This window comes from Notothenia rossii (genome assembly GCF_949606895.1).
Source record: "Notothenia rossii genome assembly, chromosome: 8".
NCBI classification, from domain to species: domain Eukaryota; kingdom Metazoa; phylum Chordata; class Actinopteri; order Perciformes; family Nototheniidae; genus Notothenia; species Notothenia rossii.
Window position 1 is genome coordinate 35,839,013 of NC_136906.1, and position 144,179 is coordinate 35,983,191.

General features: G+C 41.4%; 3 protein-coding genes across 5 annotated transcripts; 1 reads left to right on the top strand and 2 right to left on the bottom strand.

Moving 5' to 3' along the window:
- Window positions 1–1,404: 1,404 nt before the first annotated feature.
- On the bottom strand, window positions 1,405–93,838 carry LOC307016181 (sodium- and chloride-dependent betaine transporter-like; the record flags this gene model as incomplete). The annotated part of the gene is made up of 14 exons (XM_079645218.1): window positions 1,405–5,902; window positions 6,003–6,173; window positions 10,593–10,693; window positions 14,661–14,763; window positions 14,871–15,008; window positions 25,796–25,908; window positions 25,995–26,119; window positions 26,462–26,565; window positions 26,695–26,829; window positions 52,318–52,450; window positions 52,572–52,683; window positions 81,952–82,089; window positions 86,252–86,386; window positions 93,709–93,838. 14 exons carry the CDS (start codon window positions 93,836–93,838, stop codon window positions 5,783–5,785), a joined length of 1,758 nt encoding a protein of 585 aa, XP_079501344.1. The 3' UTR covers window positions 1,405–5,782.
- Window positions 62,357–69,367, bottom strand: LOC307017358 (uncharacterized protein). Of its 3 annotated transcripts, XM_079646929.1 has the most exons (6): window positions 68,998–69,367; window positions 66,411–66,575; window positions 65,133–66,119; window positions 64,292–64,450; window positions 64,083–64,178; window positions 62,357–63,243 (listed from the first exon to the last, which is right to left on the bottom strand). In XM_079646929.1, exons 3-6 carry the CDS (start codon window positions 66,114–66,116, stop codon window positions 62,941–62,943), a joined length of 1,542 nt encoding a protein of 513 aa, XP_079503055.1. In that variant the 5' UTR covers window positions 66,117–66,119; window positions 66,411–66,575; window positions 68,998–69,367; the 3' UTR covers window positions 62,357–62,940. The 3 variants fall into 3 exon arrangements, with proteins under 3 accessions (XP_079503055.1, XP_079503056.1, XP_079503054.1); XM_079646930.1 differs by lacking the exon at window positions 66,411–66,575; XM_079646928.1 differs by having other exon boundaries at window positions 66,411–69,367.
- A 21,891-nt stretch (window positions 93,839–115,729) lies between the features above and the next one.
- Window positions 115,730–120,050, top strand: LOC307016951 (zinc finger MYM-type protein 1-like). Its single transcript, XM_079646341.1, has 3 exons — window positions 115,730–117,432; window positions 117,663–117,762; window positions 118,317–120,050. Exons 1-2 carry the CDS (start codon window positions 116,126–116,128, stop codon window positions 117,703–117,705), a joined length of 1,350 nt encoding a protein of 449 aa, XP_079502467.1. The 5' UTR covers window positions 115,730–116,125; the 3' UTR covers window positions 117,706–117,762; window positions 118,317–120,050.
- Window positions 120,051–144,179: the final 24,129 nt, after the last annotated feature.

Genomic DNA, 144,179 nt, shown 5'->3' on the forward strand with positions numbered 1-144,179 from the left:
TAGGCGGTGCACACAAGGTACACACAGCCATAATAACTTTGTGTTATTAGTGTAGGACACTTATGTATGTACAACATCTGAAGATGTGTAGTTTTATTCATGTTTTCACATAATTTTACAGCATATTGCTATATTATTTCAGACTCAGTTTTTACATTCTTATATTCAAAGAAAATCAGTAATATCTTTAAAAACTAAAAGTCATTTTATATCAGCTTTGCACCGTTATGGTGTAAATATAACCTATCAACGAATTAGATCAAATGTAAAAGTCAGCCGAATTAGTGTTGATACTGCAAGCAGACGTATTGTGTGAAGAGAAATTGAAGATGTTGTTTAATTGCTTATATATTTATGATCCACGTGACGTTTTCAGTTTTGGCGGCAGTTCTTCCTGTTTGTCTAGAAGTCTTCTCATCAGGGCTCTATAAATAGAGAACTACGGAAGATCTGTAATATGTAATGCAGCCGAACCATGTATTACAATGCCGTTATGTGATGACTTTCAAAGAGAAAAGCAAGAACACTCGGAATAAAGTATTATTTTATTTTTAAAAAACGTTTTCAGATTTCACATCACATAATCACCAAATCCCAGGATGCATTGCGGCTAAATCTACCATCAGCTAGCTTAAACCATAGCTGAGGATCTTGGGTAATCGCTCGAAATGCCTACGTCTGTTTCCGGTTATTTTTATTTTGAAATTCAGTTCCTGACGGACGCAAAAAAAGCCTGAGATTATGGAATTAAACAAATAAATAAAAACAAGGATAATTTTGTGTTATTGGTGAGTAAATAACAGTGTGCTATTTAGAAAATAATAACAAATTAGAAGGAAAAAAATATTTAAAAAAATACAGATTTCAGTATTTTGAGGCTCTGAGCCCCATTTCTTTTCCTCACAGACGACAAAAAAAGTCTGACATTATAAGATTTAAAATAAAAACAATAATCGTGGCTTGATTTTGAGTAAAAACATGTTTTTATGAACCACACAGCTTCCGGTGTTCCAAGACCCGAACGGACAAAAAGACGTGCTGCAAGCATGAAACATACTACAAATACAAATACATTGCTTTTAAAATCGTTCTGTGTGACATGAAAAAAAGCAGAAAATCTTGTTGGTGAACACGAATCAATAGACTAAATGTCGTGACTATAACACAAAATGCCGTGAGACCGGGTTGACACTTCTCTTTGTTTAACATTTTTAGACATGGGTCGGCACTTCTGAGTGCCATCGTAGTTCATGTAAAACAAGTTTTTTATTGATTTTATTCTCCTTATGCTTCGCCGGCTCTCGGGTATAACTTCAACTTAAATTATGAGAGCCACCAATTTGGCATTTGCCAGCTAGCTAACATTCGCTAGCTAGCTTGATGGGTAGCCAATAGGGATGTGCATCTCCATCACTGAGGCCGATGCGATGCGCATCTCGATACGTTGCCACGATACGATACATTAACGATACCTTTAAACACCAGGCGATGCGATACGATACGATTCACCCCTGTTGCGATACAGTTCGATACGATTTGATTCAACGTTATGCGATTCGGGACGATACGATTCAACACGATGCGAAAAATAATGATACTTCAATATGGTACGACAGAGGATTTTTGTTTTATTCCTTATATGCAGCAAATCATACATTAACAAAAAAGTGCTTTACATATTTGGTACTGCACATCCCATCATGCCGTTTATTTTTTTACCTTTAAAAGCTCTCCAGAGTACAATTGTATAACACCTCACAGTTAAACAATGTAAGGATGCATTGCTCATGATTAACAATGTGCAAATAACAGCTACCATAGAGCAATGCCCATACAGCTGCCAGCCTGATGTGCTTAACACTCAGAGGCTAACTCACCAGTGAGCAGAAAGCAGTCGTTTCTATCTGAACAATAAAGAAAACAAATAACCTTTCACAAACAGGTATTTCATAACTGCTTACAGTAAGGAAGACATTTAAATTATTATTGGCCGTCACAGGCTGCTGTAAGCTAAACACCTCTCTCTGACAGAACACCTCACTGAGTGATTTAACTCATATGTCTCACTTTCAGGTTTCTATTTTCAGCCGCAGACCCCACGTCGCCTCTTTATGTATGTCGCTAAGTTCCTCGTACTACTTGTGTACTTTAAAGCGGCTCGGCATCGTTAACAATTTGCGAGTGATTTTTCATGTTGACCGTCTGTAGTAATAGTGCCGCGCACATATACCATCAGGACGTTACTGATGGGGTGCGGCTGCGGAGTGATACTGTGTGTATGCAAGTCCGCATCTAGGACGGATCTATGTATCATGGCTGTAGACCTGTTAAGTAATAAAGATACCTCATATAAAGGTCTACGGATACCTTATTACTCTCCATGACCTGCGGTCAACTATATAGCATAAATGACTATTACACCGTCTTTCTTGAACAATCCGAAGTGTTGCCAAACGTTTGATTTGTAGGTATTTTTCGGTGCGCTGTGTTTCTCTTTCTCCTCAACTTCCGTGTGTGTTGATAACTGAGACTCTCGTTCTCCGTAGTGGCGAAGCAAATATCAAAGATCGTCTCTGCTGAGCGTTGACAAGATGAGGGGATTTTATATGAATGAATCGGTTTTTTACCGATGCAAAGACGCTACGCAATCGATGCATCGCGAGTTCAACCCGGTTCAACCCAAACTGTAGCCGATGTGCACTCTTTCAACCGGTGCACTCGCATCTTGAACGTTTATGCCGGTGCACCGATGCGAATCGGTGAATCTTAACATCTCTAGTAGCCAAGGTAAGCTAGGTAACTAGATAGATATAGTGTACGGCGTTGGCTAGCTTTATTTACAGATGTATAGATAGATAGATATAGATCAAATCAAATCAAATCAAGTTTTATTTATATAGCACATTTATAAACGATTTTTGGTCGAGCCAAAATGCTGTAGGCTACATATAATAAAAATAGCCTACAGTAGAGACACTTTACAGCTAATTCATGTTGGAACAGAAGTCACACTCTGGCGGGGGCTCTGAAGGCCCCCCTTCTGCTCCAGCGCGTCCTTTTGTGAGCGGGTCAAATTAAGAGAGGAAGAATTCAAAGCAACCAGGATAAGGTTATAACAAATATGCTGTTTTAATGGTAAAATATACAATACAACAATATCAACATCAATCACGAAGCACTCCCAGGGTTCCCGCGGGATCTTACAAAGTCTTAAAAAGTATTACATTTGATAATCTGAATTTAAGGCATTAAAAAGGTCTTAAATATGACCAAAAAAATAAGTAAGGTCTTAAATATGATTTAGAAGGTCTTAAAAATGATCAGATATGAAAGGTACTTCTGTGTTGCGATCGCGTCTAAAATGTGTTTTGGGGAAAATGTCCGGGCTGCAAAGTAACCAGTACGGTAAGAGCCTTTTAGTTCCCCCCAACAATTTGTATTGAAATAAATCAACATGGAACCAGTAATCACTAACTTTGTTTCCCCCGGCCCCTTATCGGAGAACACCCAGCTAGTAACCTAGCAACCAAGCTTCAGCTAGCGGCAGTCAGAAACTCATGTCTCTTCGAATCTATTTACAAATAAATATGGGGAAGTGTAAGTTCAACCGTATTTGGTTGGAAAACATCGAATTTAGTGCTTGGTTGAAACAAGTGGAGGGGAACGTGTTTGAAGCCCGCTGCACCTTTTGCAAAATAAATCAGCGTTTGTTTTTACTAACTTGCGTTAGCTTGTTTAGCGTTAGCTAGTGCAGCAGCTCCCGCAACAACACCGTGGGACCTCCAGGCGACGTTTGGGTCTACGTCAACCCTAAAAGCGGAGGTGCTGTAGACGCTAAATACCGTAGCTAAACACCAATCATACAACAGCAATGATGAAAGATTGTAGCCAAGGCAGCAGAGCTCTGAGCTCTTGTCACACACACACACACACACACACACACACACACACACACACACACACACACACACACACACACACACACACACACACACACACACACACACACACACACACACACACACACACACACACACACACACACACACACACACACACACACACACACACACACACACACACACACACACACACACACACACACACACACACTAGGGCTGCTCAATTATGGTAAAAATCATAATCACGATTATTTTTGGTCAATAATTGATATCACGATTATTAAATACGATTATTCATTGACTTTGAAAACATCCATTTATTGCACTTTAAAACAAATAATAATTTGAACAGTATCTTTTTAACTGTTGATTACCCTGAACGTATAATTCAACTGAAAAAGCAATACAAAAATTAATGAAATAAATGATATATTTAAATAAATAATATCAAAATAATAAATACCAATAAACAAGATCAACAAATATTTTGGAGCACACTTCCACAAGCTACTAAACATATATACATTTGATAAATAAATATGAATTAGATTAAATATGTTGTCACTGTCACAACCTAGCAAAGCTAAATAATAGTTTTTTTCGATTATGTTGTTTTTGTAATTGTGGCAGGCCAAAATCGTAGTTGCGATTAAAATACGATTAATTGCACAGCCCGAACACACACACAAGCACACAGAGACACACACACATACACACTTTTTGGCTAACACAGTTCTGTACTGTTATGCTGTTATGTTCAGTCATTGTTCTTATGTTGAACATGAATACATTTACTTTGTAAGTAATATGGGACGTATTTCTTCTTTCATAGCAATTTTCCTTCATACTTTCTTGCCGTGAAATAGGTCTTAAATTCTATTCAAAGTGGTCTTAAAAAGGTCTTAAAAAGTCTTAAATTTGAGTTGGCGAAACCTGCAGGAACCCTGACTCCGCAACAGCAGCTTCAAAATGCAGAGTACTCCGGCTCTGGTTCCTCCAGCTGGAAAGAATTACAATCTTGGCCGCATTAAGAAAAGAGACAGAACCAAAGGAAAACACAGCCTTTCAAACAAAAAGCCACAAGAGGCATTGTGTGAATGCTCCCCTGAGGGTTCATCCATTGGTAGAGGCAAACATGAGGGCGTGTGTAGCCAATCAGCGCGAGCCAGCCAGGAGACCCGGGAAACAAAAAGTCTCTTCAGTTTGATGAAAAACAGATACCTTCGGTGTCCGGCACGAAGCTGCTCCAAATAACAAGTTTTTTTATCTTATCTTACATCTTGCAGCCAGCACACACACATTCCATAGGTTTCCTTCTCTGCTCCCCCTCCCCCATCAGTTCAACCCACACACAGTCTCACATACTCTTGGCATTTTTTAAGATATAGTTGTTTATAGTTGGATTATACAAATATCACATGTGAGTTACCTTACTATCAATTATAACAAAGGAAAACATTACCTTTGCTCTCAAGCAGTCCTACTAGTGCTTTTCAAATAGTAACACTTTACACAGGCCCATTATAGAGAACACACACTCATTTTGTCTTGCCGCATTCCAGAGATTTAGGCTGTGTTCAAGAATATTCCCTCGCTCACATCTTTACTTCAAATAAAAGGTTTCACTTTGCATATTTCCAGCTTCTTTTTACACAGACTGATTATTATTGATACAAAGTAATTAAACACACACATATATTTTTAAGATCTGTAGATTTCCCTGATATTTTCACATGCTGTATCTAATGGAGAAATGTCTCCTCCTCCACAACTTCTCCTTTTTCATACAGAGCAGTATTTACTTGGCGGTACCGAAGTGGGCCGGTCGAGAGTCCCGGGCTGATTTGTAGCCCCAGTCCGCCCCGGCATACTATACTGACTCATAACATGTCAGCGAAAGGGGCGGACAACGACTTCATTTCTGTCTCATTCAGGGAACGTTCTTCTTTTGTTTTGGGACCAACAGGATCACTAACAGGTCGCCACAGTACCAACAGACGCTGTTGAGGACAGAAAAAATGGACAAAAGACAAACAGAATAATATTGAAAACCAATAATAAAGCAGAAAAACTGTAAGCGGGTTGTGTTGGTGCTCTTACTTGTCTGAAAGAGCCCTCTGTGAAGTAGAACTTGCTGACAGCACAGATAGGTATTGTGACCACAGACGAGATGGCTATGGCCCAGCCCAGGTTGTAGGCCCAGTTTGGGTACACAGATCCGTCACTTGTTTTCAGAGGCTGGAAATCCAGAAAGAAGCAGATGAAGCAAACCTTGAAGGAAAAGCAGGGGAAAAAAATCATTGTTCTGTGGAATATTTTGACACACACAGTCTACCGACATTTAGGTAGGTATTCCTCCCTTTTAAACATACATCCCTGTTTTAACAAATTAGAGGTAGCCCAAATTGGCAGTACGATCCAAGGGGGCTAAGCTAGTCTGTCATAAAACAGCGGTGATATATTGTCAAGATTTAGTTGTCATAGAAACATTTCTAAAAGCACTGAGACATGGGCAGCGCCAGGATTTTTTTGCTGCAGTAGCTTAGCAGTTGCTATATGACAGCACGGCGTTGCTAGTTACTTTTCAAAATAAATAAACAAACAATACCATTGGGCCAAGCACAAGCCTGTTCATATTGTAGCGTTCACCGCTATTCAAGGTCACAGATCACTCTAGCCTTCAATGTCGAAAACGTTCTCTTTATTTACAGAACCAATCAATAGTATAACACTTTATCCCCACACTAGAACACATCTCCTAGCGTCTCGTACTCCCTGCCTTCACACACCGGAAAACACACACACACACACACACACACCTGGAAGGTGTAACTCCCACAAACAACATTGCCGATATAACTTAACTTTACAATTTAATAAATGTACTAAACTGTGCACATCTGATGACACGCACACACACACACACACACGCCCCCCCCCCCCCCCCCCCACACACACACACACACACACACACACACACACACACACACACACACACACACACACACAAACACTCACGTGTAGGTGAGAAGGGGGGCAGAGCCACTCGCCAATGGGTCACATCTGTTACAGCAGGACAATGTGTCTGTTGTTATGGTTCAACGCCAACGCGTCTATGACCTCCTGCACATCCAGGGCTCTTGCTCGTTCGGCATTGATGGACAGCAAAGCCAAATTGCTATTCCTCAAGTCCCCGCTGTTGCTCCTCATGTAGTTTTTCACACACCGCAAACAAGAAAAGCTGCGTTCGCAGGTTGCAGACGTGACAGGCAGTGTGACCGATATACACAAAAGTCTGTGCAAATCAATAAATGCGTCCTTGTATGGCCGGAGAAGGGAGAGAAATTTGTGCGTGGTTTTCACAGTTTGTCCCTGCTGCTGCTGCTTCTTTCGGTCAAGGACCCTTCGAACTTGGTGCAGTTCTGCAGACAGGTTGTCCGTTTGTACCCCATAATACTGGGCCATGGGGTATAGGTGCTCCAGCTCAAGGAATGACTTGTTAGTTGGATTTAAGGCAGACGTGCCCAGCAGCACGCCACAAGATTCAGACGAAAACCGCGTTTTCATTTCAATGACAAGTCTATCAATGACAGGGTAGTAACAGTGCTTGCGGATGTCATCAGAAGAGGTGAGAGGTGGAAGTTTTCCTCTTGGAGCATCAACTACAAACTCCTGTCGGTGGCATGCAGGCGGAGTCTGACGTCGCTCTTGTCTCAACTTGAGGAGGATGCCAGTCTTGGTGGAGAGGGCTTGTGCTTTGTCCAAAATTTCCTCCCATGATTTTTCATTTCTCTTTTCGGAGAGGGATGTAATTACCGACTCAACAAGATCCGTAGCAGAGGCCAGTTGCAGATCTGGGGACTGTAAATGGTCGAACAAGAATTTAGTGGCTCGAAACATATCCTCAAATAGAGCGAGTTGCACAGCAAACTGACCGTCTATCAGTGCCTTCACTGCTCTGGCTTCTGTCTTCCTGCGAGCGTTTGACTGCGTGATGACCTCATCGAGTGTGGCACAGATAGCTGGCAGGGTTTTCTGAATGGCCCACAGTGCTGAATACTGACAAGCCCATCTAGTGTCTGACAGCTTTTTTAGTTCAACTGGCTTGTCTTTTGGTTCAAGTTTCTTTTGTTTTTTATGGGAAATGTTGTGCACAACAGAGCCAGAAAACAAATTATACAGCATCTGCACAACTTCAAAAAAATCCCCTCCTGGTCTTACATTCTTGACACAGTCAACTAAAACTAAATTTGGCCGGTGGGCAGGGCAATGTACATAAAGGGCCTGTGGCACCTCCTTCCGAAATCTCTCCTGCACACCGTTATTACACCCCGACATGACAGCGGCACCGTCGTAGCATTGGCCAATGCACATGTTGTGATCAATGTTGCATTTACTGAGCGTCTGTTTGATCGTTGTCAAAAGTGAATCTGCGTCTAGTCCATCAGCTGGGGTGAAGTGAAGGAACTCCTCCTTTATGCCATCGTCATGTATATACCGCACTGCCACATACACCTGCTCCTTTTTACTCACGTCTTTGCTCTCATCCACCATCAGTGCAAACTATCCAGCTTCCTGTACTTTAGGGCTGTAACGATACACTAATCTCACGATACGATACGATACGATACACGATATTGAGCTCACGATACCATATATATCACAATATTCTGCCAACGATACGATTCGATATAATTCGATACACTTACATCATTTTCTGAAAGATTTTAAAGGGACAGTGTGATTTTGGTGACATCTTGTGAGTGTTCCATTGACTTGGATTGAATTAATTCAACTGAAAACTGAAAGCATCAATTATACAATATATGGCTCTGACTAGACAGAGAGTCTACAGCTTGCAAATGCTGGACAAAATGACTCAAAAGATGTGGTGAGAAAATTTGTTTCATTTGAGTTATTAATTTAAACTTTTTGTCTAAGAGATGTTGATTTGAAACCGTTGTTACATACAGTTACGGCATTTCCTGTTTCGCCGGAGAGAGGGGAGGCCGTCCCAAAGCTTGCTGCTGTATTTACTCCCTCCATCTGACAGGAGGGAGCCTCGTTGAGTTGCGAGTGTGGCTACAGACGGAGTTCACTCCGTCGAGAGAGTGGTTTGGGATTGGGCCGATATCTCCGGCGTTAGAGAAGACCCTCTCCAGTGTGGTTAATGTTTGCCGCCATTCTCCTGAACCGCTTCGCATTCACTGCGAGAAGAAGACACCGGCGTCTGTGTATCTAGAAATGCTCTACAGCGACACTAGCGGCTCGGCTGGCTGACGTAACCGCTCTTCATGCAAAGCGAACGGGGGGGAATGGGCAGCGAGCAGAGTGCCAGGCGGAACACGGGGGATTTGAATGGGAGTTAATGTATCGATACCAGCGGCTGAAATATCGATACTTTCTCGGGAAACAGAATATCGATATATATCGCAGGATCGATTAAATTGCACAGCCCTACTGTACTTCCCCACTGATTTGATCCCTGACCATATTTGACATCAGCTCAATTAGCTCATCTTGTATGTTGTGGTGTGTGTACTTTGCATTTCTTGGATTGTCAGATTTTTTTTTTCCACAGTTTTTTCAAACTTGCCAATCAGGTCTAAAAGTTCGATGAAGTTCCCCCTGTTGGCTGCTTCACTCTCCCTATGCCCCCGTAGTGCAATGGTTTGACACGCAGTGTAACGCAATGCTTCCACAACTGGCCGCATATAGTCCCTGTTTTCACATACAGTTTTTGAATGTCCCTTGCTGAGTGCGTTGCTGATTTTTTAGCCACTCTCTTTCCTTTCTTTAAATTCAGACCATGCATCCATGGCACATTTATTTCCACTGCTCACATCATGTGTAAGGAATGACTGCGTAGCTTTAACCCAGTTGCTAAATCCGTCATGGGTAAAGGCGGTTTCTTTATGGAACCGGCGTCCTTCGTGAGCAAAATGCCTGCAGGCAAAACAAAATACACCGTCCATAGTCACTGAGTACTCGGGCCAAGTGTATTGCTCGTACCATCGGCGATTGAATGACTGCATTTGCAGTCCGTACTTCTTGGTCGGGTATTTTCTAAGCATGGGACGTCTTGGTCCATCAGAGGCTGACTGGCTGATGTCAATTACGGTGTGGAGGGGTCGGGGAGCAGCGCTAGCTCCGCTGGTTCCACTGCAGCTCGCCGTAGCAGCTAGCTGGTCCTGGTGCTGCGGGGGCAGTGGGTCAGTTGGCGGGGCCGGGGGCACCTGTTCTTCGTGGTACCAATCCTCCCGGTTTTCATTAGTAATAGTAACATCGGGATCCTTGTGGATAGTAGGGTTGTCCGGCTGGACCGGCTCCGTTTGAGATCGCGGTCGTTTTCGCTGGCTTGTTAGAAATGTTTCCATTTCCGATCTGTGTGTTCACTTCACATACTGAGAATTCGCGCTTTAACTTACAAAGACCCCAGAAAGATCTCGCGAGAATGTGTAAATATATATAGATACATTTTTTTCATAACAAAACAATGGGGTTGCTAAGCCGTTGCTAGGCCAATTGCTGGAGTTGCTATAGCAACTGCCAGCAACCCCCTGGCGCCGCCCCTGCACTGAGATTGTTTATTTGGGCCTACAATTGTGTGTGCACTATAGTTCACTTCACTATAGTTGTATTCATCAAAAGTATGCATTCTACTTTCTTTCAGACTTGTGTGTAACTCACAGTGCAGATCAGAGGGGTGACGTAACGCCAGCACACAGTGTAGAAAACCCCCGGCCTCTGTCCCGTCATGTCTTCAAGTGCGTCACATATCCTCTCAGCCCCTGCATTATTAAAACTGTTTGTTAGTAACATTTTAAAAGGACAGGACCTCCTGCTGTAAAGTAACGATGTACGTCACACCAATGCATTGGCATTTAACAACTTATTGGAACACAACAACGTGTCATCACGTGGTATATGTCTCGTCTGACAGGGGTGCAGTTCTGACGGAGAGCACCAGAACGCTGCTCCGGCACTTCTAAAAATAGCATTTCACATAAGGAGCCGTACACATGCCGCAGTTTTTGCGTGGCTGTGTCTTTAGTTGAAAGCCCAGTGGCATCTGTTCATCTGTCATACTGATCATACAGTCAATAACTTTGTTGTTATTAGCATCTGGTTAGCTAGCTATGCTAACGAATATAAGAAGCTTTTTCTAAATCCATATAATAAGTACCCTGTATCAAGATTGATGCAAAACAAGTGACATTTGATATTTTTTAGAGAGGTTTAGCAAAAGAAACTCCACCTCTGAGGTGATTTGGGTGGAAATGGGGGTTTTACTATTTCTCTGGAACCCATTGGTCGATTTTGGTGATTGACATCTCTTTCTGACCATTAGAGCCAATATAATGGAAGGGGAATCTCCCCACTCTCACACAGTCTAACAAAAAAAGGTGTGGGCTTTGCGCACGCAGTTTTGCACCAGAGTGAAGCTGTCTCAAGGTCTGACTTCTAGAAACGGAAATGCAGGTTTATTGCTTATGGATGATCAGAAATAATTTCAAAGGGACACAGACACATTGGATTAACCTACGGATTAACTTCAGCAGCGTTTTTATCGTGTTAATGCCATTGAAGACCACTTTTGAACAGACTACGACACAGGTGAGCCATGTTAGTGTTTTTAGCTACGTAGCGCCATATGTTTTGATGTATGTTCTTCTTATTATCTCCGCGAGTTCGTATAATTGAGTGATAATGAGGGTACCCTTCGATTCTGTGTCACCTCACAATGTGAAACGATGGGTTGGATGTGTCAGGATTCTCATGTTATGTCACGTTAGTAGTTTTGTATGTCTGGTTATGGGTGTTTTCCTTCTTGTATATTGTCTGGTCCTTCTTCCTGTGTTTTTCCCCTGTCGTTAGTTTCCCTGGTGTGTCTAATTGTCTGATTGTGTTCACCTGTAACCCTTGTGTTTCTCCTCCCCTGCCCAGCTGTTTCTCGTCTTGTGATTACCCCTCCCTGTATTTAGTCTTGTCTCTTCCTATGTTCAGTGTTCGTCTTTTGTTTGTGACTGAGTTCACCGGTGAGTTTTCTGTTTTGTCCAATTTGTCTATATTATCCTTGAAATAAAGGCATTTTCAGCGTTATCTGCATTTGGGTCCTGCTTGCTTCACTCACCGTAACAGTACGAACCAACCAAGAATGGACCCAGCGGACATTTTGTACGAGGTGGAGTACATTTTGACATGTTTGAGGAATGAATTTAAATATGCCTCCAGTAGGGAAGAGAGGCAGTCAGTTTTTTCTTCGGCACGCCAGGAGGTAACCTCAAGGCCCTGGTTGAGGGAGTTGCTACCCGTGTGGGTGGAGGACTATCTTGGCAGCTTTGAGGTCAAACCTGTTTTCCGGCCTGCTAGCCCCAGGTATGCTAGCTCCCTGCCTCCCAATTCCCAACCTGACGCCATACGCCTCGGTGTGTTCCATCTGGAGTCAACCCCTGCTTCTTCCCCAGTTCCTGCTCCTGTCCAGGAGCCGTTTTCTGGTACTCGTCTGGCTTTTGGAGGTCCACGGAGCCTCCAAAAGGCTCCTAAGAGAAGGAGCTGCAGGTCCAGGCTAGCAGCCCGAGCCCCAGAAGCCACGCTTTGTGCTCCAGTACCATCCCACACAGCCATGGTTCCGTATTCCGGTTCCGTGCCCAGCGGCCATGGTTCCGGCTCCAGAACCGGCCCACACAGCCATGGTCCCGGCTCCAGAACCGGCCCACACAGCCATGGTTCCAGACCCAGTTCTGGCCCCAGCAGCCATGGTTCCGGCCCCAGTGGCCATGGTTCCGGCCATGGTTCCGGCTCCAGTTCCGGCCTCAGCAGCCATGGTTCCAGACACAGTTCTGGCCCAAGCAGCCATGGTTCCGGCCCCAGTTCTGGCCCCAGCGGCCATGGTTCCGGCCCCAGCAGCCATGGATCCAGACCCAGTTCTGGCCCCAGCAGCCATGGTTCCGGACCCAGTTCCGGCCCCAGCGGCCCTGGTTCCGGCCCCAGTAGCCATAGTTCCAGACCCAGTTCTGGCCCCAGCTGCCATAGTCCCTCCTCTAGTCCATCCTCTAGTCCCTTCTCTAGTCCCTCCTCTAGACCCTCATCTAGTCCCTTCTCCATTCTCTCCTCTAGTCCCTCCTCAAGTCCCCTCTCAAGTCCCCTCTCAATTCCCCTCTCAAGTCCCCTCTCTAGTCCCCTCTCAAGCCCTCTCTCGAGGTCCCTCTCAAGTCCCCCCTTGGTTCCCCTCTCGAGTCTCCTCTCGAGTCTCTTCTCAAGTCCCTTCCCTAGTCCCCTCTCGAGTCCCCTCTCTAGTTCCCCATTGGTTCCCCTCTCGAGTCTCCTCTCAAGTCTCCTCTCGAGTCCCCTCTCGAGTCACGTCTCAAGTCCCTACCCAATGTCCTGGTCCGTTGGAGGTTCCGCTGGGGGTCCTGCCAACTCCATGTCCTGTCCCGTTGGGGGCCCCGCCGACTACTCTTCTGCCGGGGGTCCTGCCAACCCTATGTCCTGTGCCGTTGGAGGTTCTGCTGGGGTTCCTGCCAGCTCCATGTCCAGTCCCGTTGGAGGTCCCACCGACTGCTCTCCTGCCGGGGGTCCTGCCAACCCTGTGTCCTGTCCCGTTGGGGGTCCAGCCGACTACTCTTCTGCCGGGGGTCCTGCCAACCCTATGTCCTGTGCCGTTGGAGGTTCCGCTGGGAGTCCTGCCAGCTCCATGTTCAGTCCCGTTGGAGGTCCCGCTGACTACTCTCCTGCCGGGGGTCCTGCCAATCCTATGTCCTGTTCCTCTGGGGGTCCCGCCGACAACTCTTCTGCCGGGGGTCCTGCCAACCCCTTGTCCTGTTCCGTTGGAGGCCCCGCCATTAACATCCTCGCCGGGGGTCCTGCCAACTCCTGGTCCTCTTCCGTGGGGGATGCTGCCAAAGCCTGTCCCACCGGCTCCGGTTCCTGTTCGGCCGACACCGGGTCCTGCCCGGCCTCCGGAGCTGTCTGGTCTTCGCCCTCATGCTCGGCCCCCTAAGTTCGCACGCTGTGGCCTTCGCCCAACCTTGGACTCTGCCTTGCCCCCGGGCCATCCGCCCGAGTCCCCCACCTTGGACTCTGCCTTGCCCCCGGGCCGTTTGCCCGAGTCCCCCTTCTCGGCTTCTGCTTTGCCCCCGGGCCGTCCGCCCGAGATCCCCACCTTGGACTCTGCCTTGCCCCCGGGCCGTCCGGCAAGGCAGAGTCGAAGGTGGGGGACTCGGGCGGACGGCCCGGGAGCAGGGCAGAGTCCATGGTGTGCTCCTTGGCTGTCAGCCCAAAACCCGTCCTCCAGACCCCCTCCACCCATTGTATATCTGGTTATGGATGTTTTCCTCCTTGTATATTGTCTGGTCCTTCTTCCTGTGTTTTTCCCCTGTCGTTAGTTTCCCTGGTGTGTCTAATTGTCTGATTGTGTTCACCTGTCGCCCTTGTGTTTCTCCTCCCCTGCCCGGCTGTTTATCGTCTTGTGATTACCCCTCCCTGTATTTAGTCTCTTCCTGTGTTCAATGTTGGTTCGTCTTTTGTTTGTGACTGAGTTCACCGGTGAGTTTTCTGTTTTGTCCAAGTTATCTATATTATCCTTGAAATAAAGGCAATTAAAATGATCAGTTAGATGAGTTTCTTCCCGTTACATGAATATTAAACAATCATAGTTTATTAAATGAACATGCCCTCAGACACTGTTTCCTGCAAGATGTTGCGGCAGTGCCCCGGTACCGGGGTCTCTCTGGCTTAACAGGATATAGCACTTACCGAAGGCCCAGCCAACAGCCACACACTGGACCAAAGACACAAATAGCACACATATCCCATTGGCACCATAGTAATCAATCAGCTCGAACTGGTATACTCCTCCCTGGGTAACACAGAAGAGGTAATGTCAATTAAATACTCATCCCATATGAGAACATGCTAAATGTTAGCCAATGTGTTTGGGAGGGGGAATGCCAGCCTGTTTAGTACCTGTGTGGTGAGAGTGATCTGTAACAGGAAGGTGAAAGAGCTGAAGACTACGAGGATAATTTCTCTGCGCCAAGGTCTGCGCATCTGTCCAGGGAACATGTCAATCATTGATGATGTTAACGTTTCCAAACCTGCAAACTGACACAAACAAGCAGACAGAAAAAAAATGAGCCTAGCTGGGTGTTCACTATCATTCCATACATGGCAAGTTTCATTTCAACTAAAATATTTAGGAAGTATGGGGCCTTATTTGAATGCTGGAGGTACAATCAGCATTGAAGCTTAGGTGTTATGCATGGTTTACTCTCAATGTTCTTACCAATGACACAAAGACAAGAAGTATTTTTGGGATAATGGGTCTTGCAAATGTGGTCATTCCAAATCTAACCCTCCCACAGAAACCAGAAGAAAATGATGTCGCACAATTTCTGGTTCAAAGAATGTGTTACACATGGAGCCTGTCATGTGAAATGGTCATCTATTGCTCTAAGAAAACTACAGGACACATGGACCATTTGCTCCAGTGAAGTTGCTGAAAAATGGCTAAGAATTGATTCGCAATCAGGCACTAGCTCCAAACTGGCCCTGGAACCAGTTCGGCGGGAAAGGGGTATCAGGGAGACTAATCTCAACGGAGAGCTGCAGGAGTGGCCCACATGAGAATAAGCTTCCCTCTGAAGCAACCTTCCTTGAGAAAACTTAATTAGTTAGACTATTGTCATTGGATTATTTTGGATGAACACTAAGACTACTTTTAAACGACAAGCCTGATGGTGCATTCACATCGCACGCATCGCTTTACTTGCAGAAGTTTGACCAAGTCTGTCAGTTGTGTATAGTCACGTCACTCCAACAAGACGCCCGGGTGAGGAGGCGGGGCCTACAGAAATGAATAAAGCAGCGACTGTATTCACCATGCCATAGACATTCTGTGATTTGTACATTAATAACTTCTCTCCAGTTTCTGAACAGATATGAGGAGATGTGAGCCCTGTGTGCTGTCACCCAGAGCCAAAGGCTGCTGTTTTGGTTTTATGATTCAACGTCAGTGACGAGAGTCAGAGATTCTGAACGCTGATTGGCTTTTTGCGAGAGAGCATCGCGCACATTTTTCGCTCGCGTTGAAATATTTTAACTTTCGCCAATGACGCGCCATTCGCGCCACTGCAGTCTACCCGCGTCTTTGCATAGACTTTACATGCAATCGTGACACACGAAAAAATCGCATCGCATTTTTTGTGAATGTACCTTTAGAGCGGAAAAACACTTCCTTGTATGTTTACAACAAGAGTGCTTCCTGCTTTCTTACAGTGCAGACGCTTTTATGTTTGCTCTTGCCTCTGCTTACTTTTGTATGCTGATTTTCCTATTTTTCTTTTCTGAAAACTTCGAGCAGCAGCTCCCGGACATTAACTTATCACTGGGACAGTTATTCTTCGTAAATAGATGGAGGGTTTCAGCCATATTTCAATATTTGTACGACTACCTCAGTCTTACAGCAGCGTGGCCAAGCAACAGCTAAAGCCTGGTACTGCATGCTATTTAGCAGAGGTGGGACCAAGTCATTGTTTTGCAAGTCCGAGTCAAGTCTCAAGTCTTTACGCTCAAGTCCGAGTCAAGTCTCAAGTCCAAGTCAAGTCTCAAGTCAGGATGGGCAAGTTCAAGTCAAGTCCAAGTCCTAAACTTTGACAAAACGAGTCTTTAACAAGTCATCATGTGCTTTTCACCAAATGTAATGACATTGATCAACAGAATAATACTTAATAATCAAACTGCTATTTATTAGTCAAATTAATAATCAATTTTCTCTCTGCTGGTAAAGCAACGTGTTTTTCTTCTATTTTAAGAGGGATCAGTAAGGTAAGGCTACCGTGACGGTTTGATTCAGAAGGAGTTTAATGTATAAGATCCCTGATGTTGAGGTGACCAGAATGATTATTTCCACTGTGTACAACATATTATAAGGGACCCACAATCTATCTTTATGCAAGGGATAATGTGCAGCGAGGCGGTCTCTATGGAGAAAAGAACACCTGAATCTAGATCCCTCTGCAGGTGGTACTTTAACTATATTTTGATGATAATACTTTTCTACTGTTACTTGAGTAACATTTTGAATTCAGGACTTTTTATTGTACACTCAGGTAATTTTACTCAAGTACAAGACCTGAACTTCTCCCACCTCTGACAATAAATCCTGAGTGGTTACCAAAAAAAAAAAAACCTGCTCTGAAGGTTATTTTCATTTTACAAATCTTGCACTCGGCTTTGCTTTCTCCAATATCATTGAAATGCAGCCAGATGCTGCTTCTTCTTTCAGTTTTCGCTAATTTCTTGACTTTTTCCAACGAGCTTGCATTTAAATCCGGCTCCCCGTCTCTCTGACGCTCTGTGTAGCTGGCCTGTACCACTACACCTGCTGTCTTTGGGGCATCTGCCCCCCACCCTTCTTTCACATAATGGTATGATCCTAGTGTGTCCCCGCATATGATTGGCCGCATGGTGGCTCGGCAAAATAAAGTCCCGCCCCTGCCTGCATGCATTCACAGCAAGAGTAGGAGCGGTAGAAGATTCTGCTCCCCCCGACTGGAGTCTGCTCTTCTAGCGGCATCTCGCGATCGGCGTGTTGGAGACCCCTGAATTAAAGTATCAAGTCACCTCAAGTCAGAAGGCTTAAGTCCAAGTCAAGTCCCGAGTCATTGGTGTTCAAGTCCAAGTCGAGTCGCAAGGGTTTTGTGATTTTGTCAAGTCAAGTCAAAAGTCATCAAATTGGTGACTCAAGTCTGACTCGAGACCAGGTCATGTGACTTGAGTCCACACCTCTGCTATTTAGCTTAAGCTAGTTAGCAGCAAAATGTTCTCTACAGGTGACTTCCACAAACTTCTACAGAAGATGGCCGTGTTGGAAATGAAAATGCAACGGTTGGAAGTTAACGTGTTAATTGAATGGACTAGGTTGGAATGACGCCACTTTACCAGTGTTGCAAAATAATGGACAAAGGCATGCTAATCCATGGGATTTGGGAAGACGAATAATAGGCAGAGCCCAGCGCTCTGAAATCTGTGATGCGACCGGCTGGCCTGCATTGTTATCACCCAGGAAGAGCGCCTCTTCAACCCCTATTCATACAAGGAAACAGCCGTGGACAGCTGCTAAAGGGAGAACTACAAACAATCCTCCTAAACCACCAAGTGTGCCAATCCAGAACAGATATGCTCCGCTGACCCAGAAACGGAGATCTCTTTCTGAAGACCTGGATAACCTGTCCTCTTCACACAGCAGGGTAAGGACCAATAGCTACTCCAAAAGTAAAAGGCTAGAGGGAAAGCTAATGACTGGGCCTGAAACTCTGATTGTGGGCGATGTAAAAAGTCTGTGTAGTAAGAACAACACCAAAGTACTCTGTTTTCCCAAGGATATGGTCTCTGACTTGGCTGAGAAGATCATGCATATTTGGGCTGAACATCCGACTGTGAAGAATGTGGTAATGCACATTGGAACAAATGCTGTTGTGAAACAACAGTCAGAAGTGCTGACAACATAATTTAAATGTCTGTTGGAAACTGTCAGCTCTCTAAATGCGGAGGTGTTCATCAGTGGCCCTCTAGCGCCAGTCAGAAGAGGAATGGAGAGATACAGCAGATTGTTTGCACTGAACACCTGGCTTTCAACTGCCTGTACTGACAATTTTAACTTTTTCTGGGACCGCAGACATCTTTTGAAGGCAGATGGAGTTTGCCTGAACAAGTCAGGAGTGAAATTGTTTATATCGAACATATTCAACTGCCTGCGTCATCAATCTGTTCCCTCTGCCAAGGACAAGCAACAAGAGGAATCAAAACAAGAGAAAGACACAACACATCACTCAGAAAACCTTGAAGAAGTGTCACTGCAGCCACCTGAGGAATGACTTGATTATGGGAGACCTATGACACAAATGGAGGAGTCTCCACCACCCTTCAACCCCCCTATTACCTTTGAGGATACTCTTCCTTCACCCCCCAGCTCTCTTTACTCTCCGTTCACCCTTTCACCCTCGCCCACCCTCCTGGAGTTCGACCACATGAAGGAGATACAGAGGGTTGGCACCAAATCCTTCCTGGAGACCAATGACCGCATGAAGGCGATACGCAGGGTTGCCAGCATGTCCTTTACCCCCGCCCCTCAACGACAACCACCACAATCACCGAAGCACCATCTCCCCCTTCTTCATCACTGTGTCTACGTCAACCACCTCCCCCCCCCTTCAAGACAGCATCTACGGTCTCCGAAGCCTAATAAGAATGTGTGTGTACAAAACGCAGCAAACTCTAACTGATATGTGCTGGGTCCAGCCTCAAGGGCGTATGGCACTCTCAACTCTTTCCAGGACATGCCAGGGCCCTGCCTGCCAGTAGCTTTGCCGATATCTGTGTTGATAGGTAATAGATTGAGAGCGGTGAATCAGCTTAGAAACAGGAAGCGCTCAAACGTTTGTGTGAGTTTATCAAATTTAGCAATGATTCCATGTCAGCCACAGCTCGTCACAAAAAATCTGACAGATAGTGTATTTAACAAACTTAAACCAGCTTTATTAAATGTCAGGTCTTTGGCAGGAAAAACATTTTTAATCAATGATTTTATCACTGTGCACAATCTCGATTTTATGTTTTTAACGGAAACTTGGATTGAACAAAATAACAGTGCAGCTGTTCTTATTTAATCAACCCTTCCCAACTTTAGTTTTATGAGTCAGGAAAGAATGCATAAGAAAGGAGGTGGAGTTGCTATTTTGTTCAATGATTCCATTCAATGCAGGAAGACATCAATGTGAACTTTGCTTCTTTCTTATATGTGGCCCTTCAGCTGAAATGCTCCTCTCGAGCTCTGTTCCTAAATATCTATAGACCACCCAAATACTGTGCAAGCTTTTTTGATGACTTTACTGAACTGCTGTCTATAGTGTGTATTGACTTTGACCGTCTAGTCATTGTTGGTGATTTTAACATCCATTGTTGACAACCCCCAGGACAGAGGGGTAAAGAATTGTTTCGTGTTCTTGATAACTATGGACTGACTCAGTATGTGACGGAGCCCACGCACAATAAGGGGCACACTCTGGATTTAATTATCTCAAAGGGTCTGAATATCTCTAAGGTTGTGGTGACTGATGTTGTACTCTGATCATTCCTGTGTTCTCTTTGAGATATCTATTTCTGTTCACAAAAATGTTCAAAAAGAGGTAACCACAAAGCGATATTTGACTGAAAATACTTGGGAAATGTTTACTCAGAATTTTTTTTCCACAGTGATTTAGATGCTTCAGTAATTAACAATTACAGGCCCTTATCAAACCTCCCATTTCTAAGTAAAATCATTGAAAAGTGGTTTTACAACAGTTGAGTAACTTCTTGCATTTAAATAACTGTTTTGATGTGTTCCAGTCAGGCTTTTGTCCAAACCACAGCACTGAGACTGCTCTTGTAAAGGTCTTCAATGACATCCACTTAACCTGTTAGGCCCCAAGCCTGTTTTTCAGGTTTCAGGCTCGAAAATGACATTCCCAGAACAAATGACCATATCTTCCCTTCTAAAAGGGTTAAATTAATAATCTTTTTTCTCAAAGTAATGATAAACCTGTGAGTTGGATGTAGAAAAGTCAGAATCAATATAGATGTTTTTTTATTTTAAAAGAAAATTCAGATTGAACATGGTAAAAAACTGTAAATTATAGTGTCTGTCCAAAAGATATTTTGTACTTATAGTGAAGACTAACCTTGGATGATGGGTTAGTTGACTAAAAGCTTTAGTAATCCAAAGTACAACATATAATAAGTACATTGTATCAAGATTGATGCAAAACAAGTGATATTTGGCCTTTTTAGACAGATTTAGCAAAAAAAACCTCTTCTGGGGCCATTTGGGTGGATTTTCCATATCTCTGGCCCCCCTTGTTCGATTTTGACATGTGACATCTCTTTCTGACCTTTAGAGCCAATGGAATCCAAGGGAAATCGTCCCGCACACACTCATGTTAAAAAAAAGGTGGCGTCTCTGCGCATGCTAGCTTGCAGCAGAGGGGAGAAACATCCTGCTCTAATATCAAGCAACGGAAAAGCTGTTTTATTGCTTAAGGATTATCAGAACTTTTCAAAGAGGACACAGACACATTGGATTAACTACAGCATCGTTTTTATCGTTTTAATGCCAATGGAGACCAGTTTGGACTAGACAAAGACGAAGGTAAGCCATGTTAGCGTTGTGGGCTACCTAGCGCTACTTGTTTTTATGTACGTTTTTGTTGATAACGTCGCAAGTTTGTATCTTTCAGTGTTGAGGTGGGCATTGTTAGATTCTCTGTCTCCTTGCGATCATAAACGATGTGTTGGATGTGCACCTAGAACAGGGGTCGGCAACCCGCGGCCCACGGGCCGCATGCGGCCCTTTAAGCCCTCTGCTCTGGCTCCCTTGAGCTTAGACAAAAATAAGAAGGAAATTAAATAAAAGTATTTGTAGGACTATTTATATTTTGTTGCATGGTTGAAAATGTTTCGTATCTTGTATTTTGAGGTGATACTGTGACACATAAATAAAAAACAAAACGGTTTTAATTAGGTCAACTAAAATATGCGTCACATCCTGCTACGGTCCCGCGCGAGCGCCTTTTCTTGGAGGCGAATAACCTGACCCCCGGCTTGATGAGCGAACTATGGATAAATCAAAGAAAAGTACCGGAGGAACACAGGATTTCCGTTTACCGGTATGTTTGATATGTAGAGAGAAGTTGTCAACGGTGCTGCAGCCTTTACGTATCGAGGAACAACACGGGAGAGGAAGACAGCTGACGATCTTCAGTCATAATTCAATGGGGTATGTAATTTATTTCAGAAAATACTTTTTGTTATATTCCATGGAATGCTCTTAACGTCCCGATAGCAATGAATACATTAAATGCTTTGACAATAAATACATACACAAATTAATCTCTGGAAGCCGTAGCGCTGTAAAAAGCACAACCAATCATTTTAGCCGGCCCGGCTAAAGTAACTGGATGACCTACCTGCCTGTCAGCCTTCCATCTGTGCACAAACTTATCTCGTGCCCTCATTGGTCATGTGCGCGTTCGTGTGTGTTGGAGGAGGGGCTCTGTAAGGAAGTCTGAAGGAAGAGGTTGTGTATTTTAAAATTCTAGCGCACTCGAGCTGGTTTCTCCATTCTTATCTACTCTACCTTTAACTCTTTTTAGGGTGCAGCTGTATGTTTTATTTATTTCAAAGTGGGCCCATTTTAATAATATTTTTTTCCCTTCAAATGTGTAGAGGACTCCCCAAGTGCTGTGTTTAATTTATTTTAAAGTAGGCCTGTGTATTATTTTTAATTCTCCTTATAGGAGTTCTTTGTTTCTTAGTAGAGGTTAACAGTTTTATATAATTTAATAAATAGCCTAATAAATAAAAAACTGTAGTTTTTGTCTGATATAACAATAAATACAACTTTATTAGCTATCAAGCTATGAAATATGTTTTGCGGCTCCAGACAAAAACATTTTTGGGAAAAAGGAGCAAAATTAGCTCTTTTGGTCAAAAAGGTTGCAGACCCCTGACCTAGGATAAGTAATAAGGGAGCAAGGAGTGATTATCGGTGCAGTAATAGGTTAGCATTTTTCGCTCAGGGGTCATTTAGATGCTTCTTATGAGACTTGTGTTTTGTTTTGGTAAAAATGGTTTCTATCGTCAGTTAGCTGAGATTATTCCCGTTAATCTGGTATAACACATTAATAGGTTCTTAAATATTAAGATCCCCTGAGTGTCAGTGACAGTGTCGTGAAAAAAAAAAAAAAAAGTACCCGCCGGCGGGGATCTTGGGGTTTAACAGGTTAAACACAGACAGAGGCAGAAGATCAGTGTTAGTATTATTTAATCTCAGTGCTGCGTTTGACACTGTTGACAACAACATATTACCTAGACCGACTGGGTGGGACTTTGGGCAACAGTTCTAAATTGGTTTTCGAATCCTACTTAAAGGGCAGAAACAACTTTTTTTCTATAGGTAAATACACATCTGAGTTGACAAATATGACATGTGGGGTTCCTCAAGGCTCCATCTTGGGGCCTCTTCTCTTTAACATCTACATGCTACCACTGGCTCAGATAATGAAAAACTACAAAATAAGTTACCATAGCTATGCGGATGACACCCAAATTTACACAACCATTTCACAAGGAGACTATGCTCCAATTCAGACACTGAGTAAGTGCATTGAACAAATCAATGACTGGATGAACTTTCTCCAATTAAACAAAGCTAGTGAATTAATTTCAGTTTTCCGCACTCTTGCGGGAATATCTCCGCAATGGAGCGAGCTTAAGTTTCACTTTCATGATATAGCCCAGCGCAACACCTCCGTCAAGCATGTTGCCACTTGCTTGTACCATTTTCAGGCGATTTGTAATCTGTTCTAGAAAAACGATATGTTTTTTAGGATTTCAAGAAGCATATAGAACAAACAATGGATGTATTTTATGAACATTTATCCATGCTGAAACAGATTTAGATGTGTTAGGAGTGAGATAGAGATTATTATCTAATATATGCATCTAATGAAGCATTGCATGAAGTCTGTTGATGATCAGAGGCTGTTGTTGGGGCTGCATAAACGTTTTTTTATTTTTGTTTTGTAGACAGACCATGCAGGCCTCAGAGAGTTAAATTTGGGCCTGCGACCATAGTTTTATTGTATTTTGTTTTGAAATCCACAGCGGAGGTTTGTGTCGTACTACATGCGGTGTATTTTGCATATCTCTCAGTAGCCAACAATCTGTGAGTCTGTTGGCTCGGACATAAACTCGTGTTTAAAATAATACTACATAATAAATGTAGTCTAAATTTCATAATAAGAGGTGTAAAACCTATGAGGATTTTAAATCGCATTTGAACTAAATGCTTATACAATCTGTAGTATTGTAGTATAATCTACTGTATTTGTATTGTTGATTTAATGTGTGAACGAGGCGATATAGAGAAGGTTAAGCTGTCATTATTAGGCTGTAATTTGTTATATACTGTTGGAATGGGTAAGCAGGCCTATTGTTTTTGGATATTTGTGGAGTTAGGTGGTCCATGAGTGTTTTTTATTGGGTACGTGGTCCTTGGTTTGAAAAAGTTTGAGAAACACTGCGCTAGTGGATTGTCAAAGGGGCCTCGTTTTGGGGAAATTATACAGATGTCTAGTCCGCCCCTGAAAATGTCTATGAAACGTTATTATTAATAATAATTTTTTTTTTTTAAATGAATCTATTTTTTTTTATTTTTTTTATTTTCCATTTTTATTTTGTAATCATTTCGCGACCCCCACTCGGGGTCTCGCGACCCCCACTTTGGGAACCCCTGACCTAAAGAACATATCTAGGATTAAAAGACTAATGTCACAGCAGGATTTGGAAAAACTTGTCCATGCTTTTATCTTCAGTAGATACTAGTAATGGTGTCTCACTAAAAAATCTATTGGAAAGCAGCTGCTGATTCAGAAACGCTGCTGCTCGAGTCCTTACTAACACTAAGAAAGTAGATCACATCACTCCAATTCTGAAGTCTTTACACTGGCTTCCTGTGTGTCAAAGAATTTATTTCAAAAATACTGCTGCTGGTTTATAAAGCATTGAATGGTGTAGGCCCAAAATAAACGTCTGACCTCCTGCTAAATTATGAACCATCCAGAACTCTCAGGTCTTCAGAGACTGGTCAGCTTTCTGTCCCCAGAGTCAGAACTAAACATGGAGAAGCAGCGTTCAGTTATTATGCTCCAAATATCTGGAACAAAGTCCCAGAAACCTGCCAGTCCGCTGCAACTCTTACTACTTTTAAATCCAGGCTGAAGACTTTTATTTTTGCCGCTGCTTTTAATTGATATATTCATATCTTAAACTGCACTGTAACTTTTATTATCTTTGCTTTTTATCTTTGCTTTTAAATGAGTGTTTTTAAAAGTCATTTTATATCATTGTTTTTAAATTGCCAAAAAAGCCAGAGATTATGGAATCAAACCAGTAAATAAAAGCAAGAATAATTGTGTGTTATTGGTGAGTAAATAACAGTGTGTTATTTTGAAAAGAATAACAAATTAGAAGGAAAAAAAGATTTAAAAAATACAGATTTCAGTATTCTGAGGCTCTGAGCCCCATTTATTTTCCTCACAGACGGCAACAAAAGTCAGAAATTATACGATTTTAAATAAAAGCAATAATTGTGGCTTGATATTGGGTAAGAACATGTTTTTATGAACCACACAGCTTCCTGTCTTCTACGACCCGACCGGAGAAAAAGACGTGCTGCAGGCACTAAACACATTACCAGTAGAAATACATTGATTTTAAAATTGTGCTGTGCAACACGAAAAAAAAGGGAAAAATCGTGTTGGTGAACACGAATCGATAGATAAAAAATCGTGTTGGTGAACACGAAATGAGATGAGACTGGGTTGTGAAAGGTGCTATATAAATACACTTGCCTTGCCTAACAAATCCCTGGCCCAGAAAGCTTATTCTGAGTCTATCGACAAGTATAGCTGAGTTGTTTAGGAATGTCAGCTATTGAGTCCATCTTGAACCAAAGAGTAATTACAATTCGGATAGTGGATGAAAAGTCAGAGGTAGTGCGTTTTTACTAAAAGAAAAATATGTCAGAAGAAAGTTAGGGAATTCATCATTTTTGGAAAGTGGAGTTTGATGTCAATCCATCCATCGTTTTTAAAAGTATTTTAGTGTATATTAAAGTGGTCGACTGACTGACCGACTACATTTCCATCATATTATATTAATATTAAATTCTCCAATATTAAATTCTCCAATGTTTTTACATGTGTGTTCACTGGTACAGCATAAACAGTTGCAGCATATCTTAAGTTAATCCTATGTGAAGGACACCAACCGTTTTTGGTGTATCTTACCACAGTGTCCAGTCCCAACAGAATGAGCATAATGAAGAAGCAGGCGGCCCACAGCTGAGGCACGGGCATCATGGCAACAGCCTGAGGAAAAGCGATGAATGCTAGCCCCGGGCCTGCGAGGACAGAAGAGACATTTGAATTGTTGTGAGGGTACTTTTGATTCTGAGAGAGATGGTAGCTTTGCACTTGAAAATCGTACCTGATGTGACGACCTTTTCGATGGGAATGGCCTGTTTTTCGGCCATGAATCCGAGACATGAGAAGACTGCAAACCCGGAAACTAAGCTGGTGCAACTATTGAGCACACATAACCACACACTGTCCCTGCATACACAAACACAAAGCACAGCATGTAGAGCAGAACTCAGTGAGAAAATGTACTGACAGCAATAGACTTTATGTTGTTGGGCGGACAATCCGTCCTTAGGTAGTTTTGATGTTCTTATTGCCCCTAGATGTATCTATATCTTAAGGTAGTTCTAGTTTTCATATTTGAGATTTACAAAAGAAAGCAAAGCTACACTTCATCCCCTATTTCTTAGTATTGTTTGAAAGAAGTCATACATTATTATATAACCCAGTACGTGGCAGATACTCAAAGAAAAGAAAAACCCAATCAACAAAAGCTCCCAATATATTAATGGAGCTACTGATCACATGACTAACCTGTAATAGTTGTTTGTGACTTTGTTATAGCTGCTCATTGTGATATGGGTTCCTGATGCGACGCCATAGGAGAAGAGGACCTGGGCACAAGCCTCCATCCACACCTCATGAAGAAAGATTTAAAAAACACGTATTTAGGTCATCAGCGTTATATCAGTCACAGGAGGATCTTGTTTCATCTACCTACTTTTGTGAATTCAATTCAGGTAGGTGTGAAACTGTGCAGGGTCTACCTGAAGGTCTACCAGGCGAGAAGGATCTGGATACAGGTAGTAGACCACACCCTGCCAGGCCCCCGGCAACGTCAACCCCCTGACCAGCAAGATGGCCAGCATCACATAGGGGAACACAGCCGTGAAATACACCACCTGAGGTGAATAAAAAAAATCCTCTATGTTTATTATGTTACCTGTTTTGTAGAGGTCTACTTAATATGTTATACTGCACATGAACAACATGAACAATGGTAGCTAGCTCATTTGAATTAAGAGGAATCAATTGTACAGCTGCCAGGAGATGCACATCCTGCACCTGGTGGGATACCTGCAGAAAGGTTGTAACGGGTAAAAAATACATTTATATAAATCCAAGGGCACAAATACAGATAGAACAAATTCATGTCATTGGACTTCATGTCTAATATGTTAGAGGAGAGTGGACAATGTCTTTAATCCCAATCAAACTTGGAATGTGTACGTTTTCTTTGCAAAACTACAGGTGGCGTTGTTAGGAAAATATCACTTGTCACCGGCTTGAGCCTCAATAATCAGGATACATGTATTTATTATCCTTGCAAGAACGGAAGTAGTCATCACATCAATCAATCAATGTTTATTTATATAGCCCAATATCACAAATGTTACATTTGTCTCAGTGGACTTCACAGTTTGTACAGAATATCAGTATGACAACACGACACCCTCTGTCCTTAGACCCTCACATCGTACAAGGAAAAAGTGCCAGAGAAAAACCCACAGTTTAAAGGGAAAAATGGGAAAAACCTCAGGGAGAGCAACAGACGAGGGATCCCTCTCCCAGGACGGACAGACGTGCAATAGTTGCCGTGTGTAAATCAAAGAGATAATACATTTTACAGCATAGGTTGACCAAATGTTTGGAAATGCATGTGTCTATAATAAGAAGATGAATCCACGAGGATGTCAACAGTCCTGTGGGAGCCATCAGGGAAGTAGTATGATGAGAGTCAGGCAGGACCACATTGATAGGTTCAGCCTCAACTCGAAGTCCAGGACTCAAATCCAGGACTCAGGACCGCAGCAACAGGATCAGCCACGACTCAGGATCCCGGCGTAGATATACAGGACTGTCTCAGAAAATTAGAATATTGTGATAAAGTTCTTTATTTTCTGTAATGCAATTAAAAAAACAAAAATGTCATACATTCTGGATTCATTACAAATCAACTGAAATATTGCAAGCCTTTTATTATTTTAATATGGCTGATTATGGAATACAGCTTAAGAAAACTCAAATATCCTATCTCTAAATATTAGAATATCATGAAAAAGTATACTAGTAGGGTGTTCAACGAATCACTTGAATCGTCTAATTAACTCGAAACACCTGCAAGGGTTTCCTGAGCCTTGAAAAACACTCAGCTTGGTTCAGTAAACTAAATCACAAGTATGGGGAAGACTGCTGATCTGACTGCTGTCCAGAGGACCGTCATTGACACCCTCCATCAGGAGGGTAAGACACAAAAAGAAATTTCTCAAAGAGCAAGCTGTTCACAGAGTGCAGTTTCAAAGCACATCCACAAAAAGTCTGTTGGAAGGGGGAAATGTGGCAGGAAACGCTGCACAACCAAGAGAGATGACCGCAGCCTTAACAGCATTGTGAAGAAGAGTCGCTTCCAGAATTTGGGGGAGCTTCAAAGACAGTGGACTGAAGCTGGAGTCCAGGTATCAAAAGTCACTGTTCACAGACGTGTCCGGGAAATGGGCTACAATAGCCGTATTCCCATGGTCAAGCCACTTCTGAACTCAAGACAACGGAAGAGGCGTCTGACTTGGGCTAAGGAAAAGAAGCACTGGACAGTTGCACAGTGGTCCAAAGTCCTCTTTTCAGATGAAAGCAAGTTTTGTATTTCATTTGGAAGTCAAGGCGCCAGAGTCTGGAGAAAGGCTGGAGAGGAGCAAAATCCAAGTTGCTTGAAATCCAGTATGAAGTTCCCACAGTCAGCGATGGTTTGGGGAGCCATGTCAGCTGCTGGTGTTGGTCCACTGTGTTTCATCAAGCCCAGAGTAAATGCAGCTGTGTACCAAGAGATTTTAGAGCACTACATGTTTCCGTCTGCTGAAAAGCTCTATGGAGATGAGGAATTCATTTTCCAGCATGATCTGGCACCTGCCCACAGTGCCAAAACCACCAGTAACTGGTGTACTGACCATGGCATTACTGTCCTCGATTGGCCTGCAAATTCCCCTGACCTGAACCCCATAGAGAATATGTGGGGTATTGTGAAGAAGAAGCTGAAAGACACCAGACCCAACAATGCTAATGAGCTAAAGGCCGCTATTGAAGCATCCTGGGCATCCATAACACCTCAGCAATGCCACAGGCTGATTGCCTCCATGCCACGCCGCATTGATGCAGTAATCCGTGCAAAAGGATTCCCAACCAAGTACTGAGTGCATTAATGGACATTTTCAAATGTTTGATTGTGTTTTGCTGTTATAAATCTTTTTTTTTTACTTGGTCTGAGGAACTATTCTAATTTTTTGAGATAGGATTTTTGAGTTTTCTTAAGCTGTATGCCATAATCAGCAATATTAAAATAATAAAAGGCTTGCAATATTTCAGTTGATTTGTAATGAATCCAGAATGTATGACATTTTTGTTTTTTTAATTGCATTACAGAAAATAAAGAACTTTATCACAATATTCTAATTTTCTGAGACAGTCCTGTAGACACCAAAAAGAAATTTGGGGGAAGCTGGGTTATTCGGAACATGAGAGTACACAGGTATTGACAGACTTGCCTTTCCGACTACCAGACGGCAGTCAAAACAGCCAAAATAGAGCACATTTCTCTGTTAATCTCCCAAAACAGCCATAAACCTCAGGTTCTTTGTGTCCTCAACTCGATCATTAATCCCTGTGATATTTCTTCAATTGTGCCATCGACTACTCTCTGTGATAAGTTTCTTACATTTTGTATCTGCTCTTAGGCTAGCCCACACTAGTGCTACCCCAGATCCTGCTCCTTTTCTGTGCCCTGCTGTCCTCGACCACTTTGAGCCTGTATCCCTCTCTTCTCTCTCGGATGTAGTCAAGCACCTGCGGCCGACAAACTGCACCTTAAACAGCATTCCCTCTCGCCTTCTCAGAGATGTTTTCAAATCAGTCGGAGAAAGTATTTTATTACTACTAAACATTACTAAACAACTCTCTTAGCTCAGGATGTGTCCCAGCTACCCTCAAACAAGCCGTGGTGCAGCCACTACTTAAAAATAAAAATCTTGACACCTCCATTTTTCGCAAATTTTAGGCCCATCTCCCAGCTACCATTTTTATCTAAAGTCCTGGAGCGAGTAGTCTATATCCAGCTGCAGTCTTTTTTAATCACGCATGGCATCCATGAAAAGTTTCAGTCTGGCTTCAAAGCCATGCACATCACTGAAACAGCCCTTTTAAGATTTGTTAATGATCTGCTCCTAGCCGCCGACTCAGGTAGCCCAGCTGTCCTGGTGCTGTTAGACCTGACAGCTGCCTTCTCCTCTGCTAAAGCCCCTCTTACCTGTGGGGTTCCCCAAGGCTCTATTCTGGGCCCCATCCTTTTTCTACTGTACATACTGCTCCTAGGTTAAATTCTCACAAAACACAACATCCCCTTCCATTGTTACGCTGATGATGTACAGATCTATCTGACTCTCAATTCTAATGTCAACTCATTACAGCAGTTGATGGACTGCTTGACAGAGATAAAATCCTGGCTGAGAAAACATTTCCTCAACCTTTAATTTATTAAAATACAACTCGCTCCAACAGGCGAGACACTTCATGGATATGTTTTCTTCACTCGGGCTTCTCCCTCTAATAACCAAACCAACCAGGTTAACTAGCACTACTGAAACGTTAATTGATAAAATGTTCACTAACGTCCTTGTAACGGAACATCATAGTGGGGACCTCATCACTGATGTCAGTGATCACCTGCCAATATTCACAATTTGCGGAAAAGAACCTGTAAATAACAAAGAACAAAAGACATACATAACTAAGCGGACATTAAATGACAGTTCACTAAATAAATAAAATATTAATTTAAAAAATGAAAAATGGCAAGAAGTATTTGAGATTCAAGATGTAAACAAACCCTATAATGAGTTTGTAAGGATTTTCATGCAAAACATGAACGAATGTTGTCCATATATTAAAATTAAGATTGGCAACAGGAATAATAATGACTCAAAACCCTGGTTCACTTGTGGACTGAAAAATGCTTGCTGTAAAAAAAATGCACTCTATAGGACATTTTTGAAAAGTAAAAGTACTGAAGATGAAAGTCGTTATAAATTGTATAAAAACAAATTGACTACACTCCTTAGAAACTGTGAAAAACGATACTTCTCTGAACAATTTGAAAATGCCATAGGAGATATGAAAACCACTTGGAAGGTAATAAATAGCATAATTAAGAAGAAAAGAACTGACAACAGAAATGAATTCAAGAAATTCCAAACCGAAGGAAAAACCCCAACGGATGTTGCAAATAGCTTTAATGAGTTCTTTACTGAAATTGGCCACAATCTGGCGAGTAAAATCAGCCCAACTTCATCTAAAGTGGATGATTTTCTGAAAAACAGCAACCAACAGAGTATGTTCCTGAACCCAATTACAGAAAATGAACTGCTTGATATTGATAATTCTTAACACAGTAAAAAGTCCAAAGATTATTTAGGACTTAGTATGAATATTGTTGAACAAGTTGCACCAAACATTGTAGCCCCCCTAGTAAATATATGCAATAAATCGTTCCAACAAGGTATTTTTCCCAATGAAATGAAAATCGCGAAGGTGATTCCGGTTTCCAAATCTGGTGATAAATCTAGTTTTAATAATTATAGACCCATTTCTTTGCTACCACAATTCTCAAAAATCCTGGAAAAACTCTTTAACAACCATCTGGAGTCATTCCTCAGCAAATGTAATATACTATGCCCCAGCCAATATGGATTACAGAAAAATCACTCTACTTCTTCAGCAGTAATTTAACTGGTTGAAGACATTAACAACAACATTGAGAAAAAAATGACTACAGCTGGTATATTCATTGACCTTAAAAAGGCTTTTGATACTGTCAACCATACCATACTGCTACACAAATTGGAACATTCAATGGCATAAGGGGTCAAGCCAAAGAATGGGTCAAGAGTTATCTGATAAATAGGCTACAATATGTGGATATAGACGAGGCGAAATCAAACAATCTTCCTATAACATGTGGAGTCCCTCAAGGATAAATTTTAGGTACAAAACTGTTGCTGATTTATATTAATGACATTATCAACACCTCCGACATGTTAAAATTCATTTTGTTTGCCGATGATACCATCATTCTCTGCTCCCATCATAATCTTGGTGATCTTGTTAAAATTGTTAATGCAGAATTAGAAATACTATGTAACTGGTTTGCAGTTAATAAATTATCTCTTAATGTGGCCAAAACAAATTACATGTTATTCAATACAAAGTCTGAGAGTAGAAATGACTGTATTATACGGATTTGCAATACTGAGATTGAGAAAGTTGGTGAATGTCAATTCTTAGGACTCATTGTTGATGAAAAACTCAACTGGAAGCACCATATAAATTATGTACAAACTAAACTGTCAAAAACAATAGGTATTTTGTATCGTACTAAGAACATTCTCGAGGAAAAAATACTCAGAACTCTTTATAACAGTCTATTTCTCCCTTACCTTTATTACTGCTCCGAAATATGGGGAAACACATACTCAACAAATCTACAAAAAATAATAACATCTAAAAAAAAAGTATTACGAATCGTCTGTGGTGTTGGTAAATATGAACACACAACTCCCATATTTAAAAAACGCAATCTATTCAAATGTGTTGATATAGTTAAGCTTAAAACAGTACTGATTATGCACAACATTTTCCATAATAAAATGCCTACTAACATTCAAAAGCAGTTCCAAGCCACAGTCATGAAATACCCAACCAGGCATCCTAACTGGTTGTATAGCAAGCCCTGTAGAACAACCATCAAATCACACAGCTTATCCATAATCAGAGTTAAAACGTGGAATGGACTTCACCCAGACCTTTTAAGTACTACAAGTCATCAACAATTCAAAACTAAAGTAAAAACAATTATATTTGCAGATTACTCCAGCTAACAGGTATTGGATATTCCCAGTATTGCTTATATATGTATTCGCTTTTTTCTTGCCCTAATTTTTGTTTTATTTATTTGTTTTTTTTCCAGTTTTCATTGGTTTTCTTCGTTTCTTTGTACTCCTTAATTTCTATAAGTTTTTGATGAAATACATGCCATTATTATTATATTGATGCTAATGATGATGCACGGGAGAGCTACTCCCCATAAGCTATGCTTCAGCCCTCCCGCTTCTACTAATTTTGTTCATTTATGTGTATGAATTATACGTTTTTGTATGATTTTAGTAGAATAAATTAAAATATTAAAAAAATTAAAAACCTCAACGAGAGCAAGACCGAGGTCATCTTTTTTGGACCCCAACCTCCAGCCTCTCCGGTTGATATTCTGGGCTCCCTCAATAAAAACATCCTCTCCTCTGTCACGAACCTTGGAGTGACCTTCAATAGCGCTTTTAAATTTGATAAGCAGGTCAGCACCGTAGTCAAAACCTGCTTTTTTTAAATATGACTATTGGCTAAGACCAAGTCGTTTTTATCTTTTAAAGATCTGGAAAGGGTTATTAACGCCTTTGCAACCACAAGGTTGGATTATTGCAACGCCCTATACGTGGGTATGGACCAGGCCTCAATTAGACGCCTGCAGCTAGTGCAGAACGCTCACTGGCCACAAAAAGCATAACCACATCACCCCAATTCTGGCCTCACTGCACTGGCTTCCAATTCGGTTCAGAATTGATTTTAAACTCCTTTCATTTGTTTTTAAAGCACTAAATGGACTGGCTCCGGCCTATATAGCAGAACTCCTCCATCGCCACACCCCAGCCAGAGCTTTAAGGTCGGCTGACCAGCTGCTGCTGGTAGTGCCCAAGACCAGGCTCAAAACCCGAGGGCACCGAACCTTCGCAGCAGCTGGCCCTAGGCTCTGGAACACTCTGCCCCTCCATGTGAGGTCGGCCCAGATCCTAGGGGTTTTTAAATCAACACTAAAAACTCACTTCTTCTCCCTGGCCTTCTAGTCAGAGCGGAGCACGACTCATGACATTTCCCTGTGTTTGATTTTTATATTTGCTGTTGTAATTTATTGTCTTCTGTTACGACTGTAGTAATGTGTTATTTATTATTTGCATGTACAGCACTTTGGCTCGACCAAAAATCGTTTTTAAAATGTGCTATATAAATAAAACCTGATTTGATTTGATATTCATAATATTTAATAAAGAAGTGTTAATTAATGGAAAAAGTTCCTTTTACAGCTTAGTTGGAATTGGGTCTAAGCTACACGTTGATGGTTTGGAAGAGAGAATCATTGAATTTAATTGTTCAAGGTTTTTGGTTGAAAATGCACGCCTAGACTACTGCAACTCCCTCCTGGCTGGTCTACCTGCATGTGCCATCCGACCTCTGCAGCTCATCCACAATGCAGCTGCTCGTCTGGTCTTCAACCTTCCTAAATTCTCCCACACCACGCCGCTCCTTCGCTCCCTTCACTGGCTTCCGGTAACTGCTAGAATCCACTTCAAGACACTGGTACTTGCGTACCATGCTGCGAATGGATCTGGCCCTTCCTACATCCAGGACATGGTTAAACCATACACCCCAGCGCGTGCACTCCGCTCTGCATCAGCCAAACGGCTCGCTGCACCCGCACTGCGAGGGGGACCCAAGTTCCCATCAACAAAAACACGTGGGTTTGCTATCCTGGCTCCAAAATGGTGGAATGAGCTCCCCATTGAAATCAGGACAGCAGAAAGCTTACACATCTTCCGGCGCAGACTGAAAACTCACCTCTTTCGACTCCACTTCGAGCGATAGAATTATTAACAAAGCACTTATATACTAATAAAGGACTGGCTTATCTAAAGCCAGTTGAGTAGCACTTGAAATGTTTTAGCTCTATGAAACCTGATGTACTTACAAGGGTGTAACTTTGGTTTGAAAAGTGGGGGACACACAAAACAGGGGGTCCTCCACAATGAAACATTTTCTCAATTTAATTCCATTTCCTGCCTTTCTACAAATATATTAGGGACTATATTGTTAACAAATCCAAGAAAAATGTGTAGTGTATATAATGAGTGTGCACACTTATCTAGTATCCTATCCATGTGAGCCTGTGTTATTTGTGATGACCTCACATCCTCTAGGGAGGTCCATTCACCCCCGGGAAGATTTTTTTCTTTAAATTGAAGTTGAATGCATCAATCTGGTGCACAAATTAAGAGATTTATGGATACAGCTCTCAACTCATATGAAACAGAACTGTATAGTTATTTCAATAATCAAAAAACCATTAGAATATGCTCACAACCAATAACAAATCATTGATAAACTCCTCTCTCCTATCTTTATCTTACCTAGTCTGCATTCTTTCTTTTTATTTATGCATATTTGACTAATCACTCCCCTTTCAAACTGTGTTTTAAATTTTTGTACTGACCTATAGTTCACATTGGAAGGATTTCTTAACTTATTTTATATACAACTAATATTAGATGGAAATATTTGTTTACATAGATGACCAAACCGTTTGAGACCCACTGAGATAACTTAGACTAAAGTTTCCAACCTAATCACTCAGAGTCCTTTACCTCCCTGAGCTGACGTTATCTCTCTCAGTCCGACAGGAGAGGACTCTCCCCCTCCTTATTGTTGAAACAGCTTCTAATCTCCGTTAGCTCCAAGCTAGCACCAAATGCTAACAACAACCCACGTAACTCTCAGTCTCTCTCTCTGTCTCTATTTCTCTCTCTCTCTTTCAGTCTCTCAAAGTCCGACAGGAAAGAGCTCTCCCTCTCCTTATTGTTGAAACAGCTACTAATCTCCGTTAGCTCCGAGCTAGCACCAAATGCTAACAACAAACCCCGTAACTCTCTATGTCTCTCTCTCTCTGTCTCTCTCTCTTTCTATCTCTCTCTCACAAGATGCACTCGTGCCACACACACAAAGACGCTCCTCCGTGACGATGACCGCTTGCGTAACAAATAATAATAAACACATTTAAAAAGTGGGGGGGACACAAATGGGATTTTGAAAAGTGGGGGGGACATGTCCCCAGTGGAAATTACGCCTATGTGTACTTATATGATTCTGTTTTCTTCAAGTTATATTTTGTTGGTCGAACGCACTTATTGTAAATTGCTTTGGATTCAAACGTCAGCTAAATGCAATGTAATGTAATGTAATGAAAAGCATTCTAATTTACTATCTAGTGTAATATTAGAACTTACGTTTCTGGGAGCTGTTGATAACACTATACTGGTCAAAGGAAGGAGGTTTGTTTCTAAGAGTAACAATTCTATCATTAAAAAAGCACATAAAATCATTACTACTGAGTGCTATGGGAATAGAAAGCTCAATCGAGCTGTGGCTCTCTGTCAGCCTAGCTACAGTGCTGAAAATAAATCTTGCATTATTCTTATTCTCATCTATTAATGAAGAGTAGTAGGCTGCTCTCGCTTTACGCAGTGCTTTCTTATATTCATTGAGAGTAATGTGCCACATTAAACGAGATTCTTCAAGTTTAGTGGAACGCCATATCCTTTCAAGTTGTCTCGACTTTTGCTTTATTTTGCGGGTTTCGGCATTATGCCATGGAGCTATCTGTCTATGTTGTTTTATTTTCTTCTTTTTCAAAGGAGCAACAGAGTCTAATATTCGCAGGGCATCTGTAGCACTATCATCAACATGATCAATTTGTATTAGTTTCCTCCCTTACATGCAGACATGCTATCGAGTTAAGTATTGGCGGAATCTCTTCCTTCAATTTGGCTATAGCACTAACAGATAGGTTTCTGCTGTAGGAGCTTTTGACTAATGCTTTGTAGTCTAGTAACAGTACTTCAAAAGTTACTGCCTCGGGCAATATGAGTATTGATATGGCTGGGTGGAGTGGCCTCATTTATGCTGACATGTCTCAACCAAGTTTCAGTGAGACAGCATATATCAATATTATAATCTGATATTAAATAATTTACCAATATTGCTTTAGATGCTAGAGATCTTATGTTTAAGAGTCCACTTTTAATCTTCCTGTTTTGTTGCACTGTAGTAGTTGTTACACTTACTTTTATTAGGTTATTATGTATGACACCTCTATTAGGTTTACCTTTAATTGTCCTTGGGCAGACACACACACAATTAATATTGGGTATTTTATTGGAGAGAGCGCAGAGAAGCGTGTAAGACTGCGACTCCGCCTCAACTCTAGTTTGTCATGGATTAAGGCAAGGCAAGGCAATTGTATTTTTACAGCACCTTTCAGCACGCGACAATTCAAAGTGCTTTACAAACAGCTCAATTAAAAGCAGCGGCAAATAGATATGTTTTTAGTCTGTATTTGAAAATAGGAAGTGTTTCAGCGGACGTGCACGATTCGGGTAGTTTGTTCCAGATTGTCGGGGCATAATAGCTAAACGCTGCTTTTCCATGATTAGTTCTTATTCTTGGAACAGAGAGCAGACCTGACCAAGAGGACCTGAGACTCCTGGATGGTTCATAGTTATGCAGGACATCGTTTATATACCTCGGTCCTAAGCCATTTAGTGATTCAAAAACTAGCAATAGTATTTTCAAATCAATTCTTTGGCAGACTGGAAGCCAGTGTAAAGACTTCAGAACCGGACTGATGTGATCGACTCTTTTAGTGTGTGTGAGGACTCGAGCAGCAGCGTTCTGAATCAGCTGCAGCTTTGTGGTGGATCTTTTTGTGAGCCCTGGGAAGACACTATTGCAGTAGTCCAGTCTACTGAAAATAAAAACATGGACACGTTTTTCTAAATCCTGTTGCGACATTCGTTTTTTAATCCTAGATATGTTCTTCAGGTGATAGTATGCAGACCTAATAACTGTTGTAATGTAACTGTTAAAATGCAGGTCTGAGTCCATCACTACACCCAGATTTCTAGCTTTGAGTTACTTTGTAGTCTGCCGACTGCAGCGCTGCGATTACTTTTAATCGGTCCTTCTTTGCTCCAAAAACAATGATCTCAGTTTTTTGTTTGTTCAATTGGTGAAAGTTCTGAGTCCTCCAGTCATTGATGTGCTCAATGCACTTGCTCAGTCTTCTAATCGGAAAGTAGTCTCCCGGTGTCATTTAAAAATAAATCTGGGTGTCTTCTGCATAGATGTGATAACTTAGATCGCTGTTTTTAATAATTTGAGCCAGTGGTAGCATATATACAGTATATTAAAAAGCAAAGGTCCTAAGACGGAGCCTTGAGGAACTCCGCATGACATATTTGTCAGGGTTGATTTGTAATTGCCTAATGAAGCTCAGCGCAAGTTCAGGCAGGAAGACCTATCACTTTGTATTGCGCGTCATGGCAATACTCGCTCCCTTCACTAAATGATAGGGAGCGCCACTCCTCAGCTAACCTATCACTTCCCTCCATTCACAAGCCTAATCATCGCACCTGTTAATCCCTCTATATATGCTCTCCCCTTTTCCATCAGCTGTCTTCCAGGTGTCAACGCGCAAGCAGCAGCAGGGCTTCGTCCCAGCTCCGGGTATATATTCATCAGCTCCGCAGTCTTGCGGATTAAGCTACAGGCGGCATTCCCCAGTTGGCTAGCGGTTCTAGCCGGCCACCCCGCAAACCCGGACGCGGAAGAAAAAGACAAGGATACTGGGCTCCACGTAAGTTCCTCCGGCTTAATGGAAATGGGCTACTTCAGGCAAACAATTGACACACGCCTTCAGTCTCTCTTCAGGGCATCACTGGCATCAGGGCAGCTCAAATGCGGCGCTTCCGGCCTTCACGCGGAACGGGCCCTCATCGCTTGCGAAGCTTCACCCACTTCCGGCTTCAACCACAACCCCTCTCGCAGGCAGGCAGGGCTCAAGTTACATCTCAGCGAAGCTACTTCTCCTCCGGCTCAGTAGCAGTACTGGTCTCTAAGTGCGTCTTAGGTGGCAAGCAGGTAGTGATGGCGAGATGAAGCCTTATGAAGCTTTGAAGCTTTCCAGCCAATTGGTTCGCAAAGGGTTCATCTCATCAGGCTTCATCATGGGCTTCATTTGAACATAAACCCCCTGTTGGTCAAAGCGTGTAAAACAGGCAAATTGGAAATCTCAACAGTTGTGCTCTATCTCATACCGAGTTCCCAATGAGTAAAGCCTTAGAATAACTCTAAACAACGAACATAAAATCCTATTTTCATGTTAACAATATTGTTTTCATTCAGTTGAACGATTGTGATTGAAAAGCCTATAGGGGGCTGGTAAACATTGCAAAGAGGGATTCGTATTCCTTAATATTATTCATAAACTTAACCACGTTGTAGCCTGAGAAGGCTAAACCATAATACATTTATTAACTGCATTATCTCATTTAGCTGTAGCTTCTATAAGCAAACCCTGCGGTCGTGGGTCGGCTGCTTTCCAGCTGAGCCACAGCCCACACGCTGAATTTACCCAAAAACACTGGATATATCTAATCTGCATTTATTCATTTATTTATTCATGTTTTATTCCTACATTTATTTATGCTTGTATCTATTTATACTTATGACATTTTCCGACCTCTATATAAGTGAGGGTCTGAGCTCTTTTAATTCCATCGTGTCACCAGCGGACCCGGGTACAGGAGGGGTAATATGGTTCTTGTTATACATCCATGGGTATTATGAGCGTTGTGGCTCAACGGTTCAAATGATCCGAATCGCTTCCCGAAGCAGTCACGTGGTATCGACAGGCAGCGTGGTTCGTTTGTCATCGATGACGTCACTGGCCCAAAACGATACAAGCCTCGATACATGCTTCACAAAAAGATGCGGGGATTACTCGACACACGCTCCGAAGCCTCGGCGCAATACGTAACGGGTGTAACGCGTTACAGCATGGAGTTATGCAGTTCGGGTAACTACTACCCGTCACAATGCTCAGTAAGTACCGCTGTTTCAAGCTTCAACACAGCCACGGATGCTGCCCATCCGTGGTTTTGGGGGGTTTCTTTCAGGGAGAAAGAGAAGCTCATGTAAGATGATAGAAGACAGTCTAATCACCCAACCAGCACATCAGCATCTACATCTCACCGTGGCGTAATTAAACTGCTAATTAAGCTAGTCCTATACCAGGGCTCGACAATAACGGTTGCCAGGTTGCCATTGGCAACCATTTGGAAAATGTCAACCACTTCTTGGACTTTGGTTGCCATCAGTGGCAACCAGTTTTTAACATAAGAAATAAGGACAGCAAAACGTGCACCCCAAAATAGATAAATGTTCATATTCGTTTTTAAGAGTGATATTTAATTGTTGTGACCAGTCGGAACCTGATACTTAAATTGCACGTGCATTGGCGTGATTACGGAGCCAGAAAGCGATGCACGTTTACTCGCGTGCGCGGTGCGCCGTGTGTTTGTTTTACAACAAAATGGCGAAGCAAAAATAAGTTGCTTGACTGTGTGATAAAAAGTTCAGCCAACACCTCAACTTCTCCAATGAATGTTCAAAGTGATTCAACTGATGGAGCGTAAGGTAAAACCCGAACGAAAAACAAAGAGGAATGTTTTCCATTCACTTCCGGTAAAAGTTCCTTCAAAATAAGAGTCCCGATCTTATTACTACCAAAATAAAAGTGCAAAACGAAACTTTACCATAGAAAATGGTTGCATTAAATTATAATCACTTCTATAAAAAGGTAACACATTTTAAATATAGTTAGACATATTAAAGGTAATTTACAGCATCAATAATTAATATCAAATGTTTAACTATGAATGGTTTTCATTTATTTAACATTAGAAATGTATTAGTCTGGCCAATCCAAGACTTCAATGCTGAAGGGGCAATGGGTCTATGGTGGGGGTCAGCACAAAGGTCAAGAAAACCCACATTTGAAAGGGAGACAATGGATGATCAAGAAACTGGTGACTTGCTCAATTCATTTGTGAGGGATCTATGAAGACAGGACAACAGCAGCACTACTGGTATTTTGTATACCAGCAATTGAGGGCTGACAAGTTTACTACCACTTAGGTTCAAATAAGTGCGTTAATTACTTATTGTAAAGCATTTGAACATTCTTGTGTCACATGTTCATTATTAAGTTGATGTATAACGTATAGCATCTTAATTATTTAAAATATAAGGTATAAAAAAAAAAAAGGGCAACCGTATTTTCAGTTGGCAACCAAAAGCGGATGCCTGGTTGCCACCCTGGCAACCACTTTTAAAAGTTAGCGTTGAGCCCTGCCTATATCATGGGTCATGTCTCAGCATTTACCTAAGCAAATATTATTTCATGCTGCTCATATTGCACTCATATATTTGGTTTCATGCTCACATGGCTTATGTTAAGCAGGGTATGATATTCATGCATCATTGTACTCAATCAATCAATCAATCAATGTTTATTTATATAGCCCAATATCACAAATGTTACATTTGTCTCAGTGGACTTCACAGTTTGTACAGAATATCAGTATGACAATACGACACCCTCTGTCCTTAGACCCTCACATCGTACAAGGAAAAACCTCCAGAGAAAACCCCACAGTTTAAAGGGAAAAATGGGAGAAACCTCAGGGAGAGCAACAGAGGAGGGATCCCTCTCCCAGGACGGACAGACGTGCAATAGATGCCGTGTGTAAATTGAAAAGATAATACATTTGCAACATAGGTAGTCCATAGGTAGTACTCAAGCTAACAGCCGCATTACATTGTCTACATCTCCCTCTTCGCCGGGCATCGGCTCGTGCCGGCTATCCAAGATCTCTCCAGCTTACCTCTGGTAAACATGCATATAACTGGTGGTGGTGTCTTAAGAGCATTCAGGGCTCGTTCAGGATAGGTGCAGCAAACCTGCCGCAATCAAAGTAATTGTTCCTCTTCCCTACAACAACCGCTTCTCATCCTACATTCGTCGGAACCCCAGTGCCGTGCTGGCTATCCAAAGGTCTCTCCAACCTTCAAATTGGTACGTATGCATATAACTGGTGGTGGTTCTTAGCATGTCAGCACGTATATTCGCCCCGCGGCTCATGTTTATCCTTGCATGTCTAACCCTGTACGTCCAGGTTGTAACCTTCGGGTCTGTATAAAATGTGTCCCTGCGAAGTCAGGTTGCCCCGTACGTCCGGGATGCCCTGTACGTCCAGGATCCCCCGTTCGTCCGGGATGCCCCGTACGTCCGGGAAGCCCTGTATGTCCAGGACGCCCTGTACGTCCAGGATGCCCCGTACGTCCGGGATGCCCCGTACGTCCGGGATGCCCCGTTCGTCCGGGATGCCCCGTACGTCCGGGAAGCCCTGTATGTCCAGGACGCCCTGTACGTCCAGGATGCCCCGTACGTCCGGGATGCCCCGTACGTCCGGGAAGCCCCGTATGTCCGGGACGCCCCTTATGTCTGGGATGCCCTGTATGTCCAGGAAGCCCTGTACGTCCAGGGAGGATGCCTAGGAGGCATCAGTATGTCTAAATCCCCACATGTATTAACCTCTCATTTCATCCATAGATTTCCACTGCATCCCACAAGGTAAGATTTCATCACGTTCAGTACTTCATACTTTCACTTCTTTTGGGGGTTCATCGGAAACGGTTCTTCCCTTTCCGAATGACATCCTACAAAACCTGGGCTTAATCACCATTTCATTCACTTGTTATAAACTGTCACCTATATAATGTGACCCGATAATAAACATGTATTCCATACATCACGTCTCTCCTGATTGAAATGAAGCTCAGCGCAAGTTCAGGCAGGAAGACCTATCACTTTGTATTGCGCGTCATGGCAATACTCGCTCCCTTCACTAAATGATAGGTTAGCTGAGGAGTGGCGCTCCCTATCACTTCCCTCCGTTCACAAGCCTAATCATCGCACCTGTTAATCCCTCTATATATGCTCTCCCCTTTTCCATCAGCTGTCTTCCAGGTGTCAACGCGCAACCCTCCTCCACCCCTTCGCCTCCTGCTTCCAACTCAGGGCCAAGCCCAACCTTCTCCCTTCCAACCGGACCTAACCACTTATCACCACCACCAGTGTCTAGATCCGGGGGGGTTCATCGGAAACGGTTCTTCCCTTCCCGAATGACATCCTACAAAACCTGAGCCTAATCGCCAAACACCATTTCATTCACTTGTTATAAACTGTCATCATTATGTTTCATTTATATAATATGACCCGACATCTATATATTTAAAATCCTGACATGCTGAGTCAGTCCATAATTATCGATAACACAAAACAGTTCTTTAGCCCCTCTGTCTTCAGGGTTGTCAACATGGATATATAAATGGCCAACAATGATTAAACGGTCAAAGTCAATACACACTATAGACAGCAACTCGGTCAAATCATCAAAAAAGCTTGCACAGTATTTGGGTGGTCTGTAGATGTTTAGGAAAAGAGCTCGAGAGGAGCATTTCAGCTGAAGGGCCACATATTCAAAAGAAGCAAAGTTTCCATACATAGTCTGCTTGCATTGAAATAAGTCATTAAACAAAATAGCTAGTCCACCCCCTTTCTTATGCAGTCTTGCCTGACTCATACAACTACAGTTGTGAGGGGTTGATTCTATAAGAACAGCTGTGCTGTTGTTTTGGTCTAACCAAGTTTCAGTTAAAAAAATTAAATCCAGATTGTGCTTGGTGATTACAAATGATTTACCTGCTAAAGACCTGACATTTAATAGAGCCAGTTTAAGTGTGTTTGATGTACTATCACTCTGATTGTTTGTGATAGACCGTGGAGTACGTGGAATCACTGTTAAATTCGATACATTCAAACAGATGCTGCAAAAATGTGCTGGTGAGGAGCGACAACAGCACCACAGTGGCGTACATCAACAGGCAGGGCGGAGTCTCCTCTGCCACCTTGTTGACCACAGCAGAGAACCTATGGTTGTGGGCTTCAGAGGTGGTGTTGTCTCTGAGAGCCCTCCTCATCCCGGGACTGGAGAACAAGGGGGCCGACCTCATGTCAAGAGGTGGGCCCCTGCCAGGCGAGTGGGTGCTTCACCCGGAGGTGGTGAAGCAGATCTGGGCCCAGTTCGGGAGAACGGAGGTGGACCTGTTTGCCAGCCGGCACAACAGCCACTGCGCCCTGTGGTGTTCTATGGCTCTGCGAGACAATCCGCCCTTTGGGGGTGGACGCGTTTGCACACGAGCCATGGCCAAGAAAGCTGCCCTACGCTTTTCCATCGGTACGCCTCATTCTCCAACTGCTGGAGAGGGTGAAACGAGAGCGTCTGTCAGTCATCCTAGTGGCCCCATAGTAGGGCCAGGGAAGCTAAATTGCACCTCCTCTTCCCGGTGCGTTTGCTGGCATGTTATGTGGAGCGCACGGGTGCCACTAGGCGCACTGAACAGCTGTTTGTGTGCTTTAGGGGCAGCATTCATAAGGTTTTATCTCTTGGACATGTCTGGCTCCTTCTTGTCATCTGTGCTTGCTGGGGCAACACAGGACTGGTGTGGGGGGGGGAGCGGCTGTGGGCCCCCCGGACATAATACACCTATGTTGTCTCGTGTTCCTTGGGGACCCGGGAAACGTGGTGCGCAGTAAGCCCCATACTCCCTGCCTGCCTATGGGCGGGAGGGGACACTATTCACGAGGTAAACGTGTCTGAGTGTGCCCTACCGGCCAGGTAAACTGCGGCCCCGACTTCTCCCCGGGCACAACCGGAGGAGAGGAGGTTGCGGTGCAGTGGCTGTTAACCAAAAGAGCCTGTTTGATTGAGCCTGTTTGACTTATAACGGTGGGTTACGTATTGTAATCCTAGTTATATAAGCACAGGCGGAGCCCTCTACTCGGGGCCCTGTCTGTCCTATGCTGCTCGCTGAAGAGAAGTGTAGGATGACAGTCAGGAGGCGAGGCCGCCTTATACGTATATGGTGGGCTTGCGCGTGCATTCAGGTAGGCAGGGGGCCGGCTACGGTTATAGATATCTCAGTTGATGAATGCTTGCATAGTATGGTTGAGAGGTAGTACCCATAGAGTCCAGTAGAGGGCTCAGCCTGTGCTTATATAACTCGGGCTACAATACGTAACACACTGTTACATCCACAATGCAAAAGTGCCTACCAACCAGTGGCGGCGCCAGAGATTTTCTCTAGGGGGTGCTGTGGGGTAGCTTGACGTTTCATAGAGGGTGCTCAAACTTTAAGGGTTTCCAATTAATGCACCAGCGCTACAGTTGAATTTTCTACTGCAACCATACTTGTCAACCCTCCCGATTTTCGAGGGAGACTCCCGATTTCATTTCCTCCCGGGGGTCTCCCGATTTCTGACAAAATCAGATTTACTCAGGACTGTTTCCACTCTGACTTTAATACAGCTACACCATTGTTTGGTTTCCATGGCAACACGTCTCTTTAGTAGCGCGCGCAACTGAAAGTCTGAGAGGGTGAGGCAGATAGTCACAGAAGACAGAACAAAAATCTCTGCTCACTCCTTTCCTGCCCACACATATGCTCCATCAAGGATTGTGCTACAGGCTGCAAGGCATTGCACTTAGAACTACAATATAAGCATGTTAATGTTAACCTAACAGCTCCGGCGATCCACTAGCACCCCCCCCCCCCCCCCCATTTTGCACTCCCGATTTCTGAGGTCTCAAGGTTGGCAAGTATGACTGCAACACTCCCCACACGCACACACAGTGTACCCGCGACTGTTACAATGAAGGCTCGGTAATCAGCTCACGGCATATAGGTGTAAGCAGGGGTAAAGTGCTATTTTTACAAGTGGGGAGTGGACCTTACCTACTCTAGTGGGGTCCGGGGGCATGTTCCCCTGGGAAGATTTTTTTTTAAATATTGAAGTTAAAAGCATCAATCTGGTGCATTTTGAGAGCAAAATGAAGAGATCTATGGATACATTTCTCAACATACATATGAAACTGTAAACAGATGTTCTATTTCTTTATAGATATTTTACAAATCACTCCCCTTTTTAAAAAAAACGTTTGAAACCCACTGAGATAACTAGACTAAAGTTAACTATCTAAACACTGAGAGTCCTTTACTTCACCTGAGCTGAGGTTATCCAAGACTCTCAGTCTGACAGGAGAGAGTTCTCCCTCCAACTTGTTGTTGAAAAAGCTCCTTATATCCGTTAGCTTGGCTAGCTAGCACCAGATGCTAACCACAACGATCTCCGGTAGAGACCCACCTGTGCTTGCGCACGCACACAAAATGGCTCGTGCCACACACACACAGACACACACACACACACACACACACACACACACACACACACACAGAGCAGAGCTTGAATGAAACACAGAGAGCCAGAAGTAAGCTACTTGTACTCACGAGGCCTATTATGTGCAGAATCCCTCTCGCTTTCAAGTGGTTTTGATTGAGTGTCCACACGTGGTCGTTTAAGGAATAAAAAAACATCCATTTGTCACTTTGCTGTTGCAAATAATTTGGGGCTCCAGCTAACAGGAAGTCACTCAAGTGTCACAAAGTAATTTAGCCAAAGATCTAATGGGTGCTGGCCATTGGCCTAATCATATCACCTGTGTTGGCCTTATGTTTTTGGTCAAACATTTGTTTGTTTCAAATTTGCATTGATGTAATCAATAATTTTTCTAATTTAATTTAATTTAAAGAAAAATAAAAAAAATAGAAAAAATTAGTAAAACATATTTCTTGGGGGTGCTTATAGTCCAGCAGATATGTGAAAGAATTGTGCTTTTGATGATAAAAGCATGACATTTGGCACACTGTTAGAGCAGGCCCTAAGGAAGATTTTTGGCTATAGGGCCATCGCAAATTTGTCCAATGGCGCCAATGGCGGCCATTTTGAAAATGGTTGTTATTTTACCAGTAGTTTAGGATCTAGACCACCTAGGATCTTGATTCTGGTGGCTAATCCTACATTTTCAAGGATGGAGAATGCATTGGTACTATTTACAACATGCTAGAATGTAGCTAACTATATGTATCTGGTATTCAGGGAACAAAATACAGAGTAAACCATTAAAATATTTATTATGGTGAAGTCATACATGTTACATAATATATATGAAATATTACAGGTTTTCAACTAAATGCAGACTTAGTTCTGAAAACACAGTCCACCACAGTGGCAAAGGGCAGTGTACTGAATTGCTACCTTGACACATTCAGAAGGAGTTCACGACAGGCCTGGGTCGATTGGGCTGCTGTGATACCACATCCGTGTCAACTGTGCGTATTGACACCTTGCTATACCCTTCCTTCACAGCATCTCCTAGGTGCAGTAGGATGCGGGTATCAGCCTCCTCATGTGTGCATGTTGCAAGTACTGATTATTTGTCTGCCAGTGTTGAGGGCTGTCACACTGGTTGCCAGGAAGAAGAACAGTTCAGCCTTCTTGTCTTCAATGCGCAGAAACTCTGGCCAGTTTCAAGGAATGACACTGGATGGCTCAACGCGTCTATGAACTCCCTTCCCTCTCTTGCTGCGTGTTTCAGCCTTCAGACTTTCGGGGAAATATTTATCCCACACGACATCAATTCTGCTGACATGCTCCAGCTGAGACAGGATGTATGGTGAGAACGCTTTCTGCGCATAATAAAAAAACATCTTAGCAGCACCAGGTCGTAGCATGTTCACAAGAGTAGCCCCATCAAGGATGAGGCATTAACTGTGTGGTGGGATGCATTCTCTTGGAAAGACATCAGGTCCTCCAAACAGCTCACCAAGTCTGACTTGGTACCAGTTCTGAGCTTGCCCATTTGTGACAAGGATGATGGACATGCCTGGTTTTCAAGTTTATTATATTTCACATAATTAATCCCCAAAAACTCATCCAGACTTCCATCACGTATCTCAGATACAATGTACAGCCTAGAGAACAGAGAACAGTCATTCTTCAGAGATGAGAGCTGTTGTTGGGACATGGACTTATCTTGGACTGGAGGCTGGCTGAATAGAGGGAGGTTTTTACTTTTAATGGGACCTTTGATGGGCTTATTCTGTTCGTCCAGGCGCTCACTGACATACAGTGGATGAAATAAGTATTTGATCCCTTGCAGATGTTGTAAGTTTGCCCAATTACAAATAAATGAAAAATCTATAATTGTAATGGTAGGTTTAATTTATCGGTGAGAGTAAGAATATCAAAAAGAAAATCCAGAAATGTACATTATATAAAAGATACAATTTGATATGTATTAAAATGTGGGAAATAAGTATTTGATCCCCTTGCAACACATGTGTTAGCAGTGGTGTAGTCTACGTGATACGCTGGTATACGCCGTATACCCACTAGAAAATGCCAGTGATTTCCGTATGCCCTCTTAAAAATGAGCGATGATACGTAACAACATCATTTTGTGACTTCGCTTTCACGCTTTCGCCCCCTTCTGTGTTAATACTTTTGGACGTCTGGGGCTTCCGTCGCCTTTGGCCTGTTGCTAAGCAACAGCAACACACTTTGTTCGGCTCTGACAAACCCCACGTTTCTCTAACGTTATCAGAATTTGATCCTTCCGTCCTTCAAGTTCGCGGAGCGCTAAACAGGAAGCAAACATGAAACGAAAACAGACGAAAATATTTTAATGTTTTCCGAAGTTTTCCCCTATTACCACTACAGAAGAAGAGCCAGGTCAGGCGGCTGTCCTAAAGGTGACAGAGAACGAGCCCGGCGCTACCGCAAATTTACCCGGTAAGTGGAATTAGCATGGTTATCATTAACGTAACAGTAGCTGGAATGTAAGAACAGGCATCCTTGGTTAGAGTGGAGGGACAGAAAGTTAGGTAAATGTCAGCACACATGCAAAGGAAAGCTGATCGAAACAACATAAATTCATAAAGTCAATGACTATGCAAATGAGAGTTAATTCATGGTCATGTTAAAAGTGCATTTAAAACATTTGCACCATTATATTACTATATGTTAGTTATCAGTAGTTGTCAAATAATTAGCTATTGAAAAAGTGGAACATTTTTCTCCTTTTATCTGCTTTTCATGCATTTGTTAGCCATGATGTAAATATTGTAAGCAGTTTATTAAATACTTTTGAGTAAATCTTGGCTCTTTTCTGCAGATATTATTGGTAAAAACTTGTATTATGCTAATTAGTCATGGTTTTGTTTATTTCCAGGTTGTGCTCTTTGCAGCACTACAAAATCAACAGGTGTCCTCACAGAACAACGAGTGTCTATGTCTGAGGAGTGGGTGCACTTTAAGATCCAGTCCTCAGATTCAAGCAGATCAACATCTCTGGCCTCTTTGAGAAACAAGATTAGACGACATGAGACGTCCAGAGCACACAAAATAGCCCAGGAGCTCACGGAGAAGGGTGGACAGGATTTAGTTGGAAATTTGGTGAGAGCTGTGTCAGAGACAGTGTTTGCAGTAGGCCATATTGAGATTTTTATAAAAATGTCGATTAATTGTTCAACCCTAGAAGATAAGTGGGCTTTTTCCATCATTGTTCATTCTTTTATTTTTTTATTGTTAATGTCTCTGGCAGTTAAAAGTCACATAAAAATGCTTATAATACATTGACATGTTGATAACACATAACCAGTCTCAAGACTAGTCTATGCATTAGTAAGTGTGATGGTGTTCATGAGGTGTTGCTTCGAGACAGGATGAATACAATTATTACAGTATACCCACTACAAAAAAGTAGACTACACCACTGTGTGTTAGTACTTGGTGGAGAAACCCTTGTTGGACACACAGAGGTCAGACACTTCTTGTAGTTGGTCTCCAGGTTTGTGCACATCTCAGGAAGGATTTTGGTCCACTCCTCTCTGAAGATCCTCTCCAAATCCTTCAGGTGTTGAGGCTGATTCTTGGCTCAAAAACTTCAGCTCCCTCCACAGATTTTCTATGGGATTAAGGTCTGGAGACTGGCTAGGCCCATCCATCACCTAAATGTGCTTCTTCTTTAGCAGCTCCTGTATTGTGTTTCGTATGTTCAGGTTTATTGTCCTGCTGTTCATCCATGATCCTTTTCAGTGTCCTGGCTGAGGGAAGGAGGCTATCGGCCAATATGTTACAGTACATGGCCCTGTCCATCCTTTCCTCGATGCAGGGAAATCGTCCTGTCCCCTTAGCAGAGAAACACCCCAAGATTATAATGTTTCCACCTCCATTTTGGTCTCATCTGACCACATCACCTTCTACCAAGCCTTCTCTGAATCATTCAGATGTTCATTGTCAAATTTCAAAAGGGCCTTTCATGTTCTTCTTGAGCAGGGGACCTTGCGGGCGCTGCAGGGTTTGATCCATTATGGTGTAGTGTGTTACCAATAGTTGTCTTGGGTCTGTGCTCCCAGCTGCCTTGAGATCATTAACAAGTTCCTCCCTTGTAGTTCTTGGCTGATACATAACCTTTCTCATGATCATCAATACCCCAAGGGGCGAGATCTTGTGTGGATTCCCAGACCGAGGGTAATTGATTGTTGATTGATGTCCATTTTTTTCCCTTCCATTTCCGAATAATCGCACCAACAGTTGTCACCTTCTCCCCAAGCCATTGCTGATGGTTTTGTAGCCAATCCCAGCCAAGTGCAGGTCTACAGTCTTGTCCCTGAGGTCCTTAGACAGCTCTTTAGTCTTGCCCATGGTGGAGAGGTTGGAATCTGATTGATTTATTCTGTGGACTGGTGTCTTTTATACAGGTAACAAGTTGATATGAGGGGTACTTTCCTAAAGGAAATGGACTTATGTAACGGGTCTGTGGGAGCCAGAATCCTTGTTTTTTGCAAGGGGATCAAATACTTATATCCCACAGTTAAAGGCAAATAATTGTTTATCTTTTATATAATGTCATTTTCTGGTTTTTCTTTTTGATATTCTTACTCTCACTGTTAAAATAAACCTACCATTACAATTATAGACTGTTCATTTCTTTGTAAGTGGGTGAATTTACAAAATCGGCAAGGGATCAAATACTTATTTCCTCCACTGTATACGTGTCATACCCGTCCTGTTTCTCAATCTGGTTCAGAGTGTCAATGACTGCTGCATCTGCAAGGTCTCTAGTATCCAGTATTCGGCCTCTCTTATTGATCGCACATAGATCATCAACTCCATTTTCAGCTGCAGGATGATAGACCAGAAGTGGAACTGGGAACATGACACTGCTCTTGTCCACCCGCTACCCCTCCAGGAGGTCGCCAAGTACCTTGAGTGCTGCCATCTCAATGTGAAACCCAACAAACATCACAATAAAATGATCTTCACTGTGAGTTGCTGGCCAGCTCCACTGGGTTTGTTTTGCCACAGCGTATAGAGGTTGATCCAGAGTGATCTGACCAGGATTCAGAATCTCCAATGCCTGCCTTACCGATCCATGGAATGATGAATCATGGCCACAGATTTGGCCTGGTAGTAGAAGAGGGGAAGTAGAGAAGTGAGAGTGAAACTGCTCTCTGGTATTGTATGACCGGCACACTAGCAGCCAGGAGTCAGTCAATCAGGCACGCAAGCAGCTCTTCACCCAGAAAGGTAGAACAATTGAAGGACTCCCCCCAACACAAGCAGCATCGATTCAGCACACAAAGAGAGCTGCCTTCCAAGCTGGTCACTGCTGGGGACAGATGATGTTTGCAGCCCCTGAACTCCCATCCCCAGACGACTGGGGGTGGAAGAGGAAGGCCACAGGTGGATGGGAAGTTTACTGGACCACATTACCAGGCCTATTGTGAACTCCTCCGCTGTGGATGCAAAAAGGGGTGCAGTGGACAATGCAAATGTGTCAATGCAGCAATTCAGTGCAGTGCCCTTTGCCACTGTGATGGACTGTGTTTTCAGAACTAAGTCTGCATTTAGTTGAAAACCTTTAATATTTCATATATATTATGTAACATGTATGACTTCACCATAATAAATATGTTAATGGTTTACTGTGTATTTTATTCCCTGAATACCAGATACATATAGTTAACTACATTCTAGCATGTTGTAAATAGTACCAATGCATTCCCCATCCTTGAAAATGTAGGATTAGCCACCAGAATCAAGATCCTAGGTGGTCTAGATCCTAAACTACTGGTAAAATAACAACCAATGGCGGCCATTTTCAAAATGGCCGCCATTGGCGCCATTGGACAAATTTGCGATGGCCCTATAGCCAAAGATCTTCCTTAGGGCATGCTCTAACAGTGTGCCAAATGTCATGCTTTTATCATCAAAAGCACAATTCTTTCAGATATTTCACATATCTGCTGGACTATTAGGGGGTGCTTTGGCAATCCTGGGGGGGGCTTCAGCACCCCCCCAGGATTGGTAGCTCCCCGCTGGCGCCGCCCCTGCTACCAACCATGAAAAAAAAGGTTACGCTACATCGTTAGCCGCACTGTTTAAGTAAATAGGTTGTGATCGCTATCTTGTAAAGATGGCCGACTTGCTGTTGATGACATCACAATCCCATGCCCTGTTGCTCATCTATTGATAATATTGACACATTAATTTTGTCTTTAAGGTTTTTTCCAAGAAGAAAAGTTCTCAATGGCATTTAACTGCAAACCAGGTTGTAGAAGATAGTTTCGGCCCATGAATCCTCACAAATATATTCACAAACCTTCCCTGTGGAACGGACCCCTTTCCAAACGCAGAAGTAGCAAACGACCCAGACAGCCAGGAGACACAGCAGCACCTCCCACTGCACTCCTCCCAACTCCTCTATCCCCCCGGACATAGACAACACACCTCTCCTGCAAGGGGACACAAGAGAGTCAATGATAAGTGCAATAAATCACAATATACTTTAAACATGATCCATTGCTGCTGCTCTACGTCATTTATTATGAGCTTCACGGGACAACATTGACTCACTCCCAGAACTCAGAGACTGAAGACTTGGTGAGATTTCCAGATGTCCAGTTTACTGACTGGTTGCCTCTGTGTATTTGAGTAGAGTTTAAGGAGGTGAGGTCCACACATCTGTCTGTTAGTTGGAAAGCAAATCAAAATGTGGTTAAAGTGAAAATCTTTACAGATGTAGCGATTCATTTCAGACAGTTTGAAACACGAGGGCCGTGATTGGTACGTGATCTGCCCTCGCTCAAGGGAAAACCTCCAGCTTGACTTGAGACCGCCCCCGTGATAGATATATGTAATTATAATGAAGCCAGCTGCAATGGATCATTGATACACCAGGGGGTGCAGTGGGGTTCCACACTGGAGCTCATGTGAAATATAGTCAGATACAGTGCTAAATGGTATTGCACATTTAGCTTTGAGTGTTACTGACCTGAGATGTTTTTATTACATGAATTAAGGTGACTGAGGCTTTTTAACATACAGGGATGCAAACTCATCAGATGTGAAAAAGGTGACAAGGATCCGACCCCCTGGCTCCCCCACCCCACAGAATATCGGCTTTAAAATGAGGAATAACAGAGGATATTAGCAGAACAACTAAAGCAGCAGTGTTAATAATAACAGAAACGCCAAAGAGTCACATCTAATAGAAATATATAAAAAGCATTTATTTTAAATTGTGTAGCAGTCAGTTTATAATTTTGGCAGCACTTTTGAGCATTTTGAAAATGTATTTTCATGCCTCTGTGCAAGGCTTAGTCTTTCTATCTGTATACACACATGGTGTAAAGTAACTAAGTTCATAAACTCAACAAGTACTATACTTGGGCACAATTTTGAGATACTTGTACTTTATTTAAGTATTTCAATGTTTTGCTACTTTGTTCTTCTACCCCACTACAGTTCAGAGGTTCTTCTACCCCACTACAGTTCAGAGGTACATGGTTTACTTCTACTCCACTACATGTATACCTTTAGTTACTTTACAGATGTGGATGAATGATGTGAAATATAATCAAGTGTTAAATCAGACTTTAGTTCCACCTGGAGCAAATCCACAAGCTACCCTGCAGTATACAAAGTCATTCAAACTAGCTGCACCTTTACCAGCTTTGAGAACACTTTCATGATAAATCATTATAAAACATATCATATATATTATTCTGAAATGGACCAATCTGCACAATGAATACTTTTACTGTCGCTACTTTCACTATATTTTGATGAGAATACTTTTCTACTTTTACTTGAGGAACATTTTGAATGCAGGACTTTTACTGTAACAGAGTATTCCTACAATCTGGTACTTCAACTTTTACTCAAGTACAAGATCTGACTAATTTTACTTTTACTCTAGTACAAGATCTGAGTACTTCTACTTTTACTCAAGTACAAGATCTGAGTACTTCTCCTTTTACTCAAGTACAAGATCTGTGTGCTTCTACTTTTACTCAAGTGCAAGACCTGAGTGCTTCTACTTTTACTCAAGTACAAGATCTATGTGCTTCTACTTTTACTCAAGTACAAGATCTGAGTACTTCTACTTTTACTCAAGTACAATATATATATATACTTATACCACCTCTGTTTATAGCCTATGAAAAAAACTATTAGAAATAGAAGGCTAAAGCTAACGTTAGCAGATAGTGACAATGTATGCTAGCTAGCTAGCTCAACGATTCCTTAAATAATATTGCCACAAAAAAACTTTTCAGTTCACGCTCTGCCGCTCCAACAGGGAGCTCTGCTCTGAACACCTGAACGGCCCGTTCTAACAGCTGTTCACCAGCGGTCCAGTCTGTGCCACAGTGACTCCGGACGCACAGTTAATATTAACGAACGCACCCATAGGTAATGTAGCTGCGGAAGCTAGAACATCATGTCGGAGCAGCAGAGCCTTATTATACATCCACCATGAGCAGAGCCGACAGGCAGGAAGACTCGAGCACACAGCTCGCACTTCATTATAATATATATAAAAAAGAACACCATGCATGTCATGATGACACATAACAGCTCACGGCCGCAGATTACTCCGGGTCCCAGACCCCCCCATACCCCAAAAATATTTTTATTGCAGATCTACATGAATCACACAAACGACCTATTTTGGATTCAAAACGGCGAATTTCGCCGAAAGGTGACAAGTTTGCATCACTGAACATAGAGAGAGCACAACTGAAACATAACATCTGAAACTATGTAACAACATAATACACTTGTGGGGATGCAGCTTGGATGTGAGGAATGAGGGACACGGCTTAGAACGGGTGTGTCGCCTGGCAGGACAGGAGAGTGTGTGCACCAGTCTGCCTTGATCTATGAATTCATGTCCGTGACACTCACTGCTGCCCACAATTGTTTTATAGAAGGAAAACCTCCTTCACTTCATGAAAGTGTTTTAACCACACACACCTCAACACACACATGACAGGTGTTATTTTTCCCATAAGGAACAAGTCGCTGCAAATTATCCCGCTTATTACATGGCCACATTCTCAACAAAGTAACGACATGACTCCGAATATTAATTTAAATGCTTTTATGGATTTAGAAAATGTTTTTATTGATTTAAAAAATAGTTGTATTGATTTAAAAAATAGTTATATGTATTGATTCAAATTGACATGCATCCGCTAAGAAAAATAGTCCGCTGTTACCGTTTTTTAAACAGTCTGAATGAAACGGCAGCTCTCAGCTGTATATTTACACAACTGATGGCCCATCAACCACAGCTCTCTCCCCCCCTCCCCCCCTGATCTTTCTTCTCCAGCAGCTAGATTAACTGTAGGTTACTCTGAGTGACAAGCTTACAGTTAGACACAACACTTTCATTGCAAGTGACCCTCAGTTAGTTGACTTTTATGTTCAACTGCTAAATTCGTTACTGATAAAAAAGGGCTTCTACTGTACCTAATTACCTTAACACTAGAACCGCCAGAGGTTTTTGTATAGGCCTAGCTAAACCTGTCAAATCCTGCTATTAGAATGCAATTTTTAACAATATAGGGTGCTACATAACACACTTTCAAGAAAAGTCACGGACTGGGAGACTTTAATATTTTATTGAAAAAAAGTTACATTGCACACACACAACACACATCACACAAATTGATCCGATTGGCGGTTCTAGTGTTAAATAAACTCACTAATTAATGAAACCAGTTCAATACGCATTATTCTTATTCTTATCATTCTTTATTAGCGCTGAAGTAGTCTTAAAATCAGATCTGTTTTTTAAATGAAATCTGACGGCAGGCAGTTAGCTCTGATCACCTATGATAAATGCGCCACACCTAATCTGGCCATTCAGCCACAGAGGTCCCTCTATACAAATCAAACTGTAGACGGTGTGAAAGCACCTATTGTTTTAAATAATGGTCGGAATGTGACCTGTGAGCCTTCTGAATTACCGTGGGACAGCACATTCTAAACTAAAATGTTCAATCAATAAAGTAACATCTTATCTTATCTTAATAATATCTTCATATTAATAATAACAATAAATCATACAGTATGTGTCCGAAAGGGAGCAGGGGGAAGCAAACATAAAAATATACAAAAGATATACTGCATATTAAAGCAAACGATTGTAAAGGTAAAAGTATGAGCATAACAAATAAAGAAGTGTAATGTAAACATTTACATTATAATTACGATTATTTAATATAAAAAGACTATATATTATTGAATTACAAGATTAGATATACTTTAGTTGATCTAAAATATTGATGTGTTCAAATGCTCTTCAAAACACAACTAAAAGTCCATGAAACTTGTCTTTCTGTATTTGTGAATGAAGCGCCATCTCCTGGTTAAAACCTGAAATTGAAAATCTGGCAACGCCCTCTTGGAAAATAGTGGGAGGGCTTAACATTCCTCTATACTGGTCGTAGGCAGGTCGTAGGCAGGAAGCTGTAAACTGGAGTCTGAAATGCAGTGCTACATCTGTATATCACAAGTTAGTAAAATGGTCAGTCATTTGGTTATTGTTTTTAGTCGTGAAACACAGCACATTATACAGTATAACAATTTCAAATATTTAAAAAAATATATGCTTTGAAAATCTTGTACAGTCAACACACTCTCACTCCATAATCGTCCAGGAGTGACGTTTGGTCAGGATCCCGTGGCGTGCAGTTTTGACGCTCCTAGGCTCCTTCAGCTTCATAAAGGGACGCAAAGAGCTTTCAACTGACTGCAATGTATTCCCATCTGCGGCGGGATTTGACGCTCATGAAAGCACGGCATTCGTTTGTGTCGGCTGCCCTTAAAGGCAATGTGAGCGTCCATTCCCATTGGATAACGGACAATTGTACACCCGGAAGTAAGTATTCCCCTTACTGTCGATTGATTTTCCAGTGATATCTGCACTACTCATCGACTAAAAAACACCAGATTATCCTTGTTAATTACACAACATTGATTGGTTTAAATTGTGTGCAATGCTTTTGCATTTTTCTCCTTCGATTCGGAGAAACAAGTATTTTTTCGGAGTAAAGGATGGCAGAAGACACTACCCAGAATCCCCAGCTATCGTTTAGGACTACACCATGTGCGCTGTTTGACAAACCCCGTGATTAGTTCTCAAGCTCTGTGATTGGTTGACCTCCAACTGCATTCCATATGAAAAAAACGTTTCGTAAAAGATAAAATCCTACTTTATTCAGCAGTGCTTGCTTTACTCTTTGAAAGTCATCACATGAATGAATTGTAATAAATGGTTCGGCTGCATTAAATATATTACATATCTGTCGTAGTTCTTTATTTTTATTTATCTACAGAGATCGGGCTCAGAATAGACCAGAAACTATTCTTTTACCATTCAGTTTGAATTTCACAATAAAGTTAGTAGTAATATTTTGTTTTGACATTATTGTTTTTTATTAAATACTAGACCGCTGGGTCATGTTAAAACCATCTTTTCTGTGTTGCTGTGGGTTTTTTCCATCGCTTTTGTGTTACAAATATCAAAACAATAACTAAATATATCCGTCGTAAACTAAACCAGAAACAGCAGTATATTTTTATTTTGTTAACACTGTAAACTTGACAGCTTTTTAACCCAAACCAGTTACTGGTTAAAGCACGTTATTACACGTTTAGAGTAATGCAATGCAAGTAGTATTATTCATCCCGCTTTCGTCGCATTAGTATGCATAAAAAAGTGAAAGGTCACACCTCCCCCCATTATGCAAATGAGCTAAGTCCCTCCTCCCCTTTGATCGAGGTGTGAGATCTCAAGTAGGTGTGATATCCCAAGTAGGTTTGAGATCCGTCGATAGGAGGGGGTTGATGTGTATTCACAGGTGTGAAAAGCCCCCACTGTTGCGTCTTATGGTGTATAATAAAACATGTTTCAATCACATTAGTATGCATAAAAAGTGACAGGTGGGCCCGCCCCCAAGTCTATTAAAACAAAATGCCGCTTCCATCACATTAATATGCATAAAAGTGACAGAAGGGCCCGCCCCAATTATGTGATGTCAGAAGACCGAGGGGGTGGAGTGAGGTAAAAAAAAAAGAACCCCGTGCAGATAAAAAGCCAGTCATTTCCAATCATCAAGTCATCTTTCCAAAAAGAAAAAATGGCCAAGAGACGCCTCGATATGGGTTTAATCAGAGAGACGCCTGTGACAACTTACCGCCATGCAGCTCATGGTTTCAAAACAGAGATTGGAATATTAATGTAAAAAAGATGCCATCTTCTGCTATGCATGTAGACATTTCGGTTCAAGTACGTCAGATGCCTTCACCACAACTGTACCAGAGTACCAACCGCTGTCTCCTGGTACTCATCGGAGTAACTCACTCACTAAAAATGAAATACTAGCCTATATGACAGTAAAACAAGAATAACGTTTAAAAGGGGAGTGATTTGAAAAATATCCATAGAAAAATCTGCTTACAGTTCTGTTTCATATGGGTGTTGAGAGATGTATCCATAGATCTCTTCATTTTGCTCTCAAAGTGCACCAGATTGATGTGTGTGTGTGTGTGTGTGTGTGTGTGTGTGTGTGTGTGTGAATCAGTCACGGATGTCTTCACATGGAGATGAAGACTCCTGTCTCTTAACACCCAAGGTCCTGCATTCGGCTGAGGCTGTAAAAGTATAGAAAAAGCAGGTAGGAGGGGGTTGAGAGGAGACTCAGGGGTGTCAATATATCTAGACCAAAATATGCGGATTCAGAGCTGATCAGAACACAGAAAGGCTGGGAAATTATTTTTAGTTTTTTTCTACTGTCTACATGTTTGTAATGTGTATGTACATATTTTCAATGCCATCTCTCTCTGTTTCTGCTGATGTGTAAAATATACAAAATAACGTTTTATATACTTACTCTCTTGTTAAAAGGCGATGAAGTTTGCAGCGTAAGCCAGCCATCAGTGTTCTAGATTTTAAGGCTTTGCATACCTCAAAGTGTGTCTAAAAGTATCTTGGCAAGAGAAAAAAAAGCCAAAATTCGCCTAGGCCATTAAAAAGAAACCGAATTGCTGCTAAGAAATAAGTTCAGAAAGCTATGACTCCAGTGGAACACTGTTAGAGTCAAAAGTAACTCTCAATGTATTCAGACAGAGTATGCAGATTGGGGCTGATCAGAACAAAGAAAGCACCTTCCTCGTCAAAAGTTAGTCACACACTCCCTTACTGTCACCCTTACCTCGTCCTATGGCTGTCAGGCCTTTTGGTGTCTGTGTGTGTGTGTGTGTGTGTGTGTGTGTGTGTGTGTGTGTGTGTGTGTGTGTGTGTGTGTGTGTGTGTGTGTGTGTGTGTGTGTGAGTGAGCCTGGTCCTGCCCCCTCCTCCCCCCTTCCTGCCATCTTATCACTAGACAGAGGGGGGAGGGGTTCTCTCTAAAACAAAGTGTCTGTAAAGGTGGGGGAGACTGTCCCCCCCCGACCTTCCTGCCATCTCTCTCTCTGTTTCTGCTGATGTGTAAAATATACAAAATAACGTTTTATATACTTACTCTCTTGTTAAAAGGTGATGAAGTTTGCAGCGTAAGCCAGCCATCAGTGTTCTAGTTTTAAGGTTTTGCATACCTCAAAGTGTGTCTAAAAGTATCTTGGCAAGAGAAAAAAAGCCAAAATCCGCCTAGGTCATTAAAAAGAAACCGAATTCCACGTTTTACAAATGAACAGACACAAATGCAGACTTGACTACTTGGCAGTTGATTAAAGCAGATGTGTCCTTTTTCATCTCTCAAAGTTTTGGGTCCTGTTCAACACTGGGTACAGAAATATATTCAATATACAGTCATTTGTACGTAAAGATTTTTTAAGTTGTAAGCACTTAGAAATATACATTTGATTGCATTTAAAGTGGCTGTAGACAACTTATCATAATGAAGTAGTTGATTGCACAAATTTGTAATGGATGTAAAATAAAGACGACATTAGGATTTAAATTGGCTCCCTATAAGACTCGCTTTCTCTATGAAATTATGTCTGGTTCTGAGTAGTGGTCTCCCTTTCACAATAAAAAGCCCAAACACAATACTTTCTGAATCACTGCAGGAAGTAATGTGCTAAAATGCAAATACAAATAGCTTACAGTAGCTCCCAATTAGTTGAACAATTGGAAAACCGCAAGGACTATGGAAACACCTACTGGCAAAGGATTGTGGATGCAAAATATGCAAAGAGGAAGAAAAAACATTCTATCTAAAGCTATATAACACAATCTGCATATTGACAGTATGAGTACAACAAAAACAGTATGCATGTTGATTCAAACGACGATGTTCAGTAAACGATCAATCAAAATCGAAGGATCCAATGTATTTTTAAATGGAGCAGAAATACAACTAGTCTCCCAGTGCAAGTATCTTGAACAGGGAGTGTCATATTGGACTCGTACTTGACTTTTTAAGAAACATATCCAGAAAGTATCCAATACCATGAAATTCAACTTGCAACATTTTAAACAAATTAGACCTTTTCTTAACTGTCAATGCTGCAAAGTCATACCTCCACTGTATGATTCTATCCCACATTGAATACTGTTTTACAAACTGGTCGTTTGCTTGTGCCACACACCTGAAACCCATGGAACAGCTGTTCAAGAGAGCTATCCAGGTGTTTGACAGAAAGCCACAGTCATACCCAGTAGCGTGGCGTGGGGAAAAAATTAGGGGAAGCCAATAATACGTCCTTTCTTTTGGGGTGGGGGGGGGTGTGGTGGTCAATGTAATAACGTAACCAGATGAGTGATTACAGCGCCCGGTATCATTTTACACACATGTGTATCATACAGATGCAGGACTTACACACGCCTGTTATCTGACCGACAGGTCCGCACGCACTCTCCAGCCGAAACTCTAATAAGCATTCATTCACAAACTAAATCAGGAGACCTTTAACGTTTTACGTCCCCGGTTCGCTCCTTTGTTCCTCGCTGTAAACGGCTCCAGTTTGGGCATTGTCCTGTCATCAGATTGTATTTGTTGTTGCTGCTGCAGCGGAAGTTTAGTCCAATTATTTTTGATTAAATACTCCAAATCTCCACCCTCCATAATTGCACTTGCTTCAGTTGCTTGCTACTTTCTAACGGCGGTGTAAGTGGTGCAGTGACGCTATCTATCTTCTATCGATTAGATTTATCATTCAAAAATTATAAAAGTAGGGTAGACATGTGGATATTATCCGACTGAACAAAACGTGCATTTACCTAACAGGTTCGTTTAACACTGACCTTTTTTCGAGCTATTTTCCAAAATCCTATGGAGAAATCCCATTGCTTTTTTGTCGAGGGAAACCGAGCGCAGCTTACTTCCGCTTTTTGGGACGCGTCACTGCACCACTAAATTGATGCGATTTGATTGGATTGTGAGGCAAGGGAAGCCAGCCACCTCTGGCTTACCTTGGCATGGCCCTGACCAATCACAGGTTGGCAGGGACATGACGTGAGCCTCATCTGATTGGTCAATCCCTCCATTTCTTTTCACCAAGGGAAGCAAATTTCGGCTGGCCTCCTCTCGCAACAGAGAGTGCAATCTACTGTTTCACCATAACATCTAGAGGGGCGCTGTTTCAATATTTGTAAAATACTCAATGAGAATGGGGGAGAGACGGGCCGGCAGCAACACACAAAAAAGTGTTTTTATTTATTTATTAAAATTATAACTACAATCCGAAAAAACAGGGGAAGCCTGGCTTCCCTTGGCCTCCACACTGTAAAAAAGAAAAAGTTGAGAAAACTTAAAATATCAAGGCAACATGATGCAAGAGATTTTTGAGTTTTCTCAACTTTTGCCAGCTGTTGTTGACTTAACTAAGGTTTTTAAGTTTTGCCAAGAGTTCTGCCAACTTGGATCTTTTTGTTCACTTTATGAGGATAATACTGTGAGACTAATTAAGAATTTCTTGCTTGAATGCGATGTATTTCTACCTTCACCAAACACAGATTTTTGTGTTGAATTAATAAACAATTTTTCCCATCAATATCATGTATTTCTACTTTCTTTAAATATAAATATTCTTGTTGTATAAATACACAATTATTCCTCCAATGGCATTTATTCCTTGATTCACCTAACACAAATATTCTTGTTGAATAAATAATACAATTTATTTTGGCTATAATTTTACATTCAAAACTGCTCAATATATGGATAATTAATAATACACACTACAGCTGAATGTTGTCAAGATTTTTTTTATTCAGTTTACCAGTGAACAGTAAAACCATCATTAATGCATGTGTAAAAAAACAACATACATACTGTTCTATTAGTCTAATATTAACATTTGGAGTGAATCTTCCTCCATGCTGAGAATTTGAAATTGACACTGAACTGAAATGTAAATGTTTACATGTGAACAGCCATTCTAGCCATTTGGTTACTTTTTTTTTTGCATATACACATCCAAGCTTAAAGATTACTTAAACTGTAATGTATTTAACAGTTGAAACACTATATGCACCCCTTGGCAACTGCCAAATGATTATATATTCCAGAGGTCAAAGAGATTAACTTGTTTGTTGCAGATTATGAAACGTGCATACTGTTCTATAGTCTAGTAACATTTGGGGTGAATCTTCCTCAATGCTGAGTATTTTAAATCAATGCTAGTCTTACTGAACACGTACTGTATATAATGATTACCCTCCACCCCCCCTCATGGTTGGCGGCTTCTGAATTTACACATTAACACTGAATTACTTTGTGCCATTTGTTGACTTTACATGTGAACAGCCATTTTTCTTGTTTTTTGCATATACACATTCAAGCTTTACTTAACAATAATGAATTTAACAGTTGAAACACTAGACACCCTTTGGCAACTGCTGAATTATTATATAATCCAGAGGTGAAGCATATGAACTTTGTTTTGTTTTACATGAGTGTAACAACAATGCACTTAAACTTCAATAACAGTCACAGTACAAGCTTCGCTTTCAGTGACCTTGTGCGCTGTGAGCATCGAGAGCCACCGAGCGAAAAAAAGATGGTCTGAATTGCCTCAAAGGAGTACCTCATCTGTTTTGGAAAATCAATGTTGAGGGCATACAGGAGGCCGAAGAGGTATGCCATGGCAGTAGAGAGGTTTGGAATATTATGAAGCACAATGTCCCCTTCCAACACAACCGCCTGGTCTCGCACAGTGTTGTCGGCTTCATCATGTAGCACAGAGAGGATGGCAACAGATGCACCTTGCACTGGTGCCAAAATGTCGGTGTCCTGAGGAAGGAGAACAGGTACATTATTAAGAGCTTAGAAAAAGTAAGACAGTAGAAAGAGTCATTTTATGAAAAAAAAAATATGTGTGAATTCTGAAAAGGTTAATGCTAAAGCTGAAAAGTATAACTTGTAAGCAGAGATGATTGGCTTCATAACGGCTAAAAGAAGTTGAAATGTTAAAAAAAAGGCAGAAGAACATGGGCAGCTATAAACTGAAATCTGACAGCCAATGAAAACTGCTAAAGCCAAGAATAGATTTAGTAGTTTAAGGAGGGTGATTTACATGAAGTAAACAAGTTGGTGTAAAGGAAGTAGTGAAGCTGTGCAAAGAGCCCATTGTAACAATGGTTCTGCTTTTAAAACAAACAAAAATGACAGCCAAAAAAAGCCTTACTCTTAGAGGATCATCTTTCAAATTTTGTCTCTCAGCTTTCAAATTAATGATTTGTTTAAGAAAGATTAAAAAAAATAAAAAAACATTCAGACTAAATACATTTATACTGATGAAATTAATTATTTAGTACCACGCTATACTAATTTGCCATTTAACTTGTGGAGGTATTAACCAGAAAAAATAAATCTCTTTCTTTAATCAATGTAACCCACCAACCTTGTGCTGAAACACCACCCAAAATGACCAACTGTTCCCCTCAGCAGAAAAAAAGGGATCTGAAGTGGAAAAGTCCAACCCTCACCCCAAAATCATCTGGACTGATAAACTGCCCTGGGGAGGTGTACTTACATTTTGGATTAACTAATCCTTAAAAACATCTTGTGAGAATAAGTAATTAGCTGCATGACCTGAATTATTTGTCTTTCCTGCAGTTACTTTTACTTACCAAGCACTTCAGGAAAAACGTGGTTGCATCTTCGCGGAGGTAGATAGGCAGGCCTCTCAGTGCTGCTGTTTTCCGGTGGGACACAATGTCGGATGTCTAAAAGTGGAAAACATAAGTAGTTCAATTAGTATAGTACTGTAATGTTGTCATTCCTAATAAGTATATTCATGCTCTTCTAAAACTGCCAGGCAAAAGAGCAGTTCACTGACCTGATCATCAAGTTGATCAAGGAGGTCCTCCATCTCCTGACCAAAAGCTCCTTTCTTAGACCTGTAGATTTTCAGCAGGCCAGGCCCAAACTTGTCAAGGGATGCATTGAAAGTCCCCAGGAGGTCTTTGCTCGTGATACGATGAAATTCCTTAGATATCTTAACAAGAAAACCAAAAAAATATTATCAATTTTCAAACCATAATGTCAGAATTTCTTACAGGAAGTTCCTGGGTAACTTGTTATGAGTCTGCACCATGTTAAATATCTGACCATTTTTCTGTGACCTGTGAAAAAGTGGATTACATACTAAAATGCACCACAGGAAATAAAGAACCTCATTTTTAACCATGGATTTTGAGGATTAAAAATTAAATAAAAAGGGTGACTATGCCACATCCATAAATTGCAGAAAGTGAATTACTCCTTGGAAGACATAAAAAAAAAACACACATTCTTACCTGATTAAACATTTTACTTTTGTCTTCTTGTTATTATTGCAATTTATTTCTACTGTTTAGACAAGCAAGTAAAAAAGGATGTTACCATGACAGTTTCAACTGAGACGTCGTCGTCTTCATCAGAGGTGTCATCCAACGTTCTGCTGATGTGTCATTCATCAGCTGGCCTCTGGTCTCTGAAGGAGGGAATCCCTTCCTCCAGAGACCACCCAGGATGGAAGGTGCGTGGCCAACTCGGCAGACCAGCTGGTAAATGATACGTCAGCAGCACGTTGGATGACGCTTCTGAGGAAGAATGAAGTCTCAGTAGAAAATGTCAACATAACATCTTCTTTTACTCGCTTGTCTGAACAGTAGAAATAAAAAAGAATAGATCCTTACCTCTTCACAAGAAAACAGAGCAGGCCACCTTTCCTGGATCTCAGATACCATCGGCTGACACTCTACCACCTCCCTTCGCCTGAGGGAAAACGTCAGCTCCATCTTCTGTTCTATCAATGTTGTGTTCCTGTTCTTCTTCTTCATTTCATCGACCAGAGATACTCTTTCCTCTTCAAGGGTAGAATCATCATGGTGTTGTGGGTAATCTGGCACATGATTGACCTCTCCACGTTTGGGCTTTTTCAGGGTAAATGGACTGTCATCTTCCCCTCCACCTTTTCTTTTCTTGTTTACATTTACCTCATTGCATCCTGCCTGGCGAAGCTTTGACCTGTAGTTTCCAAGTTTGTACTTGATACTTGTTCTCCATCCCTCGTAGCCTGTGACGCCAAATGGCTCTTTCAGACATGGATAATTCTGAATGAGCGCAGCGGCAACTGACTCAAGCTCATCTTTCTCAGGGTAGCTTTTGATTTCAAAAATTGCTTGTGCAATTTTATCCAATATCTCCATCTTCATGTCTCTTGTCACTTCAACGCCCTTCTTTGTCTTTTCATGTGTGTCATTGGCCTTAGACAATTTCAGCTCCACATCATATGCAAACTTGGGGATTGGGAATGGAGATGGCCACTCTGCGACTTGCCTTAATGTGGTCTGGATAGAATCGGTCCAACTAGGCCTGAAATCCTCAGAGTGAACACTGATTGTGTCCTGAGAGGAGACTGAACTAGTGGATTGGTTAAGTGGAGACAAATCACAGTTCCACATGACATGCAAGACTGCACGCACAGCTGGTAATTCTGACATCTCTGTTAAGTTGCAGAGTGCATTTCCAAACTCCGGATCCTCAAACTGTAGTGAGAAATCTTCTTGAAGATTGAGTCTCTCTTTAAGCATATTAATCAGGCCCTCCACAGATGTTGGGACTTCTGGAAGCTGGATTCGCCGGGCATCTCTGGAGGAAAGAACGACCCGAAGTAACATAGTCTGAAAAGAGGGGAGAGAGAAAAATGGGAGAAAATGATTAGTCAAACCTAATTAGAAGACAGATTACACCAATGTTGTAGAAAGCTGAAAATTTGAATTTACACAAATTGGGCCCTTCTGGTCCCAAACAGCAAATACAGTTTTTTTTAATGTTGAGATAATCCCAGTGTCCTCATATGAGGACATCATTTTTTGCAAAAACTACTTCCTGTACAAAGACAAACTTTAGGTATTGTACTTATTAGGTCCTACTTATCCCAGATAGCAAGGAGAAATAAAAAAAATGCACACCAGAAAAAACGCTCGGTCTCAGGAGGTTAATGGAGAAGGAATGTCCTCGGAGTCACCATAAGCTTCCCACCAAATGTGTACGCTGCTAGAGGATGGTAATCCGTCAGCACATCTGGATCCAGGACAAGAAGGTCTGCACAGGTGTTTTCAACAAGTTCATAGGACCTGTAATGTTCCATGTACCAAGAAGAAAGTTTTTTACAAATGAATGCCACCTCCTCTGCATTGACAAGAATGTTTGCAATCTTATGGAACTCAGGGAGGCCACTGCACTGCCCAGAAGACAAAATCATGCCTGCCGCATACTGTGTCCCATCCAGGTGAACCGTTTTAGACAGGGACACACTGTCTAGATGTGGGTACTTCTTCTGTATTTCATACTTGAGAGATGGATCCAATTCTGAAACCCTGACCACCTTCACATTTTCAACATACAGTTTTGGCTTGAAAAGGATCCCACTGTCCAGGTGGTAGGCTATCATTTGCTGATGTTTCGTGGACAGAGTGAGCAGCACATTTTTCCAGTTGCGAGTGTCATGGACAACCTTTTTAAAGTAGCTATGCTTAGCCTCATATCGCATTGTCCATAATTCAATCAAAGGCCCATAGCAGCGAATAAGTTGCGGGTAGTGGTCGATAAAATTATGTTTCGGCCTCAGTCTGAACTCTGGAAAGGTACTGGTGAGCAACTTGCGATGATCGAGTAGTTTATAAGATAAATAACACAGTGCTTCTTCAGAAAGCCTACTTGACACAACAATGTCAAGAATTTCCTTGAGGTCCATTAAAATCACCCAAGCTGGCTCCTGTTCTGGTATCTTGCGTCCAATCACAAAAGGAAGTAAACGAAGCAGTGTCCAGTTTTCATGCCCGTTTCCCCCCACTGTCCCCTTTTCAAAGCTTGCTTTTGGAATTTTGTGGGGCTTGTTTACTTTGTCTTCATACTTGTAGGGAAATGATGTTATGCAGTCATTTAACTCATCAAATGTAATAAAGCGTTTTGAAATCAGATTTTTCAAACATAAGGATAATTCCACAGGGATGACCCCTTCCAAAAGATCATGCAACAGATCTGGAGGAAATCCAGTTATTGGGTGAAAAAACAAGAGATGTTTGCCCAGTACACATTCACTTTTGACCCCCTTAACACTTTTGAGGTTGCCCCCCTGCTTAAGCTCTTCCAGAAACAAGTTATGCTGATCAACACTTCTCAATTGAAAATCATTAACCTCAGTGGTTGCAATTTGGCCCCGACTAATCAAACAAAACCGACAGAAATTTTCAACATTAAAACTTTCAGAAAAGCCAGCAAGACCATGCGCACCGAGGTTGTCAGCACATACACAATACACAGTGCTTTTAACAAACTGGCCCACAACTTCAACAAAAATTCCCTCTTGTTCTAGGCACTTTATATCTTTAAGCAATGGCTCAAGAAACTTTTCATAACCATATTTTTTTATGTCTACACTTTTACCCAAGACAGCCAACTGAATTGAAGTGAGACTCGATCTGAACCTGGCTGGTAAATTTAGAACCACCCAATATACTGCCGTAATCTTATGAACTTTTCTAGAGGTCCCCAATGGATTACACACTTCAAATTCATCAATGTATAATCCCAAACTGATACAAGTGTTTTGTTCTCCCAGTAGCTTATTCTCCTTGTAATACTTGCCGTCTTGAAAAGACTTAAAGTGCCCAGATAAAGCTTCTTGATTAAATACAATTTTGTCAAAAAAATCTGTACACCCAAGTAAAGTCTCAAGTACCTTAGTGACAGATATATATACAAAAGAGTTTTTATGGGCTGCGTTGTACAGATATTCTGTGGGTTCGATAACAGGAAAGTGCCCTTTGAAGTATATATTCCTTCTGTGATCTGTAGATAGGGAACCTTTCTCTGATATTGTTAAAAGGAGTGGATTAGTTTGAGCTATAGCACTTGAAATTTCTTGCAAAACACAATCATTTACTTCAATTTTATGTTTAGAAAGGATCTCTTTGACACTGTTGAAAGTTTGAGTGTTAGAGAAAGACAGCAGGTTATGCAAATGTTCTACAATCTTTTGTGTTGCACTTCGAGAAACGTGCAACACAGTTTGCATAGACAAAAAGAGAGAGGCTAATTTGTGCTCAAGTGTCTCACTATCTACATCCTCCACAGTATCTACAACCTCATTTAGTCCCACAACATCATGAGCTGATGTCCCTGCTTCACTATCAGCTTGTTCACCATCAATTATCTCATCTTCAGTAACAGTTCTTTGTATTGTTCGGAAATCCTTAAGTGTCCAGTTTTTATGGTTTCGACTTTTGTGAGAACTGAAGGTTGGGCGAGTGTTTGTTTTAAAGGTACACCTTAGAAAGGGACATTGTACAGTTTCTCTGTTCTTTAAATGATGTCCGAGATGGTTCCAAAACGTTTTTTCACTGCAAATCTCTTTAAAATCACACAACTCGCAGTGAAATGTTACACACTCCTGGATTTTCACTGACGCGTGTGATCTCGAGAGGTGTGATCTCAATGATCCAAGTGTTTTAAATACACAAACACAGTTGGTGTGTGTGCAAGGCCAGTGTGCACCTTGACCGTGGCGAAGGCGAAGATGTTTCAAGAGGGTCACTTGACTGGAGCTGGAGAATTTACAAAGCCGGCACTGCATGGAATCCACCACTGAAACACAAGAGACACAAATAGCATGAATAGCATTTTCACAACAGCCTCTACACGTAATTTAAGATAGAATACTGATATGAAAAACTTAAAAGTTAGTCTGATAATAATTATTGTAATAACACCAAGCTGTACTGGTCTGAAAGCCAACTGCAACAGCCGTTATATAAAAAAATAAATAAAACAACCATACATAACACAGAAGGAATCCCTTGTTGCAGGAGCTAAATAGCCTACATCAACAAGCCAAAAATAGAGACAAGAAAAAAGTCTATTGGGAATTGTCTTTCATTCATGAATATAATCTGTAAATTAATTTTAAAATGTCAATTTGATTTTAAATTATAACTAGGCCTATGACAAGCAACAAAAATGCAAACATGAATTCAAACATTTGTTTTTAAAAACACCAACCATAACCATGTTATAACTTCATAAAATAAAACAACATTTAAAATAATGCATTCTGATCGGTACATTGTAAAACATTATTGATGTAAATGTGGTGATTTCTGTACAGCGCTGCTCCTCTCCTCCTTCACACAGCTTTAACTTACTCTTGATTCAAACTAATGCAGCTGCCCAATTGTTAGATTACACCAGTGAGACCAACAGCCTATCTCCTAAAAAAGAATCGAGCAACCCGGCGACAAACCTCTAAAAACCTGCGGATGAGTTAATTAACGACCGTTACCACCCCGGCAGAACTACGTAGTTCGGCCGGCCAACGGAGCTCTCCAGGCGGCTTGCTGCCTCTGCGAGGTCCCCCACCTCGGGGGGGCCTTGCCACAACGTGGAGGTTCTCAACTTCGGAGCAAACTTCTAAACAGCCGTCATTTAGACAAACTAACCGCACAATGGGGATCTAAACCCTTACTTTCTCGCATGAAAAATTATTAAAACTTTAAAAAGTGACGAAATAACAGCGCTACAGCAGAAAATAAAACAACAAGTAATGGCGGCGCCGCGGAGAGGTCGCGATAAACGAACACCATCGTTTGCCGCCTTGTTTAACTTACCCAGTGTTGCACCGGATAAAAAATGCACAACGTTGGCTTTTCATAATGAATATAGTTCCCGAATTACTTACACCACTGAAATGACAGCCCACATGCCTGCATAGCTACATAGCTGCATAGCTGCATAGCTACCCCATGTGAAAGCGTCTGCATGACGACGAGGCGCATGCGAAAAAGTTACCAACAACAACAGACAATGACCCTACAGTAAAAACAAAGTCAACCATGCACTAATTCAGCGTGATGGAAGTAAAAACACGCTTATCTTATCTGCTGGAGCGAAAGTTTGGCCAGCTCCCACCACGCGGTTTCTGCTCCACAAAATGTCGGACGGGCACACCTTCAGCAAAGCGCGGTTCAAACTGGTCCAGGCTTGTGTGCGCATGCGCAAAAGAGCAAATGACGGAGTTGGCCCAACTCAACTCAAAAATCTGCTAATAGATTTACAATTTCTTGTTGAGCTGACTTAAAAATAGTAGTTAAGTCAACAATGGGAAAAATTTGCTGGGCAGACAAGAGTTTATAGATTACTTATTGCAAAGCCATATTTCTGAGTCAGTTTAATTTCAAAATTCTAATGAGATCAACAATTGCTAGTTATCGTTTTTACAGTGCAGGAGAAAACGCCACTGGTCATACCACCACTGTACCATCCTCGAAAATCACAATTCTTGAGTTTTTGACAATTTTATGTCTTTTAAAAGTATGTGTTTTTTAAATAATATTTACATGGGCTGGCCCCCCTCCCCTTGGGGGAATTCATCCACAGAAAACACACTGGACGCAGCACTAGGTCAGATACCAGAGGAGACTGTGAAGTCCACCACAGACGGACCACCTTTGGACAAAATGTCCTCTCCATTAAAGGCAGCTCATTGTGGAATAGCCCCCACCAACTGAGATACGGGATTGTCCCACTCTCAATAGTTTTAAAGGTCAACTTAAAGAATGGTTGAGCAACAAACAGACGTGTAATCACCGCTAAATAAATGCACTTTAACACAGGGGTATCTCCTCTTGCACTTTATGTAGCGCTTTTATCTTATCTTGCACTTTATATATCATAGCTGCTACATTGTACTGCCATGTGGTAAATGCTTGTATGCTGCTCATGCTCTTTCTGCATATCATGTATTTATTTTTGCTGTATATATATAAATGTCATGTTCTTATATGCTGTATGTGACGGGACTATAGATGGAAATTAGCTCAAAGCTAAAACCCGGCTCATTTACACTTGTAGGCATTATTTTTGTTTTAAAGTGTTAATCAATGTGCACTACGGTAGCCCTGAAGAAAATTAAACATTAAAATATGTTATCGATGTCCCCATTCCCAGTTTGTTTAGGGGATAATTGCGATGTTTACTATGTTTATGGTAGCTCTTAACAAAACAGAATGTTTGTAAAAGACTGCGACTCTAAAAGGCCAGTTTGTGATTTTAACACTGTTTCGATGAAACAATACATTATACAATATTACGACTTTTTGCCATATTTTTAACACAATCTTTTTTTTTTTGGTTGTAGGGCTTCAAGATATTTTGCATTTCATGCATAAACACGGTGTCATCTTTTCCTTGAAACTGACGTGCTCCCCGTTTTACAAAACAAGTTATTTTTCTGCTTCTTCATCCTCTGAATTTTCCTCCCCCGTCCCTCTTCCTTCAGCCAGCACAACAAGAATCAAGGTGGATCTGTGAAATGAAACACCTCTTCCCAAAGCGTGACTTCCCTATTGAGAGCATGTGTCTTCGGCAGTAGGGTCTAAACCAATTGGTCAGATATACTAACATGCAGAACGTATGGTATGTTTGAAGACTAACCATTTATCCAATTCAAGCTGTCTTTAAGATGTGACATTGCGCTCTGACTATTCCCCGTAAAATGGTGACAAACTATTACTTATTCTTAAATTTGACCTCTTGCTTCTTGGTTGAAAATTATAGATGAAAAATAACTTTAAAAAAAAGACTCAAACAGCGAGGGACATTATACTGGTGAAAAAACTCTCAATTCTACAGATGACTCCCCCCACTCAAAGCAATAAGTCCCTCCCTCCACTCAGCAAAGCATCTAAAACTAAGGACCCCACTAAGACGACAGTTTGAAAACTAGCTATGGATCTGAGAAAAAACAAGTCTCCCCCCACGAGTTGCAGCCAGGAACAAACTCCTGGACTACCATCATCACCACCATTCTGGACACCCGAATCTTGCAGTACTACTGCTGCTTATTTTGCTCCTTGGGCCAAGACGTCTCTGTTTATGGACCAATGAAATCAGTGTTGGTTGATATTGTGGAGAGGGTGATACATCGGTACAGAGAAGAAATATGCAATGGATGCCGAGTCAGTCACCCCGGCCAGAGGCAACATGATTGTCTGAATGACATGCCCGATTTTTTCTTCAGAAACAATTACAAAGCGTTAATGAAAAGACTCTGGCTCACCGACTTCATTACTGAGATCGACCAGACTCTTATTGATAAAGAAATTTTCACGGATGACTGGAGGATCCAAGGCGCTTCGGAGGCTTTTCTGCACAATCTCAAAAATTGTAGACGCCTCAAGGAGAGACTTGAAAAGATCCATGCCGAGTTGGATGGAGAAGAAGAAGACTAATAACCTGCGGTTGGTTGAAGCCAGGGATTTTTTCTTTTTCGATACATTGACTTTTTCTTTAAAGTAAAATAAAAATGGGGAACTACTATGCAAAACGCTCTGTATATATTGATCAGAATGTAGTCAATACCCTTTTAATAAGTGTGGTGATGAGGACGATTGAAAACAGAGTGAATAGTGATCCCCGTGTAAACAGAATGGCTGAAGTTTGTAAACTAGAAGACATTTTGGATATCGTTCGTTCTGGCAGTACTATTCCTGGTCATTGGGAAACGATTGTAAACTAAAAATTTACAGTGGTCCTGGAATCTTCATTTTCCGAAACATTCTTTAACATTACCGAAGAAATGAAACAAACATCAAAAGTGTATCATGTGCTCTCATTTTATGCTCTGTTTGTAGATATAATGCATCTTTGTGTCAAAAACAGCATACACATGAATATTTTGACTGAAGTGAAAAAACTCCATCATGATATTTCCAGTAATCTGGGGATTTCTAAGCTGGAGACGGTCCTGGGGATGTTACAATCAGTATAACTATTGATTTTGTGTGTGAACTTTTTTTAATGTAAATAGGACATTTAAAAAAATTAATTAAAAAAAGTGTTTTTTACATTTTAAAAACTGTTGTCTTCATTATAGCAAGGGGAGCGTGTCTGATACATGTGTATTACAGTCCTTCACATGCACTGTTGTCTTCATTATAACAAGGGGAGGGTAACAGTGAAGATGTATGATACATGTGTATTGAAACGTGCGTATTATACCCCCACAGAAACACAGAAACATGGAAACACAGAAATACAGAAACACAGAAAACACTGAAACCACTGAAACACTGAAAAAACACAGAAACACTGAAACACCGACACACAGAAACACCGACAAACAGAAACACAGAAACACAGAAAACACAGAACCACAGAAACACATAAACACAAAAACACAGAGAAACACAGAAACACAAAAACACTGAAACACCGACACACCGAGACACAGAACCACAGAAACACAAAAACACAGAAACACAGAAACACAAAAACACAGAAACACAAAAACACAGAAACAAAGAAAACACAGAAACACAAAAACACAGAAACAAAGAAAACACAGAAACTAGGAAACACAGAAAACACAGAAACACATAACCACAGAAACACAGAAAACACAGAAACACAGAAACACAAAAACACAGAAAACACAGAAACACATAACCACAGAAACACAGAAAACACAGAACCACAGAAACACATAAACACAAAAACACAGAGAAACACAGAAACACAAAAACACTGAAACACCGACACACCGAGACACAGAACCACAGAAACACAAAAACACAGAAACACAGAAACACAAAAACACAGAAACACAAAAACACAGAAACAAAGAAAACACAGAAACACAAAAACACAGAAACAAAGAAAACACAGAAACTAGGAAACACAGAAAACACAGAAACACATAACCACAGAAACACAGAAAACACAGAAACACAGAAACACAAAAACACAGAAAACACAGAAACACATAACCACAGAAACACAGAAAACACAGAAACACAGAAACACAAAAACACAAAAACACTGAAACACTGAAACACCGACACACAGAAACACCGAAAACACTGAAAACACAAAAAACAGGCTTGTGTGCTAGTTTGGTTTTTGAATAAACACATCAGTATTTTAAAAAGTCGATGGGAGGCTGATACTATTTGACTTTTTTTAAATAATGATGTGTTTATTCAAAAACCATACTAGCACACAAGCCTGTTTTTTGTGTTTTTTCAGTGTTTTCTGTGTGTCGGTGTTTCAGTGTTTTTGTGTTTTTGTGTTTTTGTGTTTTTGTGTTTTTGTGTTTTTGTGTTTCTGTGTTTTCTGTGTTTCTGTGGTTCTGTGTTTCTGTGTTTCTGTGTTTCTGTGTGTCGGTGTTTCTGTGTTTCTCTGTGTTTTTGTGTTTCTGTGTTTCTGTGTTTCTGTGTTTCTGTGTTTCTGTGTTTCTCTGTGTTTTTGTGTTTCTGTGTTTCTGTGTTTCTGTGTTTTTGTGTCTCTGTGGTTCTGTGTCTCGGTGTTTCTGTGTTTCTGTGGTTCTGTGTTTCTGTGTTTTCTGTGTTTCTGTGTGTCGGTGTTTCTGTGCTTCTGTGTTTCTCTGTGTTTTTGTGTTTCTGTGTTTCTGTGTTTCTGTGTTTTTGTGTCTCTGTGGTTCTGTGTCTCGGTGTTTCTGTGTTTCTGTGGTTCTGTGTCTCTGTGTTTCGGTGTTTCTGTGTGTCGGTGTTTCAGTGTTTCTGCGGTTTTTCAGTGTTTCAGTGGTTTCAGTGTTTTCTGTGTTTCTGTGTTTCTGTGTTTCCATGTTTCTGTGTTTCTGTGGGGGTATAATACGCACGTTTCAATACACATGTATCATACATCTTCACTGTTACCCTCCCCTTGTTATAATGAAGACAACAGTGCATGTGAAGGACTGTAATACACATGTATCAGACACGCTCCCCTTGCTATAATGAAGACAACAGTTTTTAAAATGTAAAAAACACTTTTTTTTATTTGGTTTTTAAATGTCCTATTTACATTTTAAAAAATTCACACACAAAATCAATAGTTATACTGATTGTAACATCCCCAGGACCGTCTCCAGCTTAGAAATCCCCAGTTTACTGGAAATATCATGATGGAGTTTTTTCACTTCAGTCAAAATATTCATGTGTATGCTGTTTTTGACTCAAAGATGCATTACATCTACAAACAGAGCATAAAATGAGAGCACATGATAAACTTTTGATGTTTGTTTCATTTCTTCGGTAATGTTAAAGAATGTTTCGGAAAATGAAGATTCCAGGACCACTTTAAATTTTTAGTTTACAATCGTTTCCCAATGACCAGGAATAGTACTGCCAGAACGAACGATATCCAAAATGTCTTCTAGTTTACAAACTTCAGCCATTCTGTTTACACGGGGATCACTATTCACTCTGTTTTCAATCGTCCTCATCACCACACTTATTAAAAGGGTATTGACTACATTCTGATCAATATATACAGAGCATTTTGCATAGTAGTTCCCCATTTTTATTTTACTTTAAAGAAAAAGTCAATGTATCGAAAAAGAAAAAATCCCTGGCTTCAACCAACCGCAGGTTATTAGTCTTCTTCTTCTCCATCCAACTCGGCATGGAACTTTTCAAGTCTCTCCTTGAGGCGTCTACAATTTTTGAGATTGTGCAGAAAAGCCTCCGAAGCGCCTTGGATCCTCCGGTCATCCGTGAAAATTTCTTTATCAATAAGAGTCTGGTCGATCTCAGTAATGAAGTCGGTGAGCCAGAGTCTTTTCATTAACGCGTTGTAATTGTTTCTGAAGAAAAAATCGGGCATGTCATTCAGACAATCGTGTTGCCTCTGGCCGGGGTGACTGACTCGGCATCTATTGCATATTTCTTCTCTGTACCGATGTATCACCCTCTCCACAATATCAACCAACACTGATTTCACTGTGTCCATAAACAGAGACGTCTTGGCCCAAGGAGCAAAATAAGCAGCAGTAGTACTGCAAGATTCGGGTGTCCAGAATGGTGGTGATGATGGTAGTCCAGGAGTTTGTTCCTGGCTGCAACTCGCGGGGGGAGACTTGGTTTTGCTCAGATCCATAGCTAGTTTTCAAACTGTCGTCTCAGTGGGGTCCTTAGTTTTAGATGCTTTGCTGAGTGGAGGGAGGGACTTATTGCGTTGAGTGGGGGGAGTCATCTGTAGAATTGAGAGTTTTTTCACCAGTATAATGTCCCTCACTGTTTGAGTCTTTTTTTTTAAAGTTATTTTTCATCTATCATTTTCAACCAAGCAGCAAGAGGTCAAATTTAAGAATAAGTAATAGTTTGTCACCATTTTACAAGGAATAGTCAGAGCGCAATGTAACATCTTAAAGACAGCTTGAATTGGATAAATGGTTAGTCTTCAAACATACCGTACGTTCTGCATGTTAGTATATCTGGCTAATTGGTTTAGACCCTACTGCCGAAGACGCATGCTCTCAATAGGGAAATCACGCTTTGGGAAGAGGTGTTTCATTTCACAGATCCACCTTGATTCTTGTTGTGCTGGCTGAAGGAAGAGGGACGGGGGAGGAAAATTCAGAGGATGAAGAAGCAGAAAAATAACTTGTTTTGTAAAACGGGCAGCACGTCAGTTTCAAGGAAAAGATGACACCGTGTTTATGCATGACATGCAAAATATCTTGAAGCCCTACAACCACAAAAAAAAAGATTGTGTTAAAAATATGGCAAAAAGTCGTAATATTGTATAATTTATTGTTTCATCAAAACAGTGTTAAAATCACAAACTTGCCTTTTAGAATCGCAGTCTTTTACTAAAATTCTGTTTTGTTAAGAGCTACCAAAACATAGAAAACATCGCAATTATTCCCAAAACAAACTGGGAATGGGGACATTGATAACATATTTGAATGTTTAATTTTCTTCAGGGCTACCGTAGTGCACATTGATTAACACTTTAAAACAAAAATAATGCCTACAAGTGTAAATGAGCCGGATTTTAGCTTTGAGCTAATTTCCATCTATAGTCCCGTCACATACAGCATATAAGAACATGACATTTATATATATACAGCAAAAATAAATACATGATATGCAGAAAGAGCATGAGCAGCATACAAGCATTTACCACATGGCAGTACAATGTAGCAGGGGGAGGGGGACCAGCCCATGTAAATATTATTTAAAAAACACATACTTTTAAAAGACATAAAATTGTCAAAAACTCAATAATTGTGATTTTCGAGGACGGTACAGTGGTGGTATGACTGTGGCTTTCTGTCAAACACCTGGATAGCTCTCTTGAACAGCTGTTCTATGGGTTTCAGGTGTGTGGCACAAGCAAACGACCAGTTTGTAAAACAGTATTCAATGTGGGATAGAATCATACAGTGGAGGTATGACTTTGCAGCATTGACAGTTAAGAAAAAGGTCTAATTTGTTTAAAATGTTGCAAGTTGAATTTAATGGTATTGGATACTTTCTGGATATGTTTCTTAAAAAGTCAAGTGCGAGTCCAATATGACACTCCCTGTTCAAGATACTTGGGAGACTAGTTGTATTTCTGCTCCATTTAAAAATACATTGGATCCTTCGGTTTTGATTGATCGTTTACTGAACATCGTCGTTTGCATCAACATGCATACTGTTTTTGTTGTACTCATACTGTCAATATGCAGATTGTGTTATATAGCTTTAGATAGAATGTTTTTTCTTCCTCTTTGCATAATTTGCATCCACAATCCTTTGCCAGGAGGTGTTTCCACAGTCCTTGCGGTTTTCCAATTGTTCAACTAATTGGGAGCTACTGTAAGCTATCCACCCCCTCGGTCTTCTGACATCACATAATTGGGGCGGTACCTTCTGTCACTTTTATGCATATTAATGTGATGGAAGCGGCATTTTGTTTTAATAGACTTGGGGGCGGGCCCACCTGTCACTTTTTATGCATACTAATGTGATTGAATTTTTTTTTATTATACACCATAAGGCGCAACAGTGGGGGCTTTTCACACCTGTGAATACACATCAACCCCCTCCTATCGACGGATCTCACACCTACTTGGGATATCACACCTACTTGAGATCTCACACCTCGATCAAAGGGGAGGCGGGACTTAGCTCATTTGCATAATGGGGGGAGGTGTGACCTGTCACTTTTGTATGCATACTAATGAGACGAAAGCGGGATGAATAATACTACTAATGCAGGTAGATTGTGTTGCTTTTTAATGACTGTTTAAAATGCCTTTTTCTTAATGTCTTTTATTATTATCAACTACTTGTTACTTGTTGCTAGGGACGCTGCTATTGATATTGTGTTTTGCAACATGTTCTCTATCTATGGCACGTCTCTACTGGGAGTTGTAGTTTTAAAAGACGTTTTCGAATTTCCCATAATAAGAAGTTGCCAGTATACTGTGTACATCCCTGGAGGTTTAGGGGATAGGAAAAACTCAAATTTAAAACATATAATTAATAAAAGGGTGAAAATTGCTTGTGCCCATAATGGGCAGCATTAATATATATACCCACATGCCAGCTAAGGTAAGAAGAGCTTTATTTAACAGCTGGTCTTATGTTTGTGACCCCTCCTGTTGTTAATTGATAACATTACATTACATTACATTAATTGATAAGCCTAAAACATGCACTTGTCAAGGTTCATAGGCACATGTTGCAAATATGGCAGTAGCCATCGATCATCTTAAGATAAGATATACCTTATTGATCCCAAGTTGGAAAAATGTGCGTTACATCAGCATGTGTAACAGTTGTAAATATGCAGTGGTGTTTATTTGTAAATCATTTCGTATAATCACACAAATTCTGTGTTTTATATTTAATAATTATTTTTGACGGACAGGATCGTAAAATATCTGTTAAAATCCATTATTACTCATCGGTCTGTACACAACTGACGGGGGGGGCGCGGAAGAGCTCGTGAACTGACAATGCCCACTGCACCTCGCGGGAGCGCGCCACAGCGTAAGGCATAAACTCCCAGACATTTCAATGATTTGTACGGCATAGTTAGGTCTGGAAACGACATAAGGGCATAACACCGGAGCCCTGCTGCGGGGAAACTTTGGCGCTGTTCTGAGTTTGTTCTCATCCGTCAAAATGACGGACTGCTTTCAGATTTTTCCGTTATTGTCAAAATAATTCCGTCATAGACGGAATATATTCGGTTAACGCGACCTCTGGATCCACGTCCCGTTTTCAGTGTTGGCGGCAGTTCCTCATGTTTGTCTAGAAGTCTTCTCATCAGGGCTCTATAAATAGAGAACTACGGCAGATATGTAATATTTAATGCAGCCGAACCATGTATTACAATGCCGTTATGTGATGACTTTCAAAGAAAAAAGCAAGCAAACCCGGAATAAAGTATTATTATTATTTTTTATTATGTTTTCGGTCTATTTGATAATGACGATGTGATGTGAGATGTGAGACTGGAATTGCACAGGGGAAAATAACGTATCTTTAGATGCGGATTTTGTTAAACTAATACGTTTGCGCTATGGAACATGCCCATATATTGACGGGGAAGGGGGTAGCAATAAAGATAACAACATTAAAAACAACATACACAACATAACATAAATAATATCGATAGCAGCGTCCCTAGCAACCACCTTGGTAACAATGAAAACGTTCTATGGACGCAATTTCCTGAAGTAATCTCGTAATAACTAACAAACTAAAGATCATGTACATCCACTGCACACATAATCTGAAATAACAACTCATATTTCTCGCATCAAATGACATCAAAACACATTTTAATGGCCAAATTAACTTTAAAATAGGCATTTTCCACCGAGAATAAAACGAAGTTTGGCCATGTTTTTTTTTCTGCAGGGAGAAATTTGAAGATCACGTGACATAGACCCCAGCCATTGGAATGAATGGTGAAAAAAAACGGGGTTTGTCAAACAGAGCATATGGTGTAGTCCTAAACGATAGCTGGGGATTCTGGGTAGTGTAGTGTCTTCTGCCATCCTTTACTCCGGAAAAATATTTGTTTTTCCGAATCGAAGGGGAAAAATACAAAAGCATTGCACACAATTTAAACCAATCAATGTTGTGTAATTAACAAGGATAATCTGGTGTTTTTTAGTCGATGAGTAGTGCAGATATCACTGTAAAATCAATCGACAGTAAGGGGAATACTTACTTCCGGGTGTACAATTCTCCGTTATCCAATGGGAATGGACGCTCACATTGCCTTTAAGGGCAGCCGACACAAACGAATGCCTTGCTTCCATGAGCGTCAAATCCCGCCGCAGATGGGAATACATTGCAATCAGTTGAAAGCTATTTGCGTCCCTTTATGAAGCTGAAGGAGCCTAGGAGCGTCACAACTGCACGCCACGGGACCCTGATCAAACGTCGCTCCTGGACGATTATGGAGTGAGAGTGTGTTGGTACAGTATGTGTGAGGAAATGCATTCTACACATCACCCACAGATGACCATGCAGACCCGGTCTTAACTCTGTCAACTTTAATTTCTCAACTATCCCCGCAAATATAAGCTATATATAATAATTAATTCAAATGTTAAACATGTATGCAGCGTTATATCAGAATCATTTGCAGTCTTTGTCTACAGGACAGTTGATGTGAAGAAGATATCAGTCAGTTAGCAAACAGATCAATACGTTTGCAAACCTTATTCAAAATAATTATTTGCATTTAGTGATTATATTGTCTAGCTCCCTGCTAACCATGTGTTTCTCTTGGAAGATATTAATATTTTGACATTAAATTTTATTTCACAGTACATCATAACTTATAAGCTAAATTAGCTTTTGTCTCTCTGTTTCTCAAAGGTTAGCAAATAGGTAGCTCTGGGTGAAAAGTTAACGTTTGCCAAAGTAGAACACGTTTTGATCAAGTTGCTTTTTCCACATTGTTTCATAGTTTGTTAAATGTATGTTATTGTGTGCAGCTCATGTTTTGTGCATAATGGTTGGATATGATGAGTTATTTTAGAATTTGTCAGTTGATTTCCTCTACCTTTCTGTTCTCTGGTAAGTTTTTCGTGTGTTGAAAGTGATACAAAAATTGTTCATGTCATTGATTTCCATCAGGTGACCAGGGTGATCATTTATAAAACATGAAATCAATCTGATTAATTACCATAACATTTATGTAAAGGAGATCGTGTCTAAAAAGAGCTCTTGGAGAATAATGTATTTGTCAATAAAGGAAAAGGTAGATGCTCTTGCACCCAGGTGTACATAGTCAACAATGATATTTGTCCCGTGGCAAACATTAGATTTGGTTTTGAATGTATAGATATGCAAATGTATAACATTGGTGATGGCACATCTTATATTCAGCACTGTATATGCATCTGTTCTTACATTGTTTGCAATTGCTTGTTTAGGTAATCGGAACAGTGCTATATTGGACTTTACAGACCAACCAACCTAACCTAATCTGGGATTGCAGATACTAGGCACCTATTAGTCAATCATTAATTTGGATGTTTCCGGCATAAAATAAATACAGTTGGTCGGTGTGAAGATCCGAATAGCTGCTGTGTGACAAATCTTACCTGGGTGCAAATAGACTGTAAAACAACAGCTGACTGGCACTTCTAAAGAAGTAAGTACTTTAGGACCTTTTAACTTGCTGTACGTCCACCCATCGTTCCCCAATACAGACCTGTGTTCCAGGGATTGTTGCAGGTGGCCCAGGGCAGAGGGTCTCTGAAGCAATAGATGAGGTAGAGGAGGGCCCAAGCCAGGATAATGGTGTACACTCGGGAATACAGTTGGATCACTATATAAGAATAGCCAGTACCTGGAGGGACAGAGAGATCATCCAAAATCAACCTGATCTCACCAGAATGCGTGACTCCACCACGACTCCTTAACACCGCATTGCATGGTGAAGTCATGCATTCTGCTACATGTACGTGTCTGCACCACGCAAACATCCCCAATGTAAAGTGAATGAGGCTATTTTGTCGTGGTGCACACACGCATTTCTACAACGTCCCACAGTGAGCTTTAATTCTATAAAACGTTTTTTAAATCTACTTTATAGCTTGTAGTAACTCACGGGAGGCTTCTTTTGTTTTATTTGTATTCATAATAATTTTTATTTTTCGTCAGAATGTAAAAATTACATTAGTTACGAATTTATTTTCTCAAAAAACAGTGCATTGTGTGTAATACAACTGTGATTTTTATGAAATTAGTTTTTAAGGAAGGCCAGAGCTTCAGCTGTGTCAAATAGATTGTTCCCTTTAGTTAACGTTATTTAAAAGATAATTATCATGTCCCCTTTATTGTATTACGAGCGTCCATTCCCATTGGATAACGGAGAATTTTACGCCCGGAAGTAAGTATTCTCCTTACTGTCGATTGATTTTACAGTGATATCTGCACTACTCATCGACTAAAAAACACCAGATTATCCTTTTTAATTACACAACATTGATTGGTTTAAATTGTGTACAATGCTTTTGTATTTTTCCCTTTCGATTCGGAGAAACAAATATTTTTTCGAAGTTTTTGGATGGCAGAAGACACTACACTACCCAGAATCCTCAGCTTTCGTTTGTGACTACACCATGTGCTTAACTTGACAAACCCCGTGATCAGTCCTCAAGCTCTGTGATTGGTTGACCTCCAACTGCATTCCATATGAAAAAAAACGTTTCGTAAAAGATAAAATCATACTTTATTCAGCAGTGCTTGCTTTACTCTTTGAAAGTCATCACATGAATGTATTGTAATAAAGGTTTTGACAGCATTAAATACTACACATCTGTTTTAGTTCTTTATTTATCTACAGAGATCGGGCTCAGAATAGACCGGAAACTATTCTTTTACCGTTCTGTTTTAATTTCGCAATAAAGTTAGTACTAATAATTTGTTTTGATATTATTGTTTTTTATTAACTACTAAGACCCTCTTTTCTGTGTTACTGTGGGGTTTTTCCATCGCTTTTGTGTTACAAATATCAAAACAATAACAGAATATATCTGTCGTAAACTAAACCAGAAATAGCAGTATATTTTATTTTGTTAACACTGTAAACTTGACAGCCTTTTAACCCGCACCTCCTACTGGTTAAAGTACGTTATTACACGTTTGGAGTAATTGCAATGTCGGAAGATTGTGTTGCTTTTTTATGACTGTTTTAAAATGCCTTTTTCTTAATGTCTTTCATTTTTGTAAAGCACTTTTGAATGTGTTATATTTGATGAAAACATTTAAATAATAAGAGTACATACAAAATAGTGGGAAAGTAGAAGGTCAATTATATAAATATAGAATATAAAATATCAAGAAGATACTGTAAATAATATCTACAATAAAACAGTTTTGTGCCTGATAGGAGGAAGTGCAAAACAGACAAACTAATAAGGCTTTATTTAAACATTAAATAATACTTTAGGTTAAGGTCTTCTTTTAAATAAGAAAAAAGCTTTGGGGGTATCTATCTACAGATACATAGCCTGACAAAGTACTTAACGTCTAATATATTGCATGGTTTATTTTGGAACTTGATAATCAACTTTCCTGCAATGTTAACTATGTTAACTTATTTTAACCGATATTATACAGATTTATTATACTCTTATAAGATGTATGTAGATAGAATAATACATGTGCAGAATATGACAGTGTAAACTTCGCGCACTGCCACTCCAACATCCAATCACAGAGCTTGAGGACAGACAAGCTAAGCACATGGTGCCATCCAAAAACTCCGAAAAAATATGTATTTCTCTGAATCGAAGGGGAAAAATACAAAAGCATTGTACACAATTTAAACCAATCAATTTTGTGTAATTAACAAGGATAATCTGGTGTTTTTGAGTTGATGAGTAGTGCAGATATCACAGTAAAATCAATCGACAGTAAGGGGAATACTTACTTCCGGGTGTAAAATTCTCCGTTATCCAATGAGAATGGACGCTCGTAGTACAATAAAGGGGACATGATCATTATCTTTTCAATAACGTTAACTAAAGGGAACAATCTATTTGACACAGCTGAAGCTCTGGCCTTCCTTAAAAACTAACTCATTTCATAAAAATCACAGTTGTATTACGCACAATGCACTGTTTTTTGAGAACAAAAATGTGTAACTAATGTAATTTTTACATTCTGACGAAAAATAAAAATAATTCTGAATAAAAATAAAATAAGAGAAGCCTCCCGTGAGTTACTACAAGCTATAAAGTAGATTTTAAAAACGTTTTATAGAATAAAAGCTCACTGCGGGACGTTGTAGAAATGCGTGTGTGCACCACGACAAAGGAGCCTCATTCACTTTACATTTGGGTTTTTTGCGTGGTGCCGACACGTAAATGTGGCAGAATGCGTGACTTCACCACGCAATGCGGTGTTAAGGAGTCGAGGTGGAGTCACGCATTCTGGGGAGATCAGGTTTTCCAAAATACACTCGGTTTAAGCTGTAGAAAATATGTGTAAAGAAGCCGGATATAAATTAATCACGGCAGCGTTTAGCTGAGTTTCTGCTAGTAGACAGCATTCTCTACACATAGCTCACTGCTTGCATGCGGACACTCCAAAGGGGTGTGGCCAGCAGCAGCTTTGTTACATTTAAAGGGCCAGACCCATAATCAGCACTTTAGTAACAGGGCTGAAATAGAGTGGTATGAGGTATGCTACAATGGGTGATCTGTTTCGTATTTTGAGTAAAACAATTCAGAGACATATTTTGTATAGATATGGTCCTATAATATTGTTCAAATATAGCATAATAGGTGACCTAAACTCAGAAAACATCAGATTTAAAGGATACAAGCTTGTTGATGTATCTCCCCTGATATAGGACAGGAAAAATAAACAAGGGTGGATATACTGCAGCTGCCGATATAATGGGCTTTCATAATAACCGTGATCTACATATCCATCATTTAAATTTGATGAATTGCCATTTTCACACGTTTTTCTCATTGATTTCCCGACCAAAGTGTTATTGTTCTAGGTCAGTGACTGTGAGTGTGTATGTATTATTGGCATCATTCAATCATCAAAGCTGAGGCTTTGTATAAGTGCAACAGGAGTGCAATATTTACATTTTAAGTACTGTACAGGCCTAAATGAGGACCTAGAACGTTTGTAAACAACTATTTCCGTGGCCCATTCCACAACACCATGCCCAAATGCAAGAGTCCTAATGGTAGAATACCACTATAAAATGGTCACATATTCCATGAGATTTGTCCTTCCTGAGAAAATGTCAATGCCAAACAAAACAGAGATTGTGCTTCAGAGTTTTTTTGTTTTGTCTCAGAAGTCCACTGTGGCTGAAAACAAGGTTAACAGGAAAAGTCTGTACATTCATTAATATGTATTCATGTGTGAAGAGTCCATACTGTATGACATATAAAATATGATATTTGGTTGAATAATAATGCTTTAGGCACATTCTGTATTTTTTGGGCACCATCATATCTGAATCTGTGACAAAGTAAGGGTTTCATGCTTATATTCATAGGTTATAAGAGGTCAGAAGAAAGTAAGACTAAAACAAATGTAGAGTCTGTATAATATTATTATTCTTAATTCACATACTGTACAGCTGTGGGGTCAATGGACCCAAATGAAATGAGAAAAGTCAAGGTAATATTAACAAAACACAATGATTATGATTCCTGTTTCTTGTATTGGTAGGATGGGGTACGTTCACGAAATATTTCTTCAGGGATTTTCCTTTTAGAAAACTTGGTGTTTCCTGAAATACATTTTCAGTGTCATAAATGACATAATCCCTAATTGTCTAGTTGCCAGCTCATCAGCTGAAAATGTCATAAATGGATTCAGTATCGTATTGTCAGCATAGGCTATTATGCCATTAAGGTTAATTAACCCATTTTATGCTAATTGTGCAAATTACCCAACATGTGCAAGTTAATATCCGGCAGTCCGGCATGCTGGGGACCAGTACTATACATTTCTAACATAAAACTTGTGGTTACCCTGTGCCAGGGGGCAAAGCTTGCTCCAGCAGGTCATGGCGCCCTCTTGTGTGTACTGACCAATCGCGGTCTCCATCAGGTAAAGCGGCACGCCACACAGCAGGGCAAAGAAACAATAGGGCACCAGAAAGGCACCTGAAAACACAGAATATTCACACCTGAGACTATGACATGGATGTTCAGTTTTGATGTTCCCCTACATTTAATAATAGCCATGAGAATGACAGATTCTGCATTAATAAAGTGATAATAAAATGTAGATGTACAACAAATGCGTTCACACCGGAAGCGGCTGTCAGCTGTGTTTACTCGCCTCATTCAAACATGGATGTATAATAAGAACTGGATACAGCGTGGGAGGCGGGGCCTCATTCATTCCTATGAGAGTTGCTCATTAGCGCATGATGATAAAATGGCCCAACTTTTGAGAGAGCAAAACGTCACAGATTACCCAGCATGCCTGAGAAGTACCCGTATGTGCGCTCATATTGCATGTGCAACTTTAACCAAAATGCTCGTTCACATCAAGCACGTCAATTTGCGTACACGTAACAGCACCGCACGTTCATGACAGTATGGTAATGGATGTTATTATGATGGATTTGGAAATCCAGGGTGATGCACATCGCTTTTTAAGCCAGGAATAGTGTTTGAAAAGTGCTTGAAACATCGGCAAAAGTGTTGTAAATAGGAGGAGAGTTTACCCAGAGAGCTCTGCGCTGCAGATGGCTCTTCCAGCCAGACTGAAGCCAGAGAACAAGCTGCTTCACAGCACTTTAGAACCCAGGAAAGCAGCTTGGATCATTTAACAAGGCGTCAGTTAGCAGCAGAGGTGGGACCAAGTCATTGTTTTGCAAGTCACAAGTTAGTCTCAAGTCTTTGCCTTCAAGTCCCGAGTCAAGTCCCGAGTCAGAGACAGGCAAGTCCCGAGTCAAGTCCCAAGTCAAGACCGACAAGTCTCAAGTCGAGTCCCAAGTCCTACCGTTTGAGTTTCGAGTCCTTTCGAGTCCTTTTAACAACAGGGAAATAATATTTACACAGATCATGTATGCTTTTAAGATTTGTATACATTTATTAAAACTTTTTTTGCAAGAACATTGTTCAAACACTCTTTTTAACTCATTTCAAAACCTAAGTGTAACCTTAACCTTTTCAAACATGTCACCACTTTATAAAAGATATCCTCGCTCCCAAAAAATTATCTAAATAATCTACATGTAATACATTCATGCCTCTATCAGTTCCTGTTGCTCCCTTGATAAACAATTGGCATGCATCCATAGAGAGACTGGTGTGTGTGTGTGTGTGTGTGTGTGTGTGTGTGTGTGTGTGTGTGTGTGTGTGTGTGTGTGTGTGTGTGTGTGTGTGTGTGTGTGTGTGTGTGTGTGTGTGTGTGTGTGTGTGTGTGTGTGTGTGTGTGTGTGTGTGTGTGAGAGAGAGAGACTGCGTGTGTGTGTGAGAGAGAGAGAGACTGCATGTGAGAGAGAGAGAGAGAGAGAGACTGCGTGTGAGAGAGAGAGAGACTGCGCGTGAGAGAGAGAGACTGCGTGTGAGAGAGAGAGAGACTGCGTGTGAGAGAGAGAGAGAGACTGCGTGTGAGAGAGAGAGAGAGAGAGAGAGAGAGAGAGATTGGAAGGGGACTGGATTGGAAGTGTCATGAACATGACAATGAACAGAGTTGTGCTTTTCTATGTCAGGGCCCTATGCTGCATTGCATTTACAAAAGATCAAATTGGCCAAAAGTCTGTCAGTCATTTGTGCACGATGGGGACGTAGTATGATGCCACCATGGCTGAAAACTCGCTCCACTGGAGCACTAGAGGCAGGCACTGCCAAGACTCTGGTGGCCACTCGGAAGAGTGAAGGAAGAGTCTTCATGTTCAGTGCCCAGAACAAAAGGGCGTTCTGTCCTTCGGCTATGTCTAGGTAGTGACTTAGCTGTAGTGCTGGAGTGGTCCCAACATCCTTCTTCTGCCTCTTATGGTATGCAGCAAACAGCCCTTCTCCTTCTACAAGGTCATCTTGCTCTTCATCAACCAGAAGCACAGGTTGCTCAGTCTCTGTAGCATCTTGCAGGATCAATTCTGGAAAAACATTTAACAACAGTAGCAGAAACAAAAGAGCCCTTATTACCATTGGTGTTGGTGATACAGTGTTAGACTGAAAAATGCAATTATTGATGCTGTCAATTAGATCAGACTATGAGGAAAAAAGTTGCATTGAAGTCAATAGTATTTACCTTTAACTCGTTGTGCCACCTCTGCCTTGATGTCACGATTGACCAGCACATGGGGCTCCACCCACAGCAGAGAAAAGGCTGGATCCAAGGCGGCTGCTTTGAGGTAGACTGGGTCTGAAAAGGGGGCAGTGATCCCATCTTGAGTCCTGGCCATTTTCACATTAATGAAGATCCCAAGAAATCTTTTGTTCAGGGATGCCTGGAGACTTCTGACCAGGCCACTCAGGAAACGCACTTTAGGCTTCAGCTTCTCAAGGTGGTGATTGAGGGACAAGACGGATGGAACAACTGCACTGATTGTGACGACCTTCTCTCCCTGTGTCAAATCAGTTGCTTCTCCAAACGGCTTCAAGATGTCCACCAACTCCTTCAACAGATTCCACTCTCGCGGTGTGAATGACAACTCCTTATGCCCAGCCTTTTCTAGAACGGCACAGAGCTTTATATGATCACAGTGGAGAACTGCCTTTACTTGCCTCAGTGTTGAGTTCCATCTTGTGTTGACTGCAGCAGGGATGCCTCTCTGTTCCCCAAATTCACTATCAAACACATCTTTGAATGTTGTGCTTGTGTGCAGCAGTGAGCTAAGTTTTGATAACTTGGAAAGAGAAGGACATGCCACTTTTGTTTCTTTCAAACCGTCTCCCACCACCAGCTGAAGCGTATGCGCAAAACACTGCAGGCGCCGTTTCTTTGCCATAGCAGCATCTACCGTTTGCTGTTCTTCCAGGGTTAAGTCACACCAGAGATCAGGGTCATCAAGATGATCTCCGTCATCATCCTCTTGTTCACTGGGGAAGCACACAGTGAATGCCTTTCGCATGTTAGCCGCATTGTCACTAATAATGTAGTCCAATTTATCTTTGATGCTGTATTCATCGCATATTGACTCAAATTGGTCACAGATTCGTTCAGCTGTGTGTGAGCCTTTGAAGCGATTGCAGGCCAAGAGATTAGTCTTTAGCTGTATCCTCTCTGTCTCTTTCTCTATCCAGTGGACAGTGATACCTAGGAATCCCCTCATCTTTCGGTCAGACCAAATGTCCACAGTGACTGAAACATGCTCAGTGTTGCTCAATTGAGTTTTTAATCTTGAACGTCTCTCCTCAGCGAGGCTCTCTGTTTTTGATGTCAATGTTCTGCGACACACTGGGCTGTACTTACTGTCAAGTACCGTCAGAAAGTGCCGAAAACTCTTGTTTTCCACAATAGACAGGGGAAAGTTGCAATCAATAATCAAGTCGGACAGTATTGCATTAGTGATAGCTTTCTGCTGTGGATGACTCATGCTGTAATGCCCTACACGACTGTCCAAGAATTGTGAGATTGAAGGCTGTTGTGGGTCATCTATGATGCTTTTATTCATCTGGTATTCTTCAAATCTGTAACAGGTAAGCATATAAAACAGATGTCAGAAAATGCTAACATTGTGTTAATATTAATTTTTGTGTTAATATTAATTGTATTGTATACTGTAAGAGTGTGTGTGTTTTAACATTACATTGATAAAATAAATTTCATTTTCAGTGTACACTTACTATATTAATAATATTTTTACTGCTGTACCTTGCCATCAAACAGCCCTTTCCGACAGGAAACTGAAGTATGCTTGTTAATTCACTCTCTCCAGCACACCAGATTCCATTGGCAAAAACAGCAATTTTACCTGCATCACACAGAAATTGCTGGTCTACTGCTGGCTCAATGATTAAGTATAATTGTGCTATTCTATGTCTTCTGTGATAGTTCAGCTTAGTTGTGATTTACCTAAATTACATAAACGACCTCAATGAGGCAGCAGTAGACCAGCAGCTAGCAACTCCCATGTGCTGCAAAGTAAAATGGCCATTTTTGTCAATGGAATCTGGTGTGCTGGAGAGAGTGAGATATACTTAGTTTTCCTATCGGAAAAAAATCGTCTGGCAGCAAGCTAAAATGGTACACATATTCTTAATATAAAGTACATTAAACTGACCTTGATTTGATTAGGCTTGCTTAAGTTTTGCTGCTGGCAGCAGTCTACTGTGTATGATCCACTGACTAGCTGCTAAGCACATACAATCTCGCTTAAAAAAAAATCCTAAACTATCCTTTTACAATATAAGTATGGATAAGTTCAATATTTTGCACTTTGAGACCCATTTCTGGTTTGTCTAGGATGAAAGAGACTGTTTGACTCCGACATTTTGACGATTGGTCCAGTCTAGAGCTTTTGGTTAATTTAGAATCACCCCCATATGCTTCAGGTACGGGCATTCATAAAGCGGTCCTTAAATCAACCCTAAACGTTCGTTTTCAAAGATGTGCAACTCACCGAGTGGTTAGTGGTGTTCGTTGATGTTCCAAAACGAGTGTCTTAGCGAAATACAGTTTCTGTCGTGTTTAATTTGATAAATATCAAGCGCAAGTTAATAGCCTACTCGGTGAGGTATCTGAAAACATAGCTAGTTCCACAATAGCAAATAACACGGATGGAAACCAAATATTGCGCCGATATATTTAAAAAAAAACAACTACGAACACCACTTACCACTCGGTGAGTTGCTCATCTTTGAAAACGAATGTTTAGTGTTAATGTTTCATTCAAAACTTACCGTTCTTTGTGCAACTTCAAATGTCGAACGAAGTTCGAAGTTGTCGCGTCTCCGTCTGTAATCTTCGACCCGCATGTTTTACATACTGCAATTCTTTTTTTGTTGAGCACCTCATAATTTTTATACCCAAACGAAACTACCTTTGGTATCATTTTTGCCAACTGACGCGCGCATTTAGTTTGTTCCTCTTCATTGGTTGTCCCGTACTTTGATTGGTTGGATGCTGTCAGATCGAAACAACTTGGATCTAATTTGATTGGATGTCGTGCCGCACACAGATGCACACAGGTGCAAAGAGAGAGAGACGTCCGTGTCAACATACTTTTTAATCTTTGCGTTCGAGGAAAGTAGCAAGTCTTTTCAAGTCAAAAGGGTCAAGTCCAAGTGAAGTCACGAGTCACTGATGTTAAAGTCCAAGTCGAGTTGCAAGTCTTTTTAGATTTTGTCAAGTCGAGTCTAAAGTCATCAAATTCATGACTCGAGTCTGACTCGAGTCCAAGTCATGTGACTCGAGTCCACAACTCTGGTTAGCAGCTAGCGGCTAGCTAGTAATTATGCTAATGTACACATAAATCGTTATGTACTTATATTACGCTGTAACAGGATCTAGTGATATCCAAGCAACAGAGCTTCATTTAGCATGAAAGAATTATTGCACTGTATATATATACAGTGCAATAAGCTTCTTAGTGCAATAAGAAGCTACAGGGACGTTAATCTAATGTCGGTAATATTAACTTTATTTAATACAACGTTTACGGCACAAGATGTAATCATACAGCCCATGTAGTATAATATTTTACTAATGATGAATTACAGCAAACATTTGCAATATATCCATTATTACAGCTCCGTGGGATGGCAGTAAGACGATATGGGTCCGTTGTTATTGTGCATCCATGGGTAAAGATAAATGCATGTAGTGCTGAACACGTAACATGAACGTGCCGGGCGGCGCGGTCCCGTGGGTTGGATGCGCATTCATAATGCCGAGGGAAATAACTCTCAGAATAACATTATTAGCACATTTGTACAACTTGAGGAACGAATGTTTTTAATAAGGGCTATACAAGTGTTCATACTGGGTAGTTTATTTAGTTTAAAAAAAATTATCCAACGATTTACAGACCACTCTTTCCCCATGTAAGTCAATGGAAAAAAGTGTTTCCGGGCCTGGCAACCAAACGGAAGTGTAGTACCGCCGTTTGGCCACCACGAATATTTTCATTTGAGTCCGGCGAACTTCCTGGGGGCTTGCATTCAAACCATTCAAACAGGACGCGCTGGTGAGGGGGTGGGGCTTATCTCCATGTAAATACTATGGTAGATTAACTACAACAAAAGTAACATATTTGACCGTTATTTGATTGTTAATACACGTTTTAAAATGATGCCAAAATAACAACATACTGATACCAGTTTGTAAATACCATGAATGTGTTTACACAAGGCGGCAGGAGAAACCATTTTAAATGTGTTTCCTGAATGGAGATCTGTGGCCTGTAACCTACTATGAAGCAGGATTTGCGGTTAGCGAGGTAACCGCTGAAAAAGGTTGGGAACCACTGATTTAGAGGAACAAAGAGTTTCCCTGGACGAGTAAAACCACACCAGCAGGAGAAAACCCTGCAGAACCACATTCCCTGAAGGCATCCTCGACAGGTTCCTTGATCACAACTATTCATAGGTAATGTTAAGCAGTAATGGAAAGTAACTAAGTACATGAACTAAAGTGTTGTTGAGTACTTTTTTGACATATTATGTACTTTACTTAAATACGTCCATTTAATGCTACTTTATACTTCTACTCCACTACATTTCAGAGGTGAATATCATACTTTTTACTCCACTACATTTACTTGAACACTCACAGTTACTAGTTACTTTTCACATATAATAACATATATATGCCCATATAGTATAATGCAGTACTGCATGCACTACTAAACTACACATTATCTAAATCTGGTCCAAATTGAACAACTACAACACTGAAATGCTGTAGTGTAAAAACATGATACAATTAAAACCATCATCATATAATACTTTGAAAGATTCATTCTGCATAACTAGTACTTTTACTTTTGATACTTGAAGTACATTTAGCTGATATTACGCATGTACTTTATATTATTATGAAATACACCATTATGCAGAATGAGTACTTATATTTCTTTGTACTTTAGGTAAATTTTAATTACTTTTGAATTTTTTATTTTTTAATCAGGACTTTTACTTCTAGATTAGTATTTTAAGACTATAGTATTTGTTCATTTATTTAAGTAAAGGATCTGAGTACTTCTTCCACCATTGATGTTAAGTCATGCCAACAGGCTCTACAGTTTCTTGGCTGTTTTACTTGTGCTTGGTAGATAGTCAGGTCTTCAAAAAGAACACATACAGAAGCAGATTAATAATAATCGCTACTGAGTAACTTCCATTATTTTAGCAGCCGTGTATCCATGTAGCTATAAAGTCAATATATATACTTTCAAATGTTATTTTTCATGTAACCTCAAAGTATTTAGATTATTTTCAGTTATTTTTACACACATCATTACTAGAGATTAGGGATTTTCATGAAATCATCTAAAATGTCATAGTTGATTGTATGTAAAGCTCACCTCCTCCGTTCTTATAGCATAGGTAGGGGAATCTCCACACATTGCCCAGGCCCACCACATTGCCTGCTGCTGCCAGAATATATTCCCTTTTCCTCGTCCACTGTTCCCTCTTTTCCACTTTGTTCTCCATTTGTGTTCCTCTTTCAGTCCTCTGCTCAGTACTGCAGCACACAGCCCTCCACAGAGCATACTGATTGTTATGACTGTTGCCTGAGGCCTTGGGGGTAGAGGGAGGAAGTGCTTATTATAATAATATGTAGAAGTATCATGTATTTAGTCTAAAGTTCCCTGAGGCACATTTGTAAACTGTGATATTCTCCCACAAAAATACAATGTGATTCATTGATTAATTAACCTTTCAAAAATGTTGGTGCTGTTTCGAATGTAAAGCGCCATTTCTTAGTGAAATGGTTTATTTACGAAATCAGAATTACATAATTATAATAAACAAATACAAACAAATTATATTTATTATTGAAGATAAATATTTTCTGAGAAAATAACTAAATATATGTTTAGTTTCGATGTGCACTTCAATTAATAACTCAGATACAGGAAAACATTCCTGCCAACAGCAATAACACTTTATCACACCTCTGGTTGGCAGAGAACTAACTCACTGCTACAAAGTTCTTGTTTTCTGATATCTGTATTGTAGAACAGCCTAAATTATTTTTGAGCATTTTACATTTAGTATTCTTGTGGTTCATTTTTTCTTTCTACTGTAGATATATATATAGACTTGCTGCTGTTTATTGATTTAATTTTTATTTTATTGTGTTAATAGTTTCCACCTTTAAAGATTTAAAGATGTTACTGCCTGTACACACTGCTGCGTAACTAAATAATTTCCCAATATGGGATCAATAAAGTACCTACAGGGAGATGATGGCAACTGAAGAGCCACATATTCAAAAGTAACTTTCTATAGATGTTAGCACCTTGCATTGGAGGGTATCAAAGGGCATCAAAACAGCAATACCAACTTCTTTCAAATTCCAACTCCCATTTAAATGAATGAGGAAAACGATGCAAATCTCACTAGTTAAAATCGCATTTCCGATATCAAGAATACACATTACAACTAGTTACAATTGAATTACTGATATCAAGAATTTGCATTCTAACTAGTTAAAATTCATTTTTTTTTATATCAGACATAAACATTATTACTAGTAAGAATTGAATTTTTGATATCAAGAATTTGCATTCTTATTAGTAAGAATGGATTTTTTGATATCCTCCAGAAAGGAATGAAAGCTGAATCGGCTTGACATACAGATGCACCCCAAGTCATTTTGTTCTGGAACTGGGCCTGGATGTTGTTATTTAATTTCTCCTAAAGAAGAGAGACACAAATCAATTCAATATTTGTTATAGGTATGATGTATATATTTATATATCCTAAATGTTTCACGTTCTGTGGGTCTTATCACATGCATAAAAATCCTCAAATAAGAACTGTAAGTTATAATTTTATAATCAAAACATTAATATTGAATTTGTAAGTATATTTCACACACTTTCATGTTTTTATGGAGTATGATCATCTCGTTCGTTTAAGAGATTTATATATTTTACTCTTATTGAAGCACTTTAAAAATGTAATGACTCTGATCTTCCTTAAACAGTAAGAAAAGCTGCAGTAAGGAGACGGCTGTAAATCTGTGGGCGGAGCTTTGATGCGCGAGTAGTGAAAACACTTCCGCGTAGCCTACACTCATGTATCCTCCCTCTCGTCTCCTCTGGAAGCCTCCTCCCTCCTCTCTCCTCGACTTCTCCGTGTGCATTTAAGCGATTGGGACGTCCTTCAACATGGCGTGTCTTGATCGATTTGAGGGTCAAGTCACAGAGGAGAGAGGAGTCGAGGAGGGAAATTGGGATGAACCTATTCTCTCTCTCTCACACACACACACACACACACACACTCATTCTCTCTCCCTCACACACACAAACACTCACTCTCTCTCTCCCTCTCACATACAAAGAATAATATCTTATATCATATATACTGATAATTTATTTGAGCTACCACATACTTTCAATCTATGTTTTACTTTTGTAACTCGATGTTTGTGACAAATAGAACTCCTTGTGTACTTGTACAGCCAGCCAGTCATATTTTGGCATTTTAAGTGGGGTGCTGCTCTAAGGTTTTGAGTGATATTACGTAGGTCTTCTTGAGCCATACACTGTCTTGAGATCTTATCCATTGTATCCTTGTCTTGTGATTTTTGACTGAAAGGGCAAAAGGCTAGACCTACTTTGGTTGAACTATGTAGCTGCGTCCCCGCTTCTGACAAATAGGTGTGCGATTGACATGCCAGATTGAATGAAAATTAAAAACATTGGTCATGTTGGGTAGGCGTGTTGTTACGTTGGTACGTGAGTTGAGCTCTCAGTGCCCAGGGGACCCTGGAAGTAGGCCTACTTATCCGGCCTTGGTGAGTTGGCACTCAAAACACACTTTTATGGGGTGTGGGCTGAACCTAACCTTGTTCCTGCTTCAACTTGCACATCGTCTAGCAGAGATAACGACATGCCAAAACACAACAAACTGGATTTTCTTATAATGTGTGAGGAAGAGCGGCAAACATTTTATGGCTGAAGAGAACAGACAGAGGGGGGGAATGGCAACTGGAAAATAAAAACAATGTTAAGGTATAATAAAGGTATAATAATGTGAAGCTATAGAAGGTAAACATCGTTTGTAGTTTTGTTCTTTAAGAAATTAAAGGGGCCATCTCCTGCTAATGTTCAGGTGTATATCAGTATGTAGTGCCTCTACTTTAAAGAGTCCTCTCCTGCTGATGTTCAGCTTCGTATTAGTATTTTGTGTCTCTACTGGGACATGTCTCCATGCTTTAATGTTCAAAAAGCTCTTTATTTTTCTCATACTGCCTGTGCTGCAGCACCTCTTTTCACCCTCTGTCTGAAACCAGAGCTCACTCTGCTCTGATTGGTTAGCTGGCCGGCTCTGTTGTGATTGGTCAACCGCTTAGAGATGTCCCCCCCCTTAGCTTATCACAAACTATGTGTTGGAGCGCTAGCCAATAGAAGCGCAAATGTTAGTTAGAGATGTTGTCATTTACCTGCACAAAAACCTATAACAAGCTATAGGAAAGTGGAAACCAACATAAATCTAAACAGGGCCCCTTTTAATATACTATTTGTCATAATATTACAATTTTTGTATTTTTTTTAATATAAGTTACCGTATTGCAAAATAAACAAAATAAGAAAAAACTGCATGATAAAAAAAAAAAAAACATTGCAATGCATTTGTCACAAATATGCTTTATTTCAACATTATAAATCATCCTTTCTATTCCAATAGTATTTTTATGAGAATTTTGAGATTTTAATATGTCCCCTATCACAATCAGGAGCTTTATAACTGTTGTTCAACAGATGAAATGATCTATTTCTGAGGACGGACCATAAAGAAGGCACGCAAATGTTCTCAAACCATTCAAGTTTGCTATTCAAGATTTTAATTTCAAGTTCAGACACGTAAATAATAATAACCCTGTCACACCCTGTCAGCAAAGTAGGATTTGAAAACTAATGAAAGGAAATCTAGTTTTAAAAATTGCATTTAAGGCCCAAGCCCCACGGGGACGCATACGGTAAAACGCATACGCAAACGCAATCGCAAAAAAGGCTTCCGTCCACACGCAATAGACCCCGGAAAGTGTCTGTTCACACGAGACAGCTCCGTTTAGCTCCAACCGCTGGAAAAGCTGCAGTACATATGCCGAGCCTGTACGTGGCGCTGTAGCTTCCTCCACAAAAGCAGCGAAGAAGCATGGTTGTCATGGTTGCCCTTCTGTTTATTCTCCGCGGTGGGGGCCGAGGGAACCGGGCAGAGTTTTTTGCCGATCAACGTGTATTAAAGTTTAAATCTTCCGGACAAAATTTAAAAAGTGCCGGTCAAAGGTCTTCTTTGTTATTTATTGAGCTTTAAAACAAAAAAGCCTCCTCCCTCTCTTCTGACATTGTCAGTGTCTGTCTCATGCAGCAGCTGATCCAGTAGATCAGGGGTCGGCAACAGGTGGACCGCAGTCCGGATCCGGACCCAGACGCCGACCTATACGGACCCGGACCTATAATCATTACATTAATAAGGGATTTCAATTTTGACGGGGTGATTCTATTTGAACCGCTGCCGACAGGGGGCCAAAGAGACGAGTGAGCGATACAGGGAGAGAAACACAGAAGAAGAGATGAGAGCGCGGCAGAGAGAAGCGGAGAGGAAAGTGAGTGAAGAGAATAGAAGAAGATAGTGGCTAAGTCACTCCCATCTTTACTTCCGGTCCATGGGACCTTATTTCTGAAAAATGATGTATTGAAGTCAATGGAGAGAGAAAACTTATCTTTCGATCCCGTTTGAATTGTGCCATGAATTACACATATGATGTTTGTCAATCTTAAAAAATCATTTCCATGTCAAAAAAGTCACAGTTTGTCGTAAAACTGTTGAAATATATAAAAAATACGCAACTAGAAAGATTACAAATACCAGAGTCGCGTAACTGATGTCACAATTGTTTTCCTCCACTAAAGAGATAGCTAAGATCAGATAACTTTAACAAGATGCCTGTGTGCTTAGTACCAGGTTGTAATCATACCAGCAATGGCTCTTGCTCGTTCTTTCGCTTCCCGTCTGATGAAAGGACCAGGAGTGGCTGGATCAATTTAGCTACCTAGCTAGTGTAAACTGTGTTTGTTATTCTCCCGTCCAGGAGAGAAGCTTTAAAAGGAGACTAAATGGAGACTCTGTGAAAGTTCAATTGGGTACTTTAATTAAAAAAGGCGTGGGTTGGTCACAAGCATGATATTGTTCAGTCAGACAAACAGCTGTGATCCGCTCCTCGTTAGGGAAGAGAAGAGCCGATCTCTCCTCCGGTGCTGTTATATATCCTCTGCTGGCTCCTCCCTGCCAGCCGGCTCGCCTCGTCTCCAATGTCCGTTGTTGCAACAGAGGATTGGTTCTTTTCACATTCAATATATGCTTAACACGCCTTTTCTCCTCATATTCTCTTTCATCACTTTTCATTTAACACATTCTAAACGCTGTAATCAATACTCTAAAAAATACTTCTCGGCTCGTTTGGTTTCCGGTCATTCCGGATGTTGTCACATGCTACTCTCGTCTGTAAACAATAATGTATTCAAATAAACTGTACCTTCATTTAATATTCAGCATGGTAGTATCTCAACATCTATAGTTGTATTTTTAAATCAGTAGGCTTCGGTTTGCACCACTCCATATCATTTCGCTACTAAATTCACCTCTTTAGGAAATCGTATATTAGCCACATGCTAAATGCTAACCGTAGATGAATGATTTTCAGAATAAAAGCTTAACTGCTTGTGCACAAGAATCTCTGGTTTTTCAGTATAAAGAGCATTAAAACTGACGGCATGTTTAAACTACATTTCCCCATTAAAACATTGATTTTAATTTCTAACAGTCCCTCCTTACACACCTAAAAGGTGTGTATAATACTGAAATCAATGAGTTCTTCATCTGAACTTTGCATATTACATATCTCATATTAACAAACATACAATCAAATGGAATGGTTTTACAGCCGGCTTTACAAAAATACAAAATAAATTCTTGTCTGTGTTCAAACATAAAAGTTTTCCCTTGTGCATAACTTCTAGTGTTTACATTCAATATCATTCTTCAAAATAGCAGCAATGGCTTGGTATCAGAACATTTCTTCGTCCCTCCTTTCACAGAAACCGTTCTCATACCACGCTCAGTGTTAAGGCACTTGTTTTTACAAAGTGAAAAGAAACAAACAATTTTAGAATAGCAATGATTTTTACAACATGAGATCCACCATATTAGAATAGTATAAAGTAATAAAGAATCAAATAAAATATCTTGGATTGGCAAAGTAAATTGAAAAATAAAAATAAACTATCTTGGAATAGTGTAAAGTAAATTGAAATGGATTCACTCCATTTTAGCATTTTATTTAGCTCACTTCTTCACATGATTTCATAATGTAAAGAATCACATCAGCTGGACATTCATTGATCAATCTCATCTCCGAACATCCATATCATTTAAACTAATCTAATCATTGTCATCAACATCTGTATACGGGGGTTGGTCGTCTTGTTCTGCTAGCATTTGTAATTGTCTCCTCATGAGAAATGTACCCTCCCTCCTTTCATACCATTTAAGGTATGAAAGTAATATGTTCTCTAGAAGGGGCCGTCGTGATCAATCGGTACGTTCTACTCTGGGGTACGGCATTCTAGACAGTCATTTCTGGGAGAAGATTTTGGTCAGTTACAACAGTTGTAGAGTTTCATCACTTAAAAGTTCCTACTCATTACCTTTGGGTGGTCTGTTCTAATGCAGTGATAAAGTCCCTGAAATGGTGTGAGAACCAGTGGAATATCAATAACTCATTATACTAATTTATTTTCAATTCTTGTCTACTTAAATAGCTATGCTAACCCCTTTAACAGTGTGTGGAACCTTGGGTGCCCGAGCATGTGATAATTACTTCCTCCTTTAACAAGGACTTTAAAACAGAAGTCATTTCATTAATGGTTTGCAGTTCAATTCAGGAATTTACACTTATGGCAGATATGTTTCTCCTTTAAATAACATCTCTAAATGCCAGGTCATCACTGATTGAATGGTGTCTTTTAAAACTCATATTCTGGTGCCGTGCGCTCCCTCTGAAGCTGCAAGTAAGATTGAAAACATCTGCAGGGTGGGTCGAGCGACCCCTTCTCCCTGAACGATATTTGTTGTAAAATATGCACCATCACAATGAGTAATCCAAGGCCCCGCATGTATTACTCTCAATTATATTAGTTTTTTTTTTAATTAAAATGTGCAATCTCTCTTTGCCCAGTGTCTTTTTAAAACTCTACATCTTGGACGAAAAACAAATGTTATTTCCACCTTAATCTTCCCTCCTGAGGTAATAACCATGCTACAAAGGAGAAATCAATACTCTAGATTGGAATACTATCTTTGGCTTGGTACTAGCTCTACCTTTAACATTTTCCATACAAATAAAAATTTGTCTGCTTTTATAGAGTGGTTACTAAAACCATCCCTTTAAACTGTAGGTCTATACTGTAACAAATTAAATCTTACCCAAATTCACATATGACTAAAAAAAACTCTTAAAGAATAATTTGTTCATATGATGAAAAGATTGAATAATATGTTCTACCCTCAGTGTGTTTTTAGGGTTATTTAATAGTTTCCTCTTTCTTTCTTTATAAATTAACCAATTGATTAATTCATGGCTAATAAATCTTTTTCTTTACGTATTTCTCGTTGGTGAATAAGTGTGTTTATGTGTAAACTCACTCACTCCCGTTTTCTTTCTCTCCCCCTCTGGTTGTCAAGCCACGACCCCCTCACGTTCTGCCGGACCATGCCAACTCCTCCGTCCTGTCCTCTTCTCCGTCCACCTTCTCCTCAGTCCATCTGCTCTTGGATCCTTCCGCTGTAACTCTCTTCAGTGTCCCTTCTGCTTTGCTTTTCATCTCCTCCTTTACAGTCTCTACTTTGTTGCATGGAGGGCGTATTCTGCTCTCATGTCCCACACTCTGCTCTTGTGTCCAAATCTTGTGGCTCAGCGTGGAACTTCATGTCCTGTGGGGGACCGATGAGAGTGTGCCTTTTTATGTCGCCTGTAGTTCTGGATTCCTCAGGTGGAGATGGTTCTGGATAAAGTCTTTTCATTGTTAGTTCAGCTCTGCTTCTCTGTCTGTTCGATGGAGGAGGAGGAGTCTTCCGTGGTGAGGTCTTTTGTCTGCTTGGAAGTTGGGGTCGTAGCGTTCTGACAGGCGGAGAGATAGAGAGAGAGAGATCTCGGGACGCATTATCTTTAGTTAATTCTAACACACTGAGGTAAAAATAAATCCAATCTTTCCCACTCCATTTTCCTAACCATACTATCTTTCTTTGATGTTAAATGTCATCTAAGCCCAGTTAATGTTTTCTAATAATTGTACCATATCCCTAAACATTGTTTTCACCCACTGTAACATGTTTACTCCAATTAACTCTTTCAGGAAACCACTTTCTTCCATAAATTTAAATACCTAGATGTTTCAAGCACCACATATTTCACACACTATAAAGGAACGTCTCCATATTTTCTCCATCACTTTAAATCTCACTGTTATTTAGAACATAAGTAACTTTGGTGACTGGACATATCTGCAATGTCGCCACTATCTGCTGGGAAATTTTGTTCATAGAGTTTGTACATACAAAGCTGTACTTTTGGGTTAGTAGCCTGTTTCAACTGTAATCATTTTCAATAATTCTACTCAGGTCACCGGTCGGTTGTTATAAACTTAACAGGGGGTGTTTCTGGTACAGACTAAAACATGGATCCAGTGTATTTAGAGATTCCCCTAATCTGTAAATCCCCATCACTTACATATCCCGATCACTTAAACCCATCTCATCATTTGATACAAGAACTGCATATAAGGGGGGTGAATCATCTTGATTATAACCGCCTCACCTTTGGGAAGGAGTATTTCTAACTCGTCCTTTTGTTACTCAGCTGACCTTTTGGCTCTGGGGATAAGTGAAAGTCTGTGAAACACAGCTGGAGTCTTGTTAGTGATGAGGGCATCCTCTATGAGTGAACTAATGGTTCCATGTTTTACTTGATATTGTACTCCCCTTCCAACCAGAAAGGTGCCAAGTGTAATGAGCACAATCAACAATGCTATTCTAACTCTTATCCCTAGGGGACCCCACAATTGGTTTGGCTTTGTTCTCGTCATCATCTCTATTTTATCCCTGGTTGTGTCCGTTACAGAATTTAAATAATGAGTCCAAAAATAACATACAAAGAATTGGAGTCTTTTTCAGATGTAAAACAAAAAAATAGGTTTTCACATTAATTTACAATCTATAAAAATCTATAGACAATTTGTCTTTTGAGCTGTTTCTATCTTTATCTTATTTCTATTTATTGTTTTGTTCCAGCTCTGCCAAATCAGTCCTAACTCCCAATAATGTTCTGGAAGTCGCCAGTGAAGGGTGACAATGTGTGAGGGGGTGTCAATTTGCTCCTTTTTCTTTACCTTTAAACCGGAGCGCGTGTGAAGTTTGTTACAACTTTTCACGCTTCCGTCCACCGGGGATCAGCCCACTGTCTTTTGTGAACTTTCACCCTCACCCAATCACCTGGCCGAAAAGGAGTCTCTTCTGGTGTCTCGTCTGGTATCTCTGTAGTTTTCCTAGCCTGCTGTGTAGACAAAACTTGCATAATATTACTCAGAGTTCTGACATATTCATCCACTTTTATTTGTCTAATATCTAAAACTGGACCACTCCCTCCTTGGAGAAGGCCCAAGCTTCGGCATACCTCTTGTTGTTATGAGACCTATTGTTGACTACATCTTATTATTTATTAACTAGAACGTCACTGAAATCAACATATCTGTATAATCATGACACTCCCTCCTTTGAGCATAAAATGCTCAATTAATATTGCAATGATTACCGTATTATGAACAGGACATGTAAAACCCATAACGTTGCATTAAATAAATATAAATTCTCCGTGTACCCACAAGGCGTACAAAAATATCATATGATGTATGGCTTTCTGATGGCATAAATGCATATTCACTAAACATTTTCCATTAGCACTTCTAATAGTTTACTTGTTTCAATAATGGCTTTTGTCATGGTATTATGCATCATCGTTGCTGCGAAAAACAATACCCCTGGTGTTGCTAATGCGTCTCAATAACTCTAGGATTAGAGGATTGGTTGACACTGCTGAACTAACATATGATAAAATAATCTTTCTCCAAACTGGAGGGAAAATATGAACTATTCTCACAGAGAGTGACCTGCATGAAGGGCTGGTGCCCCTCACTCAAATGAGATATTGCCTTACGCACTACACTATAAATCAGTAAAGTTACTCAAGAATAAATAAATAAAGACTGTTCTCATTCATAACACTCCGTTCGATGTCTCACTATGGGATGCGCCTCATCGCGGAGCAAACAGAAGCATTAATCTCATTACGCCAATCCTGATTGGCTGGTGATCTTGACGTCAGCGTCAGGGAATCCACCCCCTATAAGTAGCTTGCGCTACGCCGCATGCGTCATTCAAACACCTCTTCTCGCTTCGGAGCACATCTCGAGAAAGATCAGTAGCTAGCTAGCTTAACGGTCCACAGACTGATTTACGAAGCTAACCTTCGGTCGACGGGCGCTCGCCGGCTACTTCTATATATACTTCTGCAAGAAGACTGTTAATACCAACACACCAGTTAGTATTGCAAATCGACCTCGCCGTTTTCTCCTCGGGAACAAAGGTAAGGTTTTGATTTTTTTCAAGCTAGCAACACACGTGTTGCTAGCTTGTCTTCCCTCACTACCGACACCACGGTAGCGAGGACGTTTTTTCTTTTTCTCTCTCACACCAGAGGAGGGGAAGATAAAAAGGGTATTAACACACCAGTTAATATTCTTTGAGAATAAAATTCTACACCGTCGTTTTTTCTCCGGATTAACGACAGTTGGGGAAGTATTTTTTCTCAGCAACGTACCTGTTACGAGCGGGTCCTCTCCACGCCGTCACCACGGCGACCGAGATGGACGCTTCTCTCCCTCACACCAGAGGAGTCAGGGACTCGGAGGCTCGGCTCTGTGGCTGCGGGTTGAAGATATCAGGCACAGACTCACACCAGGTCTGCTCGTCCTGTCTCGGGCTGGAACACGCCCAGGAGGCTATCGACAACCCCGGCTCGTGCGGACATTGTACCCGCTTCACCATCAAGAGCCTCCGCCGACGGCTAGCACGCCAAGCTAGCTTGTCGGGTCAGGACTCCCTCATGTCCTCTGATTTACCGGACGGAAATCAGGACACGGGGGCGTCCACCACAGAGATGGAGCCCCGCACTGTGTCGGTCTGGGGCTCATCAGTAGTGGCAGCTGCAGAACCGGAGTCCCGCGCCGTGTCAGGCTGGGACTCGGTGGCAGCGAGGGACGTGCGAGCGGAGCCCCGCGCTGTGTCAAGCTGGGGCTCCCAACTGGACCTCACCATGGTCTCGCCCGCGGATGATGTCCCGGAGTTGGACTACATGGAGGACGAAGAGGATGAAACCTCTGGATTCCTCCTGTCCGACTCTGATGAGCAAGACGATGATGTGTTCGTGTCATCAGCTCAGGCTGCAAAGCCGGGAGCGATGGCTGCTCTCCCGGGCGATAGCACACCAGCTTTGCCCTGTCTGAGTATAGACCTGCAGGCCGTGTGTCAGCGTGCCGCAGCCAGCCTAGACATCCCATGGCCCGAAATGGCCAAGGAGACCTACAGGTCCCGTTACGAGGGGAAAAATTTGCCCCAAGCAACGAGGACAAAGAGGCAACTCCTGCCGGTCTTCCCGGAGATGTTGGATGAGGTGTCGATCTCGTGGAGAGACCGGCCCTTCAGCAACAAGGCCCCAATCCAGGGTGCCTCCTCCCCTAGACTGCGACGGTATGGAGAGGCTCGGCCTGCTCCGCATACCGCCGATGGAACCGCTGGTGGCAGCTCACCTCCTCCCGAGGATGGCGACTACACCGAGCAGGAACCCCACGCTGCCGGCAAAGGCGGACCGGTTCCAGTCAACCATGACTGAACGGTCCTACAGAGCCGCAGCATTGTCTGCCAGGGCTTTGAACATTTCCTCGCTGCTAACCGCTTACCAAGCGGAGCTCTGCGAGGATCTATCGAGTAATCCTGGACCGGCAGTACTGGACGAGATAGCCGCGATCACGGACATCTGTCTCCGCGTTCAACGCTGCGCCGTCCAGGCCACGGGAAAGGCAATGGGAATTATGGTGGTGCAGGAAAGAGCTAGATGGCTCAACCTCACCAACCTCCCAAAACCGGGAAAGAGAGGATGTGCTGGACATGCCCATCGTTCCCGAGGGGATTTTCGGATCTGCGCTCGCTTCTATGCAGAAGAGATGCGAGTCCAAGAAGAAGGAAGACGAGGCCCTCCACCTCTGTCTTCCTCGATGGGTCCAGCCGCTGCCTTCACAGCGGCAGTCCCTCGCCCAAGCTACCTCAGCTGCTCGGTTTAAAGTACCGAAACAGCAGAGGTCACGGCCCGCCCCGAGTCCCCAGCCCAGGCAGGAGACGAGGGCGAATTGGCCCAGAAAGTCTCCGGTTCCGGCTGCAGCCCAGGCGCAGCCAACCCGGAATTTCGGCCAGCAGGCGAGGAAGAAGAAGCTGGCGGCCTGACAGCCTCCTCTTCTTCCCTCGGTGACGGAGCTGGAAGGTTCCCCAGCTCCAGATGTGTTCCCGCTGCCTCGAGAGATGCCTCAAAGCCATCCTCAAGTGCACCAAAACACATGTCACAATATTGCTCTGTTTTCTCGGATAAAGCATTTTCCGCTGACGCATCCAGGCCTCAGGCTGAGGGCGCAGCTCAGAAAAATGAAAGAGAAAACAATAAAACCAATAAACAGCCCGCCATTTGTTCCCCTTTTGAGAGCAGCTACGGCCTCTCTCAAAAGGCGGATGATGAACGGGTCTGTGAAGGCACCGCCGCCACGCGCATGCGCAGTAACGACTGGGGCTGTGAGGCTACCACCGTCACGTGCAGGCGCAGTGCCGGCTGGGGTTGTGAAGGCACCTCCGTCACGCGCATGCGCAGTGTCGGTGGGGACTGTCAAATCGGGGTACCACCGTGTTCAGACACTAGAGGGCCCCATAACACAACAAATAGAGACTCAGAGGGCAAAAGACGTGACATCTCCGCTGGCTCTAAGGAGCAAACAGTGGAAGATGCTCACAACGTCTGCTTGGGTGTTCAAGACAGTTACACGGGGTTACAGACTCCAATTCGCTGTCACCCCCCCTTGCTTCTCGGGCGTTCTGTATTCACAGGCCCGAGGGGAGTCAGCCCACATTATAGAAAGAGAGATTCTCTCACTTCTAGAAAAGGAGGCTATATCTATAATACCCGCCGAGCAGAGTCAGAGCGGCTTTTATTCCAAGTATTTCCTCGTTCCCAAACGGGGAGGGAACGGAATTCGGCCAATACTAGATTTGAGGGCTCTGAACAATATCTAAGAAGATACAAATTCAGAATGCTCACTCACACATCTCTGCTGCGTCTCGTGCGACAAAACGACTGGTTTACATCAGTCAACCTGAAAGATGCGTATTTCCACATCCCAGTATATTACCCACACAGGAAATATCTGAGGTTCGCATTTCAGGGGAATTGTTACGAATACAGAGTACTTCCCTTCGGTCTGTCTCTCAGTCCAAGAGTGTTTGTACGATGTACGGAAGCCGCGATAGCCCGTTAAGACAACAGGGTATTCGCCTGGCAACCTACCTAGACGACTGGCTGCTTCTCGCACAGTCGGAACAGGAGACTATTACGCAGACAAATGTCCTCGTAAAGCACCTGCTCAACCTGGGTTTCATAATAAACACAGAAAAGAGCATGTTGTGCCCGGCACAGACTGTACTCTTCCTGGGTTTACACCTGAACTCGGTGCCCAGCCCGCCTGTCAGCGGAAAGAGTGAAAGCTTTCAGAGCTTGCCTCGCTCATTTCCAGCTGCGCAAACATGTTCTTTTCAGATCATGCCTGCGGTTACTGGGGCTCATGGCGTCAGCCATCCTGGTTGTACGGCTGGGACGGTTACACATGAGGGAGTTTCAGCGCTGGGTAGCCGCTCTAAAACTAAACCCCGCGCGTCATGGAGCACGGAGAGTGATGGTTACTGTGAAATGCGTAATGGCACTGCGCCACTGGCTGCACCCGACTTTTCTGGTACGGGGCGTGCCTATGGGTGCTGTCCTTTCACGGAAGGTGGTCACCACAGACGCATGTCTGACAGGCTGGGGAGGTATTTACGAAGGTCGTCCGGTGAGGGGTCTCTGGAGCAGAGACCTCCAGCGGTCGCACATAAATTACCTGGAGCTTTTAGCGGTGTTCCTCACCCTAAAACGCTTTCTGCCTTTTCTCAGAGGACACCATGTCCTTGTGAGGACGGACAATACGACCACAATATCGTATATAAACCGACAAGGGGGTTTGCGCTCTCTCCAGTTACACATGCTGGCACGCAAACTGATCTTGTGGAGCTGCGGCCGTCTCCTCTCTCTGAGAGCGACGCACGTACCGGGTGTGATGAACCTCGGTGCAGACCTGCTGTCCAGAGGTGTACCACTATATGCAGACTGGACTCTACATCCAATGATTGTGAGCCAGCTGTGGGTGCGTTACGGCCGAGCCGCGGTAGATCTGTTCGCATCAAAAGAAAATGCTCACTGTCAGCTTTTCTTTTCAATGCGCGATCAAAACGCACCATTAGGCGTGGACGCGCTCGCGCACATTTGGCCTCCGGTCCTCCTGCTTCCTCCACTAGGTCTCTTTATGACTGTAAGTGGAGGGTGTTTGAGGACTGGTGCCTTCAAAAAGGGCACACCTCTTTTCAATGCCCTGTGGGAGTGATTTTATCATTTCTACAGGACCTAATTGATCAACACAGAGCTTTCTCCACGATCGAAGTCTACCTGGCTGCTATTGCTGCATGCCATGTGGGTTTTGAGGGTAAGACGGCTGGCCAGCATCCTCTGGTCTGCCGTTTTATGAAGGGAGCTTGCAGGCTCCTTCCTGTTTCCAGGTCACTGGTGCCCTTATGGGACTTGACAGTGGTTTTAGATGGGCTCACTCGAGCCCCATTTGAACCCCTGGAAGAAGCTGACATGAAGCACCTGTCACTCAAGACAGTGCTGTTACTGACCCTGGCATCCGCCAAGCGAGTCAGTGACATTCATGCGCTATCTGTACATCCTTCATGCACTCAGTTCGCCCGAGGGTTAACGAGAGTGTTGCTGAAGCCCAACCCTGCCTTTATACCTAAGGTGGTTGGTTCATGTACCCCCTTTGACATTGAGGTATTTCCTCCGCCGCTGTGTCCCTCCGGGGAACAGCAGCCGAATTTGCTATGTCCAGTCCGTGCTTTACGCACTTATATGGACAGATCAAAAGAGTTTCGTCATAATGACCAACTCTTTGTGTCCTGGGCTAACCCTCAGAAGGGCAAGCCTGTTACTAAGCAACGGCTCTCTCACTGGATTGTGGAGGCAATTGCTTTGGCTTACACGAGTCAGGGTCTGCAGGCACCTTCGGGTTTGCGTGCTCATTCGACTCGTGGTCTGGCTACATCCTGGGCTTTGTTCAAGGGTGTTTCCATCCAAGACATTTGTGCAGCAGCGAGCTGGTCCTCGCCGCTCACTTTTGTCCGCTTTTACAGATTAGACGTCTTTGCTCCCAGTGTGGCCCATGCAGTGCTGGGCCCCCTGCTGAGTTAGAGCTCTAACTGTTAAGTTCTGGTTGGTCTTGGTGACTTTTGAGATAAGCTCGTCTGGCAATTCGGGAGCTACAATATCCCATAGTGAGACATCGAACGGAGTGTTATGAATGAGAACTATAGGTTACTTACGTAACCCCAGTTCTCAGAGTAACATGAAGTGAGATGTCTCACCAGACGGCCCTCCTTGCTATGGTGAAGCGAGAAGAGGTGCTTATTTTGAATGACGCATGCGGCGTAGCGCAAGCTACTTATAGGGGGTGGATTCCCTGACGCTGACGTCAAGATCACCAGCCAATCAGGATTGGCGTAATGAGATTAATGCTTCTGTTTGCTCCGCGATGAGGCGCATCCCATAGTGAGACATCTCACTTCATGTTACTCTGAGAACTGGGGTTACGTAAGTAACCTATAGATTCTTGAAACTGTTGTAAAAACCCTACAACTTCTTCATCCAAGCTCTTAATCAGTGTTATGTTATTTAATCTGCGGCTCATGCCTTAAAACAGATACTTCAGACCGATTATAAAATTGTGTTTATGAGAAAAATGTAATCTGACTCCATAAATCACATAATTGTTTGATTAAAAACTGCACTTCTGGCTAAGAATAAATGAAGTTCCCCTTTAAACACAGCCCCGGTCTTCTGACGGGGTCTATCTATGTACTGGCTGGAAAATGTTGGGCCAGTCTCTGTCGCTCCGTCACAGTTCTCCCACTAACAGTCACTCTCTAGTTCTGCTGGGTTCTTGTTGACTTCTTCACTGGTTTGAGACAAGCGACCCTATCGGACACCTCCCTTTGTAGCCAGACTTCACCACAGCAGAATCGAGTTTCTGTTTTCAGGTCTGGACAGCTTCACGTCAGGTGTATCGCCGCCCCTTGCATATTTTGGGTGGAAGCCCGTCTTCTTGGCCTCACTAGTTGTGTGGACACAATCTTTTTTTGTGAGGGGGAACAACATCACTCGTAATGTATTTTCCTTCTCATAATTACAAAAATAGTCTGCTAAATGTTCTACTCTGCTACTTCTAATTGGTGGATGCTCTGTGTAAATGCAATATTCTACTCACTATCTTTTAAATAACATTCAACCTCTCCCTCCTGTGGTGACATATGTGGCTCTATGTAGCTGGTTTTCAAAATACTCTAGTGCTGAAGATGCATCACCAGATGGTCCGGTCCTCTAAGCTTCCTCATTGTTGTGGATGATACCAGGCTGTCAGTGGCATTTGGTTCATGTTTGGAAATCCTGTACGTCTTTGACATCTCTGGGACCTCCTGCCTCCGTCGTCATCATGGAAACTGCATGGTGGGCCGTTGTTTGGTGCATGTGGTGGGTATTTCATTTGTTGTTGTGGACAATCTCTAGCCCAATGGCCCAGCTGATTGCATTATGTAGCATCCCTCAAACCGGAGAACTTTTCCTCTGCCTCTGCCTCCTTGGAAACCTCCTGGTTGTTGGTTCTCCATCTGATTCTCTGGCACTATCTGAGATTCAACTGTTTGAGATGTCTGCCCTGCATTGTCTGGTTCTTCCTGAGCTTGAATTGTTGGAGGAATATGCCCTGCCTTCTCTGATGTAGCTGCCATCTGCCTTGCCGCTTTCTTGTTTTTATTAGCTTCGGTATCTTTCTCAGCTATTTGTATCTTCAAGAATCTTAGTTGTAATGTTTTAATTTCTTTGTCTTTTTCCCTCTGGGTTGCTTGGTATTTCATATCGTGGTAAATGAGATGTTGTCTCCATTCTTCAATGGGTATAGCGTCTAATGCCACCACATCTCCCAGGCTTGCCTGTACTGATTGGGGAAGGGCGTTAATGACCGCGTTCTTCCACAGCATTACGACAGACGGTGAAACGTCATGTCGTTCTCCAGTGCAGTCCTCCCACACTCCTTCACATCTCTTCAGGAAGGCATACGTGTCTTCCCCCGGTTATTTTCTCAGGTAGTTGAGGGCCTGTAAACTCTGTGTTGTTGGGTAGATTTGACGAATGGCAGCCCAATACCTCGACCTGACTTTGTTGAAGAAAATGTAATCTGGAGAGTTGGTGCATTTGGCCTTGGAATCCACTGCTCTTGCCTCTAGTCTTCCTTCTATCCGTCCAAGCAGTGCCCTCATGTCTCCCAAGCACAGGTGGTCTTGGACTGTGTATTTCTCCAGATCATTCACCCACTTCTGACCTCCTTGTGTGAGTGGAGGTAGTTTTGCCGCTAATGCTTCCATGTCTCTGTGAGTCCATGATTGGTATTGAAATCCTCCTCTTCCAGCCGCTATCAGCGGTAGCATGAGTGTTGAGCAGTTCCTGAGTCTTCCAGCTTCAGTTACGGTTGTGGTGTCTGGAGAACCTTCGCCTTCTTTTCTCTTGAGTTGTGCTTCCATACTTTTGCTGAGGTCTTCCATCTTTCTGTTGAGCTCCTCTTCCATTCTTATGCCTAGTTCTTCCAATCTTCTGTTGAGCTCACCAGATAGGAGTCTTACCTCATACTCCAAGTCTTTGACACGTGTAGCTGTGGGGAGACCGTCCAACTCCAATACTCCTCCTAAAACACCTAGAGTTGGAGCTTGTATTGGGGGTTGAAAGAAACTGTATTCTTCTGTCATGTAGAGAGGAGGCGCATTTGTCAGGCTTGGAAGGAGCTTTGAAGGTTGGATTACTGGAGCTTCTTCTGTCTTTTCTTTCTTATCTTCCTTTGCTGTGAGCTCTGCTCCTTGAGCCACATACATGCTGTTCGTTGATTCTTGGCTGACATATTTTAGATGGAGTACCAGACTTGTAACTCTGGATTTTCTTTTTTCAGCTCTGTTCATAGCAATGTTTTCAGGTCCATACCAAGAGGGTTGTCCGGCTTTGATCCATGCTTTTTCCTGTTGTAGGTATTCAGCATTCTCATGTTCAACTACAGCTTTTCTATGGGCTTTCGTTGGTCCAGGCTGATCATCTGCTGGAAACAGTCCTCTCGTTTGCCACTGTTCCAACAGTTTCTCCATGTGGTTCCATGTCTTTTGTCTAAGATTTGGAACTGTTATAGCATCTGATCTGATTTTTATCCTTCCCTTGATATCTGCTGTTGAGCCTGGCTCTGCGTCTAGTCTCAACTTAGTTTGTTTAAGTGGCATGTTCTCTTCCTATTCGAATTAAATTATGAAGTTATCAAAGATTGAAGCACTAATCCCCCGACTAGCACCTTTGTTCCTGATAAATAATATCCCATGTCATCCGATCTTAACTTTAAATCAGGGTTGTTGTTTTTTTTGTTTTTTTTTTAGAAAGTTCAATATTATTAAAGTAAATTAAAATATAAAATTTGTGCAAATTTTAAATTGTTAAAAATAAAAATTGTACAGTGTACAGTATGGTTTTGACTTTGAAATATGAAAATAGAAATCTGTGGTAAAAATCTAAATCCACTGTGTACAGTGCATACTGAAGTGTATGAAATTATGCAAATGTCTCAACTTGTGTTAGCTTCAATAAAGTGGTGTTTGAATATTCTACAGTCTAGGTTATGTTATTATGTAAAGTTTCTCATCTTATAATTAGAAACCACTTTGCAATTCTATTCTGGCGATCAAGCTTATGTTTATTTATAACACTTAAAATTATGCTTCACATGGTATGGTGTTTCTTCTATTTGTGTAATGTATTTGTGCGCTATTTTAATTTCCTAGCTTAATCCACTAGGGAATAGCTGTTGCGAAACTGAGTTGTTTTTAACAAGGAGAAACGTATTTTCCTTAAAAGTATCTTTAAAATAGGAAGAACATTACACTATGGTTAAACAACACAGCACGTAACCGCCAAAACACATTTGCAACCAGGAATATTTCAAAAACCGCCAAAACACATTTGCAAGCAGAATTAGATCAATAATCCGCCAATACACTTTTGCCAGCAGCAATACTTCAAAACTTTGAAAATACAACAATCCTTCCCTTTAATATCCACAAATTGATTCAGCCTTCTAGTTCCAACTGTGACCAGAAGTATTATTCGTTCTTCACAAGATGGAGGTCAGGAAAATGCCTCATTGGAGTGAAACCAGCTGCCTAAGAACAAAGAAAGGAGTGCTTTGAATTTGCATTTCACGAAATGGCGATTGCCCTGTCTTTGTTTTTCCACATGTGGGGTGTAAACAAGATGGCACCCGATTATTTCGCACTCTGACCTGTAGACAAAGAGATTTGTCCATGCGGCTCTCAGGTGGGAGTTTAAACAATGGCGAGGTGATCTTTAAACGAACCGTAACAAAGTAAACCACTGGTGTGGTATTATAAACCCTGAAATCCAAGCCAAAACAACACTTAGTTTAAAATAACAACATTTCTATCTAGTTTACAATGAAAAAAATGGGCTTTATCTTATTGATATCATCACTTAAAGTTAGGAACCCTTACGCACTAGCTATAAACCTGTTCACGTAATATTTGACTTTATAGTAGACTATGGGCTTTATCTTATTGATATCATCACTTAAAGTTAGGAACCCTTACGCACTAGCTATAAACCTGTTCACGTAATATTTGACTTTATAGTCGACTATGGTTAACTGTTGCTATTTGGACACGCCAAACCGGGACCAATATGGAGACCTATCAGCAACTAATAATAGACCGTCGTCTTATTACTGCACTGCTGTTGTAATACCGATTACCGTAACCCACCTGCAATATCTTGTTTAAAAACAGAACAGTTTTAACCACTGATAAAGGCTTAGACCTTAACCAAGCCTTTTCTTGAAAAGGACTTTCTTTAAAGCACTGACTTCGGTTACTTAACCCTGAGTTGATTCATTATGCCCTGCTGGTTTTCACTTACTCGGCCCTTAACCGATTCGCTATGTCTCCAGATCTTAACAAAAATCGTCAAATGGGCTATATACCCTTACGTCATAGGCTAACTAACTACGAGCGTAACAAGAGACACCTACGTGAAAACAGCAAGGCACCTATCCGAAGTACAATGTCCACACACATTTATATTTAAAATGTAATCCCACACATGGTTAATAGCATGCAGGGTTAATGGAACAAAAGAAAGTGTGAACTCACCCTGCTTGTGACCAAACAACGCCTCGTGGTTTTAGAGTGATTATTTTATCAATTTGGGTTGTTTTAACATTAAAATGCACAGCTATTTTCAGGATCCGCCGGCTGCCGTCAAACACACAAATCTAACATTGCCTAGTTTAACTAGTGAAGAATCTTTGTCATAACAGGCATCTTCGTACCGATTGATTTGAGCTCTTGTGTGTCGAATGGCTGCAAGCGTCTCCAGGAAACAGCCGGTTGGTTTTCTCTCCTCGGTCAGCGGGATCACGTCGGGGAACTCACCAGATTGTTAACCGTGTTCGTTTTTCTCCCGTCCAGGAGAGAAGCTTTAAAAGGAGACTAAATGGAGTCTCTGTGAAAGTTCAATTGGGTACTTTAATTAAAAAAGGCGCGGGTTGGTCACAAGCATGATATTGTTCAGTCAGACAAACAGCTGTGATCCGCTCCTCGTTAGGGAAGAGAAGAGCCGATCTCTCCTCCGGTGCTGTTATATATCCTCTCCTGGCTCCTCCCCGCCAGCCGGCTCGCCTCGTCTCCAATGTCCGTTGTTGCATTTAAACAGAGGATTGGTTCTTTTCACATTCAATATATGCTTAACACGCCTTTTCTCCTCATATTCTCTTTCATCACTTTTCATTTAACACATTCTAAACGCTGTAATCAATACTCTAAAAAATACTTCTCGGCTCGTTTGGTTTCCGGTCACTCCGGATGTTGTCACATGCTACTCTCGTCTGTAAACAATAATGTATTCAAATAAACTGTACCTTCATTTAATATTCAGCATGGTAGTATCTCGACATCTATAGTTGTAGTGTTAAATCAGTAGGCTTCGGTTTGCACCACTCCATATCATTTCGCTACTAAATTCACCTCTTTAGGAAAACGTATATTAGCCACATGCTAAATGCTAACCGTAGATGAAGGATTTTCAGAATAAAAGCTTAACTGCTTGTGCACAAGAATTTCTGGTTTTTCAGTATAAAGAGCATTAAAACTGACGGCATGTTTAAACTACATTTCCCCATTAAAACATTAATTTTAATTTCTAACACTAGTAGCAAGCACGTTAGTTAGCATTACAGCCTTGTCATTTTTATTAGCCTTAACATGAAGTAACATTAAGTAACCCAAAATGTTACACAGTAAGAGTAGTAGTCATATTTCGTGAACCCTTTGAAGAGAACTGTCACACCGGTGTGATCATTCTATAATACACAATTTAAGCCCGGGGGAGAAATGCTAACGATAACGCTACAGTAGCATCGGCGATCTTTTATACTTCATGCTATCTGCACAAATGGTTGATATCAGTGGCGGCCGGTCCATAGGGGCGCTAGGGGCGCCGCCCCACCTCTTCCCACATAAAATATATATTTATTTTTAAAAATTAAAAATAAAAATAAAAATAAATATTTTAAATTTTTAATTTAATTTTTAATAAAAAAGGTAAATATTATATCATTTGTATCAGTAAAATGTATAATCTACAATAAAATCTCGTTTAAAATTGTGTTACGATGTCTAAAGTTACTGATAAATCACATGTTTCCTGCCTGCCTGGCCTTGCCCATGTACATCATTACCCTCTCTCGGCTGGGCGCTAAGAAATCAGCCTTCATCCAGTGCAGCAGCAGCCACTAGCAGCTGACTGTTGCGAAACATAATTTCAGCCAATCAGCGTCGTCAAATCTGATTTTGACCGGGCGCCAATGTCAGCGCCTGGTCCAATCTGTGAGTAGTTTGGACAGTGACTCGTATCCGGGTGACGCACTAGAGCAGAGGATGGCTTCGTGTGCAGGTGGAGTCTCCGGACCTCTGTCCCCACCCAATTCAGTTCAAGAGCTAATCTCCAATCCTTTCGAAAGGAGAAGTTTGGGAGATAAACAGTTGCTAAAAGATCTTGGACCGGACCAACCCGATTTGAATATAAGCTCGTGAAAAAAAAAAAACCTATCAACGAGGCTCCTCACGTAGCTGGTACACCAGAAAGGCATGGCTAACTGAATGAAGACAGGTGAATGCTGTCTTTTGTTTCCCATGCTTGCTCTTCAAACAGCCGGGGACAGATACGATGTGCCCGTGGACTGTGACGGGGGTGAACGATATGAAGCATTTGTCCGAAAAATTAAAAAGCACGAGTGCACGAAGTTACATATGACAAGTACCTTCAAGCTAGCTATGCTAGGCAAAGCTAACATAGCCGCGCAGCTAGATCAAGGGTACAAGATCTCATTGAAAAAACACAATGAAGAAGTGGACAAGAATAGGCACGTCTTGTCTAAAATAATTGATTGTGTGGCATTTTGTGGGGGCTTTGACCTAGCTTTGCGTGGCCACGACGAGACTGAAACATCCGACAACCCCGGCGTTTTTCGGGGTTTAGTTAATCTTCTGGCCTCGTTAGATAGCGTGTTGGAGGAGCACCTTAAAACGGCTACCGTTTTCAAAGGCACCTCAAAGACGGTGCAAAATGAACTTTTGGACTGCATGTTATCAGTTTGTAAAGACTACATTCTGGAGGAAGTAAAAAATGCCAGTTATTTATCTATTCAGGCGGATGAGACAACTGACATTTCCACCCACTGCCAGTTAGTGCTTGTGCTACGCTACATTGACCCGCAAAACAACGTCCAGGAGCGTTTTTTTGAGTTCATCCCTCTTCAGAATGCAAATGCTGACACAGTTGCCACCGCGCTGATGGAGAGGCTGGGCACTATCCTCCCCGATGGACAACAGGGCAAACTAATCGCCCAAGCCTATGACGGTGCAGCAGTGATGAGGGGAGCTAAAGGTGGAGTTCAGCGGAAAGTGAAGGATGTGTACAGTAGTGCGCACTACATCCACTGCTATGCTCATCAGCTGAACCTCATTATGCAGCAGGCAACATCCCACATCCCCAAGATAAGAACATTTTTTTCAGACCTTGGTGGATTTGCTGCATGTTTCTCCAGGTCATTTAAGCGAACTGCGATCCTGGATCAAGTGGTGGCACACAGACTTCCTGGCACTTCCACAACAAGATGGAACTTTCACAGTCGTGCTGTTAACACTGTGTATGAGCACAAGGAGAACATCCTGAGGTGTTTCCAGACAATCAGAGACTCAGGTGACTTTGATCCCATAACAGTGAGAGAAGCCGGGGGCTTTGTGAGAATGATGGAAGATGAAGTTTTTAGCTTTTTCCTGACATTGTTCCACAAGATAATGCCACATGTAGTCATGCTGTTTAGCCAACTGCAGAAGAGGAACATCGACTCTGTCTACATCACAGGACTCATCAAGAGGTTCACCAGCAGCATACAAACAATCAGGTAAATCATTATTTACAATGGCTGAAATGTGCTTATTATAGAAAATCTGTGAAACCTAAATGTGATTTAGCTGAACACAATAGACCAACTCATACATACTTACTGGAAATGTATATATTATATAACGTTTATAAGGTGTATCTCTGACTACTATTTCAAATAGTCAAACCTAATTTGTCAATTCTTGCCACAATGAGTAATTGTACATGGTTACTTGTGGTTTGGATCAGGGACTCCATTCCTTCTGGTGAAAACAGTGGATTTGTGCAGTAGCTGCCCACAAAGAGGAGGGGACTTGGACATGAAGAGCAACAGCTGTTGGCTAGAGAGGTAAGCAGTAATAGGAACGTGTTCTATGACCAAAAGCTCCTTTCATAATATATAGGTAATTTCATGTCACAATAATGATACATTTCACAAGAAAGCCCATTTTCTGTCAATTCAATAAATAGGTAGGCTAGTTAAAATATCCAAATGGAAAGGCCTATTGCTTATTACATTCTGAATTGTATACAATTAACAAGGCCTAAACTGCAAAAAGTGTCCCACAGTCTACATTTCAAAGGGGATCAAGACAGATCAGAAAAGGTTTAGGCCTCCAGAAGCAACCACAGTAGACAGAAAGGGCCCAACAATGAATGAATGAAGTGTAAACATAGTCATTAAATGTATATATTGTAGTGACTTAATTTTAAACAGTAATATTGTTCTGTTGACGCTCAGATAGATGTCCTGTTATTCTGATTCAGTTCCATTCACAAGAAAGCTCTTTGTTTGTTACACACCTTATGAGGGGACACTAATGATATTATGAGTGATAGATGTGAAAAGGTGATTCTGTTATTTATTATGTCTTGATTTTTTCATTGTGCATTATTTCATAGGTATGTGATACCATACTGAGTCACGCAAAGGAGAGATTTTCCTTCACCAAACACCTCATCAGCTCCACCCTCCTGCAAGGAGACCTGTTCCAGCAGCACAGCCGAACATTCCCTGAAGCAGCGCTGGAAACAACTGTGGAAGCCTACCCTCGACTGGACAGGGCAAAGTTCAAGACGGAACTGTCCCTCGTCTATGAAAATGACCAGTTCAGGGCTTGCAGTGGTGCTGTTACTCTGCTCCAGTTCTTTATTGACAACAATCTCCAGGAGACATTCACAGAGACTGTCAGTCTTCTGAAGATTCTGGTAACCACACCCATGGCTACGGCTGAGGCAGAGAGGTGCTTTTCCACTCTGAAAAGAATAAAGACTTTCTTGAGGAACAGCATGACACAGGATCGCCTGAATGCTCTGGCTATGCTGTCAATTGAGAAAAAAACTCATAATGAGCATTCCTGACTTCAACACCAGAGTCATTGAGAGGTTTGCCACTCAGAAGGAGAGAAGGGCAAAATTCCTCTACAAATAAAGACACACACACACACACACACACACACACACACACACACACACACACACACACACACACACACACACACACACACACACACACACACACACACACACACACACACACACACTCGCAGCAAACACAGACGGCCGACCCTTAAACCAATGCGTTTCATTAGAGAGACAATTAAACGGCCGCAGAATGTTGTGAAGTTACTTTTGGATACCTAAGAGGTTTTGTTCAACCACAAAGTCCAGGAACATGAGGACTGTTTGGAAACCTGTTGCGTTCGACTCATTTTCCCCAGAGGAAGTCGTTTCTTGTTTCGTTTTTATTTTTGTCTTTTTTCTGCCTGTTGCACATTTGTTATTCAAAGCAGTAAAAAAGGTGCTATAGGCCAATAAGCTGGATATCACTTTATATATAGAGAGGAGGTTTCCCATGGTTCTGTTAGAAGTTTATTAATAAGTGCGCATTTATCACAGAAGTGATTGTTCTGTCTCCACCTTTGTTGCATTGTCTGTGATTTATTTTCCAACGGTTATAGCTCCTCCTGTCCTGTCCCAGCAACACTACACGGTTTGCAGCTCCACCACATTTTTGGTTTGTCTTCGGTGTCGCTTAAAATCTGCTTCCCATCGGACTAAAACCTCCATGTAATCTGAAGACAGATACTTGAAGTTATTTAAACCTTTCTTGCTCTAGCCTTGCCAGTTACATTGTACAAATATATTATCATTATGCTAACTGGTTGTTCGTGTTAGACGATGTAGCTTTTTCATTTCTGAGTTATTGCTATATGTAAATAAGCCTGTTCGTAAATAATCCTCAGAGAAACAAAGAAAAAACACAATGTATGACATGCCTTGGTTAATGTGTTTTTTCTTTTTGTATAAATCTTATACAAATGTAAAGCTCTACTTTTTTTTTAAATTGCATTTATTCACAGTTCAGTTTGAAATGCTGTAGTGACTTGTATTCAACCACTTACATATTTATAATTAATGCTACTGAAAAGATGCTATTAATGACCAGAAACACATTTTCAAAAGTTTTTATATCCCACATGCAGTTCACTGTAAAGCCACTTGGTGGAGGTGTTGGGTCAAACATGAACAGTTTTAAGAAAGAAAAAAAAAAAGACCAGTTCTGAGAATACAAATTCCTAGTACAGTGGTAGATGTTCAGGTTGATAAATAATATTTTCCACAAAAAAAGTAATATATTACACTACTTCGTTACTCTAGTCTCTACATAAAGCTTCGCACTGGAACACACCTCAAAGACTTCAGCCGAGCACGTACAAACTGCGCATGCGTGAGTGGCAATAACTCTCCTTACCAGCAGGCGGCGGTAGTGTGTATTCGTCATTCAAAACAGGCAACAACCCGAAAACAGAGAAGAAGAACAGACTACGTGATTCAGGTAGTCTGTTCTTCTTCTCTATTTTCCGGTTGTTTTCTATTTGTTTATATCTGTGTGTGTTAGCTTCACCTTAGCATGTGTTCTTTGCAGGTGTGTTGAGGTTTGATTATGCCTGATTTTAGTAAGTAAGGAAGTAACGCGTGTCGGGGCAATGTTAGTAACTGTAGTGTGGTTACTGAATTATAAAAGTAGCGCGTTACACTACTCCGTTACCGACAACATTTTTTTTACTCACTATGTCAACAGCCCCACCAAAAATATTTTCCACCAGCCGCCACTGGTTGATATCAAACATTAAAAAGATCAGGCAGTTCAGAGAGAATCGAAGGCAGGCATCTTTGCATGACATTCTTCTGGACGTGTTTCATTGTGGTGATAGTCAGGGTAGTCAATCCCTTTTTTTGGCAAGACAGTAGTGACGGCCATCTTGGTGACGTGTGTTGTTGTTTAGACCAGAGATGTAGAGATGGGCGAGTCCTGATTCGTCCGGATCATTAACCCGGATCCTAGAAATGAGCTGGTCGTGACGAGTCTCCCCTCTCCATTAACCCGAGTCCTTTGAGTCCTACACCTGGTGTGACTTACAAATTAAAACTATCAATTGCGTCACTCGCTACTCTCTTTATAACATGTAAAATAACATTACAACGTACCCCAGTCCATCTGCCTACCCTTTAGCAAGTAGGATAGCTTCCAGAAGTTATCGTTTGGCTCAGGGGGGGGGGACGCGGATCAGTGAAACTTCCTGCAGTCTATATTATGCACGAGTCAACAGCAGACTCAGAGATTCGCAAATCCTGATTCACTGTGCAAAACATAGCAGACTCGTGCGGACTCAGAGCCGTAACCGTATAGCAGCATATCCAGAGATCCAGCAGACTCGTCGTCATGCACGAGTCAACAGCAGACTCAGATTACTCACAAGATAACCCTTTTTTTTTGTGATCAACATTTTTTATTAAAGCAAAAGGCACTGTGTAGCGGAGGTTAATATAACGTCAGTTTAATATGCTCGTGAAATGCAACAACTTTTCGGTTTCACCGGTAGGATTTCTACTGTCTTGGTGATGCTGACTCATATGACTCAAATGACTCGTATGATCCGGATCTCTTCAATGACTGACTCATAAGACTCCAAGTCCATAAAAGGATCCGGATTTGCCATCTCTACAGAGATGTAGTTCATTGAGCGTTTCACACAAAAAATGTGTTACTTCACAGTTTTACACATTATTTTGTTTTTGACTTGCAAAATTATCTTTTAAATTGACAAACATCATATGTGTAATTCGTGGCACAATTCAAACGGGATCGAAAGATAATCTTTCTCTCTCCATTGAGTTCAATACATTTTTTTTTTCCGAAATAGGGTCCCATGGCAACACGCTCTCAGTCCCTAAACGTCCAGGAGCGACGCTTGGTCAGGGTCCTATGGCGTGCAGTTGGGAAGCGCCGTATGAAGGTAGATATGGTGCAAAATGCGAGAGCGTGTCAAACCTGATGTGAGCACTTGCAGAAAAAAATCTGAGCTTGTGTGCATACATTTACACTTATATAAAATATCCACGTAACTGTGAACCAAATTTACACTTGTATAAAATATCCACGTAACTGTGAACCAAATTTGAAGTCACAGAAGAAAAAAAAAAGTTTTGTAGCTTGTAGAAAAAAAATGAACTTAGTGATGAAATGTTCACTCGCAGAAAAATACATATTTTGTAAATATATTTTCCATTACAACTGCAACTTGGTTATTACCAGTGGTCAAGTTGTAAAAAAAAAACCAGGGGGGATGGTGGATCTGCATGCCCCCCCCCCCCCCCCCCCCCCCCCGGAGATTAAAAACAAAAACTAACCTGCAATTCAGGGTAGTTGAGTAGACTGGATATATGTTTGGTGCTGACTGCCTTAAGGGCCCTTAATTTGATCTGATGACAGCGCATTTGGTGGGAGACCAACGTTGTACCCTTTTGATTAGTGTTTAAGCACAAAGATAATTATTATATTCTATTACTGTAAAACAACTTGCATGCTATGGATATATTACGTGTCAGATACTCCTGTCATTGATCTTGACAAAGGCACCTCAGAATTAGAGTTGGTCCCATGGCTACCACTGCTCCTACATAGTTAGGGTAAATGCAGAGGACACATTTTCCCACTGGGTGCAAGTGCAACTTCAACTTCAACTTCACACTCACAATACCTATAAATCTACTGGGAATTCATCCATTAAATGTTGAAACAAAACCTCACAAAACATTGAACATGAATCCTCTCTAGTCAAGTTCATTTTAATTCAAGTGCAAGAACATGGATTAAACAAATATACTATTTACAAAATCTGAAAATAATACATATAATATGATATACAAATACAAATAAACAGTTTTATTCAATGGCTACCAACCCAATTCTCCCCTATACTGTAGTATCTCATAGGATCTTCCAAAGAGTTTCATAATCATGTTTTTTAATGACAACTTTCCGGGCTCTTGCTCTCAGATCATTAGCCAAGCTATGACTTTGAAGCCAAGACTTGACATAAACTTCTGGTTTGAACATTTGTAATGGAGGGCCAACACACTTGATGAAAAGCAAGGCTGACATACTTTTTACCTCTAGCGTGCTTCTAGTTGTGGTTAAAATGTTCATCTGACTGAACCCACGCTCACACTCAGCTGTGGAGATGACCAGTGTGTTCACTGCTTGAAGGAGGGGTTTTAGCTCTTCTGGTGCTTGTGGTGTCATTTCATCAACAGTTTTGAGTTTCACCATATCAACATATTCCCTCATTCCTCTCTGAATTTGTCTGCCATCATCAAGCTTGAAAAAGGAGCAGAGTTCCTGTATTTCCTTTTCGGCATAACGAACACCACACACATCTGGCCAGTTTGATGGCTGCAGCACTTTGACATTGTCAAGAAAGCTCTGGTACTCTTCTTTGCTTCTCTGTTTTCCAGGCAGTGATCCCATTCTTGTCTCAATTTTAGCAGCCAAAGCATGAAAAAAATGTTGGTGGTTTATTTCTCTGCTGTGTCTTAAATTATTTGTTAGTGGCACCCCTTTGAATAGCTTCAAACCGATTGCAGTCTGAGCCACTTCTGCCGCTGGTCCAGGCTGCTCTGCCATGGACTTCAACACACGGACCTGCCGACTGAGTACAGCCTTGGGGAGCGTCATGTTTCTGTCTTGAAGAGAGAGAGAGAATTCAGACAACTCTTCTAAAGCATCATACATGATTCCAAGATTGTGCACAAAGGTGACATTAGAAAGGCGATCTATTAAACCACTGAACATGCATTTCTCTGTTGAACTTCTTTTAGGATCAACTGAGGCATTGGAAAAGTGCTTGTGGATTGCAGGGTACTGCTGCCATACAGCTTTAATGGTCCTGTAACTGGATGCCACCCATCTAGTGCTGAGAATTCTCCCTATGTTCAGACACTGTAAAGCAAGTTCCTCACAACATTCAGTGAGCTCACGGCGGTTTTTGGCCGATGCATGATAGAGACTGTACACTTTGTCAAAGAAAAACTGGAAGTCATTCATCCCTACAGTTTCTTCAACAGCATCTCCAACACTCAGCTCAAGACGGTGGTTCATGCAGTGCCACACCATTACGTTTGGAAACTTTTCTACGATTTTGGTTGCAACACCTGCTTTACTTCCAAGCATTACAGAAGCTCCATCTGATGCAAAGCAAACAAAGCGTTCACTCAGAATAGCTTCAGAGAAGCCATGATGTGACAGATTTTTCATTAGAGCTTGATAGATTTCACCTGCATTGGTAGCAGAAAGCTCAACTAGATCCAAGAAGAATGTTAGGGGCTCTTCACTCATCCCTAAGCTCCCTCTAATATGAATGATCAATACTGATTTTTTACTGTCAGTTGTAGCTTCATCTATCATAACAGAAAGTTTTGTTCCACTTTGAAGGACCTTTCCAACTACTCTCTTTCGCATTTCATTTGCTATGTGTTGGCTGATTGTTGCACAGGAATAGTCTGAATGTAAAGTTCTTCCCATGTCTAGTCCATTCAAGACTTGCAGATCAATATCGGACGGTAGATCTGTGAAAGGCCTTCCAGATTTCACAATCTTGTAAACTGTACGAAATACCCTATCAGTAGTTAAGAAGTGATCCCTTTGCATTTCAGAAGTCAATGTTTCCAATGTCTTTTCTTTTGCTTTTTCCATGGTTTTCTCAGCTGCTTGGTGATACTCTGACATTTTATGCTTGTGTATTTTCTTACGAAGAGACTGCAGCTGTGCTGCTCGGTTCGTACCATAGGCTGTAACCTTAACGTTGGACCACTCCTCAGCAATATGCAACTGGCTGCTCCCACCTGTACTTGGCCCAACCACTTTCATTTTCTGGCAGGTTAGGCAGCCAAGTTTTTTGCTTTGACATATTAGCCATGGATAATACTTTTTTTTCTCCCTGAACTTGGTAGATGTCCAGCATTCAGGGATATCTTGCTCATTATCTCCCTGGTTATTTTGGTCAGAATCATCGACACTATCTCGCCCTGCTTCTGCCTCTTCCTCTCTTCTTTTTTCTACCACAAAAACATAAGATCTATGTTAAAACCCCACTTGGTAAGATACATTTCCCCTCTTCGAAAAAGAAAAGTGTCTATTTAGAATGATCAAACCTGTTCCTTCTGCAGCTCTAGGCTCCTCTGCTTCTGCCTCCTCCTCTCTTCTTTTTTCTACCACAAAAACATAAAATCTGTTAAAACCCCCCCTTGGTAGGATTAGCTACATTTACCCCTCTTCAAAAAAGAAAAGTGTCTATTTAGAAATATCAAACCTATTCCTTCTCCAGCTCTAGTCTCCTCTGCTCTCCTTCCTGCTTCCTCGCCATGATTATCCTCTATATGAAGAAAACAACGGCATTATGGTTTTGTTAGAATGAGCAGACAGTGAAGTAGGCCTACTGTCAAGTTGTGTTTTTTTTTCATATAAAATAAGAGCGATGACATTCAACCACCAGAAGCCGCTATCACACGATTCGGAGGCATGCATCACATTTAAAGCTTTTTAAGTAATACATTTTGGTCGCTCACAGTGACTAAAGGTGCAATTTTCACACTTAATTTATATTATATGATCTCACTAAAATGAATGGAAAGCTTATCAAACAAAGTGCTTAAATCACTAGTGGATACATGATCATCGAATTGATACACAAAATCAGCCTAAAGATCCTCCAGGAACCTTAATTCAAATGGGTTCTTTCGGAACCAGTTTTCATACTGAAGAATCCCAAACTTGGACTATCTACCATCCTTAACTGAACTTCACCGGCTGTTTCAGGAACCGTCAACGACACCTGTTCTTCTCTGTGTTCTTCTGCCCCTGTCGTCTCTGCTTGTACACTAGCTTGCTCTGCCTCATCCTAAATTATATTTAATTTTTTTCCCCGACTGAACATGTCTAGGCTAGTTAAGTGTGTTGCTTATGCGGTCGCCTAAGCAGTAAAGAGCTGTGGGAAACCCTGCGAGATATTCCATGTGAAAAAGAAATCAAATCTGACATTAACTTTGTGAATATAAGAAAGGTCTAACCTGACGTTGGTTACTATAGCAGCTAGTACTAGCTGCCTGGCGTTAGGCTAGTTAACAAGAAAAAAAAACGTAAGCTCCCAAACTATAACTCTGTTGTTATCGCCTCTGTCCAGAGATTACACATTTGGTGACATATCAAAAGTATTCTTGACTTACCTTCAGTGGTACTTTTTGTCCTCTTAAAGCCGAAGTAGTCCCTCAGGTCAAGCTGTCCTTGTCGCTTACTGGCCATGATGCTTGCACAGGCTGCGCTGCTATCGTTGACGCTGACTGTAGTGATGTGTCGGTCGCGAACGAGCCGATTCTTTTGAACGGCTCTTTGGTATGAACGAGGGGAACCGAGTCGTACTTGGTGAGAGCCGTTCTTGTTATCGTTCAATTGTTAGTCCGCACTCACTGCCTGCCAAAATCCACTCGCCTGTTAAAAAGCTTGATTTTGTTCCCCAAACGTATTCTGTGAAGACCCGCCCCTACTCTGATTAGTAGGTTTCAGCAGGAGGAGTGAGATGGGGTGGGTCTTAACGGAATACGCGAGAGAGAGAAGTCATAACAAGTGGTGCAGGACAGGTAGACGACGTGTTTTTCGGATGGAAAATGAGCCAAACGCGAAAACGCAGCAGCATTTTGATGAACTTCAACCAAAAAAGCGCACCATTTGTAAAGGCAAAATATCCTTTAAAGCAGGGTCAACAAATGATCTCCATCGCCACTTAAAAACACAGTATCTAATATTAAGAGTTGCGTGAATTTCATTCAAGGCAAGGCAACTTTATTTACTTAACACATACGGAGGGTAAATTCAAAGTAGTACATTCACGGACATGAATGACATGGATATGGCGCCACCTTGTGTCGTGTTTACAAAGCATATTATTGACATTAGGTCTGGCAATACAGTCAATCATCATCCTGGTGATTATTTCACAGACAAACCAAGTAACCCCGCCAAAAAAACGGCTCTTTCGAACGGCTCTTTTGAACGGCTCTTTGAAAGGAACGGAGCCATAAGATCCGGCTCCCTTCAAAGAGCCATAAATCCCATCACTAGCTGACTGACTTGACAACAATTTCGTGATCGTGATATGTGCACGTGCCCCTCGTCAACAGTATTTTAGCGGCTAAAATAATGTGGACGAGGGGCACGTGACGTGTACATATAAAATGTAGAATGTTGAAAATTAAACATTGGCAATATTTCCACATTAATTGATCAAATAACAGGGGATGGGAAGGGGGGATGGCCGTTTCATAAGGGGGATGGTTTTGACCATTTTAATACCTAAGGGGGATGCCATCCCCCCCATCCCCCCTCAACTCGACTACTGGTTATTACAACCTGAAGAATCTGCTCTGTGACAGTATAAATCGATGAATCTGCGGTGTTGACTTTTGCTACATTTCTTGCGATAAATGTGTCGCAAAATTAATTTTCACCTGTAGATGTGGGGGGAGGGAGGGGGGTTGGCGCGAAGGGGCGGAGCAATCAGAATGACGAGGCTTGGGTCAGTCACAGTCACAGCCATAGTCAGCCAGGTCGTACCGGATGATTGCGGGGCTAACGCTTCGTGTCGCTACCAGTCCGCTGACATGGCGCGTCAATCAACGGTAAGTTTTGCTCATTACTTGCCCAGTATTACTTTGAATATTATTATTGTGATTGAGGATTAAATCCGTTTTGAAGACCACCGTTTTATATCGTGCAGTTTAGCGGCAAAATAACGTCAGTTTGCCAGCTAACACTAGCTTTGTTGAGTTTATGCTAGCTAAACAAGTAGTGGTTGTAGTCTTCAGCAGTAGTAATTAATATATTATAGCCTACTGCTTTGGCACTAATGGTTGATAACCGTTTATGAAAATAAAACCAATTGAATTTTACTGAAATAATGACAAGTTTGATAATTGTATTGGGCTCCTGCTGTGTTTTTAAAGCAACCTGATCTCACCAGAATGCGTGACTCCTCCACGACTCCTTAACACCGCATTGCGTGGTGGAGTCACGGAATCTTTTATATTTGCGTGTCGGTACCACGCAAACAACCCCAATGTAAAGTGAATGAGGCTCCTTTGTCGTGGTGCACACACGCATTTCTACAACGTCCTGCAGTGAACTTTTTATTCTATATAACGTTTTAAAAATCTACTTTATAGCTTGTAGTAACTCACGGGAGGCTTCTTTTATTTTATTTGTATTCATGATATAATTTTTATTTTTCGTCAGAATGTATTATGGTGCATTATTTACCAATGTTTGTTCTCAAAAAACGGTGCATTTTTATTAGATTAGTTATTTTTTTAAGGAGGGCCAGAGCTTCAGCTGTCTCAAATAGATTGTTCCCTTTAGTTTACGTTATTTAAAAGACAATTACATTCATATTTGATCATTAATAGTAATAATAATCATTTTTTTTATAACAACGATAAACCTAAAGAAGATGCCGTCGTTACCACGGCAACGTTATGTCGCGCTTGACGGCAGTGACGTAGCCACGTGACGTTGCCCACGATCACGTCACTTTCATTCATTTCATCTCACAACGGACGACACTAAGTATCTAAAATCAAGGGGAGTTTATTTCTTTAAAACACGAAATGATATTGCTTTTATTTATTCCACTGTAGCACAGTCTCTATAGCGTTTCATTCCTGGATATTATGTTGAGTTTTGTAGTGTGTTTAGCTTTTACAATAGGCTACGCGCAAGCTAGCGGCCACGTTCAGCTAGCCTCCGGCTTTCCGGTCAAAGTTTGTAGCTGGATAGCATTTATAGTTTATACAGCTAAATGACATTAGCTGTCCCCGGCATAGTTGGATAGTGGAGGTGCCTGCTAGAAAAATATGTTTAAATGCTTGTATTTGCCCATGTGTTGTAAAGACAGCTTTCAACACAGAGTTGTAATAGTGGAATCGGCGATGGAGTGGAACAGAAATGTGGACCTGGAGTTTTTCCAGAGGATTTGACTGGCCAGTGGGGACATTGGGATTGTTACATTGTACAATTAAAATATATAGTAGAAGATATAAGATATATAAATTATACTAAATTATTATTGCATAATAGAGTAATGCACAGATTAATTATTATTGCACTCTCTTCATTTTGTGTATTGTTTGTATATTGTGTCTGTATTGTTTGTATGCCATGTCCCTCATAATATAACAATATGCACAGTATAAATTATACAAAATTATTATTGCATAATAGAGTAATGCACAGATGTTACTGTTATTCTAATTCTGCTAGGATCCTGATGAGGGTGCGCAAATATGATCATATCACCCCCATCCTGAAATCACTACACTGGCTCCCCGTGGAATTGAGGATCGAATTCAAGGTCTCCGTCCTCACACACCAGTGTATCTATGGAACAGCCCCTCCATACCTCAAGGAACTCCTCACCCCCCTTACCTCCGTGCGGATCACCCGCTCCAGCAACTCAAACCTCCTCAAACCCCCGAGGACTAAGCTCCGTACCATGGGAGACCGGGCCTTCTGCTCGGCTGCCCCCAGTCTGTGGAACGCTCTCCCCGACCACATGAGAGCATCACAGACCGTGGAGGTTTTTAAAAAAGGCCTTAAAACCCACCTCTTCAATAGAGCCTTTCCCTAGACCTTTTATTTATTGATTATCACCCTTTTATCTTATTTTATTCTTTTTACTTATTTATTTTTATTTATTGCTTTTTATTCTTTTTACGATGTTAGCACTTCGGGATTTGAATGCAAATATGAAGTGCTTTATAAATTAAAGCCATTATTATTATTATTATTAAATAATCCTAATCATGTTTTTATTTTTCCTGTTTTACAGCTTCTTTACAACTCTATATCACCAACACACACATATCCACACACACACACATAAAACCAACGGCACTTTTAAGAGCCACTCTCTCTCTCACTGTCTCTCTTTCTATCACTCTCTCACTTTCTCTTTTAATCACTCACTCTCTCTTTGTATGCCATGTCCCTCAACCGTGAAGTGAGGGTCTTTGAGGATCCAAATGAGGCCAGGATGCACATGGCAGCATTGATTAGCGAGGCTCTTGTCCATGAGGCCAGGGTGAGGCTTTCCATGATAAGCAAATACCCAAGTCTGTAATATAATCATTGCTATTGCTTTTTATTGATGTCATGTAAAGGGTCCATTAGACCTTTTTATGCAACCGTTAAATAATTGCTCAAATATAAGAGCTGCTGTCTTATGTTGTATTACAACTTTGTTGTTGATCTCAACCTCCGAAAAAATATAGGCTACTGAAACCCCTGCCATCCCTCCGAAAAAGAAAAGAAAAAGCAGGAAGAGACCCCTTTCTAATCCAGTGGTCACACGCAGACGTGAGAGACAATGGGAAACTCAACGCTCCGCATCAGGTTTGTTCTTTACTATATCATGATTTCTAAATCTAAGAATAAAGATAATTTATAACAAAGTTATTTTGGTGTACACAGTAAGAAATTATGTAATGTAAAGATACCTCTTGACAAATCTGTTGCAATGTTTAAAACATTTTCAAATTAAATCAAGATATTGTAAGAGCCTGTGACTGATAATCCTTGCTTGTGTTGTATTTTTGAACTTGTGTACCTCGATTTGGATAAAAGTATGGCAAATGTAAATTGTCATTGTGATGCTGTGGTAATATGTTGAGTTTCATTACCTGCAGTCCTTACAGAGCATTTTCATATTACAATTAATTGGTGTAATTTTAGATTGATTGAAGGGTTAAGCAAAAATGAGTGTCTCTGCAGCTTCACAAGCCAGAAGAGACAATCCTGTGCATGAGGAAGGCCTTCAGCTAGAACATCAAGAGTTCGGTAGTCTTGGTGAGTATATTGATTATAACAGCAGTTGACTGGCACTACAGTTTTTCCCAATTTTTCCATTTTTATACTCATCTAGTTAATCATAATAAAGTATTGAGTGTTGACTGTTTCATGACAAGTGAATGCAGATTTGGTATAAGTATCACTTGCTAATATTGCTTTGGATGCATATGATGATTCATAGCATGTTGCTATTATTAGTGTTGGAGATTCGGAGGATGTTGAAAACCAACCTCGTCTCCGCGTGTCGTTTGATAAGCTGGGTAAATTCGTGAAAAGGAAGGGATTAAGAAACACCAGAATACAAGTTAAACAATAATCTTGCTTTAATGATAAACAGTAACAATACAAAATACAAATACAAACACAAAGACAAAGGAAGTACTTCCTGCTCTCTCTCCTGTCCTACCCTCCTGGTCAGCCTGAAGAAAAAGAGGTCGAACCCCTGGAAAACACAGTGTTTCATACTAAAAACACAGGAGGGGGTGTGTGCGGGCTTTCCCCCCGAGGTCATCTTATTGGCAGAGACCAACACATGGCCTGTCGCACCCAATCAGTGCGACACAGCAGAAGAAACCTGGTTCACATCTTGTAGCCAGCAAACACCTCCTTTATGGCCCTTTGTCCCTGAGTCCATCTTCCCCCCTTCAGGTTACCACGCACAAGTTAAAAGTATGTTTTAAGATATAGTTGTTATAGTTGGCTAAATATACGTAATACATGTTAATTACTTTCATATCAATAATAACGAGGAACACATTACCTATGCTCTTAAGCAGTATTAGAGATGCTTTTCAAATAGTCAAACTTCACACAGGCCTAATACAGAGAACACACTCATTTGTCCTACAGCCTTTCCATTTGTTTGAGCTATTGTTCACATCTTTACTTCAAATAAAAGGTTTCACATTGTATATTTCCAGCTTCCTTTACACATACTGTTATTATTAATACAAAGTAACCAACCACACATATCTATTGAAAACAAGTCGATTCCCCTGATAATTGACATGCTGAAACTCTTCGGAATGTGTCCCCTCCCCCAACTCTCTCGTCCCTGTCATAAAAAACTGCTTCCATTTCATATAGAGTAATAAAAGATGTTTAAGCTAATTTCTCCACAATGTTTGTAGCCATTTAGTACCCACACATGAAAGACTAAGAACAGAGGTATAGTTGACCAGTAATCATGTAGCACATATATTTACTGCAATGAAAACACACACACATCTGCTCCAAGCATGTGTAATCGCACACCCTTCTTTTACGAGGGAAACATTCCAGAGTTTTGGCACTATCTCCAAATAAGGGTGTCCCCTGCTCCCATCTCTCTCTAAACACAAGGACTTCACCTCAATATATTGGGGGAGGGAAAATATACTTTGTCCCTTCAAATTTAACACACATGAATATATATAAGGTGACATTAAAAGGAATATACCAGATTGAACTTTCCTGCCATACCACGTTACTTTAATACTTCAAATAATTCAAATAATCCTTCATTAGTCCGCATGTATTTTTCCAACTCACAAGTGTTTCAGTATACTACCTTAATATCCATCATACCAGTTTTAGGGTGTCTTAACAGCTGTTTTATTTTTTAGAAACACATCTCCAAGAGTTAAGGGACACCCTAACTGCAGTCCAGGTTCTGGGGGCAACAGACGGAACGGTTTCTGCCTGGGCACAAAGGCAGCTTCTCACAGATGTGAGAATGAAAACTGCTAGGCCAATGCTTTTTAATGCAAAACTCTCAGCTGAGAGAATAGCCATTCAGAAGTGCCACAGATGCTGTGCAGAAGAAGCGGCTATTAGGTGCCTGGACTGTGTTCCACTGGACATGGAGTTCCTCTGTGCAACCTGTGACATTGAGGCCCACAAGAGGAATATCTTCCATGACAGAGAGGCTGTGTTCAATGGATTTCTGGAGCCCATTCCCCCTACAACTGCTGTGGTGGTGGATGAAAATGGCCAGCCTCAGTTTTGTGAACAAAGTATGTAAAGATTAACATTACATTACAATGTCCCATTATAGTGTAGTTCCCAAAATTAAGTGTGAATGGGAAGTGTACATAGCTGATTGAAAAAAGTATGATTGGTTTTGACTAGGGCTGCAAGATATGTGGAAATTATGCAAAATGTTATTGAATATCTTGATAATCTGGAGAATTAAGGAAAAACTGTAAATACACCCTTCCTAACTTATTTTCTATATTGCAGTATGTCAACTGCCTGTTCCTACTCCAAGGTCAATCTGTGAATGCTCTGATGACGTCACAGTTACTCCTTGGAAGCATATTTCTGTGGTCACCATCAACGGTATGTTGTTCTGAAAGCCCTTCTTTTTGTACAAGTAGTATTGTACACCAGAGTTTTACCACTTTGTGCAACGCAAAGATTTTTATCACCTGGTCATTTTCAGACAACACCCAAATGCCATGTCAAATAGCTAATATATCATATATGCACATCTATGTATAAAATACAATATGTTAAGGCAAACTCACAGTTTGATTACCGAAATACCTTTACTTTGTCCATTTGTTCACAGGACGATACAATGTCTGCTTGCCTCGGAAATCCTGTCCATCCTGCTCTGCAGAATGGACTCCTGAGGTTAAAGACCTGCTTTTGTATCGGTACTGGCCAGCTAGCACCAGCTGCCAGACGCTTTACAAATATGATGTGTTCACCTCATTCGAGCACATGAAGGTGACAGCACCAGCCATGTCCAGGCAGGCATTTCTGAAAATGTTGGAGCACAGATCTGTTCAAGCTGGACGGGTAAATCTGCCTGAATCACACGGAAACATACAAAAAACAATATCATATTACTGTATACCATATCATTAATTGTTGGCATTGCTTTCAAAACAATTACTAATCCACTTTTTTTAAATCAATATACAGAAAGGTAGTATCTGTGCTGATACATTTCAGCGAAGCTTCTTCGAGTTTTGCTTCTGTCAGTACAAACAAGAGGATATGTGCCAGGTCCATCACTTTGTTTGTCCAGCATGTTCTCCAGACATGTTGGCTGTCTGCTGTGATGGAAATCGCAAGCATTACCGCTTTTCCAAGTCAAAAGGGTAGGTATGGTATTAATGAAAATGATAACGAACACACCGCTAATACAAATAGTAGCCCTTGGGGTTGTGTTTGAGTAGCCATAACAGAAATTAAAACAAATCATAGTGCTTTGTGATTTTTATTATTGACTTGTATGTTAACTTATCATGGACAGGACCGAGGAGCCGCCAATCTATGAGGGCTTGTTCCTGGCCAAGGATGAGGAAGTCGCAACATTTGTTGACCTTGTCAGAGGCAACATGAAAAGTGTACGTTTTTTTTATTATTAAGATAGTTGCAGTTACACCTGTGGTATTCTTTTTTATATATGTCAAAACTTGTGTTTAATAAACTGACTTTATAGGGAAATGACAGTGCCGTCTGTGGTACTGCCAAATTCACCGCTGGCAGAGGGATGTCAAAAAAGTCTGGTGCCCAGATAGACGAGGAGGGCATTCGAGTGGCAGTTTGCAGGTATGTATTTGTAAGTGTGTCTGTGTGTGTATATGTGTTTGGTTCTTGAGTCCTGTCTCATTATTTCAGTTTTAATAGCAATCAAAGTCTAAGTCTTTGTAAGAATTGGAAGCATTAAACACTTTTGATGGTGAAGCGGAATTTATCCATCATTTGTAGCATCCAAGTGTTTTTTTTTGTTATAGCCACCTAGATGACAGAGATGAGTGCTTAAGCCAGGCCTTGCTGTGTCAGTTTATTATTAACAACTAGATTTTCTTCTGATTAATCAGACATGGGTTTCTCTTACGAGGACTGAACCACTTCCGTGGAGAAGTATACGCTTACCCAATGTTTCTCCAAAAAGAGATGTCGAAGAAGGCAAATGTTGACTTCTTCTGTATGGATGTAACATGCAGGTAATCCTCACTGTCATATTGCACATCCACAACAATGTTTAAAATGGCCTATGCCTCAGCAGTCATTTTAGATGATATTGATATTGTCACAAAATGCTGCTCCTGCTTCTTAGGTACTGGCCATACCTTAACAAAATAGCCGAGGGATTACCGGAGCTTCTGCCGTTGACCGAAATGAGGCCATTTCTTAGCGTGATGCATGCTAAAGCCCATACAGCAACATGCGAGGTACATAACATCTTTAATGCAAAGGATTTTTAAATGTTGTGCATGGCATGCTTTATTGGATATCAAACACTTCTAAGGAAATGCTACATAATACTACTTGCGCTGTGTTGCAGGTGAGATGGGGTGGCAGAAGTCAGGACGGAGCAGGAAACACAGTGGGAGAGGAAGTAGAGCAGGTATGTTATTAATGGCATTATTGTAACTGTATGGTTGAAGAAGTCTTAATAGAAAGCAGTACAAATATGTATGTGTCATCTCAGTGACAAGCCTGTTGATTAGTTGAAAGCATATCTTTTATGTCTGAGTTAAAATGAAAGATAGGCAGTTCATATGTTCAGCAACACTAAATGCATGCATATTGTAGGAAGTCAGTACACAAGTTTTCTCTTAAACCATCCAGTTCAAGATCTATGATGTGTAGGTGATATTGTTATGTGATGGTAAACGAACATTAATTGTAACATTCATTATAGGTGAACAGCTTTCTCTCCAGGGCAGCTCTGGTCACAAAATACATGACAAAAGCAGGTTGGTATTAACACTACACACTGTGTGATAAGGCAGCCCTGATAAGTATTTTACAGAGAGTTCCCTCTTTAAAAACATTATTGGTGTATTACTTTACTGTAATTGCCAGTTTAACAACCTTTTAACGATTGGGTTTAGTCATGTCTATCAGGTTTCTCACTCAGTATTGCCTTTTTGTCTTACTTTTTTGTTTGTGGATATATTATTTGTTGTCTTTTTTAGGAAGAGGGAACATGCTCACTCAACAGGCCATGGGTTGGAACAGAAGGAAGAGGGACAACCTTCATCAAGTTTTAGCCCACAGATATGTCAAAGTAAGGGCAAATTACAATTGTCTTCTCATCTGACATTACATATTTATGAAGGATGTCTGCAATGTAACCTCATAGCTATATACATGATGTTCTCCCTTATCCACACTTACTCTTGCAAGTCAGATGGTGTCATGCAATGTTTCAACTGTTCTTCTGAAGGTCTTGTACTGAAAACTGGTGTTCTTTGCATTATGGTGTTGCATGGTGCTTTTGGTGATGGTGATTTTCTTTTTTTTGTAAAGATCACAGAGAAGGCAAAGGTGGAAGCTGCCAGCTTCAGCGACTTCAAAAAGGAGCACAACCTTGATCAGGAGACCATACAGCAGTGGGTGTATGATGTCAGGCAATGGGCGGTCACAGGTAAGACATACCAAAGGTTTTCCATATATACATCTGTTCATTACTGTAAGTTAAGACACACAATATAAGTTGGCCATATGTTGAAACTGAGACTGTCACTGATTGTATCTCTTCTCCAATTGTTTTTTTGCAACTATTTAGAGAGAGTCTACGCCCCAGGGTGTACTGAAGGACTGAGGGTGGATATTGAGAACATCACCGTCACTCTTTTGCGCAGGAAGCAAGATCTGTATCGTTAGCATGGTTTGTTGTCAAACGTAGCTATTGAAATTACCTTTCAAAAACAACTCAAACATTCTGGCACCATGACACAGTTTCACTTTGCAGACAGCAACCAGACAAGGCAAAGGAAGAGGAAGAGAATGAGAGAGCTGAAGAAGAAGCTTCGCGAAAAAGTTGTGGCTACATCCTGCCATGGGAGAGGCATGCAAATGGTAGGATAATTGCTAGTTTGGCTTGTTGTTTTTTTAGTCTATACTAAAATATGAAAGAACCAATGCTATCGCTACAAAGATTTGTGTCTCAGAAATGAAAATCATTCTGTAATAATATAATATATGAATAAATATTCCTTGTCCACTACTCCATTCCTTTCCTCAACCTAAAGGCAACACCTTCAGGTTGAAGAGGTCTGTCTTTGACCAGGTAATGCTGGTCAGACGTTTGGAGGAGGAGCAGAGCATCCTGGTGAAAGAGATGTCGCAGCACATCATGTTCCTTCTGAAGGAAGTGCAAGAAGTGGAAGCACTCAGAGGACAGACTTTGGAGGGCATCAAAACCAGCAGTATGTCTGAGATCTTAACATTTGAATATTTTCATCACCTCTTCAACACATTGCTTGTCTTAAATAAGTAGAAAACATCTGTCACTGTGTCAGGCTGAAGTGAAATAGTAAATTACTGAAACTATTCATTATCAAGATCATAATCGATTATTTTCTGTCTATTGACTATTTGTTAAGCACTATATAAGCATTAATCAACATGTCCCATTTGGTCGATATATAGTAACATCCTTCAGTTTAACATGGATTTACCTATTTTGTAGTGTTTTTAGATATGCAGCATTGTACAATGCAAAGAGATTTGCAATTGTCATGGTTTGTTTACATTCAGCCCTTTTTCTGTGTGATTATTCCTCGACAGATTTCGGTGACCTGACAGAGGATGCTGCACATGGGCTCAAGAGTGTCCTCAGTCGGAGGTGGCACTTCCTCAAAAGCCAACACAAACAGGCTGTACATGCGTACAGCGGTGTAGCCGCTTTGGAATGCCATGATCTTCAATTACAGCAGGACATTGAGGAGTCGGATGGCAATGGCTACACTAGCCCTGAGTCTGAGGAAGAAGACCTGTAAAGGTTTCTGCCAAGCAACACAGAGGCACTGGAGAGCTCTTTCACAAGCGACGTGTCACGTCCACATGCTGGTGCACGCCATAATAATGACAAAACACATTTAAAACACACTTAAAGCCATACAAAATAAAGACAGAATGCAGCGGCTCGTCTGGTCTTCAACCTTCCAAAACATTCCCACACCACGCCGCTCCTCCGCTCCCTTCACTGGCTTCCAGTAACTGCCAGAATCCACTTCAAGACAATGGTACTTGCGTACCATGCTGCGAATGGATCTGGCCCTTCCTACATCCAGGACATGGTTAAACCGTACACCCCAGCATGTGCACTCCGCTCTGCATCGGCCAAACAGCTCGCTGCAGCCGCACTGCGAGGGGGACCCAAGTTCCCATCAGCAAAAACACGTGGGTTTGCTATCCTGGCTCCAAAATGGTGGAATGAGCTCCCCATTGAAATCAGGGCGGCAGAAAGCTTACACATCTTCCGGCGTAGACTGAAAACTCATCTCTTTAGACTCCACTTCGAGCGATTGAATTATTAACAAATAATTACAAACAAAGAATTACTAACAAAGAACTACAAACAAAGTACTAATAACAAAGCACTTATATACTAACAAAGGGCTGGCTTATCTAAAGCCAGTTGAGTAGCACTTGAAATGTTTGGCTCTATGAAACCTGATGTACTTATATGATTCTGTTTTCTTCAAGTTTGTATCTTCCTGGTCGAATGCACTTATTGTAAGTCGCTTTGGATAAAAGCGTCAGCTAAATGCAATGTAATGTAATGTAACATTATAAAACACTATATATGAGAACGATATGAAACTATGCACTTGTTTCGCCCGAGTTCATAGTAATGTGAAAATGTGTTTATATTTTGTACTTCCGTTTATTTAAAGCGCTTTGACTTGCTGATGTGTATGAAAATAAATTGCCTTGTCTTTATATATAACTGCCTCTTATTACTCAAACAAATGCTATACAATGGTTTTTTACTCGTCACTGCATTTTGTCATTCGTTGATTATGAACTATTAATGTGAATACATTGTAAATAGAGTCCGTACAATAACATAATCCTTTATTAGTAACATGTGCATAATGCAGGGTAAATACCAACACATTCTCACTCCCAACTCGTACTTCTAATGTTGTATTATTTTCTAAACCACACAGTGTTATTTACTCAACAATAAGACACAATTATCCTTGTGTTTATTTGTTTGATTGTATAATGTCGGACATTTGGAGTCCGTCAGGACCGAGGGTCGGAGCAGCTCATAGAAGTTGCTTTAGAGAATTTTACACCCGGAAGTAAGTATTCTCTCCGCTATGTTTGACAACCCCTGTGATTAGTCCTCAAGCTGTGATTGGATGTTGGAATGCGCCGAGAGTTACGCCCGTTACGCCGAGTGTCAAACAGCACTTTGAAATGGGATGGAACCACGGCAGACTATCCAAAACTGGACTCCGACGGGTCCACCCTGTAGATCATTCTCATATGATTAAGTTTGTCCTTTGCAGGCCACCGTAGATGGTGCGCCACCCGGTGACGTGTTAAGATAATAGGCATTCAGTTGTTAGTCGGCATGCAACGTACATGTTCACTGTTCATGCTGTGGTCATAAATAAAGCCACCACTTGCCTATGCATTGTGTATTCCTTGTACATACACACATGCATGTATTAAGAAGTATCGACAACTTCTGCATGGTGTCAGAAGACGGCACGAGCCTCTCCTCGTCTGGAGAATTTATTTTCCACGGACCGTGCTAACGCTAACTAGCTGGCTGAAGCTAGCCCCAGCTACAATGGCGGATGGATTTCGCCGTCCGGACCCTGTTATGTTTGAAGGAAACGTCGCGGAGAGCTGGCGGATCTTTGAGAGGGAATATGAAATATTCCTCGCCGCAGCGCACCCAGACAAGGCTGCCAGGACTAAGGTTTACATCCTCCTCAATCTTGCTGGACCAGAAGCCATTGAACGTGAACGATCCTTTATGTATGCAGCTGAAGTGCGCGCGCCAGGCCCCGACGGTGCAGTGATCTCCCCAGCTGAATCAAGGGAGGACCCGGACTGTTTGATACGGAAATTCAGAGAAATATGCAACCCTCAACATAACAAAATAATGGAAAGGCACAGGTTTCATTCAAGAAATCAGAAGCAAGGTGAGAGCATTGAGTCATTCATCAGTGATCTGAAGATAAAAGCTAAAAGTTGCCATTTTGGAGACTTAGCTGAGGAACTAATCTGTGACAGAATAGTATGTGGCATAATCAATGACTCTTTAAGAAAATCTCTGTTGAGAGACAGTGAACTGACACTTGCTAAAGCTGTTTCAGTCTGCCGTATACACGAAATGACAGAGGAAAGCAGCAGGACGTTAGCCGTTCAAGCTACCAGTGTTGATGCAGTGAGACCTGTTTCTAGCAGAAGATATCAGCCAAAGCCACAGTCACTCGCTCACTCCCAGAGCATCTCTAACTGTAATAATTGCGGAGGCAGCCATGCAGCTATGCGAGAAAAGTGTCCAGCTTTCGGGCAAAAGTGCCACAACTGTGAAAAAGTGAATCACTACAAAAAATGCTGCAAGTCTAAACCACGCAGCTACAGTCATTCAAATAGAAATAATTTTAACCAGTCTGTACATGAAGTAACAGTGGAAGAGCCCACAACACACAGAGAAGACACGTTCTACGTGGATGGCGTAGATATCGAAAGACATGTTGATAGTGTTAATCCTCAAGCTAAAGACAAAGAAGAAGGATTTGTTACAATTCACATTAATGGCATACCAACTGAAATGAAAGTTGACACAGGAGCTAAATGCAATGTGTTGTCTCAAGAAACGTTCACACAAGTGACCAATGGCGAGCAACTTGTGAAGCAAGAGACTGCTATAAACCTTGTTGCTTATGGAGGAAGCAGGATTGAGACCAAAGGCCTGGCCACACTGCCTTGCTGCTTAAAGGAGCAGCACCATTCGTTGCCTTTCTTCATAGTGAACAAAGATGTGCAGCCACTACTGGGATTTCGGGCATGCGTGGACATGGGAATTGTCACATTGAGCAAAGATGTCCACCAGATCACTACGGAAAGCAACACGGATTTCACCACACAGACACTCATGCAGTACAAAGACCTGTTTGATGATGAACTTGGAGAACTACCAATCACTTACTCCATGACAGTTGATCCTAGTGTACAACCTGTGGTTAGACCTGCCCACCGCATTCCTATTGCAATGCAAGACAGAGTTAAAGCTGAACTTAACCGCATGCAAAACATAGGTGTCATTATACCAGTTACTGAGCCCACAGACTGGGTCTCATCTATGGTGGCAGCACACAAAAAAGACAAGCAGGAAATAAGACTGTGTATCAATCCGCAAGACCTCAACACAGCGCTGAAAAGACCACATCACCCTATGAGAACAGTAGAAGAAGTTGCAGCACAGATGTCAGGAGCAAAAGTGTTTTCTGTGCTAGATGCTAAAAGCTCCTTCTGGCAGATACGTCTCGACAAGAAATCCTCCATGTTGACAACCTTCAGTACTCCATTTGGGCGGTACAGATTCCTAAGGATGCCCTTCGGCATTAGCTCTGCTAGTGAGGTATTTCAACGCTCGATGGAACAGCTATTTGCAGGTTACCCATGTTCTGTCATCGTTGACGACATCATCATTGGTGGCCGCGGAGTTGCTGAGCATGATGCCAACCTCAAGAAGGTGCTGGAACGAGTGAGAGAAGTCAACCTAAAGCTGAATCCAGCCAAGTGCAAGTTTCGCCTGGATCATGTAGGATATGTAGGTCACATTTTCACAAGTGAAGGCCTAAAGGCAGACCCTTCTAAGACAGATGCAATCACTAACATGCCAGTCCCCACAGACGTTGTCTCACTACAGCGTTTCCTCGGTATGGTTAACTACCTCGGCAAGTTCACCCCGAACTTCAGCGACATCGCAGCACCACTGAGAAAACTCATCCACAAGGACACTGCATGGTGTTGGTTCCAGCAGCATCAGGATGCATTTGACCTTCTTAGATCATGCTTATCAAGTCCACCTGTCCTGTCATACTATGATGTCAGAAGACCAGTCACGCTCACCTGTGATGCGTCATGCTACGGACTTGGAGCAGCGTGCATGCAAGATGGCAGGCCAGTAGCGTTTGCATCACGCACCCTCACTGACACAGAGACAAGGTATGCACAAATTGAAAAAGAACTGCTAGCTGTCGTGTTTGCCTGTACAAAATTCAAAGACTATGTGTATGGAAAGCCTGTAGTGGTGGAGACTGACCACCAACCTTTAGTGACTATCTTAAAGAAGCCCATCCACACAGCCCCTGCCCGTCTGCAGAGAATGTTGCTCCGGCTGCAGAGCTACGACATCAGTTTGGTGTACAAAAAGGGCAAGTATATGTATGTAGCAGACACACTTTCACGTGCCCCAACCACACAAACATCTCAAAGCCCTGCTGAAAATGATGCTTATGAAGTTATGTCTGTGAGCTACATCTCCACAGCCCGCTTGGAAGAACTCAGAAAGCACACAGCAGAGGACGAAGATCTGCAAGCCCTCAGTGCAGTCATTAATAGAGGATGGCCCATCCGACAGAATCAGCTCCAACCTGCTGTCCGTCTCTTCTTTCCCTACAGAGATGAAATGACAGTAGAAGAGGGAATTGTCATGAAAGGCCACAAAACTGTCATTCCTCAATCCCTGCACAGAGAGTACATCTAAATAGTGCACAGAGGGCACCCCGGCATTGAAGCAACCAAACGCAGAGCAAGAAGCATCATCTTTTGGCCAGAAATGTCTAGAGACATCACTGAGGAGTTGCTTTCATGTGCGGTGTGCAACAGCACCAGATCCCATCAGCAAAAGGAGCCCCTCCAGCTTCATCCTGTGCCAGATCTCCCATGGTCCACAGTGGCAACAGACATCTTCGAGTGGCATGGAAAACGGTTTCAGGTGCTGGTTGACTCATACTCTGGCTGGTTTGAAATCGACCTTCTCCGGGATGTGACCTCATCAACTGTGATAACTAAATTGAAGAGACATTTCTCTGTTTTCAGCACACCACACACACTCATCTCTGATAATGCTGGACAGTACGCCAGTCAGCATTTCAAGGACTTTGCAAAAACAGTGGGACTTTGTTCACATCACCAGCAGTCCTGAATACCCACAGTCAAACGGACTAGCAGAGAGAGCAGTTCGCATTGCAAAACAGCTGATGGAACGTTCACACAGAGATGGCACAGATGTCTTCCTCAACCTGGTGAATCTCAGAAACATTCCCCGTGATCTGACGTTAGGCTCTCCTGCTGAACGCCTGATGTCGCGACAAACACGTGCAGCCATCCCTGTGAGCACCAAACTGTTACAGCCAAACCCAAAAGATGCACAACTAATCAGAACACAACTCCTGAACAAGCGGCTCATCTTAAAGCGCCACTATGACATCTCAAGTTCTCCTCTAAAACCCCTGGCAGAGGGACAAGTGATCAGGATGCAGACCCCAAAAGGATACGATCGGCTTGGCGTTGTCAAGGACGTGAGCGAGAAACCACGCTCTTACATAATCCAAGCCAACGGGACTTCATACAGACGGAATCGTCGTCACATCATTCCTGTTCTCGAGCCGTTGCTCCAGCAACAGCAGCCTCAAGATTTCGACCCTCAAAACACTGACCCCTCTATGATGGACTGTGTACCCCACACACCATACATAACACGATCAGGTCGCACATGCAAACCAAACCCTAAATATGTGCAGTAACACTGATGGACAATCTTGTTAAAGTGATATGTTTAGTCATTTCCTTTTCCTGTTACCTGGTAAGGTATTTAGTAATGGTTTATTGTTTGTGTCACCAAATGCTAAAGGAATGTTCAATATCCTCTGCCTTAAATGTTATTTACTTTCAGATAGAAACATCAGCTAAAGAGAAGGGATGTAGATCATTCTCATATGATTAAGTTTGTCCTTTGCAGGCCACCGTAGATGGTGCGCCACCCGGTGACGTGTTAAGATAATAGGCATTCAGTTGTTAGTCGGCATGCAACGTACATGTTCACTGTTCATGCTGTGGTCATAAATAAAGCCACCACTTGCCTATGCATTGTGTATTCCTTGTACATACACACATGCATGTATTAAGAAGTATCGACAACTTCTGCACACACCCCCCTCCCCCACCCCCTCCCCAGAACTACACATGCTGGCTATTGTGTGTTTTGCAACATGTTCTATGGCACGTCTCTACTGGGAATTGTAGTTTTATAAGATGTTTTCGTATTTCCCATAATTAGAAGTTGCCAGTATTAAACTGTGTACATCCCTGGAGGTTTAGGGGATAGGAAACACTCAAATTTAAAACATATCATTAATACATGGGTGAAAATTGCTTGTGTCCATAATGGGCATCATTAATATATACCCACATGACAGCTAAGTTCAGAAAAGCTTTATTTAACAGCTGGTCTTATGTCTGTGACCCCTCCTGTTGTTAATTGATAAGCCTGAAACATGCACTTGTCAAGGTTCAGAGGCACATTTAGCAAATATGGCAGTAGCCATCGATCATCTTAAGATAAGATATACTTTATTGATCCCAAGTTGGACATTTTTTCGTTACAGCAGCATGTGTACAGTAACAGTTGTAAATATGCGGTGGTGTTTATTTGTAAATAATTTAGTATAATCACACACATTCTGTGTTTTATATTTAATAATTCTCTGTTCCTCATTTATTGAATGTTCAATGTTTAACAAGGTCAGAGATGAAAA

Coding starts and splice junctions, on each gene's coding strand:
- LOC307017358 (XM_079646930.1), bottom strand. CDS start 66,116: ATGTTACTTCGGGTCGTTCTTTCCTCCAGAGATGCCCGGCGAATCCAG. Junction 64,179..64,291: donor TTGATCAACTTGATGATCAG/GTCAGTGAACTG, acceptor TTCCACTTTTAG/ACATCCGACATTGTGTCCCA. Junction 63,244..64,082: donor CGTTTTTCCTGAAGTGCTTG/GTAAGTAAAAGT, acceptor CTCCTTCCTCAG/GACACCGACATTTTGGCACC.
- LOC307016951 (XM_079646341.1), top strand. CDS start 116,126: ATGAAGACAGGTGAATGCTGTCTTTTGTTTCCCATGCTTGCTCTTCAA. Junction 117,433..117,662: donor AGCAGCATACAAACAATCAG/GTAAATCATTAT, acceptor GGTTTGGATCAG/GGACTCCATTCCTTCTGGTG.